The sequence below is a fragment of the Furipterus horrens genome, unplaced genomic scaffold (assembly GCF_987537825.1).
Source record: "Furipterus horrens unplaced genomic scaffold, mFurHor1.1.pri manual_scaffold_17, whole genome shotgun sequence".
NCBI lineage: Eukaryota > Metazoa > Chordata > Mammalia > Chiroptera > Furipteridae > Furipterus > Furipterus horrens.
The window spans coordinates 116604887-116743093 of record NW_028327187.1 but is presented as its reverse complement, the minus strand read 5'-3'; the positions used below and the strand labels follow the sequence as shown (position 1 = coordinate 116743093).

Sequence of the window (138207 nt, the reverse complement as noted above, 5' to 3'; positions counted from 1 at the left end):
TTATCTGTCATGTAATTAGTTCACTGGTGCTCAGGTGATCCAAAATACCTTGGGACTCTTGTCTTAGAATATTCTTCAAGAATGAAAACGTATTCCTTTAAATAAGCATTTGAAAACAAATTTTTTTTATTATTGTTCTATTGCAGTTGTCCCATTCTCCCCCATTGCTCTCCCCTGTCCCACCCATCACCCCCACTGTCAGTCCCCACCCCGCTGTTGTTCATGTCCCTGGGTCAGTGATACCAGCTCCTTGACTAGCCCCTTCTCCCCGCCCCCCCCGTTCTTCCCCTCCCCCTCCCCCCTGGTCGCTGTCAGTCTGCTCCTTGTTTCCACGCCTCTCGATCTGTTTTGCTTGTTTGTTTATTTTATTCAATAGGATCCTGTTATAGGTGAGATCATATGGGACCTGTCCTTTACCACGTGGCTTATTTCCCTTGGCGTGGTTCTCTCCAGCTCCGTCCGCGCTGCCACAGAAGGTAGGAGCTCCTCTTCCTCTCCGCTGCGTGGTACTCCACCTGTCAATGCACCGCAGGTTCGGGTCCGCCCTTCCCCTGGTGGGCACGCAGGCTGTTCCCAGCACTTGGCCGCTGTGAACATAGGGGCGCACAGGTTCTTTTGAACTGGGGTTTCAGGGCTCTTCGGGTGGAACCCCTGGGTCGTAAGGCAGTGCCACGTTTAGTTTTCCGTGGCGCCCCCATCCCGGTTCCCACGGCGGCCGCAGGGGCTGCCTCCCCACCGGCAGCGCCCCGGGGGGCCCCCGCCCTCCCCGTCCCCGCCAGCACGTGCGCTTTGCGGGCTCATCGCCGGCGGCTGCAGGGCGGCCTCACTAGGCAGCGGTCAGCTCCCGCGCACGGGGTCCCCCCGCCCCACCGCACCCCCAAAGCGGCGGCAGGTGCGGCCCGGAGTGTGTGCGCGCCCGGGGGTAGCCTCCCAGGATCCTGCGTGTGGGCGTGACCTGCGCCCCGGGGGCCGCCCCCCTTCACCACGGCCCAACCCCCACCTGGGAAAGTCCCCCGGGAGCCAGAAAGGGAAGGGAGAGCTTTGCAGACTCCCAGGTAAGCCTGACGCACGTGCGGGATGCCCTTGGCTCACGTCCCGAGTGTGAGGGGCCGCTCCCACTCCCACGTGAACGTGGTCGCCATGGAAGCTCGGGGTCCGAAGGTCGGGATGCCCGCGAGCGCGTGTCGCCGCCGGCGGGTCCCCGGGCCCCTGTGACACATCCCAGGCCTCCTCGGGGCGCCTGCCAAGGGCCGCGCTCAGAAACGAGCGAGGTCAAGGTCCCTTTCCCAGCAGCAGCGCGCACGTGTTTGCAGTAACAGGACGCAGACGCAGGTGCGCTTATCTTTGCGGCCCATAAATTCCACGGGGAACGGATTCCTTTGTTTGTTTTCCTTCCTCATAAAAGGCTGCCGGGGCTTGTCAAGCATCCAAGACCTTGCTGTTGAGGCCTAAGCTCTGAACCCCGAGAAATCCTCAGCAGGAGCCTACCCCCACCCCCCAGAAAGCAGCGCACCTGCTTAGGCCGTCTGCAGAGCCCGGAGAGCATGCAGGTCCCTCGCACTTTGTCACACGACAGGATCCCCTCGGGGGGCGCTGGGTGCTCGGTCACCGGACCCACGGCCACAGCCGGCTCTTCCCCAGCGAACCACGCCCCTGGCGCCCGCCAGCACCGGCCCCGGGGAGCTCATTCCGGGAGCGAGGGAAGCAGAGCGTCGGGCCCCGGCGTCCCCGGCGGACCCAGCTGCAGATCGCGTCCCCAGCGCTCCGGTGAAAGGGCTGCGCGCCTCCACTTCCACCCGCGGGGGGTCCGTCGGCAGGAGGCCACGCCGGCCGCGTGCCAACTGGGCGCTTGGCGTCAGGATCTGAAAACGACGTGCGCGCCTGCCGCTGAGAACACGAGGACGAGCAGACGCCACGCGTCACTGCCTGGAGGAACAAAGCGACCCGCCTGAGCCCTCCGCCTGCAAACTCAGCACCTAAGCGCTGCGGCGTAGCCACCGGGAGGACGCGGCCCCCGCCCCTGCGGGTGTGGGGTGAGTTTATGGGGTTACCTCGATTGCGAAGGAGAGAGGGAGGCCTTTCCTAACGTCCTGAGGCTTGGGCAGACCCTTCCTCTTGTTTTCCTGTGCTGACATCAGCCACTCATCTCTCCTTGCCCTTCCGTGTGTTTCTGCTTGAAGCAGTGGGTTCTGGATGGTCCCATCTAAGAGTGCTTTTCACATGTTTAAAAACGCACACACACAAAAGAAAACAAGACAGGAGCACAGGAAGAAAAATAGAGGGGGGGAATGAATAAAAACAAAAAAGCCTATGCAACAGACTTCATGCGGCCCTCGAAAGCTGAACCAAACGAAGCAGTCTGGCTCTGGCTGGTGTGGCTCTGTGGATGGAGCGCCGGCCTGCGTACCGAGGGGTTGCCTGTTCGATTCCCACTCAGGGCACAGGCCTGGGTTGCAGGTCAGGTCCCCAGCTGGGGGTGTGAGAAGCAGCCAGTCGGTTTCTCTCCCTCTCTTTTTCCCTCCCCTTCCCTATCACTAAAAATAAATCAATAAAATCTTAAAAAAAAAAAAAAAAAAGCGGTCTGTGCTTCCTGCTTTTCAGTCCACACCAAACACAAACTGGCTGGCTCGGTCATCGACTTGTGCTGCCTGTGTGACTCAGCCATGGACTTACTGTTCCTGACTCAATCATCAGCTTATTTCCCTGACCGGAGTCGGTCTTCAGTTTCTCTCAGAACTGACTCGCTGATGATTTCAGTCTCGTTCATGATTTCAGTCATGTCTATCAACAACTACTTCCCCTGTCTAGGTTACAGACTCAGTGTGTCTTCCGACCTCCACCATTGACTTGTCATGCTCTCTTGCTCGGTCATCAACTAATGCTGCCTGGGTCGCTCGGTCATTGTCTAGTCATGCCTGGACAAATCGGCGATCTACTTATCTTGCCTGCCTTGCTGGGTCATTGGCTTGTTATGCCCGCCTGACCCGGCCGCTGCCATCTTCTTTGTGGCTCAGTCATCGGGTTATCCCCACTGGCCTCGCTTGGCCTGCAGTTCTTCCCCGGACGGACTCAGTCAGTATTTTCTTGGACTCGTGGGGCCATCCACTCTTTTCCCCAAGTTCGGGGTGCCCTTGTCCGCCTGCCGTCACGTGATGAAGGCGTCTCTTCGAGCCATGTCATACATAGCCTATTTTCACTCACCTGACATTTCACTCATCTAGATCAGAGCCTCAACTCTCTCTGTGGACCAAAGTGGTCATCGGCGGTTCCCCCCGAGCTACCTCGGTCGTCAGCACCTTTCCCCGGATGAGCCCTTCATCCCTACGTGCCCTGGGGCTGAGCCCGCCATCAGCTCTTCTCCCTTGATTTCCTTAGCCACACTTTCCTTGGAGTCACTGCGCCGTGGGGCTGTTTTCCAGGTGCAGGAGCTCACTCACACGGTGACATCTCATTACTAACTTTTTCGTGCAGTGATTTGCTCACAGGAGTAGCTCCATCATAGACTTGTTTCGTGGGTCTGATTCAGTCATCATTCTATACTGCCTGGATCGGTCATCTACTTGTTTTGCCTGTGATTCGGTCATCAACTAATGCTGCCTGGCTTGCTCGGCCATCGACTTATGCTGCCTGGATCGCTCGGCCATCGACTTATGCTGCCTGGCTTGCTCGGCCATCGACTTATGCTGCCTGGATCGCTCGGCCATCGACTCATGCTGCCTGGATCGCTCGGTCATTGTCTAGTCATGCCTGGACAAATCGGCGATCTACTTATCTTGCCTGCCTTGCTGGGTCATTGGCTTGTTATGCCTGCCTGACCCGGCTGCCGCCTTCCTCTTTGTGGCTCAGTCATCAGGTTATCCCCACTGGCCTCTCTTGGCCTGCAGTTCTTCCCCGGACGGACTCAGTCAGTATTTTCTTGGACTCGTGGGGCCATCCACTCTTTTCCCCAAGTTCGGGGTGCCGTTGTCCGCCTGCCGTCACGTGATGAAGGCGTCTCTTCGAGCCATGTCATAGCCTATTTTCACTCACCTGACATTTCACTCATCTAGATCAGAGCCTCAACTCTCTCTGTGGACCAAAGTGGTCATCGGCGGTTCCCCCCGAGCTACCTCGGTCGTCAGCACCTTTCCCCGGATGAGCCCTTCATCCCTACGTGCCCTGGGGCTGAGCCCGCCATCAGCTCTTCTCCCTTAATTTCCTTAGCCACACTTTCCTTAGAGACACTGCGCCGTGGGGCTGTTTTCCAGGTGCAGGAGCTCACTCACACGGTGACATCTCATTACTAACTTTTTCGTGCGGTGATTTGCTCACAGGAGTAGCTCCACTGTACAATTGTTTTGTGTGTCTGATTCGGTCATCATTCTCTACTGCCTGGATCGGTCATCTACTTGTTTTGCGTGTGTGACTCAGCCATGGACTTACTGTTCCTGACTCAATCATCAGCTTATTTCCCTGACCGGAGTCGGTCTTCAGTTTCTCTGAGAACTGACTCGCTGATGATTTCGGTCTCGTTCATGATTTCAGTCATGTCTATCAACAACTACTTCCCCTGTCTAGGTTACAGACTCAGTGTGTCTTCCGACCTCCACCATTGACTTGTCATGCTCTCTTGCTCGGTCATCAACTAATGCTGCCTGGGTCGCTCGGTCATTGTCTAGTCATGCCTGGACAAATCGGCGATCTACTTATCTTGCCTGCCTTGCTGGGTCATTGGCTTGTTATGCCTGCCTGACGCGGCCGCCGCCTTATTCTTCCTGGCTCAGTCGTCAGGTTATCTCCACTGGCCTCGCTTGGCCTGCAGTTCTTCCCCGGAGGGACTCAGTCAGTATTTTCTTGGACTCGTGGGGCCATCCACTCTTTTCCCCAGGTTCGGGGTGCCGTTGTCCGCCTGCCGTCACGTGATGAAGGCGTCTCTTCGAGCCATGTCATAGCCTATTTTCGCTCACCTGACATTTCACTCATCTAGATCAGAGCCTCAACTCTCTCTGTGGACCAAAGTGGTCATCGGCGGTTCCCCCCGAGCTACCTCGGTCGTCAGCACCTTTCCCCGGATGAGCCCTTCATCCCTACGTGCCCTGGGGCTGAGCCCGCCATCAGCTCTTCTCCCTTAATTTCCTTAGCCACACTTTCCTTAGAGTCACTGCGCCGTGGGGCTGTTTTCCAGGTGCAGGAGCTCACTCACACGGTGACATCTCATTACTAACTTTATCGTGCAGGGATTTGCTCACAAGACTAGCTCCACTATACAATTGTTTTGTGTGTCTGATTCAGTCATCATTCTATACTGCCTGGATCGGTCATCTACTTGTTTTGCCTGTGATTCGGTCATCCACTAATGCTGCCTGGCTTGCTCGGCCATCGACTTATGCTGCCTGGATCGCTCGGCCATCGACTCATGCTGCCTGGATCGCTCGGCCATCGACTCATGCTGCCTGAGTCTGTCATCGACTTATGCTGCCTGGATCACTCGGCCATCGACTCATGCTGCCTGGATCGCTCGGTCATTGTCTAGTCATGCCTGGACAAATCGGCGATCTACTTATCTTGCCTGCCTTGCTGGGTCATTGGCTTGTTATGCCTGCCTGACCCGGCCGCCGCCTTCCTCTTTGTGGCTCAGTCATCAGGTTATCCCCACTGGCCTCTCTTGGCCTGCAGTTCTTCCCCGGACGGACTCAGTCAGTATTTTCTTGGACTCGTGGGGCCATCCACTCTTTTCCCCAAGTTCGGGGTGCCGTTGTCCGCCTGCCGTCACGTGATGAAGGCGTCTCTTCGAGCCATGTCATAGCCTATTTTCACTCACCTGACATTTCACTCATCTAGATCAGAGCCTCAACTCTCTCTGTGGACCAAAGTGGTCATCGGCGGTTCCCCCCGAGCTACCTCGGTCGTCAGCACCTTTCCCCGGATGAGCCCTTCATCCCTACGTGCCCTGGGGCTGAGCCCGCCATCAGCTCTTCTCCCTTAATTTCCTTAGCCACACTTTCCTTAGAGACACTGCGCCGTGGGGCTGTTTTCCAGGTGCAGGAGCTCACTCACACGGTGACATCTCATTACTAACTTTTTCGTGCGGTGATTTGCTCACAGGAGTAGCTCCACTGTACAATTGTTTTGTGTGTCTGATTCGGTCATCATTCTCTACTGCCTGGATCGGTCATCTACTTGTTTTGCGTGTGTGACTCAGCCATGGACTTACTGTTCCTGACTCAATCATCAGCTTATTTCCCTGACCGGAGTCGGTCTTCAGTTTCTCTGAGAACTGACTCGCTGATGATTTCGGTCTCGTTCATGATTTCAGTCATGTCTATCAACAACTACTTCCCCTGTCTAGGTTACAGACTCAGTGTGTCTTCCGACCTCCACCATTGACTTGTCATGCTCTCTTGCTCGGTCATCAACTAATGCTGCCTGGGTCGCTCGGTCATTGTCTAGTCATGCCTGGACAAATCGGCGATCTACTTATCTTGCCTGCCTTGCTGGGTCATTGGCTTGTTATGCCTGCCTGACGCGGCCGCCGCCTTATTCTTCCTGGCTCAGTCGTCAGGTTATCTCCACTGGCCTCGCTTGGCCTGCAGTTCTTCCCCGGAGGGACTCAGTCAGTATTTTCTTGGACTCGTGGGGCCATCCACTCTTTTCCCCAGGTTCGGGGTGCCGTTGTCCGCCTGCCGTCACGTGATGAAGGCGTCTCTTCGAGCCATGTCATAGCCTATTTTCGCTCACCTGACATTTCACTCATCTAGATCAGAGCCTCAACTCTCTCTGTGGACCAAAGTGGTCATCGGCGGTTCCCCCCGAGCTACCTCGGTCGTCAGCACCTTTCCCCGGATGAGCCCTTCATCCCTACGTGCCCTGGGGCTGAGCCCGCCATCAGCTCTTCTCCCTTAATTTCCTTAGCCACACTTTCCTTAGAGTCACTGCGCCGTGGGGCTGTTTTCCAGGTGCAGGAGCTCACTCACACGGTGACATCTCATTACTAACTTTATCGTGCAGGGATTTGCTCACAAGACTAGCTCCACTATACAATTGTTTTGTGTGTCTGATTCAGTCATCATTCTATACTGCCTGGATCGGTCATCTACTTGTTTTGCCTGTGATTCGGTCATCCACTAATGCTGCCTGGCTTGCTCGGCCATCGACTTATGCTGCCTGGATCGCTCGGCCATCGACTCATGCTGCCTGGATCGCTCGGCCATCGACTCATGCTGCCTGAGTCTGTTATCGACTTATGCTGCCTGGATCACTCGGCCATCGACTCATGCTGCCTGGATCGCTCGGTCATTGTCTAGTCATGCCTGGACAAATCGGCGATCTACTTATCTTGCCTGCCTTGCTGGGTCATTGGCTTGTTATGCCTGCCTGACGCGGCCGCCGCCTTATTCTTCCTGGCTCAGTCGTCAGGTTATCCCCACTGGCCTCTCTTGGCCTGCAGTTCTTCCCCGGACGGACTCAGTCAGTATTTTCTTGGACTCGTGGGGCCATCCACTCTTTTCCCCAAGTTCGGGGTGCCGTTGTCCGCCTGCCGTCACGTGATGAAGGCGTCTCTTCGAGCCATGTCATAGCCTATTTTCACTCACCTGACATTTCACTCATCTAGATCAGAGCCTCAACTCTCTCTGTGGACCAAAGTGGTCATCGGCGGTTCCCCCCGAGCTACCTCGGTCGTCAGCACCTTTCCCCGGATGAGCCCTTCATCCCTACGTGCCCTGGGGCTGAGCCCGCCATCAGCTCTTCTCCCTTAATTTCCTTAGCCACACTTTCCTTAGAGTCACTGCGCCGTGGGGCTGTTTTCCAGGTGCAGGAGCTCACTCACACGGTGACATCTCATTACTAACATTTTCGTGCAGTGATTTGCTCACAGGAGTAGCTCCACTGTACAATTGTTTTGTGTGTCTGATTCGGTCATCATTCTCTACTGCCTGGATCGGTCATCTACTTGTTTTGCGTGTGTGACTCAGCCATGGACTTACTGTTCCTGGCTCAATCATCAGCTTATTTCCCTGACCGGAGTCGGTCTTCAGTTTCTCTGAGAACTGACTCGCTGATGATTTCAGTCTCGTTCGTGATTTCAGTCATGTCTATCAACAACTACTTCCCCTGTCTAGGTTACAGACTCAGTGTGTCTTCCGACCTCCACCATTGACTTGTCATGCTCTCTTGCTCGGTCATCAACTAATGCTGCCTGGGTCGCTCGGTCATTGTCTAGTCATGCCTGGACAAATCGGCGATCTACTTATCTTGCCTGCCTTGCTGGGTCATTGGCTTGTTATGCCTGCCTGACGCGGCCGCCGCCTTATTCTTCCTGGCTCAGTCGTCAGGTTATCTCCACTGGCCTCGCTTGGCCTGCAGTTCTTCCCCGGAGGGACTCAGTCAGTATTTTCTTGGACTCGTGGGGCCATCCACTCTTTTCCCCAGGTTCGGGGTGCCGTTGTCCGCCTGCCGTCACGTGATGAAGGCGTCTCTTCGAGCCATGTCATAGCCTATTTTCGCTCACCTGACATTTCACTCATCTAGATCAGAGCCTCAACTCTCTCTGTGGACCAAAGTGGTCATCGGCGGTTCCCCCCGAGCTACCTCGGTCGTCAGCACCTTTCCCCGGATGAGCCCTTCATCCCTACGTGCCCTGGGGCTGAGCCCGCCATCAGCTCTTCTCCCTTAATTTCCTTAGCCACACTTTCCTTAGAGTCACTGCGCCGTGGGGCTGTTTTCCAGGTGCAGGAGCTCACTCACACGGTGACATCTCATTACTAACTTTATCGTGCAGGGATTTGCTCACAAGACTAGCTCCACTATACAATTGTTTTGTGTGTCTGATTCAGTCATCATTCTATACTGCCTGGATCGGTCATCTACTTGTTTTGCCTGTGATTCGGTCATCAACTAATGCTGCCTGGCTTGCTCGGCCATCGACTTATGCTGCCTGGATCGCTCGGCCATCGACTCATGCTGCCTGGATCGCTCGGCCATCGACTCATGCTGCCTGAGTCGGTCATCGACTTATGCTGCCTGGATCACTCGGCCATCGACTCATGCTGCCTGGATCGCTCGGTCATTGTCTAGTCATGCCTGGACAAATCGGCGATCTACTTATCTTGCCTGCCTTGCTGGGTCATTGGCTTGTTATGCCTGCCTGACGCGGCCGCCGCCATCCTCTTTGTGGCTCAGTCATCAGGTTATCCCCACTGGCCTCTCTTGGCCTGCAGTTCTTCCCCGGAGGGACTCAGTCAGTATTTTCTTGGACTCGTGGGGCCATCCACTCTTTTCCCCAAGTTCGGGGTGCCGTTGTCCGCCTGCCGTCACGTGATGAAGGCGTCTCTTCGAGCCATGTCATAGCCTATTTTCACTCACCTGACATTTCACTCATCTAGATCAGAGCCTCAACTCTCTCTGTGGACCAAAGTGGTCATCGGCGGTTCCCCGCGAGCTACCTCGGTCGTCAGCACCTTTCCCCGGATGAGCCCTTCATCCCTACGTGCCCTGGGGCTGAGCCTGCCATCAGCTCTTCTCCTTTAATTTCCTTAGCCACACTTTCCTTAGAGTCACTGCGCCGTGGGGCTGTTTTCCAGGTGCAGGAGCTCACTCACACGGTGACATCTCATTACTAACTTTTTCGTGCAGTGATTGGCTCACAGGACTAGCTCCACCATACAATTGTTTTGTGTGTCTGATTCAGTCATCATTCTATACTGCCTGGATCGGTCATCTACTTGTTTTGGGTGTGTGACTCAGCCATGGACTTACTGTTCCTGGCTCAGTCATCAGCTTATTTCCCTGACCGGAGTTGGTCGTTTCTCCCTGAAATGACTCGGTCATTGTTTTCTTTTTGGGTGACTGGGTCACCACCTGTTTCCACATATTCCGGTTGTCACCTACTGTGCACCTGCCAGGTCCCAAGACATTCGTATCTGCTGCGCACCTGCCAGGTCACAGGACCTTTGTATCTACGGCGCACCCACGAGATTACGAGACACGTTGCATCCGTGGGCAGACACACACTCACAGAAGCGACAAGCGTGCGTCTTTGTCTGGCAGTCACGGGTGCCGGCCCGTCACAGCGAGCCACGCCCCTTCTGCACCGTCCCCTGCGCCCTCCGCATGGGGAGACAGTGACCCCAGTTTGCCCCGGCATGCGTCCTCACATTTTTCCGAAGGGGGGAAATAGATAAATCGAGTTTTTAAAAATTAATAAATGGCCCTGGCTGGGTGGCCCAGTCGGTTGGAGCCTTGCCCCGTGTGCCAAGAGGCTGCGGGTTCGATCCCCAGGTGGGACACGCACAAGAGGCAACCGATCCCTGTTTCTCCCTCACATTGGGGTTCCTCTCTCTCTCTCAAATTTATAAAAACATATCCTGGGATGAGGGTTTTGAAACATTAATAATTGGTTTTCGTTTTGCTTTTTACTGGATTTCACTTTCCTTACCTCCCTTTGTGTATGGGTTTTACACTCTGTTCGTGCACAAAACCTAAATTATGCTCCCTCTCGCTTTATAACTTGGAGCACTCTGTGATACCACAGTTTCACGTCTACACTTGTAATTAACGAATGCACGTTAATTAACGACAACGCACGTGCACCCAATCAACGTACACATGATTACAAAACAGCCACCCAGACCATGTGCATGTGATCACGGGACAGCACGTTTATTTATTAATTGGCCGTGCGTATTCTTTCCGTGTTGCTGTGCCTCTTTCTCTTTTTAAATCAGCTTCCGAGGGTAAAGGCAGCGGCCCTGGGACCAGGCGGTGCCTGTGTGTTGCGTGGTCCACGGTGCACTGGGGCGTGGTTGTCGCAGGCGGAGACCCGCACTGGGCTCTGCACTCAGTAAGTTCACATCGATTTCTCCAGCACACAGGGCCTGCCTCATGCTTTCCTTCTAAAAAATAAAGATGGCAGCTCTGGTTTATTTATGGACCAGCTCGGCCTCCGCTGCTTCCCCCAGACCCGGCACACTCGCGGCGTTGAGATTTCTCAATAGTGTTGCAGACGTGACCATTTCCTCTATTAAACTCAAGTGTCATTCTCTTAAGACTTGCAGGTTGGAGCCTTGGGCTGGGTAGTTCAGTTTCGTTTAGTTTCGTTCCCTTACGCTAAGGTTGTGGGTTCGATCCCCGGTCAGGGCACATACAAGAATCAACCAAATCATGTACAAATCAATGGAACAACAAATCAGTTTTTCTCTTTCTGTCTTTCTCTCTCTCTCTTGCCCTTTCACTGAAACCAATAAACATTTTTTAAAAAAGACTCGTAGGTTGGTGTGTTTGCACACAACCATTAATGCTTAATCTGGAAATTTTAGTGTGTTCTAATGGATGAGAAAATAGTCTTTTAAACAGAGAACAATAAGGCATGTTGTTCATCATGGTTCAAAAGACAATTTAAATGGAAATGCTTTGTAAACCAACGGACACGTGCAACTGTGTGTGATTAGAATTGAGCGATGAGAAGGGAATATTGAAGACTCGGGCCTTGCTGTTTGCGAGGGTGTATCCTGAGGTCTTTGCAATTAAACGAACGAGCACCCCAGAATCCGTACTGCAGCCCGTAAAGAAGGGGAGGGTCCTGCCGGCGTCGTTTGTCAGAATCTGCATCGTCAGGTAGAGGGAATTGGGGGTGCCCCCGACAGCGAGGGGTAGAGAACCAAAGGCAACAAACGCACAGACAGACAAAGCCACAGCGCACGGAGCACGGAGGCCCGCGCCTGGGCCGGCAGCGCGGAGGCTCCGCGTCACGTTCGCGCAGAACTGAACCGATGCGTCAGCGAGATGCACAGTCGGGGCTGCTGGTGGGGTTTGCGGGTCTCCCGGGAACGGCGCCCCTGAGCTCGGGTGTGGTCTGCGTCCGGTTCTGAGGAGCCCACGGCACGTGCTAAGCAGTGTCCCTGGTGCCCAGAGGCGGCGTAAGCAGCTCAGCAGGGCCGGTTGGCCGGGGACGGGGCGGCACCGGGGGGCCGTTTCTCTCGCCCTTGACCTCGGTCTGCAAATCCCCCGACAGCAGGACCCTCGCGGAGGGGCATTTGCCGCTGGATGCAGACACCCCAGGGAAAGGGACTCAACGCCCCAGCGGCTGGGCTTGACAGAGAGGCAGAGGGTAAAGGCGGCATCCCGACGCGTTTTAGAGCTGTCGCGCTTCGCAGCCAGGATGACCAGGGCGACGACACGGGTCACGCCCTGTGGGTGCGCCTGAGCCCCAGGGAAAGGCGCGCGCAGTCCCTGGGGCTCCCCGGGAGGAGGGCGTGTCTCGGGGGCGCAGAAATAAGATGCACAGCAGGAGCGCGAGGGAGCGCCTCGTGGGCAGGGAGCTGGGTCCCCGGCTTCTGTCCCCCTTGGTGCTGCCCTGGTGCGACGGACGGGACGCTGTGGGGACGCGGCGTACGGGCAGCAGCTGGGCAGAGCGGAGACAAGAGCTTTGCAGACGCAGCACCGAGGACAGGCAGAGGCAGGCCCCGGAGAGACACAGGCTGCAGCACCGGCTTTACCGCACGCCAGCTTTGTCAAGTAAGGGAGTGAACATCGGTGCCTTCACACTCCTCTTCTGTTCGAAACACAAAGCGCTGAGGACGCCGGGTTCCTACCCCTGAGGACGTCCATACAGCCATGCGTGCGTGTTGTTCATGGCACGGCTGGCACACGGGAGCCCTGGAGACGTGTCTGTGTCCCGTCCGAGGACCCCCCAGTGCAGCTGGCACCGCGGCCTCCCTGCCTCGCCTGCGGTAGGAGCTGTAACGCGCGTGACAGCGCCCCGAGGCCGCGGCTGCACAGTTCCGGGGTGCCCAGAAGTCTGCGCCGGGGGAGTTCAACGGGGGGAAGGCAGAGCCTGGCTCCTTCCTTTTCCTGGGGTCTGCAGCACAGACGCGTGGGCCAGCGGGCCCCGGGAGCCATGTGGGTGGGCGGCGGGCACGGTGGGGCCCCCACGCAGCGCCAGGGCCCCGGCGCAGGAAGCCATTTGGGGGCCCGGGCAGCCCCAGCCCCACGCGCAGACTCCAGGGAGCCTAGCGCTGCAGAACGGTCCACCGAGCAGCCTCACGCTCCAAAGGGCAGATAAGGATGGAGCAGGCTTTCTGGGCATGGTTTTGGGTTTCTGTCTCTTTGCAAATGGATTCTTTTTCCTGTGTGTTATGCAAGAGATGGGCCCCGCGTTGGGAAGTCCCCTGTTCCCCCGAATTGTGCAATATTTTTCTGAAGACCTCTTCTCTTCCCTACCGACTTTTCTCTCTGCAATATGCCTGCATTCATTAGGTGGCAGGCAGCCAGACCCCACTTTTGTTCCATAATACTAATATGCCAAGCTTTCGATTTAGATTTTATCACATCGTGAGCTTAGAACATTCATAATTAACTAGAAGGTCAAGGCTTCTGTTCCTCCGTTACATGGTTTTGGAATCATGGCTTATTGCACAGAAGGAAGGCACCCCCTACCCACACTCAGCAGGAGGGCACTTCACCAGCATGAAAGTCAAGAGGCGGGATCTCGCAGCCGGGGTCCCATCAGAAGGCCGCCCACAGCACTGAGCAAAAAAGCGAGGGTGTGAACATCCTGTCTCAGACGGGACGCTTGCAATTCACAGGGTGTGAAGAGTTCAGCAAATCTGTTCAGAGATTATAATTCAGCGGACACCCAAACTGTCATCATTAAAAGTCGTTTTCAGACCCGGCTGCTGTGGCTCAGTGAATTGAGCGTCTGCCTGCAAACCAAGTGTCGCCGCTTCGATTCCCGGTCAGGGCACATGCCTGAGTTGCAGGCCAGGTCCCCAATTAGGGGTGCATGGGAGACAACCACACAGGGATGTTTCTCTCCCTCTCTTTCTCCTTTCCCCTCTCTCTAGAAACAAATAAATAAAATAAAATAATAAAAATATATATTTTTAAAAGTTGTTTTCTAAGTAGAATCATGTCAATACCTTTAAAAAATGTGCAAGTATTACCTTTTCCAGGTCATTTTCTTTATTTAGAAATATACTATAAATGCCCACCCACACCCACACACAAAAACACACACAGTGCCTCCTCAGAGTCCTGGGCATTATGAAAATTAAGTAAACAACGACTGTTTTATTTTCTGTCACTATTGAGATGTCAAAAGTGTAGAAGAGCTAACATTACGTCCTGATCTCCAATCCGAAAACTTTAAATAAATGTGTGGGGGGAAGTGCATGTGTGCAGAGAACAGAATATTTAAAAATGATCTGCCTAGTTTTATTTTTTAACTCCATTACACAATCCAAACCTTATCTTCAATGCTCAGAAGGCACTTGTCATGACTAGAAAGTTTTAAAATATGTTCCCCTGAGGACTAAGCGCAGCGTGGAAACCACCCACTAATGAGGACAGAATTGAGGCTGAGAGCGTCTGTGCCCGAATATTCTGCTGTGAGCCCCGTTACAAAGACAGTACTTCTGAACGAGAGCATTACTTTTCTATACATTATTAAATTTCATTTTAAGTGGCAAATGTTAATATTTTAACTCGATCGTTTAAATGCTATTAATACTAGTGTTGTGTTTCTGCTCTCTAAAGGGAAAGTTTTTCAAGTTCAACTTGAACTTGAACTTTTATTTCTGCACTGTTTGGAAAGTCTGCTGTAGTGGCACGGACTATTCTAAAGGTGAGGTAATGAAAAGCGAGCTTATGTCTAACGTGACTGTGTTTGGGGATTTGTCCGACTCTGCATTGCTAATATGGAAGGAATTTGTGGCAATTCAGACCCAAAGTAAGCGGGTTTTTTCAGCTTTCTGGTCTACCCGCTCCACAAAGCTCTTCCTCCATCTCTTTTCTTTGCGGGGGCTTTCTCAGCCGTGACCCAGAGATGCGGGTCTATCACAGGAGGACTGCTTGGGGCCCCTTCTGTGCATGTCACCCCTTTGGAGGCCCACTCTAAGAAAGCCGGTGTAAGTGCCCTCAGAGGATAAATAAGTAAACGTGGGTACTCTTTTCTTTTTTGCAACACAGGAAGACAAGCTGCCAACCAGTTACTTAAACTTGTGAGTTTCAAGCAGCCGTTAACCCCACGTCCACAGATGATCTGTGCGCATTTCACGCCGGTGTGCCTGAACCTGATGGGCAGCTGCCCTTGCAGCTCTGTGTAGCATCCACGCCGATGCACACGGCCAGGGCTTCCCGGGCAGGAACCCTTCCTGAGGCTCCTCAGCAGGGCTCTGGGGCCGTCCTGTGACAGCCAGGGGCAGCCCGACAGGACGGCACCTCATCCCTTGCTCGCCCTGCCCCCATCTGCTCCCAAGCATCCAGGCCTAGAACGCGGGCCATGTCCCTGAGGTTCAGCGCTCAGCATGCGAGGGCATATGAACTGAAATGCAGTCTGAAGTCTTTAAAAAATACCTCATTTCATCACTTTTACATGGACTTTAAAACTGTGTTGGGCCTTGAGCCTGTCATTTTATTTAATGTGATAGTTTCTGTTTATAGGCCTTCTTTTAAAAATATGTCTTATGTTCCCGTTTTGTTTTGGGATTTTCCTTCTGATCTAATAAATTCTATTCAGTGCACAACAGTCCTGTTATTTCAACAACAGGAAGACGTACAGCACTGGTCGTCTGTCCTGGGGTTTAACACTAACAGAAACTTCCCAGGAGAGCCGGAGATGGCCGCTGGGTCATTCATGGGAGGGAGCCGCTCAGGGCGTGACTATCAAATGTGACTCGGTACCTGAGAAATGCCCCCTTTGCAAAGCTGATCAACCCGACTTTTAGTACCTGGCCTCTCTCTAACTGGGTCCTGTCATGAGCCCCTTCTGTGGATTATCACGAAAAGCCCCCCATTGATGAAAGCCTGAAAAGAAACTTCCTCCCTTCACGAGGACTGTGATTTACTATATTTTACATTAGCCTCGTGATCTTTCTGGGTATTAATAACAACATGTCCCAGAAGCACTATTGTAAAAACCTTGTATGTCAACCGGTTAAAGCTTTCTTTTCCATAATAATTTTAAGATTAAAATGCAAGATCTATGCTCTGCATATGATCATGCTATCTGTTCTGTACGTTTCATAGGGATAAGTATTTTATAGAAACAGTACTTGGCAGAGACTGTCCTTCGATTCGCTGTGGCTCTGTGTTGCCGTCTAGCATAGAAACCATTCACACCTGCTCTTACCGGCTACGGAGGCTTGGTTGGTACCAGCCCGTCTCAGTGAATTACAGAGCCTAGACCCACCTCAGCCTGAGCTTGTGTGCGTTGAGGTTTTATGTTCTAAATATGAAAAAAAAAAAAAAAAGGTCTATGTGCAGACAGAGCAGACCTGGAAGAGAAGCCTGCCCCCGTGAGAATCTGAAAGACCGTCAACAAAGATACCCCACTTGGCCAGCAGACCCGTTTGACCTCAGACCAGCTCTGTCTCATTTCCTTGCTGGATCGGTGACACATGCCTCTTAACCAAGGATTTCGAGCCAACACAAAGTTCACTAAAGTCATCGGAATATCTAGATATCCTGGCCTTCCGTACAGCCGCTGGACGGGGTCAGCAAGACCAGCTGGCCTGAGAAGGACGCCTTAAAATAGAAGCAGTAAAACACGCAGAACTGCGTCCAGGGCAGAGCTTCAGGCCGTCTCGGATGACGGCGGCCCGGGCACGTCTCCTGGCCAGCCGGGGGCTGACTGCTCGTCGCTGCCATCCCTGCCACCCCTGTCCCCGACCCGCACAGCTCTGGACGCAGTCCTGTGCCCTGACTGCGGCCATCATGCTGTGGTGAGAAACCCAACCCCGTTTTGCAGCAGAAAAGACCCCACACTTAGCATCGTCCTTTCATGCCATCTAGTGAGGAGGGTTTTTTTTTTTTTTTTAAACACTATTCATTCACTTGGCACATGATTCCAAGCTTTGTGTGGTCTGGGGTGACCGCTGTCTCTACCGTTGCTTCAAACATAAAACGAATCTATTGAAACAATGGAGCCCATGGAGGCGAGAACTAACTAGCATTTCTTTCTACTTAGAGAAACGCATTGGCCATGAACAGCCATGTCCAGAGAAGCTGGAAAGCTGTGCTTGGCTTTGCAGTGGTGAGCGCAGAAGGTTGAGCGCCTCCCTCGAGCAGCAAAGCAAGGTGGTTTATCGCTCTTGTCTTTGACGTGAAACAGGGGATGCAAAGCACGTGCAAGAACCCCAGGTAACGCTTGAGCAGACACCCCACTTCCGCAGGCACCCATGCTTCCCCCCGCTCCGGTCTCATGTCATGTTCAGCAAGACGATCGTCTGCCCAGGGTGGTTTTTGCAAGACGACGTGTTTAGTGAGCAGTGGAGGGTAGCAGGTGGGCATCCCCCCTCGCCCTTCCAATCGCGCCTCCGTCGCGCTCCCCGCCGCTCCGTGGGCTGCCCTCGGAAACGCCCGGCGGCGCCCGGCTTTCCGCTGCCGCGGAGTCCGCTCTCCATCCGCCCCTCTGGCTCCCCTGAGCCGCGGTGACAGGTCCCCGCAACCGCGGGTTCAGACGCGCGGCCTCAGCGCCACCCGGGTGAGACCGCGGGGCACCGGAAGGAGGCGGCCGCCGGCGCCCTCATCTTTAGTCCTTGATCGGGTCCCTGAATCGCCAGGGGCACGTGGGTTCCGGAGTGCCAGACAGACGTTTAAACAAGGGGAAGAAGAGGATGACGCAGGAGCCAGAGCTTTCTGAGCACGAGCGTGCCTTCCGCGGCTACACGGCGTCCGAACGGCCGACGGAGGAGACCCCTACGCGCCCCCACGCCCCGTGCCTCACCCCCATTCCGTTCGCTGGGGCAGAGCTGGCCGCCGCCTGGCACGTCGGATGACATCAGAATTTAAGCCAAACGTCCTGTACCCCCTCGCCGGGGGTGGATTCGTTCGCACCACTTCTCCAGCGCCGGTGGTTCCGTGGGAAGGTGGGCAGGGGACAGCGTCACCGGAGCGCGGGCCACTCTACAAAGCGCGCGCCTTCATGCGCCCCGGGCAGTGTCGTCCGTGCGCATGCAAACGCCTCTAAGGAACATCTGCTTTCCTGCCGCCCCTTCCACGCAGGGGCCCCACTGCTCCCGCAAGGGACCCACAAGGTGCCACAGGAGTTCTAAATTCCCTCCGGGAGGCACCGGCACACGCGTCTCGTCCCGCTGTGCTCCAGAGGGCTGTAATGGGCAGCGGAGGACCCACCCATCTGGATGCAGGACGGAAGTCCCAGAACCTTCACTTATATTGGTTTCTGCCTAAATAATTATATTAACTAAGATGCGAAAAGTCATGGCAGGCGCCCTGACGTGAACGCTGGGCTGGCAGATGGGGAGGAGACGCGTCCTTCAAAGCTGCCGCATCCTCAGGGACCCCGGAGCCCGGCGCAGACCCTTCCCTTAAGCCCCAATGTCCTTCTCAATCATGGGAGACATGTACCGCTATCGGATCTAAGCTTAACTAATCTAGGCCCTGTTAAACGGACATGTAGCCTGAAATTTTCCAGTAAAAGAACTCTGGGTGAAAAATATTTCTCCACACACGTCCAAGACAGCAGGATCAGAGCAAAGCTGAGACGCGTCCCAGTTTAATCCCAGACGACATCCTTTCCATCGCGTGGGCACGGCCGCCCTCCACGAGGCCAGACATGCCCTCGCTGACCAGGTCTGACGGTATCGGGAGCATCGCTTGAAATGCGAATTTACGTACGTGCTCGTCAGCCGTGAACCTTCCTGGAGTATCTATTCTGCCTTGAGGACCCCCCCCCAATAGCATTAGGAAGCCCCCGTTATTAGCGACGCAGCTCAGCACCAGCCATCCTGAACGTGACGAAAGCTCATCTGGATTCTGACAAGAATAAGAGTGAGTGTGTACCATGTATACGTAAAAAGACATGGAGAAACGTTTTTACAGTCTCCCGTTAACCCCATCTGTCCTCTGCTTCAGAACCCCCATTTTTAGCGCGATAATAGGGAGCCCACACATGTTTCCAATGGAATGGCTGTGCAGACAGCAGTGGGGTACATGGACTCTGGCGTTCTCCAGACAAGTGTCGCTGGCAGCAGAGTAATGGGGTGCACCCCAAACTCCAGTTTCAGATGTACCCCAGTGGCCCCGAGGGCAGGTCTGCTAGGTCACTTGTACGGGGCATTGCTGCACTCCCAAGTGCGCGGGCCAGCGTGGGGTGGGGGGATTACTGTGTCTCTGTCACCAGATAATCCGCTCCCACTTTCCTCTACAACTGATGGCTGCACCCCAAGCACGTGGTCTCCTGTACAGGCGTCCCAGGGGACCCAGAGCCTGGGGAGCAGATCACCTCTCTGTAGCCACACTGCGAACACCCTGCGACGGAACGCCGGCGCAGCAACACATGCGGGCAAAGCTCACCTCGGAAACACGTCGCACACACCTCCCAGGGCTCAGCCCCGGTCCCCCGGAAACACACGATGCGGGTTCTCCGTGTGCCGTCTGGCGTTTGGTTCCACCTGTCGGAGCCTCTGCGGGTCCTGGGAGGGATGACGACCCTCTGCCTTGGCTCCCTGCAACCAAACTCTGATGTTTGGGGGAAGGGCGGGTCGTTAGTGAAATTGAGAAGGAAGACAGCACATGCCCTGCATCATTGGTTACGGGAATACTGGGGCATCTTCCATCACCCGCGCCCTCTTGCACGACCACCTTCTGGAACCGGCGACCAGAAACGACTTCATAAGGAACTGTGTACCTTTGCAATTGATTAGGAACAAAACGGGAATGGGATTAGCCTCATATGGGCAAATGATCACATGGAGTCTTTAAACGACTGACCGGTTAATAACCTTTTTTAAGTTAAGAAAAATAATTACTTAATAATACGTTTAACATTTGATCCAGCTCATTCCATAATCCTTCATCTCTACATAAATGTAGTGAAAATAAATTGGAAAAGTCCTGCCTGTGTAAAATGCCCACAAAGGGAAAGCGCGTCTTCAGTTTAGTGTCATCTGGGTTTGCAGGTGTTGCCTGCTCAAAAACACGGGCTGGGGTCACACACGTGGCTCTCGTCGCGTGCATTATTTTCCAAACCAAAACACTCCGTCATATCAAACCTGAAAAAGGGGGATTGTTTTCAATTCCCGTCTTAAAGCTGCCAGCTGAGCCGTCCAATCTGATGGCCTGTGAGACAGGAAGGCGCAATGCAAGTATTTGCCAACCCCAGGGCGGTCAGCCATTGCCAACAGAACGGGCGCCGGTCTCACTAGAGAACTTCCCTTCAAGTCCTTGCCTGAGTTCTTAGAAGTGTGTCCCCTGAAGTTTCCCAGATTCCGTCGGAAACTGAAAAGTAGGTGTCATTGTCTGTGTAACACAATAAAACAAGTCTGATTTCTCCCCTGCTGTCTGGATCAAGGAAGAAAGGGAGCAAAAAGGAAAAGATTTTGGAAAAGAATGTAAAGGTCCCCCGCAGGCGGGAGTACACCTGCTCCCAGCCACATCCAAGCCACCTGGGGAGAACGGTCACGGGTGAGTTGCCAGAGGCTTCGATTCTGCAGCTGAGAGAGGAAAGCGCCGGAAGGCAGGGCACTGGGAAGCTGCGCCTAAGAGTCAACCCAGAAGCTATAACAAAGTCCGCCTCCCAGATTCTGATGCCGTAGGGCAGGTAGAACGCAAAACAAACAAACAAACAAAACCATGATAAACATAGAAAAACACCCGTCCTGCAGAGCAAGTCACATTGATGTTTAACTTGCTATGTGGACATCGATAAATATGCTCAGCATCATATATGTTTAGTATCACACACATAGCGTTTTGCACACATAGACTCAGTATCGTACACAAAGTATGTTGTACGCTACGTACTCAGTATCATATACGTTTAGTGTCATAGACACAGTATTTGGTACATAGACGTCGTATCTCATACACATTTGAAAGCTCTTGCTGGCTCACAGGCCACCCGCCACCTCTTGTACCCTGAGCTTGGAAGGACAGGCAGGCAAGGAGGGGTCATGGCTAACCGGCTGCAAGGATGCCCGGCCGATACCATTTCCAGGCTCTGGCACTCACCAGCTCCTGGGTCTCACAGTTTCTGCCTCCCCACCCCCAGTCCCCAGCGGGAGGCTGGCAGCGGGCCCTCAAGGTGCTGGCAGACATGAATAGGCCTAATGTAAATAACAGCCTCAGCCAAATGCTTTACAACGCGCTGGCCCTCAGGAAATGTTACCTGTGAAGGTCCATCCCGATGGCGGTGTCTCCAGTGAAACACAAAGGGGTCTTGTGATCGACCCGGGGCAGTAGCAAGCGGTCTCCTCACCCGAGGCATGAGGGATGGTCCCCATTATCCCTAATGACCCTGATTGCCCTTGACGGCTGTGGATGCAGAGGAGGGAGATGCCTGGGATGAGCGGCCGGGCAGGATTGGCATCGGGTTGCGTAGAACCGACGCTGCAGGTCCTCTGACTGATGGATGCTCACTGGTTGGCTTTGATGACATTTAAATCCCAGCAGCTGCCTGCCTCCCACAGCTATTGCCCAAGGCCGGGAAAAGGATGTCGTTTCTTCTAACAACAAACTGGGGTATCTAAAACGGCTTCGGCTAGCCCTGCGTTGTGTCAACATTCGCCCCCCCCAAAGGTGTACATATTTGTGCACACACTCACACCCACACCTGTGTCTGCATATGTAACTGAGTCAAGCACCTGGCGGGGGAAGAGCCGCAGTTCCCTGCGCGGCAATTAAGCTGGGCAGCTTCTGCAGGGCTTTCTCCTCCTTCCCGTCTGCCCGCAGGAATGCACATCACGTCTTACATGCCGTGTCCCCTCTCGGTCTGCGGCACTGGTGCGCCACACCGGGCACATGTTCGGGTCACCTGGGGACCCTTTCCAACAGCCCTGATGTCCGCACTCCACTCCAGATCTGAAGGAGCCTGAGGTCACTGCTCTTCCTAAAAGCTCCCCCGGGCCCAGAGAGGTTTTGAGAGCGTCTGACCCGGGGTCAGGCCAATAATCAGAGGTGATGGATCACGAGTCAGCCTTCCAGTGCCACATGCATCGGGGCCGCCACGTCACTTCCCTCCTTCGGGCCGTGTTTGACTGTCTGAGCAGGAGCGAACCTCGCTTGCTTCCTCGAATCCACTTCAAGACCACAAATGTGCACTGGAATCTCTCAGTGCGGGAAGTGACTTTCTAGTCTACAGATTTTACTTAACACACACGTTCTGTTTCATTGGCCAGGACAGATTTGTTTCTAGGCGGACTCGTGAGGCACGCAGGGGCAAGTATCGACCGCCTATTAAGCTGATCCTTTCCATAACATTAAAGTTAAAATTAGCATAAAACGAACGCATTCAGCTATAGGAAATAGGCAGAGATACGCACCACTTCCTTAAAACGCATTTAAGTAATTGTGTGTGTTTTCAATGTTCTGCTTAAAGCACAGTGGCATGCAGACATGCCAAGTGTATACATGCAAACCCAGGGACATCTGAATGAGCCCCAGGGAGGTCCTGAGGTTGATGTCCTGCTCCTTTCGGATGTTGGAGACTGAAGCCCTCGACTGAGTGTGGAGTCTTTGAGAAACACAGAGACACAGGTAATGCTTGTTGGCACGACTAAGATGTAGCATTTTACGGATACATCTGGTGGGGGGAGCAATGGAAAGTTCTAGACTATTGATACAAAAAAATGCCACTAAACCATCAGCGCTAATGGCTCTAGACATGGTTAAAGCAATTTGAAGTCTGGATCATTAAACTCCAAAATACTTTCAGTCGGGGTGAGGTGCTGTCTGTCTTGTTACATTTACCAGACCTTGAATTCCATTCTCCCTGACACAGAAACATAAGCTTTTGGACTCTCCCTGGCAGCCCAGGAAACTGTTCATTTTTCTTCTTAAATGAAAAATGTTTGGTTGTTTCTTTTCTTTTTCATTTTTTTTTAAAGCAATCCATGAGTGCAGTCCACTGGGCAGGTTTAAGGATACTTTATTACTGAATCAGTATGTACAAACTCTAACATGAAAATAATGAGTCACAGAATCTCAAGACTATATACAATATGTTTTTGTTTTTTACAAATTTTTTTTACAAGATGACGCCTCTAAATAATAGGTCAGACACACACACAAATCCAAATGTTTATTACATACATAAATAAATATTGACTTGAAATGGCCCCTAGAATGGACGTGATTTCTACAGACCACATGGAGGAGCAGGTAGCTGTCAGTTATCTGCACTCTAGCATATAATTAAGTGAAGAAAAATAATAACCTTACATGTAGACCTCTGTCAATCACTTCTATAACCTACCCAGGTCTTCAGTAGAGGCGACACACTGAGTCTGCCATGAGACACCACAGATAAGACAAACCATCTGTACTCTCTGTGTCCCAAATTTTAAAGCACCTGCAACAGATCCTTAGGGTTTGCACCCCGATCACAACGCGAACGTCTGCGAGAAGATGGGCAGACACCTGCCGTCGTAGGAGGAAGGCTGTGCACATGGGTCAGAAAGGGCAGGAACCAGCAAGTCGCTCTCAGATGACCAGGACAGGTACGTAGGATAGTCACATTTGCACTTGCGTGGTGCATGCATAAGTTAAGAATTCAACCTATTAGACAGGGTTTTCAGTGGACAGAAAAGATGCGGTTTAGAGCTTTGAAGTCACATGTAATATGCTCCTGGCTGTTCCGCAGCCCCCCATCCCCCAACCTGGGGCTCCTCCCACACGGCAAATTCTGATGGCGTCAGCCACGGTCACGGTAGGATGCTGTGGTTCCAAAATGTGGGTGACCTTCTCCCCCGGGGGAGGTGGCAATGTCTGGAGAATTTCTGGTTGTCACACCTGCTTCCTGCGTCTGGTGGGTGGAGACCAGAGAAGGTGCTCAATGCCTTACAATGCACAGGACTGTCCGTTCGATGACCAGAACCAGCCCTACAGCTCCTAGGACAGTCCCTACAATGCCCAGGACCATCCCCACAGTGCACAGCCATCAGCCCCCAAGGTCAGCACTGCATGGTGAGACCCCTCGTCTGTAGACTTGGTGACGGATTCCTGTCGGCTTCTGGGGAGGTCATGAACCAGTGAGCACCATTGGTGAAAAGAATGGCTGGGGCTGCCCCGTGGATCCGGTGAGCCCCCAGTATTTGACGCGGCCGTATTTTGATGAGCTCATTTCTTTTTTAAAGAGTAAATGGTATCACAGCAAACACAGGGGGGCAAAAGTAGGCTTACAGTTGTGAGTGCACAAAACGACGTTTATTCTTGTACTGTTTTCCATACGGACCACAGTGAACCTATTTTTGCCCCGCCCTGTATTTTTTCATGAGAAATGCATCTAATTTCAATAAAATGTATCAGAGATTTAGCCACTAAAACTATGTTTTTCATAAAAATGTAGATTTTGATTGCTTTGTGAGGACACCCAAATGTTTATAATTAAAACAACTGTCATTATATTTTTTCTCATCTGAATACCATTGGTGATTGATGAAATTCATAAAAGAAGCTTATGTTTCTTTTATTGCCGAACCAATAGCATTTTCTTCTACTAACAGTGATGAAATTTCAGTTATTGACTGTTACAGCAAAATTAGATGCTGATAAGAGCTGCTTGAGATTTCTTCAGGAAAAGTCTCAAACCTTCATTAGAATTAAACATATATTTGCTCCATGTGTATTACTGAGACCAAAGAAACATAATTAAATTTTATAATAATTAAGCTTATAAATAATATTTTGCATCTATGTATATACGCCTGCATTTTAAACTATACAACTATACAAAAATGTGCTGGCCCAAACTCTGGGGTTGGTTCCTGACAGATGACGGGCAAAGATGACCTTGTAGCTGATGATCAGAAGTCTTAATGGCAGAAGTTTTAGGAATCTGAAATTCGGATGGTGTTACTGACACCAGAACCACACATTATAGTTTTTAGAGAGGTGCTCTGTGGGGTGTGCTCCAGATGGGGGCGAGGGGGCGGGTGTTTTTAGGAAGCCGTCTCCTGTTCTGTCCATTGGGAACGTATCATTCTCAGAACTAGGTGATGTTCTGTCCACTGGGAATGCATCATTCCTGGAAGCGGGTGATTTTCTCTCCACTGAGAACGTATCATTCTCGGAAGCGGGAAATCTCGCACCAATGGCAATAGCGCACCCCAGACCACACTGCATTCAGAACCAACACGATCGCCCTGAGGGGTCCCAGGCACGTCGCTTGTGCAAAGGGGCGCAGTGGCACCACACGCTGCGCGCCCTGGGCGGATTCCAATATGCAGGTGAGCGGGCTTCTAGGCTGTTCCCCAAAGACAAGCCAGGACAGAACCTGTTTCGTGTCTCACCTGCTCAGAGACGCGGAGCGCAAGAGCTCTGAGCCAGGTTCGCAGGAGGGGCCGCGCCCCCATGCCCCCCGCACCCCTCCACGCACCCGCGCATCCCCATGCGTCCAGGGGCACTGCCAACGGCCCGGACCAATCCTACCGCTGAACCTAACAAGAACGTTCCCGAAAGTAAATGAATGGCCTCCCTTCTCAAGGGCAGATCAGGACACGAGGAAGTCCTGCCTTCAAAACGTGTCATTTGGATAAACTGCTCTCTTCCCATGGAACTGACATTGATGGGGAAAATATATGACCTCTTGGACCTGTACAGCTGTGTCTTCCTGCACCGCTGGGGACCTATGGGAAGTTTCCTCGGCGGTGCTTCCTCGGGATGCACGTGCTGTATCTATACATGTGCGTGTGTCTCCACAGACACAGACACATGCACACGCCTGTACCTATACACACATGCGCATATGCGAAACCACATGTGTGGGCGTCGCCTTAACAAAGGACTTTGACCTTTACATGTTTAAGGCTGCCCCGGGGACGCAGCCTCACTAGACATTGGTCACGCGTTTCGACGTGAGTTCATGCGATAACACGGTAGTTCAAGGCCCGGGAAATGTCCACACAGGAACATATAACAGATTTGGAAAAGTAAGGGTTGCTTAAAGGGAAGTAAGTGGCCTCTGTCACTGAAAGCCCCGTCCCCTTTTTATAGTACTGAGAGCACGGTAGGACAGACAGCTCCCTTTGATGAACCAAACGCAGATCTCAGTCAAGACTAGGAAACAGGCAATCGTGTGGGAGGCTTTGATTTTCAACAAGAGGTTTAGCAAATTTTTAGACCCATTAAGTGGTGAAAAAAGCATAGCAGAAGCTGTTTTCCTGAAGGAAACAGGGAAATATAAATAAAAGCATATCTGGAAAATCTATCAGGTTATAGAAGGAAATGTTAAAAAGCAGCCCAGAAAAGAATTTTAATTTCTGCAAGGTGAAATCTGGAGAGCGGCTTCATTCACTGCCTCGTGCCTGCTCTGGGTGTGCCTCGGAAATTGGAAGTGAAGGACTGAACTCTCGTTGGTCTGTGACGGAAAGAAAGCGTACGGGACTTAAAGTGGGGGCATTTTTACATGTAGGTGAGCTTGGTCTCTTTCAGGTTAGCATATTCAGTTAAAAAAATCAGAGGCAATAAACATCATCTTACGCAACATGTGAATAAATAGGGCCTGAAAACTGTAGATCATCTTATTGGCTTTGCAAATCAAATCAATAATTTAATAAAAAGGTTTCATTGATTCACGTCATGCTCAGTTGGTGTGTGAAGTGTCATTGGTTACATGGAATCGTTTTGAGAAGTCGCTGCTCTGGATTCCGGGCCACGTCAGTCCTGTGTTCATTCCGCAGAGATGAGCCAAAGCACGCGGGGAAGCAGAATCTGCAGACGGGCGGGCCTCGTGTTCCAGCCCTCACACGCCCACGGCGCATCGGGAGGCCTTGGGGACGCAGAGGGGTGACCCGGGAGAGAGCAGTCCTGTGCGAATACCTGTGCCAACCGGCTGACTGGCGTCCCGTGCTCAGAGTCCTCTCTGACCGGTCAGTATCTTTCCGGGGGGGGCCTGTAATGGTGTGCGTGGCGATGCCTCAGGTGGGGCCCTGAGAACAGACAGGAGACACTGGTCGGTCACTGCACCTTAAGCGACCTGTCCTGGACCTGAAAGGACACCCACGTCCGGTCGGCTCCCCTCCTCCCTCCCGTTGGGTAAAGCCATAAACCCCAAGGGGGTGGGGTGGGGGCAGGAGACAGCGCCTTCCCTTAAGCTCACAGTTTATATGAGCAACCCAACATTCCCTTACTGTCCTCGGAAAAGTTAAAAAATTAATGACCACTTTCATTAAACAATTCCGATGGAGGACATCGGGAAAGACGACCCCCCGCCCCCATACACTCAACACCCAAACCTTTAGACATGGTTTTTTACAATCCATCTACCCTCACCCAAGGACTTGCCTAGAGAGGAGAAGAGCGAGGGAGGGAAAGGGAGAAGGAGAGTAACGTTGATCGGCTGCCTCTCGCACGCACCCAACTGGGGATCGAACCCGCAACGTAGGCTCACGCCCTGACCGGGAACCGAACCCATGACCTTTCGGCATACTGCATGACACTTCAACCCACGGAGCCACAGCTCCCAGGGCCACACACGTGGCTTTTTAAATTTAAGCTGCGTTAAAACCAAAATACATATCTAAAAACCAGCAAGGCGCTCATTGTTTTTGAACAGCAGTTACCATATTTTTAAAGGAAATTTTACTTGAGTTAGCCAGATTGATTGGGTCATATTTTGAAGAGAACTCCTGTCATATATGACAGTATAATGTAATTATTAAGAAAATAAGTTCCGTGGGAAACTATGATGTCCTACAGCGTCATATTTGAACATCTTAATTTGGAAAACCTTTCTCATATGACAGATTTTTTTCCACATGTATTTATGGTTTGAAAGACAGAGAAAAGGCGTGCATTATGTAGAAAATAAACGGAAGGAACACAAAAAGAAAGAAAGGAAGAGAAGGAGAGAGGGAGGGAGGGAGGGAGGGAGGAGCACTTAGACTTCAACCACACGACTTCTGCTAAAATAAAGTCCCGCACGGAGACAGAGGCAAACGAGGAGGAAGACTTCCCGGGTGAAGAGAACAGCCCTGGGCCCTGGGAGTCTGCGACGGACTATTTCCCTTTCTCCCCGCGATGTGGCGCGCCCTTACTGTGTGCTGGCGGCGGGAGCTCAGGTGTCCGGAAGCTCCTGATGGTGGCGGGCCCCTCCCCGCCCGTGGTCAGCACCTGCACCTCCAGCCGGTACAGGGTGGACGGCCTGAGGTTGGGCACCGTGAGCACGTCGTGGTCCTGAGGCGGGACACAACACGAGAGGCTCGTCACACCCTTGGACAAGCAGCCCACGCGTGTTGGGGGGCCAGCCCTCCCCGGTGTCACCCGTCCGGCGGTGTCTGCCACCGCAGGGTCGAGGGGACGCGGTGGCCCCTGGCCCCTCGACATGGCCACTGCACGGTCTCTCGGCTGCCAGCACGCTCCCCGGCGGCCTGAGACCCTTGGCGCAGAAACATGGGAGGCGCCAGTTCTCGGGGTTCATTGCAGCGATTTTGTCCTGAGCATGAGGCTTTCCCACGGCCGCCCTCTCCGTCGGCACACTCCGTGATGCGAATCCCTGATGACCCCAGCTGCCGTGAACGAGCCCACTGTCTGCGTAGCATGTGCACTATCTGCCAGGGCCCATGGCTGGACATGCTTCTTTTTAGGCCAACACGTTCTCCAAGCTCAATAAAACCGAATACGTTTAGAAAATTACTACTTTCTAATTCCATGGACTCTTTCCTTCTGGGATTTAAGGTGGTTGTGTTTTTGTGCCTGTTTTTTTTTTTTTTTTTCCTTTTGAAGCAAGGCCTGGATACTGTCAGGACCTTTCTAAAGAGGGTAGAAGCCCCCCCACGGGGTGCCTTTATTTCTGAGCCAAGGAAGGATGCGGCCTGGAAGACAGGCCAAAATTCAGTGCAGCCAATGAAGGGAACAACAAGCTCCTTTTAGCTGTTTTCTCCCCGATTACCACCCCTCACTGGGCATGTTCGCGGGGGCTAGAGGGACATGGGGCTGAGAGAGACAGAAGGAAATGGGGGGTGGCTTGTACCCGGCAGAGACCGGGTAAGGCCTCTGCTCCCTAGAGGACAGTTTCTTCTGAGACTGATGATGTCTGTTTACTCGCAAAATAAACCATTCCCAAGGAGACCACGTGGCACTAAGGCTCCATAGCGCAGCGCACGGCGACAGAAACACCCGCCCCTGCCCGTCCTCAGCCAGGAGCGGGGCCTGCCGCAGATGGCACCTACCGCGGGCAGGATCTGGGACTGGGAGATGATGCTGTCGGGCAAGCTGTTCTCTCTGCTCTCCGTCGTCACCTCCGCCCACGTCACCTGGAAGCCTGTCATGGGCTGATAGAGGTTGGCCTTGGCCATCTTCCAAGAAAAGTGGCCCGTGACGTTCACGTCGTGGATGGCAAAGGAAGCGGAAAGGTTCTCCGGCTTGGCCAGCACTTTGGGAAGAGCGTGACCTGGAGCAACGCAAGGGGGGAAAGCAGGGTCAGGTTCCTGGGGACGGAGCGGAAGGGTACCTGCCTGACCGCAGGCGGCCGGTCTGCAGGGGAGGTAGACGCCACGTGACCTCAGGGGGGTCCCAGAGCGGTTTTGGGCGACTGGCTCTGCTGTGCGCGCAGAGTGTGTGGGCAGGAACCCCCCGCCCTGCGGATGGGGGACGCAGGCCGCAGTTTGAAATCGGGTGAGACCTGGCCATTGCAGAGGGAACGGAAGTGGCCGCAGGCACACGGGGATACCGCAGTTAGGACGAGTTCCCGGGGAGCCTGGGTTGGCTGTGTGGCTGCGCACAAGGGCTTTGGCAGGACAAGGCACAGAAGGGGGCGGCGTGGGGTGTGGAAAACGTGGAACGAGAAACCACACAGCAAAGGGTGGGGCGGCAAAAACGGAATCAGTCACCTAAAACATTTGCCTTCCCATCTACAGAGACAACGTTGCCAGCAAAGGGCATCTTTGCAACGTTGTAACAACTATGAAATAATACGTAACGCGGATACATGTATAAAACCTCAGAGCTGGGCTGTCACATTGCTGCCTTCTGTTTCGGGGGTGCTCACATTGCCGCTCAGAGAGCGGGGGGCTACTTTCTGTTTCGGGGGTGCTCGGAAAGCAGTCTGGATGTTTGCGGAGCGGCCCACACCGCGGCCGAGCGCCGGGAAGCGCGGGCCCGACGCACCTGCTTGCCCGGGGCAGCCGGCGTGCACGTGGCTTTTCCCTTTCGGTGCAGGGCAGGGCGGCGTCCTGAAAAAGACGGTCTCCGCCTGCCGGTGCCCCTTCGGCCCTGCAGGCTGCACGGTCACCTTATATTTGCAGGAAAATGACAGATCTTGCAGGATTATGTAATTTTCCTAGAGCAAGAGAGAGGAATAGGTTGGTAATAAGTCTCATTACGGATTTAAAAAACAATAAAATGAAACCTTGGCAAGAGAAGAGCTTGTGTTCCAACAAGGACGTTTTCCTACCGACGGAGTGGCTGCAATGTGGATTCTATAGCAAGCGCGAGGGAGACTGTGTCCCCGCTTTCATGAGCTACCACTGGGAAACCCTCCCTGGCCGGGACACATCATGCAGAAATAAACAGAATCAGAGGAAGCGGCATCAAAGCAGCCCCGCGGACCCTCCCCGCCAGCGTGGGCGGAGGGGAAAGCCGTCCAAACCACTGCCATCGTTTCCAATAGAAAAAAGCCCGCTCAGGCTGCTCTGAGGCACAGGCTCCATTTCTCTGCAGGGTTTTCTTTTAGAGAAATGAAGACAGTCTGACCTGGGCACCGCCTCAGACCCGGCTGCCCCCTGAGATGTGGGTGCCCCTTCAGACCTGGGTCTCCCACGTCTGTGCGCAGGCCCTGCTGCGTGCTGACGTGGAATCAGCTGTCCATTACCGTGGTGAAGAGCCAAAAGGAAGGCTGAGCAGGGGATGTAATGTTTCCGGTCTCCTCCAGCCGCTGCTGGGTTAACAGCGAGTCTCTGTGAATGATGCCTCCTTGGGACGGACACTTGGCACACATCTCTCGGTCCAGTTTTACACACAGACCACAGGAGCCCAGGGACCGCCAGAGCCGGGCAGCCTGACCCCTGACTCACCTGGGTCGTGCCTGATGAGGCCTCTGGCCCGGCGGTGTCATTGTGGGCACAGACTTCGGGGACCCACTGCACGTGGTAACGACTCACGCTGGGATCTGCAGGGTCAGAACGCACCACAGACACAGCCATCAGAAGTCCCGTTCCACACGGTCCCACGGTTTTAAGACGGGACAGAATAAATAGGAAGGAGGAAATGAAGTTCTGCAGGTGACCCCAAAGTGCACATATGGACCAAGGAGGCACGTGGGAATCCCCAAACCCTGACTCCTGTTTTGTGATGAAGGCTAAAGCCAGCAAAAAAATGTCACACATTGCGCCCCAAGAAATCTTTTCAAATATGAGAAGTAGGTAGAAGAAATGATTACTAAAGTCTCAGCAAAATGACTCCGATGATTTTTTTTTTTTCCACTCTCACCTGAGGACTTGCTTTTCAATTTGAGACAGAGAGAGAGAGAAACATGCACTGGTTGCCTCCTATATGAGCCCTGACCGGGAATCAAACCTGCAACCCTTTGCTGTGCAGATCACACTGCAAGCACCGGAGCCGCCTGGCCAGGGCAGAACAGCGAGGCACGGAGCAGGAGGCAGTGCGTTCTGCAGCCGCTGTCCGCCTTCCTGTCACCGCCACGGCGCGACATGCGTCTGCCCCAAGGGGTTTCTCAGCGCTGCGCGATTCAAGGCAATCGCGGGCAGGCAGAGGCCCGGGCGTACCTTCGCTCTTCTTCCAGTAGACCTTGGCTTGCAGCCGGCTGTCCTGATAGAAGGGCGCACCGATCTCCAGCAGGCGAGAGGGGCGTCGTCTTTGAAGGGGATCCTGCATGCGAATCACGCCTTTTCGGCTTCTCCCGGGTTGTTCTTCTGCAAGGAAGCACAGCACTCTGATGTGCTCACAAAAAAGAACCCGGAACCCTGATGGGAACCCCAGGGCACTGAACGTCACGGTTACGCCTTCCTGTTCAGTGACTCTGTTAAACTAAAACAGGGCACAACGGCAGATTCTTCCCTGCTCCAGGTGTAACACCCTGCCTGCAAAATACATTGCAAGACCTAAAATTATATTAGATGCAACCCCCGGAGCTTCCGTGGGTCATCAACGTATTCCCTGGGCTTACAAGAGCCTCTCGGTGAAACGAGAGGTAGTATTTCTCAGTGTACCTTTTTTGTAGGCGTGAAGGAAGTCAACAAAATGATGTTAAATGCCATTTCATTAACACAATATAGAGAGCTTTTCACAGAAGTACCATCGCACCCATAAATACCAGTATATGACACTGGATGGATTTATGGTTCAACTTTGGGACATTAGCAGTAAAGAGCAGAAGTGCCACCACCCACGCGGTGTGCAGAGCAACCCCAGGAGTCAGCAGCCGGTCCGTGTACTGTTCAAAGAGCGACAGACGCCCAAACTTGGACCGATATTAACATGAAATACTAAGACATAGGAAAGGATGCTCCACATCACTAGCCATCAGAGAGATGCAAATTAAAGCCACTGTGAGATACCACCTCACCCCAGTCAGAATGGCCATCATCAACAAACCAACAAACAACAAGTGCTGGCGAGGATGCGGAGAAACGGGAACCCTACTGCACTGTTGGTGGGAACGCAGACTGGGGCGGCCACTATGGAAAACAGTGTGGAATTTTCTTAAAAAATTAAACATGGAGCTGCCTTTTGACCCAGCGATTCCACTGCTGGGAATATATCTGAAGTGACTCCACACACTAATTCTAAAGAACAGAGGCAGCCCTACGTGCATTGCAGCGTTATTCACCATCGCCAAGACGCGGAAGCCGCGCAGGGCCCACAGCAGACGCGTGGATCCCAGATTCAGCGAATGGAATGAGAGGCCACGGCAACGCGACATCAGATGCAGGAATGGGTTCCGGGTTCATTCACCCGTGCGTCCCTCCAGTGGCTATTTAGCAAGCGTGTCCTAGGTGCCAGGTGCGCAGCTGGGGCCAGTGACATTGAGCTTTTGGGCCGAGGGATCCTGAGGCAGTGAGGAGGTGTGCACAGGTAAGTGCCCGCCGGCAAGGACAGCGCCGCCCTGCGGGGACCGTGCAGGCTGGGGGCGGGGGGGGGGGGCTTCAATGGGGGGCAGGACCTGCACGTGTCCCAGGGGCCATGGTGACCTGTCCTTAAGAAACGAGTTGCAAGAACACACCACAGGGCTGTTTCAACACGAGGCGCGATGCGTTAGGAAAGACGGGAACAGGCGGGCGTGGTGACTGTTTAATGTAGGTGTTTTCCTTTTTACTAATATTTCCCGTTGGTGGCGCGCTTCGTTGCTAAGGTCCTTGGCTCTGGGGTGACCCCGTTTCTGACTCCGTTAGCTCAGAAAGCTCAGCACTGCTTCCTAGGGTGCGACCTGCACACGCCCACCCTCTCCGTCCTGCACGACTTCTACGAGCTGCTCTTGCAGACAACACAGTGTCACGGGAGACAACACCGTCTCCAGCACTCGGATATTTTCTCCAGGTTTAAATGACTTTTCCCCCCTTTCATCTCTCCTTCCAGCTCCTAGCGGAAGAGTCCATTTTCATCTCCCCGGGATTCCCACTGCCGTGCTCAGGGACACCCACGTAGCCGTCGCCCAGCGCGCATGTTCAGATGACACAAAGGAAGACACCCATGAACTGATGCATCTACAGCTGGGACCAAATATTTGTCTGGGCTGCTACGCTGTTTGCACAGCAGACCGCTGCGTCGGGCGGGAGCACGTTTGTCTAGGGCGCCTCCTCCTCGGTCGCGGGCCTTGGATGGGCACCCTGGGCTCTGGCCCCGCCGCACGCAAACTCACGCCGGCCTCCTGCGGCGCAGGACGGGGCTCAGCGACTTCTCCGCAGAGGCTGAGAGCAAGCCTCGTGGGCTCCGTGGCTCACACAGCCTCTGCCAACACCTCAGCTGTCACCGCAGCCCCAAAGCCGCCGTGCGCCACGGAACCTTTATTTATAAAAGCAGACGGGGGGCTGCATGCGGCCGGGAGGCCGCGGTGGGCAGACGCCCGAGAGAGAGGAATGAGCATGCACATGTTCGAGACCCCAGAATCTGAAGCCTCAGGTCCAGTGTCACCCGACTGAAGCAGTAAGAAGGGGGACGTCCTCCCAGGGCCGGCTCCTGTCACCTGCACATCCCCTCTCAGCCTGCCCCAGTTCCCTGCGGAGAGCCAGACGGCCGTGTATACGGGTTCACGACAGGGACGGCAGCAGCTGGCCTGGCCTCAGGCCTCACCCACCCCCGCTGCCCGGTGTTACATTGCCCGGTTGGGAAGTCTGCCCTCCGGCGCGAGACTTCCGTGCTTCCTGAGCCCCAGGAGGCCCTTTGAGAGCAGGTTAGCTGTGCTGATGGCACACAGATCGGACGCGAGGAATGGAGCCTCTGCGGACGGAGCTGAGAGGGTCGCCTTCTCGGGGGGCTGGGGGGCAGAGGGCCCGGTGAGGATGGGCAGGGGGCCCGGAGCGCCCCAAGGGAGAGCCGCCTGGGGTGTCTGCCTGCCTGGCACTCCCTTCCACACCCCTCCGGGGAGACCTCACTCAAAGCAAATGGACGCCTGCCCTCCTCAGATTCATATTTAGAATACTTTAGGTTACAGAGTTCGAATAAATGTTTGCACAACTGAGAAACATTTCTCAGGGTTAAGGGCTCTTCACCCAGAGGCAACGTGCGCTCCTCCAGTTCTCCCCACCGCCCCCCCGATTCTGCCGCACTAGCGGCCGGCCGGCAACTCCCCTCGCTTGGGCCACACCCGCCTGCAGGGAGCAGGTGTCTCCCAGCGGGGGCTGTGTCCCCAGCTCCGCACACATGTCAGACAGCCACTCCAAGTCCAGGGGACACTAGGACTGCAGCAGATGAGCCACAGAGATCAGAGGTCCACTCGGGGTGGGGCCGCCCAGGCCCGTCCTTGCTGCCTCCAAAGGCCTCACCATTCCCACCGCCAAAGGCACCTTCCTCCCTCGGCACCCTTAGGGACGTCCAAGAGTTTTCACAGCTTGTGGCCGGGAACCACAGCACAGGCCAAAGACATGTTTCTTATTCTGAGTCACAGTACCCCTCCGGAGAGGCAGGGAGTCCCACCTGCGAGGAGTCGGGGGGGGGGGGACACAGCCCGGGGGTGGGGGGAAGGGGGGCCACAGCCCAGCCAGAGCAGGAGGCTGGACGGGTCTCAGCAAACCCGGAGCTCCGGGCAGACGCAGCAGCCCTGTCCGGACACCACCGTGGGGCTACGAGCGCTCCTGGCTATGGCCAGAGTACCGTTTACAGCAACTCATCGGGGATTTCGGATTCTCACGAGTCCGCTGCCGTGTCTAGTTCCGTCACTAATCTGTGGCGTGGAGGGTTCACCAGCGGATAACAAAGATAGAAGGTTAGATGCTCCCTTGCTCTCCCCTGGAGGTTGTCTTCCCTCCTTACCTGGCCTACACCAGCTTCCATTTCACACTAGACATGTAAGAACATAGCTTTACACATCCCAAGACTAAACCAGGTTTGCTCTCTGAAAACGAAAATGCACGCACGTTGTGTTCCGCAGCAAACAGAAGTGAAATAAAGTCCTTTCTACCACACTCTGCAAAGGCGGGAGGTTTCCTTTACACTCTTTTATTGCCCTAACAGTTCACAGAATTGGGCTACTTTGCTAGTTTCCCAGATGTCAAAATGTTGATGACGGTTACAGATCTAGAGAGGCACAGTATTTTCTCTGCAGCCCATTCTGACTTTGCAGAGATAGAAGAACATTCCATTCACGTGGGGCCACTATAACACGCTTGGAATCCATCAACCCTGGAAACACCCCTCTCAGCTCCCCAAAAGCAACGTCCATTCCCATAAAGACAGCATCACGTCTTTCTTCCTTTAAGGAACCATTTCATAAAAGTGCCTGAACGCTCCGCCTTTGCCACACAGGAATATTTACTATTAAAACACCTAAGGAGCCTGCACACCTGGAAAGACGTAATTCAACAAGTCATTTATAGGCTGGCTTTCACGACTCTGCCTCCTATAAAAGGAGATTTCCCTCGCTTATACCATAAAGTTGTAATTATTCCTCATTTCCAGTTGGTTCGTGATGAAATACAGAGTGTTGTAGTAAAAGTCGTATACTTGCGGTTATGAGACTGTAGATCACCGCTGGGCTGTAAAACCCTGGCAGGTGTTCGGCTGTGTCCTGTGCACCCCTCTGTAAAGCTGCTGTCGGCCCCCCGAGGTCTGAGGAGTGTGTGTTCCAACAGGTCCTGGGGACCGTGACTTCTAACTTCACTTTCCCTTTATTGCTTTCCCGAATCTGGGTGAGAGGCCTCGGTTGATCTTTAGAACAGAACGGCCTTGGATAGGTTACGATGATTAGAAGCTGACGTTAAGTCTCTGCAGGAGCCCGTCGAATGCAGAGGAGTTGGCTGAGACCAGTGGTAGGACAGGGAATGAGTCGGCTCAGGCTGCCGGTGATGGGGAGCTATTCGCCTGAGGCTGCAGGTGACGGGGGAAGAGTGACTAGCTTGGTTTCACAGGTGTCTACGCAGCAATCCTACGGACGACGCATAGGCTCGTACTCCATAGAGCAATGGCCTAGGGCGGCCGCTTCGGGCACACAGACGGTCGTGTTCTCTGAGCTGCGTGCGATCCTGGTCCTGTGGATGGAGTGTTCCGAGCTGGAAGGAGATGGATCCACACCCCACAGCTGGAGCCCACCGCGTGGACAACGAAGGACCTTGCCCCTCAGATTGCAGAGGACAGAGTGGGGAGAGATGGGGGTGGCTGAGAGGGACGAATTCACACTGTCCTGCCCATGTCACCATTAAGCTGAGAGAGAAAGGGCCCCAGTCACAGTGGAGATGCCGTGAGAGGCTGGGAGAAGAGGGCCTCAGTGAGCTCACGGGGCTGCGGGCAGAAAGGGGGCTGGGCCGGGCAGGCCCGCCTTTCCATCCAAGTCTCATCCAGGGGCCAGCCCGTGACGAGGCAGAACCCCAACAACAGTACGCGGGGGATGCATCCTTGTCTCCTTGTTCCTGGCTGTGGGAAGAAACACATTCAAGGACGGGAGTTTGCAGTCCCGTTCATTTCTCCCCGGGAAAGAATGCCGCTTCTTGGAAAAACCAGGAGACGAGAAGGAAACCTATTTTACGCAAGAGATGACGTCCCTGCCACCAGGAGAAAGCCAAGAAAGGCCTCGGGGACAGCAGAAGCTTCAAGGACGTGGGCCGGAGAAGGAAAGTGGGAGGAAGGAGCAGGGCAGCAGTGAGGGGAGACGTCTGCAGACGAGCGGGGACAGGTGTGGGTGGGGGTGCGGGGAGCGCAACGCAGAAGAGACTTCTATTACGTAACTAACGTTTCCCAGCGGCCGTCTGCCCGCCGTGCACAAATGAATATCCGAGAAAGAGCGGACACAGAACTCCTCGTTCAGAGATCATTTTACTTTTATAAAAAAGAGGTGACACGGAAAGAAGAGGACGGCTCCCACAGAGAATTTGAAATGAGGGACCAAGGAGTTTCAGAAGAGCTGGATTTCGGAGAGCGAGGACGGCGGAGGAGGAAGAACAAGCCTTCCATGGTGGCTGGGGCACAGGGCCAGTGGTGGGGCCGTGGGAGGTGGGGCCACCTGCGGCAGGAACAGGGGTACAGGGAAGCGAAGAGTGGGGGCTTTGTGGCTAGAAGCTCCCACCAGCCACCCGAGCGGGGCCGCTGGGCAGGCCGCTTGGACTCTGGAGCCCCCGGAGGGGTCAGGCTGGGGGACGCGGGGTGTCGTCAGCGCGCAGATGGTGCCTGAATCCTCGGGCTCACTGGGCCGTCCCGGGACCGGCCTGGCCCTCTGCCCACCCCCACGCCGAGGTCTCTGCACACACGGAGCCCCTTCCAGCTGTGTGCGGGCGAGGCCCCGCCTGGTGCGCGCACACGCGGCCCTCCTTCTCGGGCTCCGCACGGAACGGTGCCGGCTCGCTCCCCGGCGGCACGCGGCTTTCTTCCGCGCGCACGCTTCCCTGCGGCTCTGGGCGCAACAGCAGCCTGGCGTCTGCGGAATCGCGTTTCCACGTCCACCTCCCACGTTCAACGTCAGGGGCAATGAGTCTAGTGCCGGCATGATGGAGCGTGCGTGTGCGTGCGTATGTGTGCGTGTGTGTGTGTGCATGTGCGCACGCACATGCATGTGTCTGTGTATAAGGCACACGCATGTGCGCATAAACAGCATATGTGTGTAACTACATGATGCATACACAGTCTGCATAGTCACATATTATGTAGTTACATACGTTCATAGTGTAACATTGTAAGTATCCCATCATTAGACACAGCAATGTCCTAACTCGAAGGCACACGTTTGATGACTGAATGGGTGGCTGGATTTTTTAAAAAATCAATGACGTGAATAACACATAGACACATTCCCATAAGTACTTTTAGGGAGGGGTTGTCAGGCACCCAGACAAAGCAGAGCATACACAGTATAACATCATAGAGCACAAATGCTACGTATATGGAACAGCTGCCTTCGCAAACCCCCAGCGTCCCGGAAAGGGCTGCTTCTCCGATCGGTAGGAAGCCCTGCTTCCAGAACTTGTCGGAAAGCATCGTTCTGATCCATCTTCTCCCGGGTCGCAGAGATTGTTACGAACGGTCACTTGTGGCCCCCGTGTCAAACCAGTAAAACTGGGTGTGTCGTAACTTCAGGAGGGAAGCTACGCGCGCTCCCCTTCGCTGCACGCTGCCTATTTAGAAGCGGCGCATCTGTGTGCGAGGACCCACCTCGGGCTCCGCCCAAACGCTTGTGCAAGTCAGACAGGAACGGCGTTCTGGTTAGGCGTCGGGGATGACACCGAACGACTGCCCGTGACGTAGGCGAGCGTGATGGGGAAAACTCAGAGGTGAGCCCGCCTTACACATCGCCGCTCCGAGGGGCCAGGTGCGCGCTCGCGGGGGTGAGGACCGGCCGTGGGGAGACTCCCCGTCCAACGCCCCCTCTCCCTGCATCGCTAGCGGGCTACACAGCTCGCGAGGTGGGAACCGCGGACACCACCGAAGACACTTACCGCGGCTGGTGGCGGCAGGGCTGGGGGTGAAGCGCAGGGCGACCTTGGCGCTCTTGAGGCGCGTCTGGCCCCAGTAGGCGACGGCCTGCAGCTCGGCCCGGTGCTCACAGTCCGGCTGCAGTCTGTCCAGCTGCACTGAGTTCTGAGACTGCAAACGGAAGAACCGACACCCGCCCGTCACCAGTCACCTCCGGGCACACCGGCTCCTTCTTCTGCCGGCTTCTCATCCTCGAAGCTCACACCCATCTTCCCCTCTAAGATCTGAAAGCCCTGCTGAGCTGCGGCCCAGAATCAGTTTCATGGAAGGGCCAAAGGCTGCTTGTATGAAACTGTGTTCCCAGCCCTCTTGAGTAGCGTGGACATGAATAATCTGCCCTCGTCCCTTTCCAAACTCCACCTCGCAGAGAACACAGAGCCCTTGGAATAAACTAACCGAGCTCATGTTGGCTCCCAGCTGGGAAAGTTATAAATGGGATGCACTGTTATGGCTTTGCTATTTACTTCCAGTCTTCTGCGAGTAAATTTCCACCCAGTGTTGAAGGGGGAAAAAAAAAATCAACCTGACGGAATGCTGTCATGTTTTCCAGCCATTGTGTCTGTTAATATCAAGCATTCACCCCATTTCCTTTGTCTCTGAACCTACGGGACTCCCCCGCACAGGGCCAAGCCCCATTTATTTCAGGTGACATTTCTGGTTGGGTTGCATATTACTCTCCCTAAACGGTGACCCTCCAACAAGTAAAACAAAGCCCGCTTTTGAAAGAGCATTTCCCTGAAAATCTCTCCTCATAGTTACGAAGACCATCAGGACAGAATCTTGGGAAAGGAGAAGGCACTGACCCCCAAGAAGAAAATTCCACCATTTGTCAAATCCTTTGGCATTTCCCCCGTGTCTAGCCGTAATTCTCAGTTAGCGATGTGTTCATGTTGAGAACCTCAGGGATTCCCACGGCCTGTAGCCTGCCTCGGATGAACCCCCAAATATGGCGTGCATGAGACAGCGACCTGTGGCTTATGCTCCTCTGGGCCCATTACCAATTAAAGCTAAATTTGCTGTTCCCGTCTTATCTAGTTGGCGTATCACAGGAATAAATTGCAAGCTTCGCTGCTAATTTCTTGGTGTTGCTTGGTTGTTAATGCATGTGGCGTCTGGCAGTATTTCATCACGTCACATCCTGCTTTAAATTCCTTGGACTGGGGCCCTGGACAGGCAGCTCAGTGGATTAGAACATCGTCCCAATGCACCAAGGTTGTGGGTTCGATCCCCGGTCAGCAGGGCACATACAAGAATCAACCAATGAGGCACGAGTAAGTGGAACAACAAATCAATGTGCCCCCCCCCCTCACTCAAATCAATCAATCAGTAGATTCCTGTGACTGCAGGAACCTCTTTCTATGAGATGGGCGGGCATTACCAATTATCACGTGTGGCCGAGTCCATAAAAAATGCAACTTAAAAATAAAACTTAAACGGTATCCCAGTTCAATATCAGGGACAACTTTTGGAGACATATTTTATGATTCTAAATGGCACAACTAATGGAATCTTCAGTTCCAAAAAAAAGAAAAATGTTTTTGCAGTCCTTTCGGAAACACTTTCAAACATTTGTTTACTTATGAAAGGGCACCTTATAAAGATGATAAAGGGACGTGCACCGAGAGGAAAGCAAAGCAGTCATCCTCACGCCCCGCGCATTTCATACGACACCGAGCGTCCGCTACCCGGACACCTCGCGGCAGGAAGCGGTGCCGTGCCTGTTATATTTCTCGGCACCCGGAGAAGAAAGCCTTCCAAGTTCTGTTCATCAGTGGGAAAAACATGCTGTCACACGTGCATTTTCTATGCTCTTCCCTGTCCCTCTGATTAGATTACGGATGGGAAAAGATCCTGCAACAGAAACAGCAGGAGCGTCTGCTCGTCCGCGTAAAGGGCTCTCCCACCAACCAGGCAAACTGGCGTGCAGGTAAAGGGCAGTTTGGACTGGAGCCTTTACTAGGACTAGATGCATGCGATGAAGGTAAGATGTGTGCCTTTTATTTCTGGAGTCATGACGGCCTCTTGGGTGTGAGTAGGTCCATGGACCAAAGTCGATGGTTTTCCTCGACCACGTCCAAGGCCCAACAAACAGCTGGCATGGGGCTGCATTCTTGGGCCCTCCAGCCACGCCCCGTCTTAGCTCAGCAGAGGCCCCTGCTCAGGCCCTCTGCCTGCAGGTCGCCTGCCCCCCTGAATCCCCAATGGCAAGAAGACACCACATTCACTCTGGCCTTCACTTACCCCATCTGTAGTCTTCCTCCGCTTCTTTTTTGTTGGGACGAGCGACCTGCTGCTGACTGTCCAGCTCCAGAACACTTTGTAGTGATGCACCGGGATGTCTGGCTCCTCAGGGAGGTCCCACACCAGGGTCACGGTCACGCTCCCGTCGCTGTGGGTGGTGGAGTTGGCGAGCCGTAGGTTGGCTGGAGCTGGAGGGGCGGACGGATCTGAAATCCCGGGAGAAGGACGACACATGTGAGTGGCAAGGACAACCCAAAACACATGTATCAGTGCGCGTGCTGACCACGGAGTCCACGTGTGGAACGCTGCCCGTCCCGGGTTCAACAGCTGCAGACAAGCAGTGAGTAAGATCCCCCTTATAAGCCCACGGTGAATATACGGAAGAACGCTCGTGGGCATTTCCACGCCACTACAACCAGCCAAATGCGCCTCCTACTGAAACAGGCACTTTTCTACAAAACACAGGAAAATCCAACTTAAGTTGGTTGGTGTTCGACGGGTGAGCAGCGTAAAACTGCCTTTGAAAATACTGAAAAGGAAAAGAAAACCAGGTTCTGTAAGGAACTGGTTTATCTCAGTGACCCTGGGGCTTTGGAACCCGTATCAGATAAGAGCAGCAGAGATCAGCAAAAGCGAGATCAGCAAAAGCAAGGACAAGCCATGTTTCATCCGTGTTACAAGTTGGGTGGCACACGGCTGACATTCATTTTTGTCATGTCTGGTTGGCTGTATAAACAAAAGCCTTCTCAGCCGTCAAGAGAGAGATTAGGTTCTGGAATTATTGCGCTACAGATCTCCTCTTAAAAGATGACTAAATACGTCTAAAGCTGGAGGGTCTGTGCTTCATTTTCAGCCGCAGATGGAGCAGGTGTAGGTGCTGCTCACAGCACGTGGTTTGCAGATGGGCGCGTGGCCCCAGGAAAACGCCGTCACTGGTTCTAACGGTGACGCCACCTGGTTGCAACCAAGCCGCAGCCACCTTGACGTAAGTGAAAGAGACTGAAGGAAAAACGGCCACGTTTTTACTCTCAGGATTGCTTGTGTTTTTGGAATGATGGAAACATGAATTCTACTCAGAAATCTCTTACTTTTCTCTAAGATACGAGGTCTGTCCAGAAAAAGTCCAGCCATTGTTAATATAACGAGAACGGTTTGTGCGACATCGATGTGACCTGGCAGCCACGGAAGGGGGACTAGAATGCATGTGTGTGAACAATGACAACTTCGCTGTACTAGTCTGTGGGGGGCGGAGGCGCTGTTGAGTGAGCATGTGTACTGTGTGGTTGTCGCATTCAAAATGACTGAGTGAGTAGAGCAACAAATCTGCATGTAAGTGACTGTAGAAATCATTCCAAACTCCAGCCTTTGCACTGCCAGCAAAAATGACTGACTTTCCCCATTCTACAATCATGCTTTTTTTCCCCCCTAGGAGCGGTAAGGGTTAGCAATAGAAAGTATCCAAAAATGGTACACATCTTAAAAATAAAAAGCATGAAACTGAGTTACCAATCTATGAACAACTCACAAGTTTCTATAAAAATAACTATTCCAAGGAGTTAGGATTAAGTTTTGAAAAAATAAATGCGTTAAAAGGCAATTAACTTCCTGAGTAGCCGATCTGCTCTGGCAAACCACAGACTAATTTTGCATTTAAACATCACCCTAAAGGAGAAACTTACAAGAATTTTAGTTTTTCCATGAAAATCAAGATTACAGCCCATGAAGACCAGGCAGCGGGCCTAAAGTTAATGAAACCCATTTCATCCGGTGCTGTTTCTTTTTCTACTTCTTTTTATGCTTATTTTCAGAGGTGTGCACGGTTGGTGGAAAAGCTCCCTTCCCCTTTTTTGACTCGGTCTTTGATGCTCAGGCTGGTCCTCTACTGAACTCAGATACACAGATGATTGCTGGCCCTTTGGGCACAGTCTGATTCTGGAAGCAGCCACTCTTTCTTAAAGCAATTTTCAACCCCGGAAAGACAATGGCTACGGTTTCACTTCTGGGCACAGCAGGAATAAATGGGCTTTTATTAGATAAAAGTGCACCATTTTTGGAAACATGACTGTTACCACTGAAAGATCAGGGAATGGTGAGTCTATTTCCCATATTCACAGATACACCCAGAATCCATCACGCCAACCCTCTCTCTCTGAGCAGCGTCCCCGACTTTCATGCTGGCCCTTGTGCCGACCAAAGCCTCTGCCCAGAACCAACGGGAGATTCTGCTCCATGTACAGTGAAGAGGCATCACAGAAAATGGGACAGTGACAGATCCGATAAACACTTCCTCCAGGCACGTCTAAAGGATACACAACCGTTCACAAGACGGTCCCCATTCTGATCAGGCTGAAGTGCAAAGGTATAAGTGGTAAGAGGAGGCGCTGAAGACACACAAAACCAACTTTGTTTCTACCTTGGCGCTGTCCAGTCAGGGAGGAAGCATCTTACTGGGGACAGGCTCAACCTCAAGCTGATGGCAGGGACGGGCACACGGCTCGGTGAATATAAAAATCACTGCGCTGTACCCTTCAGACCAGTGAATCCCATGGTACGTAAATGATGATTTACGTGATGATTTACCAGTGAATCCCATGGTACATAAACAAGATTGTTTAGCTTTTCCCAGACGTGAGTACCATTAGGAAAAATGGGATACTTCCCACCTTATCAATGGCTAAATATCTTTTAGACATGTCCTGTGAGGCATCTTCACTGAAATCAGAGTAGAATCGACTATGAATTCTGGACAGACATTTTTTTTAAATGTTTTATTTATTGATTTTAGAGAGAGGGGAAGAGAGGGCAAGAGAGGGAGAGAGACAGAGAGAGAAATATTGATTTGTTTTTCTACTTATTGATGCATTCATTGCTTGGTTCTTGTATGTGCCCTGACTGGGGATTGAACCCACAACCTTGGTGCATCAGCACAATGCTCTAACCGACTGAGCTACTGGATCAGGGCTGGGCAGACTTTGCTGGTTGACAAGAAGTGCAAGAATGAAAGTCTGGGATGTGCTCAATGTCGGACAGCTTTATAAAAGTAGAAAACAGAACATTTTAACGGCGTCCGCGATGCTTCAGAAGATGCTGCGTTTTCATTCGCGACCACATTCCTGTGTCTCTGAGACACGGTCTTCCCAGTTAGCTGAGCACACGTGCAGTTCCCCCAGAGAGTCACGGTTCCCTCCCACGGGTGCAGAAGGAAACCTGGAGGTGTGGTTAATGCCATGCCCAGCATGTCCCACGATCACAGGCTCGCGGAATGGCTATTTATCCGATTCCACAGAGGTTTTAAAATAGCAGTGGAGTCGGAACGGAACCAAACGAGAGCCATGTTCCCGGGACTCCGGAGGGGTTTCAGCTCTGGGTGTAATGAGACAGAAGAGATTAATTCACACTCAAGGTAACAAAATCGTTTCAAGAAAGGCTGCAATCATCTCCCGTGGCCCAAACTAAGCCTTTCTCTCCAAAAACGAATGGAACGGTGCTTGATGGACAAGGTCTTAAGGCAAAGGGTCAGAGATGCTGGGAGTGGAACACGGCCGCGCCGACGCTGAGAAAACCCCGTTGTGCCATCATCCGCAGCGTCCTTGAGGATGCCTGCATGTGGTACCTTCAGACATGCCCGGTCCCTTTTGCTAGGGACCGCAAAGCCACCTGCTGGCCAGCCCTAACCATGGACATGGGGGCGTGACGAATGTATTCCACATGTGCCTGGGAGGGAAGGGAGGTGCAGGCGGGAACAGCACTGACCTTTGGAGGAGCGGAAGTGTTTGCTGGGTGCCGTGAAGCCCCGGGTCCCGTGCACGTTAACCGCTGCCACTCGGAACTGGTACCACCTGCTGGGTCGGATGTCAGGCAGCTGCACCCGCTCATCCGTGGTCTGCGGGAAAGGGCACAAAGCACAGAGAGCCCTTTCATTCTGACATGTCAGTGGGGTCTGTTTAAAAAACACACCAACCCATCGGCCAATGCGACTCAGCCTTGGCCTCCCCTGCCCCTCTGGAGGAGGGGTCCCACGCTCAGTTTTGAGGAGAGCCATCGGCGATCAAAGAACGTCACTGGGAAGTTGCAATCATCCCATTCTGGGGAGATCTGAACACGCTGCCCGCGAACCCCAAGAATAAATGCCTCATCTATGCCTCGTGCCGAACTCCATGGGGGCCCAATGGATGAAAACAGGGAAGGAGAACTGAATTAAACCCTCCCTCAGTGTGTGGTAACTTACTGAAAAGGACTGTCACGTTTGCTCTCATATCTAAATGAAGCTGAACATGTCTCAGACCAAAGAACGAGTAGGAAGCCTGAAACGTGGCTTTCTGCTTCATTCCGCAGGATTTAAGGCAACACTTGCACTGACTTCATCATTGAGAGTTTTAGCCTTGAATGTCAAAACTAAAGTCAGCGTGACAGTCACAGCATTTAGCAGACAAAGAAAGCAAGTATTGCAGGTGGTAACTATCCTATCCCAAAATGGAAATAATATCTTTTTCTCTCTCTAAAAAAAGGGTGATGTCACCAGTTACATTCATAAGTCCTAAAATAATTTAGAAATGTACAAACGATATTTTACCGCTGCTCAAAGGAGTATACCATGTAAGTGAAATACGACTTTCAGCTGAATTCTGAGCCTCTCTGTGTTTCATTATAGCAATTTTATTCTTTTACAAAATAGATATAGAACTATTAAATTTATTTGACCAGGGTTTTTTTCCCCTAGCTTAATATGTTCCTTTAACATCCAAGTTCTCATTTATTTGGGGGTTCTTTAAATTATTTTAGTATTTATCCTTTTGAGGGGATACTGCTCTTCACAAAAGAACCCAGTTTTCTCCCAAATACCTGCATGCTAAAACTCATTTTATATTTCCTGAAAAGCAAGCAGAGGAATGTTATCCTTGGAGGAAAAGGATGTGAGAATTTTTCCCGGTACAGGTCCATGTGGGGAAAGCATTGGTGGTGTTGAAAAGCCTCAGGCAGCTTCACACGGAGAATGGCTTCTTTTTCTATCTCCTGTACTTCCCCTGCAGCTGGTAGTCCATTTAACAGCTCTTAAAAAGAAAGAAAATATTTTGCTTCTCTCCCCACAAGACGGAGAGGAAGCGCGGGGCGCGGCCCTAGTGGCGGCCAGGCTGCCCGCGGGGCGCGGGGCGCAGGGGAGAGAAAGCACTTAGCGGAGGTGCGTGAGCGGCTGGCGCTCTCCCGCAACTGCGCCTGGGACACACCTCCGACGCGCGCCCCGCGGGCCCCTTGGCGGGGCAAAGGCTGAGTGTCGGAGAGAGAGCAGTCCTCGCCGTGACCCAACAGCACATTAACTAGTCCTCGCTGGGTTGCCCTTCCTTCTCTCAAGCTCACGGACGCCATGGATGGGATGCTCAGACGGGAACATTCTCTCCTTCCGAGCGACACAAGCCAAGAAGGCGAGTATCTGCACGTGTTGGGTTCCGCCTACGAGGCCACGCGGCTCGCGCGGCCACCCAGGACACGGCCACGCGGGCGTTGTCATCTCGGGCCATTGTGACCGCAGCCTGCCTCGTCAGTCTGGGGTCTGGAGCTGCGTCACAGCCCCGGTCGCCAGGACCCGCGGCTCCCCCGCACTCACCTGCGCCACCGTCTGCCAGCGCGTCGCGCCGTCCTCGCTGGGGTGGATCCCGTGGTTCCACCTCCTCTGCACGACGTAGATCACGGGCTCGATGGAAATGTTGAACTTCGAGGACCACTTAATCTCCAGCTGTCCCGTCTGCAGTTCTGTGAACCGCAGCTCCTTCCTGGGCTTCAGCGGCGCGCCTGCAAAAGGACCGCGTGCATGAGCGCGCCGCGTGGGACGCACGCGGAGGCGCGCGCGCGGGGGAGGAAGGACTGGACAGGTCGTGCCCATGACCAGGGCGCCCGGCTGGCTTTCCTAGCGGTGGCTGCCCCGTTTCAAGGTTTCCCGTTTGAAATCTTCCGACACTGAGGTCAGACCATCGCATTTCAACAGGGTCTCGGCCCGCCCCATTTCTGGCCGGGTATCCCCGTTGGCTACAGCGTCAGCCAGAACGGCAAGATTGCAGGTTCGATCCCCAGTCAGGGCACATGCAAGAAGCAACCAATGAATGTATAAGTAAGTAGAACAACAGATCGATGTTGCTCCCTCTGAAAATCAATACATTAACAAAAAAATTAAACCGATTCCTGATTCAGGCCCTGGCCGGGTGCCAGGTATCTCAGTTGGTCACAATGGCATCCCCATACACCAAGGTTGTGGGTTCGATCCCCTGGCACGGCACGTGCAAGCAACCAATGACTGTATAAGTAATTACAACAAATGGACGTTTCTTTCTCTGAAAATCAATCAATAAAAATGTAACTGGATTCCTGATTCTGATCAAGTTTCCCCCAACTAGTAATCTCAAAGGTAATTTTTTTATGTGTGTTCAAGTGACCAGGCTGCATCCCTTGAGGTTAACATGCAAGTCACACAAGGCGACGCTCCTAAAGCATTTAAAGTCTTTTTTCCTGTTTAGCACACTCTGTTTTTGTGAGCTGTTCTGGGGTCATTATAACATGGGTTCCCAGGCTGCCCTACTTTTATTTCTCTGGGAGTTTTCCTTTTAAGGGAAACATGCTAACGCTCAATCCTCTGCTGTGGGCACATCCTACCAGAGTGCTTTTCAAAGTGCTTTTCAATCGTGGACTCCCCAAAAGATGGTCTCTCCTGCAGATTTAGGGTTTCAAACTGGAACACGATGAATGTGTGATGTCTGCATTTGGCGCAGGTGAGTGTGTCCCTCCAAAGCCCCTTGTCTGATGGTAAAGCAGTTGGTCATTCTGTGTGCACGTTGCCCGCTGAGCAAACGATTTAAGAATGGCCGTCGAGAACAGCAGCCATCCAGGGGACGGGGCTGAACACAAGTCTACGCACTCACGGGACACCTGAAACCAGCTGAATCGCGTGCGGTCTATACCATGGCATCCGAGCGAGAACACAGTTGCCTTTCCCATCATTTTCGGTGGCGAAGGAGCTCTAGCCGGAAGCCTGACCACTCATTTGAAAAGGCAGTCCAGAACGCTCTCTCTCTCCTACATTGCAACAGAGAGAAGACCGCGGAAACGCGCAGATACGAACCAGAAATAAGCTGTGATGCACGTTGGTGCCACGGCCGAGTGTCTGCTCCCTGCCTTTGGATCTGAATGCAGGCCCAGTCTTGCATTGAGAACTTGGAACGTCCTGCGCATTTCCACAGGTGGGAGCCGGGTCATTTGAAATGGCATCTTTATAACGGCGGGAAAGGTCACTGAGGTTGAGAAACAATTTCCTAGCGCGCACGTCCACTATCTCCGCATCGTCCCCCAGGATGTGCAGGCGGGAGATACCCATATAGCGCCCTGATGTTGGCATGGGCATGTCTCGCCTGATTCCTACTGTGGCCACAGTCTGAAATTGGGGTGTTGAGTCCAAGGAAGAGGAGGTGAGGTGCCTGGGGCCATGCGCTGATGCTGGGTTTCTCTGTAAGTTCTCTGCTCCGTTCCACATTTTGAATTAGGAACGGCCACCTGGCACGGGAGAGAAAACAGGGGGTTTCTCTTGGACTTTTGGGCCCCGTCATCCTTGCTGCTCCTGGCCGGCAGGGTGGGATGCCTCTCCGCCCATCTTGGCTCCAGTTCCGCGCTACATAAAACTCCTTCAAGTCTGTGTCGTAAATTTGTCTTCTCCGCGGCTGGGCTTACAGGAGGGAGTCCGCTGACGTTCACATCTGTGACTGGAGTGTCTCTGCTGAGCCATGACTCACGGATCTGCCCTCCACCCGCCCACCTGCACGGTGGGTCCCTCCTCTGTGACATTTATCTCCGTGACAACTCTACGCGTTTGGACATCTAAGGGGTCTTGGAACGTTTGTGACTCGCCCTTGGACCTACATACATCTTGTGTACTTACTGCAGAATATGGTTGCAGGAATCCCCAAATCCTTCTGTCCCCATGGTGGCCTCCCTCCCCTGCCTGGACCTTCACAACGGCCTTCCGCCCCATCTCCCTGCACGTCAGTCTGTTTTTTCTAATTCCCTCTTGGCAGGACTTTTGCGGTTCTTTTCCTAAAGCGGGGAGAGTCTCCTTCACCCTCCCAAGCTCTGTAATCGCACCCCATCTCCTGTGGCGTGAAGAGACACTTCTCTGCCTATCAGTGAAGACGTCCCCCTCTGTGACGCACGGCCTGCGGGCTCCCCGTGTCCTCTCCTCACCTCGCCCGCCTCAAAGCCCAGCTTTCCCGCAGATACGCTGCCTCGTAGCGCCACGGCCTCCTTGCAGTATTTTCCCCTGAAATGTCTTTCCTTGTATATTCTGGCGACAGACCCATCGGTGCTTCCAGGCTCAGTCCACACGCACCCCACCCCCGAGCCGCGCCCTGACACCTCCCAGTTGGAAGCTATGGCTCCACTCTTCCACCCGGTCTGCAGCGTATGGCCTGGACCGGTCAAGACGTGCAGGGAACGGCCTCTCACCACCGCTGGCCATGGAGGGATGCTGTCTTCCACCGGGGCCCTAGGTGTCCCTCCTTCCTGTGTCCCCCTGGGTCCCAGGAGCAGTATTCCGCAGCAGCAGAGGCTGAGTGAACACTAGCGGCAGGGACAGGCTGAAGCCACTCGCTCCCTGTCCCCTCAAGGGAACACCTGGGCGCGAAGCAGATATCGGGGCCCTTGTGCAAATCACGGCAGCCATGGCAAACCCCACGCTGCTCGGGAGCCCCGTGGGGCAAGGCGGAGAACTACCGCAGGCAGCTCGGCCGTGTGCGCAAGTGTCCCTTCTCCCAGGGGACCCGCAGCCCTCTCTGTGCCGCGCCTCAAACGCTCATTCACTCTTGCTCCTCGGAGAGCTCCATGCGACATGCGAGATGCGTGAGGATGCCCAAGTCCCTAAGACAGAAGAGTGTTACTACCCACAGGAGAACTTCCCCCGCTGAAAGAAATAATGATTTGTGAGAATTCCTGATATGACGACAATCCCACAGTTAGTGGATGATTGGTCCTAATCCAGAAGTAGCTCCGTGTTCTCCTTAGGTGACCAACCCACCACAAAGAACACATTTGTTCAGAGTGATGAAAGACCAGTGTTGACGAAATGACTGTCCTGTGTCATTCTTGCGTTCTAGGGGGCACCAGACCAACAGCTGTATGAAGCAAGTGTGCAAATCTGGGAGGCGGGGGTCACCTGTGGCAAGCTCCAGGTCCACTCCGTTCTCTCACCGCACCCAGCACAGCCCTGAGACATCCACGTCCATCTTTCTCCTTGGCTGCCCCGTGAATAACCCTCCAGCGGAAACTCAAGGCCAGTACACCCCCCAGCTGCCGGGAGGGCCCAGACTGAGCAGAAGCAAACCAACACGTCTGAACCCCCCTTGCTCCGGGGCTTTCATCTTGAGGCTCCTTCCACCTCCGAGAGCCTTCATCGACTGGAACAAGCATCAGGGCGACGTCAGTTTGAATTTCTTCCTTTAAACATCTCCTTAATGATGATGTACAACAATCTTGCGATGCGCATGTTGAGAAAGGGTCCATCTGCTTTGCGTTAGGGGCGGCTGGCTCCCTCGGTTGGAAGTAACCGTAGCACTTGGCTGGAGTCACGTGCAGCTGGGGACCCCCACCCCAGGCCTCCGGGCCCCGCGGTCGGCCCCCCATGGGCCCTGCAGGTTCCACCAGCGTCCGGATTACATAACCAGATGTGCGGGGGGGGAGGGGGGGAGCTCATGTCAGCTGCTTGCTATTATGTAAATGAGCCAGGCTGTTCTTTATTACTTTTGAACAAATTAGTCATCCGAAATCTAAACTCTTCTGTTAAAAATCTCAAAAGTCCTATTGTATAACATCCCACAGTGTGTGGTAACACACATGCATGTTTTCCCAGGAGCGCGTCACATGCTTCGTGCTGAAATCAAGGGAAGAGTTTTCCTTTAAAAAAAAAAAAAAAGGTTGCTTTAAAAATGTAGAAAATACACCGACAGAAAAGTCGAGATACAGACAACCAGCAGTTGCCCATTACCATGAGACTTGATTGTTTGTATAAAAATGTCTCTCTGATGACTCTACATGTTATGAAAATGTAGCAAGATAGTGTCCCAATGGCTCGCCCATGAACGACGACCTCATATTTCTCGTAAACTCACCCAGGACTCCAGGAATCGGGGTTTGCACCACCCGAAGGCATGCTGTGTGATTGTAATTTTAAAAGTTAAACATTCATTTGTGAAATGTGGTATGAGTCCATCTCCAAAGGCCCGAAGTTTAAATATTTCAAATACTAAGATATCATGGGAACATTACATCAACTCCACCGTCACATCTTTTTGAAGAGAAACACATTATCCCGTAATTCATCGCTGGCGTGTGCACTGCAAAGCGAAAATGGCGATGGCAGGAAGCCACAGGTCCCTGGGAACCTTTACGTTTGGGAAATCATTTAAACTTTTGTCCTTCCCCTCCTCAAACCCAGCGCCTCGGCTCGGCCATGGGAGAGGCTGCAGGTTGGGCAATCAAATCCTAAAAACAAGTCATTTTCTGGAGGCAGGAGAGTCTAAGGTATAAATCGGAACTAAAATAGGGAAGGACAGAATCAAAGGGAAAATGAGGCACACAGTGTGATTCCTTCTGCTTGGCCTGCGGAAGATCGGCTAACCCCTGTGCCGCGACCCTACGTTCGCATGTACCCTGCTAACACGGTCACGCCTTCCAAGACGCTGCTATTTACTTTCTGTCTTCGGAGCATCAAGAAAAAGCTCTCGGTGGATTTCTCGTGCTTCAAACGGAAACACTGGCCTATAAAGTTACCTTATCGAACGGCATCAGCTAAAGATCCCTGTTATGGCACCAACCAAATTAAATGCTCCGATATAATGGAGCATTTGGTTAATCGTCTTTTCAAAACGTGCCTGGCTTTTCAAAAGTCCAGTTTCCAGCAGAGAAAGCTTCTGAGGTTATCACGTCTGTGTGCCCCTTTCTTCCCCAGCGCAAGAGCCCAGACGGAAAGCTTCTGGGTGTTTCTATGTGGTGTTATTTTACTTCACACAATGGGCAGTAAGAGAAGAAGGAGCACAGGAGTTGGTGCGTGCCAACAGGTGGCACAAGGTAAGAAAATATCCATCTACTTGAGGAGTGTTGACGGCATGACCCCCTTGATGAGGACCTAGTGCACTGGATGAGGAGTGAGGTCCCATGGACTCTGCACCCCAACTTATGCATCGAAAACCAGCCCTAAATGAGTGATTTTAGTAGATTCAAGTCCATGGTATTGACCTATACGATATTAATCCAGTGACACCCAAGACAGCTGGAAAATTTATGGTCCCACTGCGGTAGCAGGATGGACACAAGGTAAAGAGGACAGCTGAGCTGCCTCAGGGGGGACCCGGGGTTAGATGTGTTTCTGCCTCCAAGTCCCCAGTCCCCTTTGACAGAGCGTGCCGCCTCAGCTCCACACTGGCGCGCCAAGGGCAGGACCCCGGCACGGGACCCACGGGCAAGCTCCCCTGCTAAGGAAGGGCACCACGCAGACCTGGCGCGGCCACCGAGGAGGGCACACAGGTCGCTTTGCAGCCCTGGAAGGTGGCCGGGACGGGGTGGCTAGAGCAGGATACGCACGTGGTTCTGTGGCAAAGCTGAGCGCTGGGTCAGAAAGGACCCTTTCCCAGAGGGCCAGAGCCCGCTCTTTGCAGAATAAGCGAGCGTTGCGGCTCCGGGGTAGCCGGTGATCGGGGCCTGCGAGCAGCTCAGCAGCTGAGACCGACGGGGAAGGGCTCCGGCGGCCTCCGTCCACGCAGCTTCTGGGTCACACACGCTCACTGACTCCCGCGGAGACATGAGACCTGCCTGCCTGTGCCGGCCCCCATCCGGTCCGAGGCGCTGAGCACAGCAAGGCGCGAATATCTACGCACACACATAATATCTACACACACGCAATATCTACACACACACACATACATATGTGTATTCAAACGAACAGCCTATCATCTACGCACACACATATCTACACACACGCAATATCTACACACACACACATACATATGTGTATTCAAACGAACAGCCTATCATCTATGCACACACATAATATCTACACACACGCAATATCTACACACACATACATATGTGTATTCAAACTAACAGCCTGTCATCTACGCACACACATAATATCCACACACACACAATATCTACACACACACACATACACATACATGTGTATTCAAACTAACAGCCTATCATCTATGCACACACATAATATCTACACACACGCAATATCTACACACACATACATATGTGTATTCAAACTAACAGCCTATCATCTATGCACACACATAATATCTACACACACATAATATCTACACACAAACACATACACATACATACGTATGTGTATCAAACTAACAGCCTATTATCCTTCTGCTCATTCCGCAGAAGGCTGCTCAGGTCCACAGACTCGGTGTCTTCTCTCTGCAGCTGCCTCTCCGTGAACTGCCCGTCTCTGCAAAAACCCAAGCTTAGACCCAGTCTGATGTCAGCACCTCTGAAAACACTCATCGCATCTGGTGACGTGGCTGCTGCAGACGGCAAGTACCCTTCCACGACGGGCCGTTGGCGCTGACCCGCCGGCCCTTTCTACGGGGGCCCCCTGAGGCGCAGCGGACCTGGCACGTCTCCAATGCGCACTCGGAGCCTTCCCGGGTTTTATAGGAAAAGCCTGTTGTAATTTACCGTCCCCTCTCAGAAGGCCCTACTTTTAAAACACAGAAGCTTTCCCAAATGCAGTTCCAACACGCCTCCTAAAGCCATTCAGCGTTTATGGGACACACTAATGCTTCAGCAGCAAACGGTCTGCAACAGCGGAAAGGGCTTCACGGTAACAGGCTTAAAGGTTCAATGGTGTCAGATTTTGCACTAGCGATTTTATGCAGTTTCTTACGAGCGGGAGGAAAACAGTAAAACTCAATACCCACGGAAGGAATATCACAAGGGAAGGGGAAGAAAGCAAAGCTCTTGAATGGGATACACAGCATTTAGGCCCAGTTTCCAAGGAGAACTTCAGGGCTTCCCTACATTGCAGGTGAGAGCGTCTGCCAGTCAGAATGAGGGGGAAATGGGGAGGGTCCCTGACTTCTGGGGCTGGGCGTGGGGGGTGAAGGCTTATGCTGGACCATGCTCTTCTTTTTAAAAGCTTCCCTAGATTTGGAAATCACATATATCGGGGGGTGTGCATGAAGGCGAAAGAGAGAGGAACAGAGACACAGACATTACTTTCTACTTGTCGTGAATAAATAAATAGTTACTGCTTGAGTGTCTCTAGTTCACGCTGCAAACGAGACCCCAACAAGGAGCAAAGCGGGACGCCACACAGACAGCCATCCAGCGGCACAGGCTCCGCCGGCAGCACTTGGGCATAAAGGACGCAGCCCCTTTCCGGAAGGAAGCGCGTCCTGCTCAGCACAGAGGAGTGAAGAGGGGAAGGGACTGCCTGCGCGCGTGAGCGATCCCATCGGCTCCGCGGCCCCATACATGCACCCCGTCTCCGGGAAGAAGGCAAGTCCCGCGCCCAGGGGCTCACGATTCTAATCAAAATATTTCAAGGCCACACAATGACATCTGTGTTCTTGGACTATGCTAACGGAAAAAGCACCGGTTTGGGGCCCTTTATGAGGCCTTATTCGAATGTGCCGCAGCCCAGCCTATCTTCCAAGGATTATGATGCGTGTATTCCCAGGTACCGGTGGAACCTGAGCGATGCATTCTTGCCAGGGAAAAACATGGCAAAAAGTGCCTGACTCAAGGGTGTGCGCTGCCCCAATATGGGTTCACTGCTCCATATGATTTCTGTGGCCTGTTAATATTTTTTGGAGAGATATTAATTTATTTTTAAAGAGAGGGGAAGGAAGGGAGAAAGAGCGGGAGAGAAGTTTCGGTGTGAGAGAGAAGCGTTGATTGGTTGCCTCTCGCACGTGCCCCAACTGGGGATCAAACCTGCAGCCCAGGCTTGTGCCATGACTGGGAATCGAACCGGCGACCTGTCACTTTGCGGGATGATGCCCAGCCCACGGAGCCACGCCGGCCGGGGCTGGTCTGTTGGTATTTTGAGATGTCTGTGCATGGGACCTTTTCTGGTGTGGACCCCCTTCCGCAGCACAGAGAGACCCCGGGAAGCACCAGGGTGCCCCCACCCTCGGCCACCTCTCACCTTTGTACAGCGTCTTGGGCACCTGGCAGGTGTGCCCACACCCGTTGGAACAACACTTCTTCAGCCCGGAGCACTCGTGGTCCGTGTCACAGCTCTCCACGCAGGCGGCCGCGAAGCCGCTGGCCCGCTCGGGCGCCGGGCAGTCCCCCTGCTTCACGGCCAGCACGTACTTGAGGAACTCGCAGCTCGTGACGCACTCGTGGTTCTTGGGGAGCAGAGGCTGGGAGCGACAGACACGGTTCTGAGAAAGATGGGGGCAAGGGACCCAACCCCGTGTTCCGCCCAAGCGTCCCTTCCATGGCTCCCAGGAGACACGTCTGTGCTTGCTTTCCAGCATGACAGTGTGTGCTCTTTTCCGGAAGGGTTACGCCCCACGAGCAACAGATACACGCCCCTTGCACGCAGGTGCATACGCACGTTATTACATTCTACCTGAGTTCACGGCATAGTCAAATAACAGATGTGAAACAGCCATAAACACGTCAGGTGCCATTGGGCGGCCCCTATACGTCCATTCTCTGAGTATTTTTCTTTTTTTAAAAAAATTATTTCTTTGTTTATTTATTTACTTGTAGAGAGAGGGGAAAGGAGGAAGAGAGGGAGAGAAACGTCACTGTGTGGTTGCCTCTCACGCGCGCCCCCAACTGGGGGCCTGACGTGCAACCTAGTCATGTGCCCTGACCGGGAATCGAACCGGCGACACTTGGCTCGCAGGCCTACGCTCAGTCCACTGAGCCGCAGCAGCCAGGGTGAGTTATTTTCTTCCACGGGCCACCAACACTAGTGTTAGCTTAACCTGATAGAACCTGGCCGCTCTCACAGCGACGTGCATGCATGTGCACACGTATGTTATCACAGAGCGGTGTCAGCCTCAGTAAACCGAACACGTCTGAGGAACAGCCAGCTTTGGCACGTGCTGTGCGCACGGGACCTCTTACCGACGCAGAACCGCCGAGGCGCTGTGCCGCGAAGGCACGGGAACGTCTCTGGAAGTCCAGGGCACGCGTCAGCCGTGACACAGCGGGGTTCGGAAGAGCGGTTGGCTGATGCCACTTTGGTGGGGCCACAGACCCGTTAAGCCCTACTGGGTGCGGGTCCTGCGTGACTCCCAAGAGGAGCGCTGCATTGGACAAGCCTGGCCAAGGGGTGGAATCTCTTCCCAAAGGCAGGAGCATCTGGTCATCGCCAGGCACCCTGGCAGGAGACAGGCTCAGGGAACGCCTAGGACCATTCACCAGAGAGCGGCTCACAGAACGGTCATTTTAAAAAGGAACGTGACAACCTCACCGTTAGCAAAGTCCCTGCTTTGGGAGGCAGGGAGGGGACAAGATAAGACATGTCTCTACCTCTTTTCCGAAACGAGGGTTAATGACAGCTCATTATTCCCCATGGTGATGGCGGCTGGAAAAGCCACAGAAAACTCAGGCCGTGAAGGCATCAGTGAGCACACACCCCAGCAGCCCGCAGATAACCCCAATACCAGCACAGATTGTCCTCCCAGGCGCCTTCCGGTTCTTTTCCCCAAACAGCGCGCTAAATGTTACGTGGCGTGCATTTTACCACAAATTTTTAAAAACCTATGCAAACACTAGAAATGTCTGTATTCCGCGAGGATGTGTTCAGCACCGAACAGTGTCCTCTTGTAGCCACAACAGTCCTTCTGATATTGTAAATTTAATGTATCTCGTGACTGCGATACTCGATGACAATAATTAACACAAGGAGAAAAACTAGAACTAGAAAAGCTACCTAGAAAAACTATAATCCCAAGGTTTGAATGAGAGTTGTGGACGTCAAATAAAACTGGCTGTTGAGAATCATATATAAAATCTGAAAATAACATCAACCGACTGCATTACAACAGTGTTGCAATTTAAGAACTTTCCAGGTAGGGTATAGAAAGAAGGCTGTTGTTTCTGTATTGAATTACCACAAATTTGCAGCTAGCTAATTAAAAAAAAAAAAAAAAAGCCTTTATAAACTTCAAAAGCATCGTCCATCCTAATTTCACAGTTCATTTTTCTGTTAGCCTGGCAAGTTCTAAATCCAGGTCGAAAGCTAAGTTAGCAATCAGAGAGGTATGCAGAGGGATCTGTAACAAAGTGCTGGCCAGCTTTCCTCTTCCAGCAAAATGTATACACTGTGGGTATTGAAAAAAAAATACTTCGTTACAGAAATCATTGGCCCCTGACCCTCGGCTGAGATTTCCAAGTACGGTATTTTATTAAAGCTGGCACGTGTTTACTGCTTGCTAAGTTTGGAATCATGGTGACTTAGTTTGCTCGTGGTATAATCACAGCAGTTCAGTCCAAAACTTCTTCACGGAAAACAGGGGGCGACTCAAGGCTCAGCCAGCAGCGTGGGCTCTCTGCTCACGTTATTCTAACGACATGTGAGTGTGTCCACCACCGCAGCCTGCGACAGAGGGACAGGAAAGCAGGAAAGGTATCTCCTCACCTAAATAAGCTAGTCCACTGAATGGGGCCAAATTAAAACCGAACAAAGCAGCAGAAACTGGCTCAGGCAGATCTGCAACATGTGTTCCCAGAGAGCGCAAAAGAACGAGGATAATTAGCACCATAATATCCATCCTCTGGTTGATCTAACGGTTTGTTGGGTGTGTTTATTCAATAGTTTCCTTTTCGGCATGGACTCAAAAATGTGATAGCTTGGTCATGATCTTGAGGACCATGAAAACAAAAATGTTCTCACTTGCACTGGAGCTCTCTGGAATGATACATGAGCTCGAAATCATACAAAAAAAACCCCTCATTATCAATATTAGATGAGGTCACGCCTACAAAGAACTATGCGCTGCTGTGTAACTTGGCCAACAATACCTACTCATCAGAGTGGACTAAGTGGTCTCTTTTTCCCCCACTGCTACAAGTTTACTGTTGAACATTTCTAAATTCTTCTGTGATTCTGACAAAACGCGCTAGATCCAGACAAAGTTGGCTCTGCTCCGTCTATGCTGCGACCCTCCACGAGTTTCCAACGTGCTGCAATCAACACTAAGATCCGCACAGAGGGAAGCGTACCCCGGGGGAACTGATAAGGATAAAAATCGTCTCCGCTTTTTAACTTAGTATAATACTTTCACAGAGGCATTCTACTGAACTGAACGATTGCTTATATCTGCAGAAGGCACATTTTGATGCTTCCTACAATAACCTTCGGTAATTATCTTGAGTTAGGTAGAAGAAATGGGGATCGTCTGGATATAATTGGAAAACGTATCTGTACACAGGTCTCTTACTATGCTTTTAATCAAAGCTTAAGGAGCGTTTTCTAATTGAATGAAATGAGGACAAAATTGCATCCAGATCAGAGAAAATGAGGGAATAGTAAGAGTTTGGGCATAAAGAAAATATGGAAAGTGGTGCCTTAATAGCTAGTTGGAAATTCTGTGAACAAAAGGTCATTTGGGTACCAGAAAAAAATTCTGACCATTCCGGATGTACTATTTCTTGTGATATTATAAGACAATTACTCACAGACTTGTCAAGATGGATACGAAGGTTTTGGAAAAGGTACAAGTTGCTGAAATCATTGAGTATAATGCCCATCAATGTCATGGTAAATAAAAACATGCATGGCACCACAGACGTATGTGTAAAATATTAAGTTTCTTATTTATATAATTATATCCAGTCTGTTGAGGCAAATTATGAATTGCAAAGTTAATGTAACTACAATTCCTTTATGAAACTATTCATATGAATAATTCCACAAATCACATAGATGGCAACTTTTGCCAGATCATTGGCTCCAATTTAAAATTTGGAAAAATGATGGCTACTATGCTCATTAATTTTTGTTCGGTGTTTGCTTTTTCTGCCCTTACTGTACGTGACACTCAGAACGGAAGAGACTTCAAAGATCATGTATTTTTCTAGAGCAGTTAGTAGCTAATGGGTGTTATTATGCACCTAGAGAAGCGGATTTAAAAAGCGGTGAAATAAAATACCCTTGGGTGCATTACATTAAGTAAAAATCCTTCATGCTCTAATTAACATTATATTTAATATTGGTGAATGCTTATAAATCCTTCCTACATCTCATCTCTTAGGTAAAAAAATAAAATGTTCTTTTAGTGACTTGCCTGATCAATATGCTAAGCTCAGCAGACCTGTGGCAGGTGATAAAAATAAAATAAAATACTAACAATAGTAGGTAACAGTTTTGGGGTGCTTTGAAAAAAGATACACCTGTCTTCATTTGGATTGGTGTAAATGTGTGGTATGGTGACATAAGAAAATGTTTGCAGAACATCATCACCACCACCATCATCATCATCATCATTATCACCATCACCATCATCATCATCACCATCATCACCACCATCATCATCACCATCATCATCACCATCATCATCATCACCATCATCACCATCACCACCATCACCATCATCACCATTATCATTATCACCATCACCATTATCACCATCACCATCATCATCACCATCATCATCATCACCATCATCACCATCACCATCATCATCACCATCATCATCATCACCACCATCATCATCACCATCATCATCACCACCATCATCATCATCACCATCATCACCATCACCATCATCATCACCACCATCATCATCACCATCACCACCATCACCATCATCACCATCACCATTATCATTATCACCATCACCATCATTACCATCACCATCATCATCATCATTACCATGATAACCATTAACATCATCATCATCATCAGTCGCCACCACCACCATCACCACCACAGGCTCACAGTGGCAGTTAATCGCGAATAGGTGCTGAAGGTCCACCATCCCTCATCCTCTACCAGGTGCTTTACCCGCCCAGCTCACCTATTCTTCCCCAGTTCCCACAACCGCTACTATCTGCACTTTCCAAATGAGGAAACGGAAGCCCGGGGGTATTATAATGTACCCCAAATCACAAACAAGTAAGACTGTGGGCCGCCATTGTAGCCAATGCTTTTCCTAGGGGCACCCATATATCAGCGGAAAATAAGAAGACCGCTAAGACACTGGCTCTGAACTTCCCTCTTAGGGTCCCCTGGGAGATTCTATGTTCCTAATATATCAAGGTCAGAGCAGAGGAAAACACTACATATACTGTACAGGTATATCTGTGTGTGTGTGTGTGTATGAATATACATACACTTATATACAAGTATATATGCAAATGATGCATATGTACATCAAAAGGGCATGTATATTCTGGGAATCCTGATAAAAATAAGAAACACTAAAATATAGCTTGTGCTATAGAATTTCAAGGATATAAATATAATTTTTCAGGCATCCATGTAGAAAAGGCAAGTTGATAATGACTGAGAATATATATGGTTTCCCTCCACTTAATTTCTCTCTACAAAATTTAATGTGTAAAGCCAATAGAGCAATGGCTATACAATAAGAAAAATGAAGTACATATATAAATATATAAAATCAGCTAAGCTGTACTTCAAAAACATGTGACAGAAATAATCCCAAAGACATAGATTCAGAGAAAATACAGAGTATATAAATATAATATATAGTAACATATATACAGTAAATATATGTAAAAATGAGAGAAGTATTCTCAAACACATAAAGACTCCGAGAATAAAAGCACGCATGAGCCCTTTTTGCACAGCCAGGCAAGGGCAAAACTCGGGCATTCTACAGATAAACAGGAAACAAGAGGACATGGGCTGATACAATATTAAGTATCCAATGAAAATAAAGCATGTACTTATGCGAGAAAAAATGTTCTGCTCCATTCAACTTGGACTTTGGGTATAACAGCCGACAGTCTGTCATGAACAATTTCAAAGAAAATGATCTTTCTGGACTCCTTTTCAAAAACAAAGACATGATCAAATTGAAAAAGCCAAGTGCAAAGAAACTGGCATGAATTATTCATCACTTTATCATTCACATAAATAAAAACCTAACATTGAATAAAGAAGGAATTACGGTTAAGAGAATTTGATATCATAAAACTAACCATTAAAAAATAATTTTAGAAAAATCAGAAGCCAGGAGTGGCAGAAGAGACCTCTTAGACTGACCAACTTTGCACTTAATTTTAGGACATTACTAAATAATAAAACAAATGTGAAATTTTAAAAATAATTACTTCGACCTCATAATATTTTTCATATTATTTTTCCTCTAAAACTTGGAGGTTTCTTTTTCTTCTGTTACATTGAAATAATGTTAAACTTCAAGCATGATTAAACCCAGCTTGCACAGAGAGGTTTGCCGAATGGTAATGCACCGGGGTCCCCAAGAACTTCCCCCAGTTCAGTAATTGGCCAGCAGGACTCCCAGCACCGAATACATAGTTGTGCTCACGGGTGTGATTTCCTGCAGCAAAAGGGTGCAAAGAAAACTCAGGAGGGGAAAGGTGCGTGGGGAGATGTTCAGGGCAAGCCCCGGACTTCACAGAAGGAGTAGCCCACTGATAGGGAGTGGCTGATGGGGAGCCACAGTCCAAACGGAGACACCACAGACTGCTACGGTCAAGGGCAGGCATTGGCCCAGGAGCATCCCTGTTGGAGATGCAGACGTGGACCACCCCGACTGAATCTGAAGCTGCATTTCCGCCAGATCCCAGCTCCTCTGTGCACACAGCAAGCCCGAATGGGGCTGATTGGGGTCACCTGGAAGCCGGCGGTGGCCTCTGCAGAGGCAGGAGTCTCCCCACCTGTGCACAGAAATGGATTCCTCCCTAGAAATCCGGGCTTTCTACCCAATGCAGCTCCAACCTCACGCTGCTGAGGAGACCCACCGCGCTGGTGGCATGCAGATGTGTTCAAGTCTTCCCGGGGAAAGGCACGCAACGACCGCATCGTCACCATGAAAGGCCCTGCCCGCAGCTCTTCTCTGGCTTCCTCTCCACGTAGGTAAGCGTACAGAAGGGACTCAAACTTCCAGAAAGAGCTGTGTGTATTCCCCACTTATATTTCACATACGGGGTCCAACGGGTCCACAGAGAGCACCTGACGCAGGCTGCTAGTCACCTCCTGACTACGAAATTCCCTGGGTCCCTCTGAGTTCATGTCCTATTGACCTATGACAAATTGCAGTAAGGCGGCCATGATAAAAACAGCCAACAGTTCCCTAATGTGTGTGGCGACTGACGGGCCTCTTTGTCACTCAAAGGGGATAATACGGCGATTTCCATGATATTCCCCAGACTCCTTTCAGACAAGATAGGTCTTTAATCCTTCAGTTTCAGCATCTTATAAATTTTCAAAACTCATCAATTGTTCTCCAGTTGAGTCTCCTGTAATACTATACTCCCCAGTGTCATATAAAAATTCAGTGAAAATCGAGGCTCGCCATTAAAAAAAGAAGAAAAAAAGCATGCGTTCCATCAAGAACATGTCCTACCTAGTCAATAAATTACCGAACAACCTTAAAAAGTCATTTCATACTCTTGATATATTCAGGAACTATTCTCTCCAAAACTTTAAAATTTGACATAGTGATATAAAGCTTGCTATAATGAGGGTCATTTCCTCTATAAGATGATCAGTGAAGGAAATCTCCTAACAACCATAAAAAGTCATAAGCATTCCGGGACGCGTTTCAATTCCATTATCGCAAGAGACCCTGAGCTGCAAAGGAAACTCGGACAAAACGTGCGCTCTCCACCCCCGCCAAGGACCACTGTGACGCAGGGCAAGCTTAGCTTCGCGGCCACATACAGCTTGTATGCATCCTGAACACATACAGTGATAACCAGCCATATTAGGTCTGTCTCAGCGAAAGACCAGCCCGAAAAATGCTCAAACAGGGATCAGATTTTTCAGGATTCAGTTGATCTCAACATGGTAGTTAGACATGTGCCTCAAAACAAAACAGAAATAAACCAACAAACAGCGCACGGAGATGTGAGAACAATCAGGAACTAAACTGAACACCGAGACCTGAGTTCTTCGAGCATTGAGTTGGTGGCGTCTCCTCCCGAAGTTCCTCACAGGAACTGGGCTATTTTCTCTGCGCTTCAAGTTCTCATTCGCCTTTCTCGCCTGAGCAGATCAGTCTATACACTAGTTGCATTTTAATAAACCGGATTGGGTTCCGACAGCTCCCCGGTGATTTCAGAGACAACGGCCATCTCATTTGGAATTTCCAGGGAGAAAGGCTTCAAATGGCCTTAAGCGATACCTTCCTTTGCGGGGATCGGACGTAGCAGTACCAACACACAGTCACTGATATTAAGTCATAATAATGAGACTCGGTCTCAGCCTCCCGGGGGCCAGAGCGCTCCTGCCGGCCTGGACCAGGTGCGTCGCCACCCCGAGAGCAGCCTGTGACAGGGGCGCATGGCCCGGGCCTGCAGGTGACTTCTAGGGACAGACAGTAGGCTCCAGGGAGCCAGCAAGCAAACAGGCCCTCAGCCCTACAGCCCGAGGCAGTGATGCTGCCATCAGCTGGAACGGGCTCCCACGCAGGTCCTCCTGCCCTCCCAGCCCAGTGGAGAGCGCAGCGCCACCGTGCCAGGGTGACAGCGCTGAGCCGCCCCGCCGCACAGAGCAGGCCCACGGAGGCGGTGGCACGGGCCACGTGGGCTCTGTGAAGCCCCTGCGTGTGGGGGCCGTTTGTTACACAGCCACACAGGAAACCAGGGGTTTAATGCCAGCTAAGCACGTGCAGCTCAGCCTGCCTGCGGCACCGCGGGTGGTTTCAGACAGCACTGCGGGGCAGAGACGGCCCTGCCTTACCTGACGGCCAGCACCCGGAAGCAAGATGTCCCCTGCCCCACGGAGCGCAGTGCGCAAGCCCTCTCTCTGCCCAGGGCCTGGGGAGCCGACGGCACGCACACGGCTAAGAAACCCTGCCGTGAACCAAGTGGGGGGCTTCTCCCAAATGGCCTGAAATGTCCCTATGGTGCAAAGGACCACCCACAAAACAGCCAGAAGGCGGGGGGCCGGGGGGCAGCAGCTGGCACCATTTGAAATCTTCTAGGCTTCCAACAGTCACGGAAGCCGTGGCTGGCTAGATGTTAAGAAGGTCCAAGTACTCCTTTCCTTCGCATGTGCATTCACACATATGCACGTGGGCACACATGCACGCATGCACACACATACACGCATGCACACAGTAACCTGAACCGCGCAGCTGCAGAACAGCCCCAGCCCCAGATCGCAGGGTCCCGCCGCGTCCTGCTCAGCTGCAGGGACGCCGGCGGCCCAGCGCTGCTTACCTCGCAGAAGCTCTGGCACGGCTCCTTCCGCAGGTCCCAGGACTCCTTGCAGGGCTCCAGGCACTGCGGAGGGACAGCAAAGGTGAGTCAACCCACAGGCACGAGACGCAGCGGAGACGTAAGGGTGGCCTGGGCCCGGATTCGGCCATGTCTCCTGCTCCCGGGCAGGCATCGCGGTGCGTTTCACCCGTGCACGGCCGGACTCCGGGAAGTAGCATCGCGGCGGGCACCAAAATGCTCGCCTCCACACGGCGGCAGACGACAGCTTCCCAGTGTGGAGGGGACACCTCGGGCCAGGGCTGGCCGCCGCTCTCGGGCACAGCAGTGTGGTTAAGAAATACTTTTTAACGTGGTCGTTACAGAAGGCTGGGGTTTTCTTTTCTTTTTCTTTCTGATAAACAAATACTAACTTGCTTTTCTTTTGGAAACATAGAGTTATTTTCTCTGTGCTGGCCTGTAAGTAACTGAGTAAAGATGCATTATATATATATTCAGTATGTACACACTCATATTGTTGTTACTTATGTCTTTAGCTCAGCGAATAAAACAGCATTAATAGTCATCCAGTGTCATGGCTCTATTAAAGTATATTGAATAAACCCGACACGACTCTCAGAATAAAGTGTGAATACATATGCATTGCTGTGGATACATGCAGTTTAATAAATCAAAGGTAATGCCTAAGACCCCCTGTTCAATAACAATTATAATAATAAATAACATTGTTGAAAAAACAAAGCAGATATAAGTACATCTGTAATACAGAGCTCATTCCTATATACAGTACTATGTATAACAGTATATAAGTAGAACTGCATGAAAATATAGAGTAATAAATAGGAGATAGCATCTAGGCCTCACAGTTGGAATGAAGAGGTTGAATTCACATGAATGGACATCTGATTTTCAAAATTATATTTTAATGCAAGTTTTAGTTGGTAAAATTAATAGCCACCTCTAGTGCCTGCCAGCCATGTAAATATTGGTACAGCCCTGGCACCCATTAGCTCATGACTGTCGAGTCTACATGCCTTTTATTTCACTATCGACACATTTCTCCATTAGGACCAATTACTCATTAAAATTTCAGACACGTATAATGTGGAAGTCGGGATATATATGGCCCTGACCTTTTCAGTCTACTTTCTAATCACCTCCCTGTCTTAAAATAAAGATGTAGTTACACAATACACTGGAAAAATGTATGATAAAACTGAATTGCAAATGTCCATTTCTAATTAAAAGCAAACCGGAGCAGGTGCACCCGCGTCCCGCGCACTGTCGCAAAGCTGCCCCCGGGAGGGACGGCCAGGCAGAGGGGCAGCCCTCGGAGCTGGTGAGAAACGCCGGGGTGTGGCCCGCTTCCGGCCACGCGGAGTCACCGTCCCCGGGACAGACGCCCGGGAACCTTTCAGCGAGTTCTCCTGGACGTTCTGACGATTCATGAACTTTCAAAGGAGCCACCTTACGGCGGTACGTATCTTACAACACGTGTGTGTATAGAATCACCACATTTTGCACCTTAAACATACGCAACGTTCTGTATCAACAATAGCCCAGTCAACCTGGGAAAAAAACAGGGAGAATTCAGGGAAAACAGAATCTGGAGCACCTCTTCTTTGTTCCATATAACTTTCATCAAGAAACAACCTAGTTCCTCTGAGAATATTTAAGATGCTATATTCTTTAACACGGCCTAGGAACAGTGCCTTTTTAGTTTTTTTGAAATTTTTAAAAACTTGAGCTCATCGCCGGTACTTTTCCAAGACCTATCTGAGCTTATGGCACATTTATCGATGTTCTCTTCCATAAGCACGTTCCCAAAAAAATGCACAATTTTTCACCGGAAGAACAATTCTAACAGACTCCCATTTTTCTAAAAGCAATGAAAGCTTTTAAACATGTATCTACCCGACCTATTTTATGAGTTCCCTTTTTAATTGTTTTGTAAAAACTATGTCAAGGCCTTATCCTCACGGCTCTCCCGAAGACGTGAAGACGTCGGCTCCTGACCACCAAAGTGTAGCGCCGGCTGTATAATAAGCGTGCCTGACCCCATTCATCCTTGAGATCATTGGAACAGAACAAAGGGCACGTTGTAAAACACCCTGAGGCTGGGTTCTGCTGGAGAAGTGACGCTGGGTTCCGCTGGAGAAGTGACCGCATCCGGACCCCTCCGCCAGGGCTGGGGCGATGGGTGGACGCGGGCCCAGCTCCGTGCAAGGGAAGTCTGTCGCGTCTCCGGGAACCTCGAGCGCGCCTTCAGTCCTTACCAAAACTGCTCAGTGCGGTGCAGCTGGTGGTGTGCCAGAGGCCTTGGGTCACTCCTGTCTTCTGTCCTCGTTAAAGGTGTGAATGAAGAAAACACGCAGCTACACGTGGGCAGGGCTGCCTCGTCATACCCGCAGACACCGGTGCACGCACGGGAAAGGCGAACCACTGAGTTCTCCGCACGTGCAGATGGCCACCTGTGCTCCCGACGGCGTGAGAACAGCCCAACGCCCTATCCAGAACAAGGATCCCTCACGAAACCAAAGGTATTTCTGAAGCGCTAACGGACGCAACACACGGCACACCTGTCTGGCTAATCCCGGAGCTCCGTCTGCCAAGGGCGGCGTTGGGAGGTGCGAGTCATTGGAAGCCCTGTCTGAACTGCCTGCTGCCTCGTTTCCAGCAACTACGCGTCGGCGAGGTCTACGCTACATCTCAAAATGTTATTAATGCCAGCGTGACATTTTCCTCCCGTAAGCCACTGTGCAAACCGCCCGGCAAGGACAGCCGCACGGAGGCAGCAGAGTAAGTTGTGTGGGATAAACCCGCCGACGCTCCAGTGCTTTCCAGGGCTCTGGGCTCAGGAAATGGTTTCAACAGAAGCCAAAGCGCGGAAAAAAATCACGACAGCCATTTCTCTCTCACACCAGAGAAGAAGAAAACACTTCTTGTTTCTCCAAGTCACAGTAATGATTTATTTTTAAGTTTTGCCAAAAGAGAGAGCTGAGATCTCTCTCCCATAAGAGAAGGTAATAAGAAATAATGCTACAAGAGATAATTGCGTTGCAATTTGTTTTGGATCGTGACTGTACATGTCTTGATCATAAACTGCCTCAAACTACAAAAAAATGCAGTAACAAAATTAATACTAGAAAGTGTTTTCTTTTATTTTTTTAATCCTCAGCAAAGGATATGTGTACTGATTTTAGAGAGAGGAATGGGGAGAGAGAGAGAGAAACATCAATTTGAGAGAGAATCATTGATCAGTTGCTTCCCACACACGCCTGGACTGGGGATAGAACCCACAACCTAGGTATATGCACTGACCGGGGATCGAACTCACAACCTTTTGGTGTACACGGGACAATGCTCCAACCAACTGAGCCACCCAGGCAGGGCAATACCAGCAAGCGTTTTAGGCTTTTGGGTCATAGAATGATCAACTGTTTCATATCGTTTCCTCCTAGGCTATGCTTCAAACCGAATAAAGAAAAACTTCAAAGTTCAGAGAAATTTTTAAAAAGAAAAAAAAAAAAAAGGCTGAGAGCACTAATCACATAAATGATCATCTAGAAAACAGAAGCTAATTATTTACTTCATCTAGGAGAAAATTTGCAGTATCGCTTGCTTAGATGATAGCTTTATATTAAGCATACGTTTTAAAACGCAGTGAAATAAAAGCCGTTCATACAATATTCCGCTAGACTGTAAGACAGGAGCACGGGGACTTTGTGATATTTATTGCCCTACTGGTAGCATACAGTAGCAATACATTAAGTATGTGTGGAATACATTTCGAGATAAATTGGAATTGCTTTGCAACAAGAACGAACCTAGGGTTGGCACACTCAGATCCTTCCAGGGACCAGGCAAATACAAATAGACGTGACGTGTCAGGCTGTATTAAGAGCAACCATGAGAAATAGGAAGACCAGGAAACTGGGGCTCTCCTGACGTCCAGGAAACTCTGCCTGTGGTTGGCCTCTGGAAGGGCCTGGCACCCCAAACCTCACACAGCAACCAGTGGCGTGGATTTTACATGAACCTTTCCAACTTTTAGTATGACACGCAACGCTGCGCATGCGGCTCTCCGTCTGCTGTAGCGGATGGGCAGCGTGGGACATGAGACAAATTACTGGAATTGCCTGATGGTTCTGCGTGGACGGATGCACTCATTGGATCTCGGGCAAGGTCTATGGACGCTTTATCTTGTTACGACACAGGACAGAGGCACTAGCTTCGCAGAGGTAGGGGTCAGGGGCGCTGCTTCAACGTCCTGCCATGCCCCGGACAGCTGCCTCTGCCAATAACAAATGCCCTGGAGGCACGTGTTCCTAGTGCTGAGGCGGCGAATTTTTGGATAAACTGCAAGAGAGATGCAGTACCTTAGTCGTAATAACAGAGCTGGTCTTCAGAAACGATGTCCTCAAGGTAGACCAGGAAAGGCTACTCAAACTGTGGCCTCTAGTTATGGGACGGTTCTATATTTTGGGGTGGCACGCACCCTTCAGAGTCATGGTTTCCGGTCATGTGAGTTCCCTGGAGACGATAGCCAATAATTAGCATGTCAAGCCCAAAGTAGAGGGGTGCGCATGGAAAACAGCGGGTCCACGAGCCAGTCCTGTCTAAGCAACTTCTTCAGCCCCCATGAATGGCCTCCCTGAAGCTGTGTCGTTTCTGTCCCCTCAAGGCCACATCGCTCCGACTCGTGTCCTGCCACCATGTCTGTTCCTTCCAGGGACCTGTTCTCTTCCTCCACCCACACCAGCAGGTGCTCACAGCCGGTCTGTTCTGGCCGCTGCTGCCCACACATCACACATGGCTTTGTCCTCGCGCCACCGTGGAGCATTTACAGTGTCCTCCAAGAGCTCTTACGCGTTATTGGTGACCGATCTGGGGAGTCCCTGAGTGGCATGAAGTCTCACCGTCCCCAGCTGGCTGTGAAGGCCTCTGTGGGAGGGAACATGGCGGCTCACCGTCCCCTAAGCCTTCACCAGGCGTACAGGGTCGAGCGTGTGGAGGGGCGAGCCGACCCTTGGAACGCACCCTGGGTGGCGTGGCGGTGTGCCGGCACAGAGCAGGAACGCAGAGCCTTGACTTCGGGCGCCGACCGCCACGTGTGTAAGCTACACTTGGGAAAGTCGCAGACACGATTTGGCCCCTTAGCTAACTCAAACAGGAGGGGACCGCTGTTTATGACAGCTTGTTAAAGGTCACTGAACAGCAGCGGAAGAGAGCTAGACGCTGTGCGGGCTGGCAGAGCATTTTCAGAATGACGTGGGCGGGGATCCTCCGAGCCAGTCCATGGGGGTACATCCCGTTGGCACATTTACTCTTCCTTTTTGGGGAGAGGAGGTGGCCATGGAGGGAGGCTGAGGACACAGGGCAGGCGGCTGCGGTGAGCCTGCAGGATTTGGGCTTGTGCTCCGCATGGGCAAAGGGATCATCTGCATGACAAAGCCCTGCGCGATTTGTGCCTGGTGCCTGCAAGGGCTCAGCGTGGTGGGGGATGGGAAAGGGATTTGGAAACCAAAAAGGGCTGTGCAAACCTACGAGGTGACTCAGTGATGATGACCCCAGGCAGGACCCGGTCCCAGAACGCCCAGGAGCTGCAGATTCCAGGTATCCGTGCAGTTGCGGCCCATGAAACTGATATTCCTCCTCTCAGACAAAGGCGTGCAGTTCATGCGGCAAAGCGCTAACGCGGAGGGAGCCCATGGCTATTGCTCAGCTGAATTGCCATCTGGACAAAATGCCACACTTTCATAAAAGAACAACACAAGAATTACTTTACCTTCATAGCAACCAGAATACATTCTGAGGCCGAAAAGCTTCCTTCAGAATTCAAATTTTTACACAAATGTCCAGGATTTGAGGAACTGGAACCAAAATGACATTTTGTTAAGAGAATAGAAACCATGCTAAAGCGAAGCAACAGGCATTCCATATACTCCAACCTGTTGAGTTACCACCTGCTAAATCAACAAACAGGAATGAGTATTTCTGGCATGCAAAGTACTGAGTCACCAAGGTCGGGGAAGGGATGCGTTCTGCGCCGGGGTGGTATCTGATCTCCACGGGAGAAAAGCATGTCAACGAATACATCTGCAGCAGTGACACCTAACATTAAGTGGCAGAAGAAAATGTCCCATGAGAAACAAAGATGTGATATGTATTTCCATACGGGGTCATTGGGGAGAATGTCACAGAACCAAGGATTCAGGAATGTGCTTAGAAGGCCGAGCAGACCTTGGACAAGAGTTGTAGTGAGCTCTGGAGCCTGGACAATACGGGGGGCGGGGGGGGGCAGGGCAGCACGGGGTGAAGATAAGGGGAGGGGAGGAGACAGTAAAATCCCAGGCGAGGACACGGCCCTGGGGACGCAACGAGGAGCCAGTGACAATCTGAGAGCCAGAGCTGCTCACCCCCGACTCTGTTTAAGATGACGCGAGCGTTAGACTAGGCGATGGCTGAAGGGACGTGAGCTCCTGCGGCAAAGGAAACCAGAGCTGAAGTTTTTATAATCTCTTCCAGATCTTCTCTCTGCCACCGTGCCGCTGTGGTGTTTGGATGGCGGAGCCGCGGGAGAGACAGGAACCAGGTGTGTGACCCCCTGAAAGCCCATAGGGGCGTGCAAGCTCAGGAACATGGTTCCCAGTTTGCTTTGAACGGTGGGCATGTGGGGGAAAGGAGAAGGGGAACCCAGTACCATTTCTGGCCCAGATCTGCCAGGGCTTGACGGTGTCCATAAGATGGCATTGGGGGGGTCAAAGATGGGGAAAGACGTGGAGCTGCATGTGAGCTGCTGACTTTGAGGCGTCTATGGATTCACAGGAAGGAGTGCCCAACACGCTGCTGAAATCGTGGATGTGAAGCTGTAGAGAAAGGTCAATGCTAATGGTGAGTGTTTCCAAGATTCTCTTTTCCTTCTCTCCACATCGTTCACGCGTTGGTTCACTCATTCATTCTTTCTACAAAAATCTGCTGAATTCTATGACCACGCAGGCATCCCGAGGGACGCGTTCCCCTCATTTATGAGCGACACACAAGAAAAGCCTGCCCTCAAGTTCTTCACAGTCCACAAAGGTCAAAAAGGGGTGAGCACAAGAACATATATGCCCAACTCCTAGGTACGGACAACGGCGTGGTGATGGCCAGAGGGAAGAGGGACAGGGGCCGGGTGGAGGCGGGCAAAGGGACAAAAGGAAATGGGGACATCGCAATAGCATCAACAATAAAAACAAAGAAAAAAGGTCCAGAATACGTGTCCAAAAGGAAGCCCGGAAAACGCAAAGATTGACGTGTCAAGAATCTGGGCAGCTGGGACCCACAAGACACAGATGAACAAGACGGAAGGGACCTCAGTGTTCAGCAAAACGACTTTTCCTCTGTTTCGTTCCTCCTTTCTGCGTTCGCCGATGAGAACACAAGAACGCAAGGAGACACGGGAATGGCAGGGCTGGAAGGGCAGGGCGGAAAGACGGGCCGCAACATGCAAACACAGGATCTTCAGACACGGGAGGCATCCCTGACGGCAGCTCCCCCGGCCTACACCTTCACGGTGGGCGAACTCAAGCGCCTGCCGAGAAGCCAAGGCTGGGCAGCCGGCCTCAGGGCGCTGGACTCTGGCCGCTCGCCTCCGCGGTTTGGCTCGGAAGGTGTGGGAATGTGGACGCAGGACACGTGACATCCCTCACCTGCCACTTTCTAGGTATTCTGTCACTGTGGACGCTTTAAGTTGACCACGCTGAACCACAGGCTTCTGATACATAGAAGGTGCGGGAGTATTTGCCCACGAGGACTCTTGGGCAATAAAAATTGTAATGAGAACATTTAAAAATGCCTCCACGTAATAGGTGAGCAATGAATTGGGTACCCTTTTTCTATATTTATTTTTTTACTTATTTCATACTTCCCTGGTATCTACCCTTTTTGTTTTCATTGACGAGGAAAATAAAAGTTTCCCCAAGCATGTCCCAATAATTGTCTGCAAAGTGCGGAACTTTCTGACACCATTCCAACGCTATGGCTGGGGGGGTGGGCGGCATGATTCTCGTGGGCGTGACCGGAACGCGGCATCACGTGGAAGACTCCCAGGCTGTGCCTTTTGTAGGACACACAGTAAACTTGTACGGAACTCCTGGCCGCTGAATAACAGAGATCAAACAATGGCTTCTGTTTAAATTTTGTCTGGGTCGCTGCCTAGATATAACAAGAAGCTTTGGTTTTCACAAAACAATCCATCTATGTATATATATATTCACAGCACATAACAATGCTATCGATTTCTAAATTAATGGCAGCAAGCGTCTCTGGGAAACTGTAGATCTCATTTTCTTTTTTAAGATGGAAGTGTTTTGTTTCTTTTTTTTTTTTACTTGAATATATTTTCTAAAATATGTACACCCTACTGCCCTTAGAAACGGTCATGGACCCGCTCCAGCTCTCAATGGGTATAGACATCGTCACAATCCTGTGTGTCGGAAAAGGGCCTGCGCGTTGCCAAAATCGTGAACTGTGTTGGCAGACAGCCCGCCCCGCAGCCGTGCCGCCGACCAGAGCCTGAACCGGAGGCGACCCGGCGCGACATTTCAGACCACCGACCGGCTTCCTCTGAAGCGTCCAGCGGAGAACTGCGCTCCACCCCGGCGCCCCTCGTGGGAGGCACGGGCAGACCCGGAATCAAGCCCCCTGTAATGGCTATGATAGGTATGTTGTTATTATATTACTGTTTTATATCACCCCAGTGAAGACAGAAGGCATCCCGGAAGTCCTCAGTGCTCCTCTCCGAACTTTTTGAAGTGTTTTAAACCAAGTTAAAAAATAAATATACATAACGTAGTCTGAACGTCCCTGCCGATCGCAGAGTTTCGCCAGCAGGCAGCAGTACAGATCGACGGCGGCGCACGCCTACAGAGGGTGGAAAGACGGGAGAGCGGCTCTCGGTGGGCCACTAAGACGACATGCAGATTCAGAGGCACGCACTTGGCACGGGAAACCGTGTCCTGAGCGGACGGCGTGCCGTCCCACAGAACAGTTTCACGAGACCCTCGCAGGCTCCGTAAAGCTGCACCTCGTAGGTTCTACGAGCAGGTGGTTCGGGCCCCACTCGGGAGCCCCACGGTTCGGGGCCAGTGCCATGCCCGCCGGCCTGCAGGTCCCAGGTGAACCCCTGGGGCTGTGTAGCCCGCGCAGCCACCCCGACTCCCTGTCCTGTCCTGGCCACTCACCGTCAAATCAGGGGCTGCCTTCCCCCAGCCCTGAGGTCCCATTTGCCCCGAACACGTCCCGCCCTCCTTTCCACCAAGCAAACCCTTTGGGTGACATCAAAGCCACACACGATGAAACTAGGAAATGAGTCTCACCTACGGATGCTGCAGTAGAAGCCCCTCAGTACCGGGTCCCAAATAATGACTCGCCCCCACCCCACTGGAACCAGACACACATGCTCAAACCGGCAGACCCGTCGCTGTGTTACAGGTGCAGTGACGGGGAACGGAGGGCACTGCCCACTCGGTTAATCATCTTTTGCCCGTAAACACGCGTTCACAATTGTGTTGCAAGGACGCCTTTCCTCACATGAAGAAGCTTCTAAGCTAACAAGAGCACTTAAGAACCGAGGGCAAGACCACCCTTCCTCTGGGAAAATAAAAAATGTGTGTGTCATCGGACTGCTCCAAATAATCAAGCCTCGCTGGAAAATTGTTATCTCTTTGTGTTGTTTGAAACCCAGAAAGTGTAACACACACACACACACGCACACACACACACACACATCTTTTTTAGTATAGTTTGGTTACAGGCGTGTGTCCTTTGGCAGAGTATCCAATCAACCCCTCAGGGACCCCCAGGTAATCAAAATAACTCCAGGAAGCCGCCATAGGCCTGAGTCGGGTGTCAGCAGGAAACCATCGTGCGGACCCAGAAGACGGCACTTCCCTGGATGGGATTCTGCATCACTCAGCAGGAGCCGCCGGTCCCAGCGCCCAGCAGGCTTCCACAGCCGGGCCCCGTCCCCAGCGAGAGCCGGCATTTCACGGGCACAGCATGCTTCCGGGGTCAAGGACACCTTGACACGTTACAGGCTGCATGAAGATGACGACCTCCCTTGCTTCATGCTCCGCTGAAAAATTTATGCACGTCTCGCGCGGATCCTTGTTCGCGAATGTATTTTTTTTCTACACCTTTTCTTAGCGGCACACACTTCCTGAGAGATCATGTCACGGGAGGAGGTGGGGACCGTGATAATCATATGGGCAAGCTGGGTGGCCTGCTGTTCTTTTCCCTGCCACCGAATGTGGCACACGTCCCCGGAGGCCTTGGGTGTTGCGCTCTGTCCGTATCCGAAAGCCCACAGAGCTCCCTCGGAGCCTGTCTCTTTTCTAGGAAGACGGTTTACGTCTGCAGTTGATCAGAGCGGCACAGGTAGACAGGCCCTGCTTGCTTACTGTTCCCAGAAATTAGATGCGTCTGTCTGGTGGCAGTGTGAGAAACGCTCACAATAAAAACTGGGACACAGGACTTGAGCAGTAAAGCGAGGCATGGCAGAGGCTTCCTCAGGAAGATGCTCAGCCTGGGGACCGTTGTGCCAACAAGAGGGGCAGCTCCGACTGTACCGCAGTCACTGCTGCAGGCTGAGATGGGCCCATCCCTTCAACCCTTCCAGTGTTTTCCGACGCCCCCAAGCCCTGGTATGAAATTCCTGGCCGTGATGCACCTGGCGACAGAGAGAACAGCTGTGCGCTCAGGTGCAACCCTGCTCCGTCGGACATGCAAACAAGGTCCACGCCGCTTCCCCAGTGGTCTATGGTGCCCCCGACGTCCACTGTAGCCCTTCCATCCACTTGCTTCGGAGTAAACAACAGAAGTAAACAAAGCATCCCTCTCTCTGCACTCCGTTCCCTCCCTTCCTGCCTCCCTTGCCCGCAGATGGATTTCCTGAGCCGCAGCTCTGTGCCCAGCAGCCTGAGGGACAGTGGGAGCACCTGGACCCCTGGACCGGCCTGCCCGCTTTGCTCTGACGTGTCGTGAAGGACAAAGTCCATCGAGCCCTTCCAACAAGGGGGTGACGCTGCAGAAGAAGAGGACAGGGGGACCCGGACAGGGACACGCTAACCTGGCGTGGGCCCAGGGAGAGCGTTCTGGGTGAAAAGATACCCGGGCAGAAAACGAGTCACGAGGAGACAAAGGACGCATACCGACTGGGCTGGAGGGAGACCGTGTTCGCCGAGATCGGGTCTGCCACAGCACGAAACAAGGCCGTGCATTTCCGCCACGCGGACCCCCCCCGGGGGCACTGCTGTGCTCTGACATGGGAGACACAATGCGTATGTCCCACGCAGGCTACCCAGAGTGCACCTCGGCTTCTGGGCAAACAGAAGCTGGGGCTGTTCCGTCCGCAGAGGAACTGCGGTGTGTGTTTCCCGACGCACAGCGGGTGTGAAGTCCAAGTGCAGGACAGCGGGGAGGGAATGGCTTTGCTGTGGAGGACACGTATGTTCCCTCCGTCAGAGATGAACGCCCTAGCTTCTGTGTCTCCAAACACCCAGCGCTGCTCTGGAACCCATCCTTCAATGACCGTGCCAAGAAGCACAGCAAGGCCAGCTGTTGGCCACGGTGCAACTCCCTCAGTGAGATTCCTGGCAGCTGGACACGCACACGCGAGGACACCCCACGTTCCGAGACCTGTGTGGTATCTGCGTGTTTCATGACCAGGTTCTTCCATTCGGAGGGAGCTTGAAAAGGCTCATGCACACGAGACATCAATTTGGAAGTTTTAGAAAGGGGTTCTTACCCTCCCCCCTCAGTAGAGCGCTTACTGTAACGTAGGATGGTGACATCGGCCAGCATCCCCAGCCACGGACACACAGAACGAAAAGTAAAAGGTATTTACTTTACACGTTTCGTTATTTTCTTCCCAATTCACTCAGCTTGTCGTCCACGGGTCAACCCATGACAGCGAATTACAACCCCTTCAATCCGCCGAATAACATAGCGGTGACATGCCACCCAGACCATGGGGACGGGGGCCATGTGGCCACATCTCAGAGCCAACATTGCTGGCGCCGGATCCTCTGAGGAATGCGTTTCTGCTGTTTCTCCAACGTGCTAGAAACGTCCCTAGGTGTTTGCACAGCACATTAGAAACGGTACCCACTTCACTCACTTCCAACAGGAAAGTGTGGCTCCCCCTACAAAGACTTGATTGCAAACAGAAGGCACCAAATGACACATCGGACTGGCTGCTTCTGTCTGAAAGCGTCTACGACATATTTTAAGATTCCAGACGATGAGCTTCTGTCTCTTACATTTTGTAGAAATCGGTGGCCGCCGCTGCTGGTGAAGGAGCAGAGGCGGTGAGCTTTCTGGGCACAGAGGTCTGCCCCACGCCCCTCTCCAGCGCCCCCCGCAGAAGACAGGGGGGCCGTGATGGCAAAATGCTCTCGTGCCCCTGGGTCGAGGACTCTGGGGAGTTTTATAGACCACCTAACAATCAGAGCAGGGGAAAAGGGCGCCTTTGTGCCTGCGGCTACTTTGTCTCTGCCGGGGCTGGGGGTGGGGGCACTTCCCTCCCCGCGGGCCATCACCGCCCGCATGGCTAAGCAGCTGGAGGCCGGCCCTTTCACTGCGAATTTCACGGGCTGATAAAATGCAGCGGCTGTTTCCCTGGGGACCTCAAAGCCCTCCTTTGTCAGCCCGTGGAGGGTCAGGTTGAGGCCTGCATTTGGGCAGCGGCATCTGTGTGTCTTCACGCCACCCGAGGTCTGGGCATGGCGGGGGGCCGAGGAAGGGGACCCCGAAAGGAGGCAGTTTCAGCAAAGTTCTCTTCGCGGGGCCGATTCCCTCCTGCCACTGTGTGACCCCTGGAAACAGGCTGCCCAGTGCCCGGTCGCCCTGCCAAATCCACCCCACGAAGCCCCAGAGACCCAGTCTCCCTCCCCTTTCTGCAGGCTGGGGTCTCCCTTGTTGTTCTAATGGGAAAAAACAAAAAGAAAAAGAAAAACAAAAAACAAAAAGCATAAGCTTTTAATCAGGAAAAAAAAAGGGAAGAAAAATATTTTAAAACACCATGCAAAGAAATCGCATTGGAAATACGGAGGATATATTTTTGAGGGCGTTATTTTTCTTTTTAGTTTCTGGTTAGAAATAAAAACCTAGAGCTCAGAAATTAACCCTCGCCGTGTGGGTAACGCGCGGCGTGTTTAGAAGACATTTGCCATTGGAGAGCAATAAAGAGCTCATTCCATCTCACACAGCCTCTCTGAAGAAAAGCTTTGCGGGACAAGATGAGTATCGATTATTCTTGTAAGTACAGCTAGTTTCTACTCCGGAGAGAAAGCAACGGGGACCGATGGGCCCTCAACACTGAAGTCACGGACCAGGACGCCAATCCGTCCTTCGACCGCAGCGGTTTTTCCAGAGGAATCCGAGGCGACACGGCAGGGCCTTTTCATCATCCTGGGTGACACCTCTTTCTCTGACACTCTGCTCTGAGAGGAGGGGTTTTCTGCAGCCCCTCAGCCTGGAGGTCGAAGAGGAAGCCTCCTAGAAATGTGTAGGGACTCAGGGGAGGCCCACAGACTCAGGGCTTCTGCAAGACAGGCAGCGACCGAAAAGAAACTGCTTTACGGAGCTGAAGAGTCCTTGGAAACAGAACGGAGTCGCACGGCCCTATGCACGGCCCGTCCACGCGTTCACAGGCTGCCCGGGAAGGCTGCACACTGAAAGCCACACGTGCTTAGAGCCTGCGGCCGTGCAACCTGATGCAATCCGGCTGTTCAGCAGATTGACCCATCAGCTCAAAACCCTGGGGCTGGAATTGTGCCTGGCAGTCCTGAACGGGGCCCCTGGTTGCCTTCCATGGGTGTCCTGTCCTGGTTAAGATTTAGCTTGCAGAGCACAGAGCTGGGAAGAGGAGGGGGTGAGAGTCAGCGGGAACTCAGTCCAGGTGAGACGAGGGCTGCTGGAATCCCAGGTGTCCTCTTCCAGGGCCCAGTCCCCTTGAGCTCCAGGGAAGGAGCAGCAGACAGAAAGGCACCAGGGACACATGGGGAGGAACCAGACAGAAGGGCACCAGGGACACACGAGGAGGAGCCAAACTGTCTGGCCTCAGGGCAAGAGCTGGGGAGGACTTTCTCCCAGACAGAGGTGTGGACAGAGACCATTGTTCCTCTGCTGAGCACTCCCCCTACACACACCGTAGACAGACACCGAGTCTCAGTCTCCATGGAGCTGGCTCACAGTGTTCACCCCACCCTGGGGGTTCCCTGAGGCCGCGCCCCACTCAGCTTTTGCATGGGCCTGAACCTCTCTCAGCGCTGATCCTCACAAGCTGCCGGCCTCGGCCCGCACTGCGCACATCCCTTAAATGTCTGCAAGGTCCCCAAACCCCACACAAGCAGCGGCTGGCCTCAATGTGCCCTGTACACTTTACTAAGCAGCCCCGGCCCTCATCGCAGGCAGCCTCAGTTTGGAGCATCGCCTCTCCGGGGTGCCTGCAAGCCCCGCCCAGGCAGCCAGCAGCTGCAGATGGCTTTGCAGATCCCAGCAGGTGGCCCCGAGCCGGGCACAGGCAGCGGCTGACATGCGTCTGCACCAGAAGCAACAGAACTGATGGCTGCCTTCCATGCACAACAACAGCGCACAACCAGCCACCTGCATAAGGGACACAGCCGAAGTGTGGACTTGGCAGGCAGCTGCACCGGCCACACTGAATCCTGCTCTGGGGGACAGCCCCCCACCCCCCAGCACCAGAGTCCCGGCCAGTCCTCGCAGCCAGTCCGCCTGAAGGTCAGCCCCACCCCCTGGCATGGCAACAGCAACCAGGCTCAACTACAAGAGGAGGGCACACCCACCCACAGCAGGGACAGCCCTGCGTCACCTGGCTCAGGTGACTAGCACAGCTGGGCCACTGGGCCCCACGGGACACCTGCTACATGACGCCACCCTACGGAGCCCGGGACATGTGGCACCTCTACAAATACACAGAAGCCAACACAGGGAGGCTGCCAAAATGAGGCAACAGAGAAGCATGTCCCAAATAAAAAATAAAAAATTTAAAAAAACCAAAACAGAATAAAACTCCATAAAAAGAGCTGAAGGGAATGGAGGCAGGACATCTAGCAGAGAACGGCCGCCTCTGCATCCCTCCCTGCCCCTCACTGCACTGGCCCCGACACACAGTGGGAAGCTTGCGCTCCTGAGGACGGGACTCCCGCCTCGGTTCACAGAGACATCCCCCAGGACACGCTGAGCAAGGAGGGGTGCCTGGTGGAAGCACACGCCTACCATCACGGCAACGCAAGGCCGTCAGCCTGCACTCGGGTGAGTCCTGCAGGTTCAAGCCCCCGGCAGCAGGAAAGAGCGCCTGCCGACTCACGTGGTGTTGTAGCGGCCCCCAGCCACTGGTGGGGCACAGGGGCGACGGACCACGGCCCAGGGAACATGTGAGCAACATTCAGGGATCCTCACTCTCTAGGAGCCCCTCTGAGGCCCGGGAAGGGGGCCCTGCAGTGCGCTCACAGGCAAAAGGTGCAAAATGAACCATTTTCACGTATATTCCTGAAGCCCGTCGGCTTCTGTCCCACACCCCTCCGCCGCGTGATGGGGAAAGCCTCTATTTCTTTCGGCAAAGCGCAGGCCAGTGTGCGTTTATCTGCTGCCCGTGACAGCTGCGTGGGGACCCGCTCAGCTCCAGAGGGCCCAGCCCCCTTGCGAGACTCGCCACCTCCCTCCAGAGGCTCCAGGGCTGTGGGTGTGTGCTGGTGTCTCCGGGCGGGGCCATCACGGCAGCGCTCCTGACCCTGGCGGCTGACGCACGGCCCACCCTGGTGCTCTGCGGCGATCACAGCCCCAATGGCTTCCCGGAGCTGCAGGAGGAGGGCAGCCACCATCAGGGGGGCCAGCGCTATTCTCATCTCCAGGAGAGGACAGCGTGGTGAGACTTGACTAAGTCGTCCCCTGAAGATGTGGTGTTTGATCATTTTAGAGACAGAGGAAGAGAGAGAGGGAGCAGCATTGATCGGTTGCCTCCTGTACATGCCCCACCCTCCCAGGGATCGAACTCCTCATCTAGGTATGTGCCGTGACTGGGGATCGAACCCACAACCTTTTGGTGCCTGGGCGGCCCTGCAACGCAGGGAGCCCCTGCCAGGGAGCGATGTGAGAACTTGCCGAGGTCTGAGAGGGGGAAAACCTAAACTATTTCCCTCAGCCCAAACTAAGTATAATGGGCAAAAGGGTTTTGGACAGGTGAGATGTGCCTAACACACCTTCTTACAAAGAAGCCCTTTTTTTTTTTTTTCCTAATATGGAACATTGAAAAATTAATCCATGCCTTTTGTCATCTAGTAGTTATGGATTGAATGATGTCTTTTAACCCTTTTCGCCAAATCTGTTGCCCCCAGAACACAACAAGGACACCAGCCTGTTAAACCAAGCACGCCGTTGACCGGAGGCAGCCAACTGACCTGGAGTCTGCACGATCCTTCCCATGTGGGAAGGCCACCCTCCCCTCCACACCCCCACTCTTATTAGAGTCTTCTGGACCCAAGGGTAGGTAGGACGACGACCATGTCCAGCTTGAAGCAGCTAGAGGAGCGTGAGACCTTCGCCCATTGTCCTTTACAAGATTACAAAGGGTCCTAATATTTGAGAGGGGGGGGATAGTTAATTTTTACGAACCAGGGGTATGGACTTGGGGGGGATTGCTGGGGGAGGGGGGTGCTGGGTGGAGGGGAACAGGGGGGAGAAAACTGGAACTGTTGTAACAATATAATCAATAAAAAACATTTAAAAAAAAAAAAAAGAACTTGCGGGGAGCTACAGGCTGAGGCCAACACACCCCAGTTGCACTAGAAACAGACACAGCAGGGAACCGAAGACGGAAGCGGTGCTGCTACAAACAGAGGCTGGAACTGGTTCGGGCTGCAGAGCAGGGGCAGGGGGACCACGGTCACCCCGAGGAGGCTGTCCTCTAGCCACCCGGCCCCCATCCAAGGGACCGGAGAGGTGTGGGGGTGGGGGCCCGAGGTGTCCTCTCAGGGGGAGCCCTGGGAGAACACCATGAGAAAGGGAGCCCCCCTGCTGAACAGAACTAGCTGATCCATGAAAGACTTCTCAAAGCCTCAGGGAGACGTTGCCGGGGGCCATTGCTAATTAATCGTTCTGCGGATTCTCATGCAAATGCACCCTGGGGGCTTTGATGGCCCTGACACCTGAAAGAAAGCCCCCAGTGTCTGCAGAGGGAGCGAGGAAGGAAGGCAGGGCCGGCAGGGACACAGAGGCTGGGCCTAGTGCCTGGGAACTGCGGAGCCGGGCGGCCCAGTGGCGGGCAGCGGGGCTTGCTCCAGCCCACCCCAGAGACCACTGCTGGCCCTGTCTCGGGTGACATTCCCCCAGGGGACACGCAGGCCAGACGGCAGCCACAGAAAACGGGGTGTCCTTACCACGGCCGGTGGGTGTCCTTACGCCCGATTTCAAATGACACACACACTCATGACAGAAAAATGACCTAAATTGGACATTAATGGAAAGAAACAGGAGGGAGGACATGAAATGGCACCAAGAAAGGGGGTGCCAGGAACATACGCCCCCCAGCGGCCTCCACAGGCCTCGAACACCGGCTGCAGCCACTGCCCGCGGCGCCCACTCGCCGCCAGGAAAAGGGGACCCTGATCAGCCCGCACGATTCACGTGTGCGTTCCTGCAAAGCAAGCAGGGGGGCAGGGAATTTCCTCCTGAAGTTCAGAAATACCATGTCCTACCCAAAGAGCAGACTCATGAGCCGGTCATAGAAGCGACGCGGGGGGGCGCCCAGAGAGGTCCCCGCCACACACTAGCCGCACCCGTAACCCTAGCCCGACCGCGTCCCTGCGGGGCGACACCCGCTGATACCCGCGGCTCTGTAGGGTCTGACACGCGCGCTCACAGCCGGGCCTCAGGGCCACCGGATCGAGCCCGCCTTCCTCCCGTCCAGAATCCTGGCAGCCCTCACAGCAAACGCACGAGGCTGTACCTGTCCCTTCCTTTCTCGCTTCCCCATGCGCGCCGCTCTTCCTTGCAGCTGTTCCCCAGTTTGCTGATTTCGAGGGGCCAGGTAGGAGGAGCAGGCACCGCTGGCAGGCAGCACGGGCAGGGCACGCCACCCTCGTCGGTCTGGGGGTGCTGGCGTGGACTGGCGTGACACCCCAAGAAGAGCAGCGGCCCCTGCGTCCTTGGGGCCACCCTGTCCACCTCGTTTCCTCTCACCTCCAGCTCACCCCGGGGGTCCTGTCAGCTCCCACTGAAACACTCCCAGACTCCCCTCCGTCCCCTCCCTCGCTTCCTTCAGGCACCTGCTCACACGTGCAACTGTGCAACCAACCAGGGTCCCCCCCTTTCGCAGAACAAACCCCCGCCCCATGAATTCCACCTCCCCTGGACGCGGTGTGATTTTTCTGCCTTGTGCTCCTCACCCACGACCACGTTTAAACTCGTTCATTTAAACGCATCTCCGGTGCCTTGCCCGCCGGCACGGAAGGGAGCTCCGGGGGGCGCGCGCTGTGTCTACGTTACCAAAATCCATCACCATGTTGGGCACGCAGTAGGCGTTCAATCAACATTCAGAGTGTGAGGGAAGAATGAGCCGCCATAACAAGAGCATGCGGGCACAGATGTGCCGCTGCCATTTCTGGAGTCCAGTTAACGTGGGTGGAGCACCAAGCACAGTGCCAGGGTGAAGATTCAGTGTCGACCGAAATAGACATGGCTGTCGCCCTGAGGGGATCAGCCACCTATATCCCCCGGCCTTGGCCATGAAAGGAACGAAACCCGAGCTTCACCGGCGGCCTCGGCCCCCTGGCTGCCTGACCTCCAAGGCCAAGGCTCCCGGCCCAGGGCCACGCTGGCACGGCTGCGCCCAGCCCACGCCCCCAGTCCTCCAAGCTGACCCGGTGCCTTGTCTCCTGCTGGCCGGCAGCAGGTCAAATCTACTGGCAGAGGATTAGCAAACCCTATTTATATCCAAACAGCCTCCAGTAATGTTAGATACCCGCCCCCGCCCCCGAGCAGATAAATCTGTGCTCTGCTCCTGGGGAACATGACACCGGAAGACAGAAAAGCCACCGTGGTCTCCCTGAAGACCCAGCCCTATGCCATCGCACAAAGAGATACTTATCTCAGCACCAAGACGTAGATCTGATCTTTGGTTAAAAAGTCACCGTGATGGGGACGAAAGAAAGTCGCCTGTCCAGAAAGCAAAGGATTTGACATTCCTTCACGCTGGGTTTGATCTCCACTTAATCCATGGAGTGTAGGAAGAGTGCCAGTTTGTTAAGAATTAGGCGTAGAAAGCCTTCAGCCTGCATCCAGTAGCAGAGTGATCGTGGGGCCCGCTCTGTGACAGCTGGCCCTTGGTGGCTGCTCTCACAACACAGGTGGGGATGTGACGGACTCATCTGTTTATGCCTCTAGAACACCCTGGGCGCCCCTTAGAGGCAGGGGCTGTCTGTGTTACTTGGGGTTCCACAAGGCCCGGCCGCCGGGGCCCAAACCAGCCTGACACGTCTTCTTGTGCGGCCATCACCTCACCACCATTTCTAAATGTTCAAACGGCTGATAAAATCTACAACAAAAAATAACATCGTCAGAGCACGTGACGACCGTATGAAAATCCAATGTTGATGTCCAAAAACAAGGTTTGGTTGGCCCCCGTAGCCACGCATTTAAATGGCTGGATGCACGCTAAGGGCAGAGTTGAATTAAAATAGGGGCAGGATGGTCCTGGCTGGTGTGGCTCTGGATTCAGCGCCAGCCTGCAAACTGAAAGGTCGCTGGTTCGATTCCCACTCAGGGCACAGGCCTGGGTTGCAGGCCAGGTCCCCAGTTTGGGGGCGCGTGAGAGGCAACCAAACATGGGTGTTTCTCTCCCTCTCTTCCTCCCTCCCTCCCCCTGTCTATAAAAATAAATAAATAAAATCTTTAAAAATATACCGGGACAGGATGTCCCCCAAAGCTGCAAGTCCTTGTTATCTGGCCCTTCGGAGAAAATAACTGGCCCTGCCCCCGTGGTCTCCGTCACCAACTCCTCCCCCAAATCCAGCAGGAACCTGGGCCCGAGTGGGCGCTCCCCCAATGTCCACGAACAGGAACTGAAACGGTCCGCTGAATGCAGACCTCTGCAAAGAGTCTGAGACCTCAGCCTTGTCTGCTTTGATCTCATGAGGCACTTTGAATACCATCTGCAGGAAGGACAGAGCTCCGGCGGGGAGAGAGCAACTTTATCTCGGTAAGAAGGTCGCCTCTGGGACAGGGCAGAGAGGGGGCGTTATCAGACGGGGTGCCTTCCGTCCGATCCACCCAGGAGTAAGCGGAGCCGTGAAAGAGGCCCTTTGAGGCCCAGAATCTGGGCATCGGTGGCAGCGCTTTATCATGGACACGGGCACGGGCCCCAGGTGAGCGCACGCAGGCAGAAGTCAGGAGTCGGGGGCTGGCTTGGGCGCTTTTGCTGCTTTCATGGCTGCCAGAGTCTGGTCTCCTGTCCCCAGGCAGGGAACGCCAACATCACCACGGAACAGAGTGCTTCCCGAGGAAAATTGCGAACACACAGAGGTGCGGGAAGGAGGCGCCGGGGCCCCGCAGAGCGGACCCGGCGGGCGCGGAGCTGCGTTTGCGAGTGAGCTCCTCGCAGCAGCTCAGGACCTCGGCCCCCGGGGTGCAGGGCTGGCACCCAGGAGGCTCCTCGTCCTGGAAAAATACGGGAACAAAATGCACCAGAGGAGAATGTCCCAACGTACAGCGGAAGTGCGGGGCGCCATTTCCCTCCCGTGCGTATTTGGGAACGGGCGTGTATGGCCTTTACCCGAAGCAGGACGTTTTATGCGCTGCTGTCGTGAAGACACCTGCTGAGGTCCAGAAGGGCGCCTCCCGTGCTCCCGGGGACCACTCAACAGGGGTGTGTGCGTGTGTTTCAGGGGCGCAAACGCTGGGGCCCCGATTCCTGGCAACATTGAAAAACAATTCTCCTCCCATATGAATAAATGACTAGTATTGGAAAATGAAGTGGTCAGCTCTTTTGCCTGCAAAATAGTAAGGCCAGGAATTTCGGAAACATGGACGGTGCTCCTTCTGCCGAAGCGAACACCTCTGCGTAACGATCTTTAAAGCTGTAATCACTCCCATTGCTTCAGTCCACAAAAAAAAAAAAAAAAAAAAAAACAGCAAAGAAAAAAATCCCAAACTTTAAGCTTGGTGTGTAATATCACATATCTTTACAACTATAAAGAATCTTTTTCATATTTAAAAAAAAGTTTTTCATGAAAATGTGGGTATGGAGAAGCAAAGGAAACTGGAAAAGGTTGAAAATGTTAATTTTTTCGGGAGTGAGGGGAGGGATTACCAAACCAATATTATAGGTAATATTCCCTGTATCATCACTGGTACAGCAAACAATTAAGTAAGGCTGCAACTGTGAAAAGCAGGAATCGTCACGCACAGACATGCAGACAGGTGCACATATATACACATGCACGCACATGCACACACATACATGCACACATGCAAAATATTCACTGTGCTCATTGTGGCAAAGTGAACAACGTTTGATGACATTCTTTAAAGCTGACATTTGCAAAAGCGTGATTCTTCTCAGTTTCTTCACGTGTGGAAGTCACGGCGCCCGGTTGCAGTGGCCTTTGGGAACCGAGGAGCATAGGCAATGCTGTCAGGAATCGCTGTCTGTGGCTGAGACCCTGAGGAAGGCAGGCTCCACATTCTCCCCCACTCAAGGAGCCGAGGGGACAAACAGGTTTTGTGCTGGGTGAAGCTGTGGCGTCTGTCCAGAACGCAGACACGTATACCTGCTGTGATAAGCGACCTGCGAGTCTGTATTTCCTGTCTGTCTCCAGACGTCTTGATAACTGGAAACTCCAATTCTCCCCCAGCCCGGTTCACCCGAAGTGGCCTGGGAAGCGGCCCAGGGATGCCCGAGAGCTGGCCCCCACCCAGGACGGCAGTCCGCCCTCTCGACTGCCACAGCAAACGACCACACAAGTACCAACAGCAGAACTGCCCGAGAGAAGGCATAATCGCCTCTAGGCCAGTGGGGTCCTGAAAAGAGGAGAAATCCAGCCCTGGCCGTGGCCTTGGGATGCACAGCATGAAACCCTGCACTTTAGAAATGACAAACTTGCCCATGTTGTCTCACCCAGCCATACCCCGCTGGGTGCTCAGAGTTGTCGAGATTTTCCCTTAAAATTCTAGCCCATACCCGAGGTTCTGGTCGAGATGCGGGAAGAAGTACATGCATGCTGTGCCCACCTCCTCCCGGAACCGCGTCAAGGCCACAAGTACGTCATAGAATCCCCACCCTTGGCAACCACCTGCAGACTAGCTGGACGTGGCTCCTCTCGCTAAGGCTGCGAAGAAGCTGCCGCCACAGGGAGGCTGGCCGCAGGGGACGGATCCGGACAGCTGTCTGCGCGGCAGAGGTCCCCCTGTGGAGGGAGGGGTCCCGCCCCACACCGGGCCCCCCAGCCTGGAGCACCTGAGCCAGGAAGAGGAGCCCCCCCCACACGCAGACACCGTGCCTGCGTCTCTACTCCACCAACTCCCCGGGAAGGCAGTGTCTCTGCTTACGTGCTCCTGCATGGGGAGAGCCTGGCATATAACAGGTGGAAAATGAGTACTTTTAAATAAACCCGTGCATGAATGATTTCAAAGAAAACATGAACAAATGTTAGAAGAGCTATCAGAATCCATTCATTCCCTAAATATTTGCCACCTCTCTTTTATTTTGTTACAAGAAGGGAAACGGTCCTTCTCGTAATATTTCATACTTCTCATTCATCACGTGATATCGAGGCCCCTGTTATGTATCAGAGAACCTCGCCTCCAGAAGAGACGGTTTAAATATCGGGGTCTCACGAATACATGCAGTTTTCACGTGATGAGGTATGTACAACAGGTCACACAAGTTACTTTAAGGAAAGACGTTGTCACGTCCACGAAGGCAAACTGCTTTATTTCAATATGTTAACACTGGATTCTGTTTTTCCAGAAAGGTGGGTCGAGCTGTGTAGAAATCAGTCATGCAGAGGTGAAGACGACATTTCCTCTAGGGCTGACACAGTGGATATACTCATCTTGTGGATACTCATTTGAAGCTGGTTCCCAAAAGGAAAGAAAGGAGCATCATTCCGAAGCCTTGGTGCTGAGCGGGGATGGAGTGGAGCGAAGGCCCAGAGCTGCCGGGAGGCACCTGCCTTTACGTGTCAGGCCACACCTCTGCACGCTTATAAAAACCAAGCTTTCGGCAAATCAAGCCACATGTGTATGTATTTCACATCACGGTGCCACAGAGGCTGTGTGGTTGGAAGAGCATTCACGGAAAAATCCAATGACAGAAATCTCCTTAAATTGCTACAAAAAAATCACTTCCGCAAACAAATCTCAGACATAGACTGCTTCTCTCTCTCTCTCTCTCTCACACACACACACACTCATACACACACACACACACTCACCAGCGCTGTTTACTCCCCTGATGTGAGAGAGAATTCAAACGTGAACCCACCCCGTCATGCCCATGAGTTTACAAACTTCCTTTTGTCCAGGAAAATGTCGGTTTTCAGGCTCACCCCATGGAAGCTGTCTGAACGGCTCTATGGGGGAGACAGACGCCCCACTGCTCACGCCGTATCTGGGCATAGAAATCCCTCCTCCGCCCGCCCCGTCCCGGGAACGGGCTGCGGAGGCTTAGCCTGGAGCGGTGGGAAGCCACCCCACAGCAGCGGGGTCCCTTGTGAAGTGCCCGCAGGCCGCTGTTGCAGCCCCTGTCGGGAGCAGGGGTGCCTCTGCCCCCAGCACGTGGGAGTCCTTCATTGCTGGCCGGCCCCAGCGTGCCCACCCGGGGGCATCTCCTGCGCCCTGGATGGGGAACTGAAAAGACATGCCCTGCCCCTCCCCAGCCAGCCCATGAAGGGACCGACCACTCCGTGTATTCATCACCTGGGGGCCCACCCACCACACCAGTGACATCCTGATTGTATGAAGAACGCCAGTCAGTGATGGGGCGGGGCGGGGTGGGGGGTCTCCCAGGGCCGAGCTCCGAGCTAAGAGGCTTATTCTTTCGGGAAACAGAAAGCGGAGAATTTCCTTCACTGCTCTAGGGAAAAGAGGAGCTGATGAAGGCAGGGAAGGAATTAAAACTCGATGCAGGTGGCAGATAATGCAATCCAGGCCGCTCCCGATGGGCTGTTGAACTTCACACACACATGTGAGGGCGTAAAACAGAACCTGCAGCGAAAGACAGCTGGTATTGACATTGGAATCCCTTGTTCTTCTCCGTGACTTTTACCAGGAAGATAGGAAGGGGATGTTACTCCTTCGGAAGATGAAACCCACATTGAAGACAGTTACTGGGCCACCTTTCAGCGTTCACGACCCTGATGGACTTTTTAAATGGGTGTGGGATGCCCTGGCTCGGTGGTTCAATGGGTTGAAGTGTCACCCCTTAAACCAAAGAGTTGCAGGTTCGATCCCCAGTCAGGGCACATGCTGACTGAGCTCGTGGGTTCTATCCCCGGTCGAGGCACGTGCGGGAGGCAGCCGATCCATGTTTCTCTCTCACATCGACGTTTTTCTCTCTCTCCCGTCCTCTCGCTAAAAGCAATAAAAAAATGTCCTTGGGGGATAATAAAAAAAATTAACTTGGTGTGAGACACCGCATGTGGCTCTGTCCCTGCCTGCTGATGCCGTGAGGAACGCCGTTCCTGTGGTTCTTCACAGGCCGGCCAGAGGTCTCACAGGACACAGCGGAGCTTTAAAACTACTCAGGACAACGGGCCCCGGCAGCTTGGCCCATCTCTGTTCCCCGTGAGCAGGACCCGGGCGGAGAAGGAACATCTCTGGCGGGCAGAGCTGGGTCAGAGTAGGGGCCCAGGGCAGCCCAGATAGATTCTCGCAGGCAAACGGTAATATTTGTTCGTGTTACCTCCGTCCTCGGCCATCTCAGATCCATGTAATATAATACCGGGTCCTCCCCGACGCAGCCCCTTCTCATTGCAATGTCTTTCTTCCACACCAAAAGGACCCCAAACGCCCGTGTGGACCGTGGAAGGGGCCCAGAAATGCAGCCCCGCGGGCTTGGAATGCTGGCTGCCTTTACAAGAAAGGAGGCTTCCTCCGTCCATAAGCTACACATTTGCCCCGATGTCCTTTCTGGTGTGAGGTACTGTAACATCGTGCCTCCCGTGTTCCCAAAGGGATGCTCCCGGATCCCGAGCACGTGGGTAAGACACAAATGCATGCCCACACCGATCCTCAGCTGCCTGCCGCTCTTCGGACAGAGGCACAGCACCCCGAAGCCCCTCCTTGAGGGTGCCGGCCGGAGACAGTCCTCCCGAGGTCTAATGACATCTCAGGAAACGCATGACGGCAGCCGTCTGCCCCTGAAAGCGGACCTGCAGGTACGCACGGGCCTCCCCTTCGGCACGGCGCCACCATTGAAACAGAAGCAGCCCGTTCCCTCGCTTTTCCTCAATGACACCGTCCTTCCAGCTCCACAACGCTGTTCAGAAACAGTTAGGACGGGTGTCTCCTCGGGTGTCCTCATGTCCATTCCTTGTCCTTGGCACTGAATGCTGGTTGCATGGATTTATTCTTTACTGAAGTGAATGGCAAAGCCGAGCGCTGACGTCCACGCGTCTGGTTGAATGTTAGAGACTTCGACTTCCTCTCCAAAACAGCTCATGGCGTTGAGATAGCATAACTATAACTGTTTAAAGACAGCCACGAGTTTTCTTTCGAAAGCACAAGCTGAAGAAAATTAAGGCACATGCCTTCTGTTACCTGTATTTGCATCGACTGATCTGGGCAGAGGGGCCTTCCCACATAAGAGAAGGAAAATGAGTTGATAGTTTTGGTAAAATGTTGCAGCGTTTGTCCACAAATTCTGAAGGGGGGGAGGGGAGGCAGAAGTCTTGTTTTCTTTTGTTTTAATCCTCACTGAGGATATGTTTATTGACTTTAGAAAGAGGAAGGGAAGACAGAGAGACAGAGAGACAGAGACAGACAGACAGAGAGCAAGAGCAAGAAAGAGAGAGAGAGAAAGAAAAACACTGGCCAGCTGCCTCCCATTCACAGCCCAGCTGGGGATGGAACCTGCAGCCTAGGTATGTGTCCTGACCGGGAGTCAAACCCGCGACCCTCTGGTGTATGGGGCGACGCCCCCACCCACTGAGCTGCCCGGCCAGGCCAGGTCTTCGTTTTTTAATGAGATGTTCAAGGAAGCACATACTTATGAAAACACGATCTGTAACTCAGGCTGACCAGTAATTGCCCCACATTTATCCAATGAGGGACAAAGAATCCCATGTTTCTATCTTTCTTTCCTTTCCAAGAGTGGCGGTAGAAAACTGGGACGGAGAAGCAGCTCTGGGTTTCGGGAGTTGGCCCAGGTCGAACGTACATGGATTGACTTACTCCTCCTCCTGGTCACGTGGGAAGGGCACTGGCCCGCAACCCAGACCTGAGCCCCACTGACCAGGGCCAAACCAGCTTTAGTTTTTAAATCCATCAGTTCTTGCTCATATTAAGACAGACAACGGGATCCCTTCCACTCTGCTTTACATCATCTGTCTGTAACATGGAGAGCTTATCTCTTTACAGTCCTGGTAAGATGAGACCAGACAATTGAGGCTGATGTATTTGTCTGTCACGAGGTCTATGCCACACGCACCGGTACTCGCGTTACTCACAGTATGATGTCATGAGAACCAGAACACTCAAAACTAAAGGCAAAGACTGTCTGTGGGAAAGGAATCTAGCATTTCTTTCCAAGAAATCTATTCTGTAAGAGTTTGCCTCCCATGTGGCGCATGCACGTGAATACAACGGGACACGAGTCGGCCATAAAAAAGAAGTGCTGCCGTGCGTGACAGCTGGATGGGGCGTGAGAGTATCGCGCTGAGGGAAACGAGTCACACAGGCAGGAGGGCAAGAGCCATATGAGTTGGCCCATATGTGGGATAGAAACAAAAACCAACAAACGAACGAACAAGATGAACGAACAGACGCAGCAGCATGGTGGCTCCCCAAGGGAAGGGGGCCATGGGAGGCAGCAGGGGGTGTCTGTCAAATACAGGGTGACGGCAGACGAGCCGGCTTTGGGTGGCAGGCACGCCATGAAAGAAACAGAGGACGCAGCATAGGAACGGATGCTTGACATGGATAGAATGTGTCTGACGTCAGCCCAATCCGTTTATTTTTAAAAAGAGTGTCCGTTCCTGCTCTCACTCTTCCTGGCATCAGGCCGAGTGCGTCTTCCCGCTCCCGGCAGACGGCGCCGTGCAACGGAACGCTGCGCCACGCAGGACGGGACTGCTCCGTGGGTGCCGCCTGCTGCCACAGCCCCCAGATCTGCACGCCTGCCGAGCCCTGGCGTGCAGCCGGCGCCGTTCCTCCACGTCAGCACGACACGCGGTCTGTCCAGTCCTTCCTGCGGGGGCCCCTCTGTGCGCCGTAGGGTACTTACCAACACCCCTGCGCTCTACCAACTACACACCAACAGCATCGTCTCCTCCTACGGTGACAACCAACACGTCCCCAGGCATTGTCCAATGTCCCCTGGGTGTGGCAACCTGACCGCTGTGTGAGTGAGGAAGGGGATGAAGGTTTAATTATGTTCGATGCAGGCAAGAGGCCACCCTATTGCACGGTGTTGCCTTAACAGTGCTGAGACTGTCATATAAAAGCTCCGCCGACAGCCAAGAAGCCTGTCGGGAGGCGCAGGCTTTATTCGGAGGGCTAACTCAGGACCGCTGCACAATGGACACCCGCACTTGGGCCACATGCAGTCATTTATTTGTGGTCTTTCACTCCAAGCGGGGAGACGGACCCTCACGGAGCAACGCGTCTGAAGGTATGGAATTAAGGACAAAGGACACCAGCCACCTACCACGGCAGGGCTTTCCTCGGCGGACCTGCCACCCAGGGAGGGGACACGGAGGCACACAGACGTCTCTGAGTGGCCAAGCCCGCAGCCAGAGGACAGTTAACAGCCAGAAGCAGCCGCCTCGCCCCACTGAACCTGTGCCCGGGGAAGAGCAGGTCCGGGCTGGCCTCAGACGGCAGGGGTGGCTTGACCCCGCGCGCTCTCTACGTACCCGCTGCGGGCACCTCGCGTTTCCCTCGCTGGACTCGGAGCCGACGCCGGCCCATCGAAGCGAGCCACACGGCCTCACCTGAGACAAGGAAAAGCTTAGGAACCCTCCCTTGCATATGAGGAGTGAAAACATTTCCTCTCAGGACGTGGTAACTGCCTGAGGCCGGAGGAGCCTGTACATGACGGAGAGTCCCCCCAAATGAGTCCAACCTCAGAGTGAACACTGCATTTAAAATGGTCTTTCTGGAACCTGAAAGGCAAGTGAACCCCATGTGTCTAGGGACTGAGCTGTCGGAGCTCCCAGTTCCCATGGCAAGAGGTGTCTGCATAGGACCGGAGCGAAGCTACGTGCGGTCGGGTCAAACGCATTAAAGTTTTATATTTCCTCCCAATATTTGCAGGATGAACCTCCTAAAAGATTCTGATGCCAGGAGCACTCACTGAAATTTCCATGAGGAGGAGAAAAAGGTTATGCAGTGTGAAATGGGAAGTTCACCCAACCCCAGGATAGACTGCGTTCTGGGCCACAAAATACATCTTCACAAATTTACAAAATTAGTATCCTAAGTGTCCACTCGCACATCACAACAGAATTAAAACTAAAAGTTAATAACAGCGAGATGACCAGAGAGCTGCTAAATACACAGAGATTAAATCACACACTTCAAAATGATACGGGGGTCAAAGAAGAAACCTCAAAATAAACTTAAAAGTATTTTGAATTAAAATAAAAACCCAACTTTTCAAAATCTGTGGCACATGGTCAAAACAGAGCTTACAGGACACGGCATAGCTCAGGTAATGAGAAAATAAGAGTAGAAATCAATCATCTCAGTTTCTGCCATAGAAAACTAGAAGAGAGGATGAATTAAATCCCAAATAAGCAGAACCAAACAAATACTAAGAATCAGAGCCTAAGAAATACTAAGAATCAGAGCAGAAATCAGGAACAGTGGAAACAAAATCAATAAAGAAAATCAGCAAAACCAAAAGCTGGTTCTTTGAAAACATCAATAAAATCATTCAACCTGTAGCCAGCCAGCAGAGATAAAAAAGAGAGACAAATAATTCCTATCAGAAATGAAAAAGGGGCCGTCGCTACAGAGCCCGTGGGAATTTAAAGGATAATAAAAGAATGCTATGAGCAATTCTCTGCCCACAAATCTGATAATCTAGATGAAATGAATTAATTCATGAAAAGACACAATCCACCAAAATTCACACAAGAAGAGCTGATCTGAATAGGTCTATCTCTCTTAAAGAAATGGAATCAGGAATTAATAGCCTGCCAAAATAGGAAGCAACGTTCCCAGATGGGTTCCCTGGTGAAACTACCCAACATTTAAGAAAGGAAGTAGACCAATTCTCTACAATCTTTTTTAGAAGACAGACATCGAGGGGATATTTTCTCACTCATTCTATGTGGCCAGCATCACCCTCATACCAAACCAGACAATGGTATTACAAGAAAACTAGACAGAAATATCTCTCATGAACATAGACACAAAAAAATCTTCCAGAAGATATTTTCAGCTAGCATCCAAAAACATAGAAGCAGAATTAATTACACACCATGATCAGATGGGATGTATCCCAGCCATGCAAGGCTAGTCTGATATTCGAAAAGCAATTAATGTAGCCCATCGATCGTATCAGGAGGCCGAGAAAGGAAAATCACGTGGTCCTTCCACAGATGCTGAAAAAGCCCTTAACAAAACCCAACCCTAGTTCCTGGGGAAAAAAACTCTCAGTAAACTAGGAGAGGGGAACGTTCCCGACTTGATGGAGACCATCTACAAAAAGAAAAAAAAAATCCTCCAGCTATCGTCAGACTTAATGATGAGAAACTCCAAGTCCTGCGGGAGCAGCAGCCGCAGAACCCCCTGGAAAGCTCTCAGAAACGCAGAGTCTCAGGCGCAGCCCCGCCCTGCTGAACCGCAGGGTCTAGAGGTGACGCCCCAGAACTGTACCTGAGCGCGCTCACGGCGGCCCTAGAGCAGGCTAGTGCTGAGAAGTATCCCTCTAAGGAAGTGGGAGGCAAAGAAGACTCAAAACAGGCAGAAAGAGCGTGGGGTGGGAGCCCACGCTTGAGTGACCGCGGGCAGGGTGCCCAAACTGTCTGAGACATGACTCTGAACTTTGCAGAAGGAGGGGCTCAGAGGTTAAGGGGACCATGCCAAGAGTAGGATGTCGAGGTTTTTAGCGGGGGGGACGGAGTGAGTAGCCATGTTTTTAATTCATATAGAGACTCAGGAATGGGGGGGCAGTATGGGGAGGGCAGAGGAGCAGCCGGGTCCAGGGCATGGGGCTCGGAGGTCCCCGCCTCAGCTCTGCAGCCAAAGAGCAGATTCTCGGGCTTCACTGCCTCTCACGGCAACAGCGGAGGAAATGCATTTACATTAGGACCCCCTAATGAAGGGTTTTCACGGGGCGCACCTCGGAAATCACCGGCGGGGGGCTGATTCGGAACTCAGGTGCGCCTGGTCTGGACCTGCACAGATGGAGGCGTGTCGGCAAGACACGCGTGGGGTGGGGAGCAGACACCTTCCAAAAGCGGAGCTCTCCTCCACCTGCCTGCCCAGCCCCAGAGGGCCAGCGCCAGAGCCTCGGTTCCGTCACACTGCCGTGGTTGGAACAGGGGCTGCGAGGGTGCGCTTTAAGTGTGTTCGGGCGCGGTGGGGGTTGCTGTCGGGGCGTGACTGACACGCGCTCCCACATCCAAGGAGCACGCGGGCCCTTGGGACCTCGGCCCCGATGGAGATGCAGCTCCGTGACAGCCAGCGTGCCCCCATCAGGGTTTCAGAACAGCGTCGTGGCCCACGGGCCCGGGCGTGGGACTGCCAGGCTCGGTCTTTATTCCTGCCAATGGCGTACCAGGACCGAGCAGAAAACAGCTTAGAACCGAGAGAAGGCTCGCCGTCTCTGTCAAGGGCATTTCCATTGCTGCTCGCGCACCCTTATAATATCCCCACGGCCAGCGGCAAAACAAAAGTCCTAAGGCGTCACTGTGTCTCTGTCTCGGTACGGGATGCACACACATAGACCAAACGAAGGCGGGACACAGACAGTCTGCGTAGGACCACCGTCGCAGTGGGGAGGCCAAGCCAGCAGCACCCCCAAGCCCCAAAACACAGCCAAGAAGTGCCTGTGCTGCGAATTTGCCCTGAGTCTTCAAACCGCCGTCCGTGTGGAAAAAGACGGAGCCACGGGCTTCCCGGGCATCGGAACACTTCCCGGCGCGGCTTCACGCCCCACTTTCGAGACGGCCAAGATTTACAGCCGATTATAGGCCACAGAGTTCAGTCGCTTTGTCTGAGGTTCTCGGAAGGGATTATTTCTGCGCCCAGAGAGCCCCGAAGAATAGGCAGGGCTGCCCGGGCGTCGTGTGAATTCCCGGACTCAGCACACTGTGCTCATTGAGGCAGATAAAGCCAAGTTAAAGACGCATTTAGTGCTTCAGAATGCAGCCTCCGTCAGTATCTTTCTGGGGCAGGATTTAGCGGGAGGGGAGGGTTATCCTCAGTGCAGGCATTCTTTGCTCGTACAAAAAGGACAAGAACGGGCATCCAGAGGGATGTCAAAGCCGACGCTCGCCTGCCCTGCGCCGCCCCCTGCCCCCCCAAGTAGCCGTGGCTGAACACACCCTCCCCGACGCCCAAGCGGGACTGTTCACCGCGCCCTCGCCTCCAAGCCTTTGTGCACTTTCTCTTGGGAAACACGCCTTCGGCAGCAGCCACCCAGGTTCAACCTTTCAGCTGTGAGAACTGGGGGGCCCGCAGGCCGCCCGGAGCCCCGCCCTCATCAGCAAGCCTAAGGAGACCCGCGACACACGCGGAGCGGGAGCTGGGCAGCACCCCCGTTTCCCATCCACGGTGCCCCCACCCAGGCCCGGGGTGGGGGGGAAGTCTGCAGAGGCAGAAGCAGCCTGTGTGCAGGCAGCCGAGCTCCTGAAACGGTCCTCGCAGGCCGGGCCGAGGCTGGTGCTGCCCCACGGCGCCCACGGTTCTGCTGAACAGGGTTCCCCCGGTGAAGTCCCACCCAGAACCGGTCCCTTGGGATCCCTGAAAATGCACAGTGTTTGCTACGGCAGCGCCACGGGATGCTACTTTTCCAACCAGCAGCAAACTTCTCCCACTCCGGTCAGCCTTGTTTGCAAGCCGTCTGCCAACGGAAAGACACATATCCACGTGGACTGAGCTCTGGGTCTAATGACAGGCAGGCTGTCTGTCACTCCCTGTCTGTCGCTTGAGTGGCGTGAAAGAAAGTGCAGTCCCAGCTCGCACACGCCCCTTTCTCTAGGCTTGAATTTTCAGTACAGACTCCTGTAACCTAAGGCACATGGAGAAGGCCCTTCAGAGAAATCAGCATAAGCATTCCTGGCCAATAATAATGATAATAAGTGAGAGAAAGAAAGAGAGAGAGAGAGAGAGGGAGAGGGGGGGGGGGGAGAAAGAGAGAGAGTCTTTCCAAGTGCTCCCTTTAAGTCATTCCTTCCCCGTCACGCACGGAAAATGAACTCACCCACACTGGCAGCCACGCTCTGAAAAGCCCCAGATGAGAGAACTCCTTTCTTCATTGTCTACTTTTAAAGACTACTCTCTGACCCCTGCTATTTATGACTTGAGGCCTGTGAAGACGAGGCCAAACCCCTTTGGCTGCAAATGGTGAACACGAACAAAAGCTATTCACCTTTGTTCCACTTACCTCATTTCCCGGCCGGACAAGTGTGTGCCCCTCTCCCTGGTTCCACCATGGGAAATGCCAGTCTCGTGGCCGGCCCCTCGCTGCCATCCCGCTGCTCCTGTGCAGCATGGGACGGTGCCACACCCCCACTGCACAGCTGGGGCACAGCTGGTGTGAATGCAGATGTCCCGCCCCTGCATCTGGGCTCACCATGAAATCGCACATAAAAGGGTGCAGGAAGCTACCCAGCTCGCTGGGATGGACGCACGGCCTGTCTCCCTCTTAAAAGGGAGTCAAGACAATTTACAAAGATTCATATGATGCCGCCGAAAAGCAAATCTGAAGTGGGCGAGAGAAATGACATCAAGGGCCATCAAAATAAAAAACTAGGACCATCCATCACTGCATGGAGTCAGGGATAAAGCGAGTTTCCCTTGTTGAAAATACGTTGTTTCAGCTTTTAGCTTTTTAACAGCCTATTCCAAGAGGGGAAACACTATTGATAATGTAATTCACACGCTCCCGAGACTAAAACTGTGACAAATGGGAGCAGTTGCTAGGGGATCACAGTGCCAGCACTGCGCCCAGGATGGATGCCTTCCCGTGTTTCCTCATAGACACGGCATGGTGTGACGGAGCGCTGTCCCGGCCCGTTCCTCGGAGCCTGGGTTTGTGCGGACCTTTCTGAGGACACTGCTCACACTGCAGCAGCACGTGATTCAATAGAAGTCCCTCGTGGGGCGGTTTTCACCTGGTAACCGTGCGTAGTTGAGTCTTGTCATCAAGGCGCAGATTTGAGAGCATCTGGAAACTATAGATCCATCAGGCAGGGATCAATATTGTTCCCCCCTGCTGCCTGTTGGTGCCACAGAGAAACAAGCTTGATATTCAAGTCCAAGGCAAGTGTCCGCAGCGCTGCGGCTTTGTGGACACGTCTTGTCATTTCACAGCTAACGAGGACTTCTGTCTGAAGGCGGGGTCATGGGACCTCTGCCCAGACACGCACCAAAGGTGAAGGCAGTACTTGACAAAGAAAGTCCTCCTTAGAAAAAGTTATTTTCTCTTCCAGCACAGAAGAAAACGGACGATACAACCTCAGAAGCATAACCCATCAACCCAGGCGCAATAGCTTTAGAGTGAAAAAGACCACTTTCACCCAATGCTCAGCTTAGCCATCACACACGCGCGCGCGCACACACACACACACACACAAGCACGCACACACTTCAAACTGCCCTAAAGGTATCATACTCTGAGCAACAGGTCTCCCAAGCTGGCTCTCTGGCCCAGAATAATAGCAAAAATACCAGGGTACTTGAATGGAACAATTAAGTGGTGAGAGAGATTCTCCCGAATAAAATGGGTACCAGGAAAGCATCCTGAGAGAGGAAAACTATTGGAGTTCACAATAATTACCTATATTCCTTTGATCAGGAAAAGTTCCACAGCAAGGGTGTACCTTGTTCACCCAGGGAAAGTAGCATTGAAATTAAGACCCAGGTTTATTGTTCCTGGAGAGATTGCTCTCTTCAAAACAGAGACAGGATGTTTCCAAGGTGCTCTCTTTAAAACATAAAGAAACAATGTTTCCAAGGCTGATTTTGCGCCGACAGGAGGAGGCGCCTCAAAGGAATTCCTGTGTAGGATTACAATGAGGCTTGACCGTCCGGGACTGCCTACAGGATGGCGTCGGAATGATGAACGCGGAAAAGCGAATGGCGAACCCTTAAGATCCGGGGAGCGTTTTCACCCAAGCGCAGAATATTTTGACAGGGTAAGGTCGGGCAACACAGTACAACCTCATGCTCAATGCCCCCCAATCCTGCCCCGCCAGCTGTTGACACCCCAGTCTGTCTCGTCCTTCAGGGGCCTTGGTGCCCGTGTCAGCTGCCACTTCAAACCCAGCGTGCGCCCGCACGCCACACCTGCGCGTGCCCCGCGCCCTCCGATGAAGACATGGCAGCTTCGAAACATCTGGCAGACCATAATCGGCATGCAGTGCACCCCGAAGGAGATGATTTTCACATGTGCAGCCCGGGTCCTGTGGCTCAAGCTGAACTTCAGGAGCCCTTCTTTGATGGTGACCTTGAGAAGCGTCTTCCTTTGCCTGTCTGTCCTTTCCTCCAACGCAAAGATACGTCAGTAGTGAGGGATCAGGGAGGCAGGTGCTTTGTCCTTCCACAAGCCTGCGCTTTGGTGCTCACCGCAGGTGGAGTCCTTCACACCCCAAAAGGTGAATGCGCGAAATTAGAAACACATTGGGGTTTTGACACGTTACATGTAAACGTAAGTATGAATCTGTTCTTTTCCTGAAATGCTGATTGTGCGGCAAAGCTGGCTCTTCGCCCAGCAGCTAGGCTCGTTTCTGGGCTAAAACGCCTGGCATGTGCCAGCTACCACAGGCTAAAGGGCGCCCCAAAGCACAGGGATCTGTTTGAGAAAAGTTCCCAGCGAGCGGGCAGAGGACGGTGCTGTGAGAACGACGGCGCGCGTAAAGGCAGGTTGATCGGGACGGGAGCGGGGCAGCGAACCCCTAAGTGTTCAAATCATTCACTCGTCCGCCCCCTGCTACGGCGCCAGGAGGGGCCCCGCTGGCACTCAGGCACGCCTTCCTTCCTTCCCGCTCAGCGTAGGGGTTTTGGCTCTCTCCCTCCCATTTCTTACAGAACAGAGGTGACACCTCTTGAACATCCCATACAGTGACACGGGGCAGAGTACTTGACAAGGGTGTTGCACACCTAAGTCCTCACTCACGCTTGCTGGTCATCTGATTTTCAACCGCATATAGACTCGTCAAGTTCTAGAGCTCGCGTCCCTTAAGAGAGGCTTCATCTCTTGGCAAGCACAAAGGACCCAGGCCAACATAGAGGTCATCCGGTCACTTAGACACGATGTTATAGGATCACCGGGCCAATCTGCATTTTATTAAGCATGCTGATATGATTTTGTACGTACAAATGACTTTTTCAAGAGAACCCTGGCCAACGCTCCACACCCCTAACGATTTCTTTTCATATGCATTGCGGACAGGTTTTCATCCTGACACGGGTTTAAGACAATAGTACAATATTTCTCTCTTCTCTTCCCACATCGTCACAACCTGTTGACTCCTGCCTGAGAAGAAAGGTTATGATCTTTACTTATGGAAATAACAGCATTGTACCCAAAATAAAGGGACTTCATTATTCCACTTGAGAACGTTCCTACGAGAGCTTCTCTCTTCCAGTGGCACAAGCCGACACGTCTCTGGACAATCATCGTCAACGGTGGTCCTGCCTAGGACATCATTGGTAATTTCCCAAACATATCTGTATGGTGGAAAAGGCATCCTCAGTAAACATCAGCTTTGTCCTTGAAGTGAATTATGGAAAGTCAGGGAAACTCGTATGAGTATCGGTAGGTTTTACAAAAAGATTTCAATGTCTTAACATATGTAAAACATCTGTAATTTCTACCTGTTGTTTCTTAGAGTTAAAAAGAAATAAAGGATGTCCAGCAGAGTACATTGCCATGAGTCTTCATTTTCCCTCCTTCAGACAGGTTTTCTTTGGGCTGTATCTATGGATTTGCAGTTGTTACCACATCAATCAGAAAGCATTTAACACGAAACAAAAGCCTTAATTACCAGTCACACTTGATTGTGTTTCACAGTTATGACCCTGATCCAATAAATCTCACAGATGTCCAATGAAGCCGTCCAGATGTTCATACAAGCAACCCTAATCCTCCTCGCCTCTAAATCTGGCTCCAGAGAAACCTGGGGAATGACTAGGAATTCGGAGCTATGGCCCTCATAGGAACCAAACCCGCTGAGATCAAAGCCTCATGCCACGGCACCCAGACCAAATGACTGCTTTACGACACCCATGTATCCTCCAAACCAAATGGCGAACGAGGCAAGTGAGAGTTACACCCCCCCCCAAAAAGGAGAAGGCGGGCAAGCGTGTCCCCCAGGGACACCAGGGAGCCACAATGAGGGGTGAGGCTGAGAGGTCACGGAGCATGGGAAAGGATGAAGCTTTTATAAAGTAAACGCACGACATGCCTGCAAAACTAGGGGGCGTGGGTCAAAGATCTGATGTAACTCATGAAACACTGCAAGAACCAGCCACATGTTCCACTTGGGTCCAAGAAGAGTCGGGAAGTATAAATATAGGCGCACATACATGCTGGAGTGGATGGACAAACAGCCGGGGAAGGGTCTCTCCATGGGGCAAGCACCTAGGCTCCGGACACAGTCCGTCTGCATTTCCATGGAGAACAGCGACCCACACTACCCTCGGCTTTGCGCCGTTTACAGAGCAGGGAAATAGCCCCAAGCCCGCAAACAACACACACTACCCAGCAGAAGGGGCGTGGTTGAGAGGACACCCAGGCGCCTTCCTATTTTGCCCATTGGCAAGTCTTCCACAGTTTTCACTGGCTCTAATCATGACATGTTCACATTAGATGTTCAGAACTTGTAATTTCGTTGACATGGTCTTCCTATTGCTTAACATTCATTCATTCATTCAACACATCTTCACAGGATGACCAAAAAATGTTGCAACAATGAAGTCAGATGCTGTCCTTTTTTTTTTTTTTTCAGTTTGAGCGCATCCAAATACGCGTGTGTCATGACAGAAGAATGCAGTCCCGTTGTTGAGTGTGGTTTTGCAAAGGTGAAGGTGAGGGCATCAGAGACACAGATGAACCCCAGCAGAGGCCACGTCTGGCCCGGTGCCCAGCTTTGTACAGCCGGTGAGCTCAAATTGTCTTTACGTTGTTAACCGGCTGGGGAAATAATCCAATTCCATGACAGGCGAGAACTGTCTGAAATTCACAGATAAAGTTTTATTGGAACATGGCCACAGTCCTTCATCCACAGATGCCAGTCGCTTCCCACCACCAGTGGTGACACCTAAAAATGCCTCCTGCCACACACAGATGGCCCCCTGGGAGCGAAATCGCCCTGCTTACAAACGCCAGCCTAAGTCTTGGCCGGACAAGCCACCACTCTGGGCCCTGGGAGATGAAGGGTCCCAAAGGCTCCTGAGCTCACAGTGCTCGTTTCTTTACGCAGGAATCGGCCCCTGGGCAAAAGCAGAGCTTCCCAGGTACGTGGGCAGGCAGGCACCTGGGAAGGCCAGACGGGGCAATGCTTTCATGTGAGCCTACGGGACGCAGCACGGTGTCCGGCGCCCTGTGGCACAGCTCAGCCCGGGGGACTGCGGGGTCTTCCCAGTGGCCGTGAGGGCGGTAGCAGGAGCTGGCAGATGCAGAAGCAGACTCACGGACCGGGCCAGGTGAGAGACGATGGCAGAGAGGATAAGGGGCACGGGGGCAGGGAAGTGGGAAAATGGGATCCGATTCTGGAGGGGCCAGGTTCCCAGGAAGCAGCCAGACATGACCTGCAAGTGCGTGGTTTGTGTAAAATACTACATAAACCTTATCTTCGCGCATGTACTCAGGAAGTTCTATCAGCAACATTGCTTCCGGGTGTTTCTGTTTGGTTTTGTTCTTACCCTTTTCTTTTCTTTTTTAAAAAATTATTTTACTCTTCTGCCCCAATATTTGTTCCAAAGAGTTTTCCAAGTTGTTGATTTCTGCACAGCACAATGTAGGGAACGCCGTTCCAAACATGAAGGTGCTTCCACCGATTTCCCGGGTGACCCCGGGACCCCTGTCGATGATGTGCTGGTAGGCACCCACCTGGGAAATGAACTCACCATCACTCGGTGTTCAGCCCCTTATCCTCACGACTCAGCGGAAAAGGCCCCACGTGGGTCGTGGATCTCAAAAGAAATACACATGGTCTTTCTGCACAAGGCTACGCAGGGATGATAACACGCAAAGGGGCCGCAGGGCAATTCACACGGACGCGTCCTTCCCAAGGATTCAGACTAAAAACAACCCCTTGTAACCTATTCCGAAGTGCCTGTTGGACTCAGCCGTGGCTCGTGGGTCCACTCTTGCTTTCAGGCCAGAGGCACTGATTTCTTTCCCGTAAAACTCAGTCCCGAGCGTGCGCCTTGATCGTTCGATTCCAGCGATGGTTTCACCACCTGCAGCCCCGAGCGCTGCCATATTTTTCAATGAGGATGTTTTCAAAGCAGTTCGTGCAGGAGCGAAAGGCCTCATGGGAGAGAGGCAGGGACCCGGGCAGGTAATAAAAATAAACAAATAAAAGGAAATGAGTTCAAGTGGGCCTCTTTCATTAAAATTCCAAGCGTATAAAACGGAATCAGTGAGTTTCTGGATGGCAGAGGTGAATGGGGCCGCCTGAATGAGAAATGGTACCGCTGCAACCCATCACTGTCTACATAATATCCGGGTGAGACAAAACGGAACAAAAACGCTGCTCATGAAAGGTGGCCAGCCTTGCGGTTACATAGATACGTCTATCCCTCCCTGCAACAATGACCTAAACAAATTACCCAAAACTGCAGTTGAAAGACGATTCCCATCGTCCCCCTTCATCCACGGGAGACTCCCTCCGAGACCCCCAGGGAATGCCTGAATCCACAGAGAATACCAGACCCTCTACATGCTGTGTTTTTTCCTGCACATACACACTTAGGGTGAAGTTTCATTCATAAATTCAGCACAGCGAGAGATTAATGGCAATGACAGTAACCCAATGGAACAGCTGTAACAAGAGACTGTAGTAGTCATGTGAATTCACTCTCTCTCTGACCACCATGAGCGGCGAACGGGCGGGGAACGCTGGGCCAGGGACGATTCGTGTCCTGGCCGGAGGCAGTGGGACAGCTGGAGATGGCATCAGAACGGCATGAAATTTACAACGCATACATTGTTTACTTCTGGAACGTTCTATTTAAGATTTTCAAACCAAGGTGTACCGGCGGAAACTGAGAGGACGGATACCAGAGGGGCTACTGTAATACGTGTATAATGGTTACCAGAAATTGTCTTTTCAGAGCAAACGCTTAGGATGTTCTAAAAAGAGTCAAAGGGTCGTAAACCAGACACTTCACTTCTGTCCAGGACTGAGGGAGTCGGAGCTAAGCAAAGCTAATTTTCACCAACCTATTTCATATTCGCCTAATCACTCTGTTGCATTTTAATAACACATGTGTACATTAAATGACTCGGTGCATGCATGTGGGAATGTATTATTATAATAAAGTGTTAAGTTTAGGAATATTATTCTATGATCATTTACTTAGAAATAATGTATTTGAAAGACCTTTTATACTAATCATGTTCTTCATAATGATGCTCTTTTAGAATTATGTATTGCTGAGATAAAATCTGGACTATGAAATAAAGAAATGCTTCAATTTCAGGCCTAAAAGTCATGTCCACAAATAAATCCCATCAAACACTATTTGTGGTCCCAAAATCACTCCTCTATTTCCAGCACGTTTAAACTTCATTCGTTTGTATAACTGAATGTAAAATCCACTTCTTGAGTGGAGCCAAAGGGCCTTCGTTGTGTGAGGCTTGGGGACTGAAGTACAAAGGTTATGCTGTGAAAAGTAAAAATGAGTGTAACGACAACTTCAGAGAGTATGTGTGCAACATGAAATACTCCAAAATGGAAAAGAGACTGTTCACGTAAAGAATCACATGACTTCACCAGCAATTCTTACACACAAACTATATACAAAATAGCTTAGGTGTAAGTAAACTATATTAAGTCTTCTGGTCTACCCAGAAGGTGCTTTCTCCTTAAATGTTTTCATTAAAATATCACAGGAGAAAGAAAGAAGTGATGTGGGAGAGGCGCGTCACGACACATGTATGTGGACGGCAGTGGTGGGCGCACTAACAGAAACGGCACATGGGATACAACCCCACGGAAGTAGACATACATTGTGCCCATGGAAACGGCCCGCCTCTGACTCTGTCCTATAAAGGCATAAAGGGTAGCCATTGCAGGGGCCTGGCTGAAGGGCGCATGCGACTTCTCGGTACTTAACCTTTGCAATACCCAGTGACTGTATAATTATTCCAAAATTAAAGTTTTTTTTAATATTGACCCAGTGAGAGAGAACGTACCTTAGAACATTGCTTGTGGTTCTCGCACCAAACCAGGGAACCATTGTTCTGCAAAAAGAAAAAAAAATATTGGCACGTCAAATCATTTTCTAATGGAAAACGACAGACATTTACGTGTGTGAATAGACTTCTTAAATATCTGCATTAACCAGAGACCAGTGTGGCTGTCCTGATAGGTTTTTTTCCCCTAAAATGGAAAATGTGTTTCTAATATAAATCCTGTTCTACCCTTGACTTCATGATATAAACAAAAACGTATAAAATAGTAAAGATTCCAAGCTGTGCAAAAGGAACCATGAGCCACCCCTCATGGTGTGCTGAGCAAGGACAGGAAAATGCACACTCAGACCTTTCTGTCAGAGGAAGCAGTTTTGGTCAATTCACAAGTCGGCCACCCTGCAGGCTCGGATCTTCCCAAGTTCATGGCACTAAGAGTCTGAGCCTGGGAGTGAGTCAGCACTTCCGCGAAAAGCCTTCTCTCCCCCTTTTACCAGGTAAGTGACCTGAAAAGGGGCTAACTAGCCCCGTGCCTCAGTTTACCCACCTGTAAAGCAAAGGGACACCAGCTCATGGGAGGTCGCTGGAGTGCGCGAATGAAGTAACGCCCGTGGCCTGACATTCACTCATTAGGGAACAAATATTAGGACAATGATGTTCTTATCCCCAACACGCAAATGTCTGCCTAGAGGCTCCTCGTTCCACAGGATTAAGATTTTGGTCCCAGTTTTCCCTTTGGTTGTGACAGTTCCCATCTGATCATGCTAGCCTGGGGGACTTGGGACAGACGGAAGAAACCATCACCCAATAATTAAGAGGTCATGTTGTGACCTTCGGGTCTTTGAAGTTCAAGGTTGGGTATGAGCTGAACTAGCCTGTTTCCCGGTTGAACCGCTAAACTTTGCATCTTCAAAAACACCCGAATGGCTTTTGTTTGCAGTTTTAAAAAAATGGAAACAATGACATTTAAAAAATATTTATAGTAACTTTATTGAGATAAAAATTCACATACATAAAAATCGCTTACTTAAAGCGTACAGTTCCGTGGCTTTGGGTATATTCACAGGACCGTGCGACGCAGCACGCGCCAGGGTGCGGTCCGGCCCCGGGCTCTCTGCTCCCACAGCGTCTGGCAGCCACAAGCCCACTTTCCGTCCCTGCGGACGCCCCTGCTCCGCACATTTCCCACCGACGCCGGCACACAGTACGTGGCCTTCGGCGTCTGGCTTCTCTCGGCTCCGAATGTTTCACATCGCGCCGAGGGCCGGGGCCCTTTTTGCTTCATCTGTCGGCACAGATATCAGCACCTCGTTCCATGTTCTCGTCTGGGTCCACCGCACGGCTACGCCACGTGGTGCTCTTCCCCTTCCAATAACACATCTTAATGAACCCCACTCCCGGTAATATCTCTGAATCACATGGGGTTCCCCCAACCAGTGCAGAGAGCTCAGCCGCCCATGGTTAGAGATTCTCTTCTTCCACGCGAAGAGCATGAAGCTGAAAGACGTCTGTCCCGCAGGAAAGCTTGGGCTGTTAAATCTCCCCAGCACCTGCCCTAACGCGCCCCTGCAGCCCGACCGTCCCCAAACGGCGACGTGGGCCCGTGGGGTCATACCCACCTACGCGTTCAGCTGACCTGGTGCCAAGCTCCTCATCCCTGCCAGCCTCCCACGTGCCCAGCGGGCCCTCACCTGTCCTGGCAACCAATGTCCTTCCGGCCGACAAGGGAGGCCAGAACGTGGGGAAGAACACGACGAGCCTCAGATGAGCGTTAAGTACGGTTTCTGGCAGGTTGGCCTCCGAGAAGTCGCTTGACTGGGTGTGGGCCACCGCCGGACAGAGAGTGGACGTGGTTCAGTCACTGGACGTGAAGTGTCTGCAGGACGGCGGTATTACATGCAGGTGGACAGTTCATAAAAGGACCCCTTGGCTTGGAGCAAAGTCAAGGTTCACGGGGGGCTTAAGCAGGTGGAAGCCTGATCCTAAAGAGAGGGAGCGCTGCACAAAGCAGGGGCCTGACATCAGGAAGCTGCAGGTGGCCCGGGCAGCTCTGCAGAGCTTGCTAGTGACAGCCCCCTGCTCTCCCGGCAGGGTCTTTGCTGACCGCCCTGCATAAGACTGGCTTCTGCTGGGGCACCCCCGCACCGCGTCCCTCCATCAGGGCACCTCCTATCCCACGGGCACGGTCTGTGCTCCTCACGGGCCACGGGAAGCAGGGGGAACCCTTGTAAAGAGACCGAATCCATTCCTGGAAACCGCGTGCAGGCTGCTTCCCGAAGGCGCTTTTACCAGGGCCACGCCTGAGGGTCTTCAACCTCTTGGAGTCAGATCGGAGGGTCCTGCTGCTCACTCAGGGAGCCTTGACATGGGATCTGCTCCCACGCTCTTCCCTTCCAGGCCTTTCTTGCCATGGACAGATGAAGGGAGCCCGTGGAGGGGCCCGGGGGCCCGTCACTGTCCGCACGTTAGCAGCATTGCTGTGGAGGACGTACGGCACCTCTTCCCACACCTCTTCCCGCCCTGGGCTGCGTTTTCTGTGACCTGAGTCTGAGCTGCCCCCCTGCCGTGTGGCCCAGGGGGAGGACTTCCTGAGCCCGTCTGTGAACGTCGCACCCTGGCCACGAGACGGGCTGCTGCATCTGCCCGAGAGGCGTCTGTCTGTCAAAGCCCGCGCAGCTGCGACAGTAGGCGCGGCGATTGCTGCGGGCCCCAAGGGCGTGCTGGCAGAAATAGGACCGTGCGGTCGCACGCCTGCGACACGCTTATCATCAGTAAATGTTATCGCACCGCTGGCCGCCTCCGTCCAGCGGACCCCGGCGCTGGTGTTCGCCGTGCGTACCCCCATCATCATCTCATCACGACACAGCGCGCAGGTACCTGTTCTACAGGTAAGAGAGTGGGAGTCAACACAGCCCACGGAAACATGCACCGTCCCAAAGCCAGCGGCCACGGACCGCGGCAGCGGAACACGGTGCGTCTCCCGGGGGCCGGGGCCACCCCCACGCTGTAACCTAGCAGGGCCTGGTGACTGCTGGCCCCGGAGCCCCACAGACGGGCCGTTCAGGAAGCAGGGAACACCCAGGCGGGCCCGGGCACAGAACAAGATGGGAGATTGGGCGCACAGGCCGGAGGCAGACGGCAGTGGATATTGACTTATCAGTGCAAATCACGCTTTTAGTTCATGACAGAGGGTTAAAAAATAATAATAACAGAGAGGATGAGAGCTGTTGGGAGTTCTGTGCAGGGCTCACCCGCATTAATTCCCTTCTGCTCCCTCTGACTGGGAGTGAACAGGCCGAAGCCCAACATCAGAAAACGCAGACCCTGCTGCCGGCCCCATGGGAAAGCAGGGTGCCCTCCCACATGCTCACACACCTACCTAAGTGAGAAGGAAACCGGTACACGGGCCTGTTACAGCTGCTTATATTTGATCAAGAATTAATATCAACACAGTTCCTCAACCAAAGCATTTGCATGTGAAGCAAAATCTTCCTCTAATCGGGAGGCAAAAAGCTCTGTCATTAATTAGACAGAAGTATTTGGGGCAATCACAAGCAATCACAAAGGGTTATGTATTATGATGGTCATGACTTTTATTACTGATGACGGGATGTCAAAGGATGCTTAGGGAGATTAAGGAGATAATCCACGCAAAGCATTCAGCAAAACGCAGAGGGAATGCCGGGGGAGGGGAAGTAGTCCGCTGCCCTTCCCTTGCTGGTTTGCCATGATGATTGCTTTTGGGAGTGGGGACCATTCCTGCATTAAACCCTCCCAGCTCTTCTGTGAAATGCTCATCCACCCGCACTAATCTGACAGTGAGCTCAGAGAGGGGCCCCTGGCGTTTTCTTCCCTGGGGATCAAGTCTCCCCTGCTGGCCCGGGGGAGCCGTCAGCTGGCAGGTCCTTGGATGGGCCACTGTAGTTCCTTTATGGGGAACGGTCTGTCTCAGGTGCTGGAAAAACTTGCCACTGCGTCCTCTTTTGAACGGATGCATGGCGTTTTTCCATGCAGAAATGTTCTACACACACGTATTTTTCCCCAAAAGGTGTCTGTCTCCTCTTTGTTTGAGGTTCCCTGTTTTTCTTAAAACAACCCCCCCCCTTAAGCTTTTGCAGCTATTCATGCGTTTGCCTTCATCAGTCATCGCTCTCCGAGCTCTTTATCTGCAGAGAACTTCTCAGAGGCCTGCCTGATGCCGTCCAGGACGTGGGTAAGCCCCCGCCGCCGTGTCGGGGCCAGGTGCGCGCCCGCCCCCCATGTTACCCACCTGCAATGATGCCCTTTACGCAGGTGAGCAGCGGAAACACACAAGAACCCATCCCATTTCAACATCGCGCCCTGGGGGATGTTCTTGCATTAGCATCGCCTGCACCGGCTAAGCCCCTTGACAACAAAAATCAAATACAGTATTTGCCGTCACGTCCTGTTCTGGCTGAAAGCCCACGAAGTAAAGCGGCCAAGACTCAGTGCTGGAACCTCCAGGAAGGAGCAGACGGCGGGGCCTTTGGTGAGTCCATAAAGACCGCATCCTGTATTTTATTGGTTTTGCCAGATCAAACACGAATGCTCGTCAACTCGCCTTCCAAAGAGTTTTTGCAAGTTCAGTCACCTGCCGCCACACACTGTCTCAATGACACGTTCAATGTCTCTCCATTTCTAGCCTTTTGAGTTTTTTTCTCCCTTAAAGCCAAAATAACTCTTCAAAAGCTTCAAGTAAAGAAAACATGCCATTCACTCAAAGACAACCCACAGGAGAGGGTGAAGGTAGAGAAAAACTAGCTGTCTAGCTACAGCCGTCTGTACAGAAGAGAGGGTGGCAACCCACCCCATGTGTCTTCCCACCCAGTCAGGGGTGGGTGCGAAAAGTCCCAGAGACTCACCACTGGGCAGTTTCAGAGAAACCCCCAACTGCTGCCCAACTCAGGACAGACGGCTGGACCCCGAAACCATCCCAGAAAACCCACAACAGACCGGACCTTTGCCAGGCAACCCTGTCAAACTACAAATAACGAGCGATCACTCGTGACTCATCATTTTGTTTTCACATTAAATGTAAGTTGAAAAAAATAAAATAGAAGCAGGGATTACAATTTCAATTAATTCACTTTAATCCAGAATGTTTTCCTATCATCTTGGAACCGTGGAATAATACATCTGACTTCATTTTCTATGACAAGGATGTTCTTTTCTATTGACAATACACTCAGAAGTTTCTCATTTCTTCAACAGCCAGAGGAAGTCACGAGACTCAAACTGAGACTAGGCCTTTCCATGGTTCAAAAGATCTTTTTAAAAAAAAAATTTGCTAGTAAACATCTCAACTGTAGACGTTATTCAAAATATTTCTAAGGGAGCTTAAATGCATGTGACTAAGTGAGGGAAGGGAGGCTGGAAAGGTTCCAACGCTGTATGATTCCAACCCTGTGACATTCCAGAAAAGGCAAAAAGCTATGGAAACCAAAAAGTCAGCAGTCGCCAGGGTCTGAGGAAGGAGGGACGAGGCGGGGGAGCACAGAGAATGTGTCGCGCAGGGAGACTACTCTGTGTCATACTATAATGGTGGACACACGCCATCACACGTGTGTCCAGAGCCACAGAACAGACAACGGCAAGATGAACCCGAATGTGAACGGTAGACTTTGGGTGATAAGATGTGGCAGTGTGGGCCCGTCATTGTAACAAATATCCCATTGTGGGAAGGGGTGGTGTTGACAGGATGTTGGGGGGGGCAGGGGGGGACTCTTTGTATTTCTGTTCCATTTTTCTGTAAACCTAAAACTGCTCTGAAACAAAGTCTCCCTAAAAAGGAAAAAAGTAGTGTGTGTATATTTTTGGTTCCTGAGTAAGATTTCTTTCAAAGACTATGAATCATTCTCAGTAAAAATGCCTGGCCTTTTCATCTCCCTCCTAAAAAGAAAATTCCCTCTGGATCCTACAAATATGTCACACTGGCCGCTCTAGGAACACCGTTTTGACCACACAGATATACCTCTCCCCCCAGTGCCCACACTGGAATGCAGGCCCTGGACACACTTGGCGGCTTCACGTCACACCCGGCCACTTGTGTGGGAATGAGAACTTGGCTGGTGCGGTCCCTGCCCCTGGCACTTGTGCCTCTAAGAGCTCAACTTTCATGCATTGCAAATGCCCCTTCCTCCAGGAAGCCTTCCCTGACTTCCACACCCTATGACAGGTCCCCTTCTTGCACACACTATGGTAGCTCCCTGCACTTCTCTTCCAAAGCATTCTAGCACAGATGATGAGAAATAATGTCTTTGTGTTGTTTTTACTTAGTGCTCATCTGTCTCCCAAGCCGGTGACCACCTTTGAATACAGTCTGCTTGTATCCCTCTTGCTCACCACTGGCTCCCCCTTGAACTTCACACATACTGTTGACTTAAAAAATAAACAAATGGAATAGGGAGCCGCACAAAGGAATTTAAACTTCACGCACTAGATCACGAGGAGCTGAAAGGAAGGAAATAAATAGATGGAGCTGACCAAATGTATCGTGTCTCCGTGGAGGCGCTTAGGTTCATTATTTTGTATCCCATGGAGGAAATGTCCAAGAGACGTGGCCTGACAATACTGAAACCGAACAAAAACCTGCATTCAGAATTGAATCCAAAGTATTTAAGAAACAATCCTGCTGATTCGGTTTTATAGATGCAGATAATTGAAGTCATCTATTGAAAAGTGCCAAGTGGGAAAACATTACGTTTGGCTGTGAGTTTTGACAAGCAGCGTGCTAGTGCCTTCTGTTTGTGGGAAAGCATTTGGTAAGGACAGGATTTTTCCCACTTACTGTCCCTTTTAGAAGCACCCCCTCCCCAAGAATTAAAAGCCCTGGCTTCTCTTAGGACACCCTACACAGCAGCCTTCCAACTCCCACCGCCTCCAACAGAATCTGCCAGGCCCTCACTCATTCTTGCCGCAGCTATGAGTTCAGAGCGTTTCTCTAAGCCACGTTCCGTTTTAAAGTTTATAATACCAGGAGAAAGTTCTAGCAGATCACGCCCTCTCCCTCAAATCGCAGAAAACCCTGCACTTCAAGACACAACAAACGAGCTGTTCTGGGAAACAAAAAATCCCACCTTAAGTGGGTGCAGAGCAGTCAATGCAGTAAGCCACGTTCCCGGAGCGACTCGCGTCACCGAGTGCAGGCGGCAGGAGCCGCGGGACGCCTACTCTAAATTGCTCGGCTGTAGCCTTGCTCCCGGGGAACTGAAGACCCGAGGCGATGCCTCGCAGACAGAGCGCATGGAGGTGGCCTTGAAGAGCAGTCACACTCGGACCAGACATCACCCTGACGTTGTCTCCGTCACTCGCGAGTTGCGCGTGGGTTCCCACAGTTCCGGGCGCCTCTCCCCGGGTGCCGCGTCTACTTGTCTATAAAGTGAAGCGACGTAGATGCTGATGAAGACAGGTGAGGGGTCTGGCAGAGCACAGGGATTGTAGCCAAGGCCATGTGCGACCCAGGCGGTGTCCCAGGTGGGTCCCACTTCCATTTCCATCCCTTCCTGTGGAGCTTTCTTGCCTTTCCCGCAAACCTGTGACATGCAAGTGAAGGGAGACGGGAGCGCCAACCCTCGTGGGGCCACGTGAAAGGTATCACGCAAACCAACACAATATGGCGGTGGCCAAGTGAATGATGGCCAATGTGGCTCGTCACAGGGTGCGCAGGGTAAGCAGCGGGCCAAGCTGGTCTGCACGTCGGGGCTCACAGGGTGAGGGCCGGGTGTGAAAGGGACCAAGAAGGTGTCGCAAGTGACTCAGCGCTCAGACGGGGGCTGCTTGTTCCTGAGTGGACAGCGGCGTTCTAAAACGGCAAGGCGAGTTCTGGTGGATGATCTGTCCCAAGTGTGCCCAGGAGTGGGAATGGGAATGTGCCAACCCCCAAAGAAGACGGTTGTTCCACAAAATAAGAGAGGAGCCCTGACTGAAATGCGTACTCCTATTAAGCATGTTGACAATGCACAGTTCACAGTGGCAGCTTCCTTTCTGCGCCAGGGACTGTCCTTGGTGGACCAGAGGGTCCCTCCCAAGGCCACACTCCTTTAGAAAGAAGCCCATCATCTCCAGTGACCAAGGACTCGCCTTCTTGTCCCGTTCTGGGAAACTGTCAAGGGGTCCCAGCTCCACAGTGCACCGCGGGACCCACCAAGGCTGCGGGTACAAGGCATGGCAGCCCAGGTCCTGTATCCCTCGCTGCTTCCCCAATAACCACTTGGGGGTTCAGGCCACTACCCAGTGACGGAGCTGAGAGCTCAAAGCCCTCCTTCCAGCAGGAAGGAGTAAGTCCTCCCCAGGTGAAAGGCTTCTGGGAGAAGCCAAGTTTCAATCAGGGCAAGTCAATATGAGGCATATTTCTTGAAAAGGGTAAGCAGGGTGAAGGAATGAACCGCGTGGTGGCAGCGTGGGACAGCTGTGTGAAGTGTCACCTTGGCAACGGAGAAGATGAAGGTGGAATCTCACAACGCACCTGGGGAGCGGGCGCGCATTTCAGCCCAAGGACACAGCTCCTCATTCCCAGTCCCTACAAGCTCTTTCTCCACCAACCAAAGTGCGTAGTTAGGTCTCCGTGTGGGACAACCTCGCTTCAACGCACCACCTTGCCCCTACGAGTAAGAACTGATTCTCTTGAGGACACCCACTGAAGAACCAATTGTTGTTTCAATATGTTTTGACAGGCACCTGTGCTACTTTTTCCATCTGTGCTTTTAAAAGCAACTTGAGTGTGAGCCTACATCCCAAACAATTGAAATCGTTTCTTTTTAAAAAAAGAAAAAAGAAAACATGTCGGGCCATTCCAAAGTTTCCATAGAGAATTAAAACCATTATCAAAGCAGGGGGAAACGCAAGAACAACGCAGAAAAACAACTCAAACACAAGCCTCACGGACACCCTGCCCTGCAGTTCTGTGGGAAGGCTACAAAGTGCCGCCAACTTACAAGTCCTTACAATCTCGTTCGGGTAACGGTTAACACGTTCCGGAGTCTCCTTAGGTCTTTCCTTGGCTTAATGGTGACTGTTGCCATGTTGTCTTCCTTGTGGGGTGTTTTGTGCACAAACGAAATAGAAAAGTAGGAGAAATTTTTAGCAAAAACTAAAGGTAGATGGTCAGCCACTAAAATGACGACTTCTTAAGACCTCTTAGCTAAGTCGGGGCTCAGCCTGCCCTACCTGGGAACAGTCATGGACGACAGATGTTCTCAGGCATGAGCAATTAAAAACGTTTTATTTTTTATCATATCAAAACTGATGGGGGGGGCTCTTAGAATTCTAGCTTCTCCACAGTGAATCACGGGAGCCACACAGACCCCCAAATCCCTCTGTGACCTTCTTCTGAATCACCTTCTGTGCAAACTGCATCAGAGGTTCCCCCGTTACCCCCTCTCTGCAAAAGGATGAGATCTATTCACATCAGGCCGGGCCTGCTCCCCACGACGGGAACATGAGCCGGGAAGCAGAATGGGACGCCACACACCCACGCAGCGTGTTTGTAAACTGTCTCACTGATACCATATCATTACCAATCAGAACGACCCTGAAGGGCTGTTTAATCCGTCTTCTTGCTGAAAACAAGGCACATGTGACTCGTTAATGACATGGCATTGTCTTATGATACAAGGAACTTTCCAAGGGAAAGAGGTTACGCCGTCCTTGCCCTGTGTTATCCCGTTTCGTCGGGTTTTCCTTCCCTGGATCCCTGCCCAAACCTCTCAAATCAAGTCAAGAGCAAGGCGGGCAGGAGTTATTTCCTTTATGCTCTTATTAACGAATCCTCTAAGAGCTCTCTGCAAAATATGTGCAGTGCGGAAGAAACAGGTCAGCACCCAATGCGAAACACAGTAGACACATGGATGGTGCATCCTGTATGACTATGGGGAAGGAAGAGCATATGTTATTGGTTCCACAATACGCCACGGTGGGACTAATATAATGACGGTAACAACCCAGACCTTGCACTTGACCTTGAAGTGGGGGACTTGTTGAAAAATGCTGCCCCGTGTTTGAGGAGCAAGGGAAAGGGAAGACCAGATGGGAGGGAGGATCTAAGAACCCAGGGACGATAGCAGAAAACCTCAGAACCCCCCGCCCGGGGTGGGTGGCCACACTGGGTCACTCCGAGTCATGGATCTGAATAACGCGTGAAAGCCACAGGCAATACTGGCATCACGAGGTCCTGAGGAAAATTCCAGATCACTAGAGTTGTGAGAGTTCACCGCGATTCAAAGGCCACGTTCCCCCCTTGCAGACGAAGACCCCAGAGGGCCGGGCAGCCTGAAACCGGCAGCACATTGCCCATCCCAACAAAAAGGACATTGTGACAGAAAGCACGCTCAGCTGGGAGCCGAAAGGCCCTTCTTCCCATTCCCGGTGACTTCTCCACCATGACTTGTGAGCTCTGGGAAGATTAATACCTTCCTTTCTGACATGAGAAGAAGGCAGTTTTCGTAAGCCGTCCCGGACACGTTCCTGAGGACCACAGGACCCCCCTGCTGCCGAGGCCGGTCAGCTGCAGGGGCTCTCGTCCCTCCGCGTGATGCTGGGCACGAAGGCGTGACCGTGGGTAATAATTCAGGAGAAGGTAATAATTCCCAGAGATCAGCACGGCTGTGCGGCTCCTCTGATGAGCCGTGGAGGCAATTCTAAGGGCCCTCCGTAAGTTCTGACATCATAATAAAGAAAATGTTCTCAGTGGCTTGTGAATACGACCGCTCTCAGGAATTCCTATGTTGTTCGGTTGGTCAAAGTCTTTCGAATGGCACGGTCCCCATGAAAGTGTAAAACCAACACGGTCCCTTATGCTGTAGTGGCTTCAGCGCGTGATCCATAACCCCCTGGTGGAGAACGTGAAAACCCAGCACCGTCCTGGACGGAACCCCCACGTGGGGGCAGCAGGAGCTTCTGCACGTACCAGCGGCAGGGAGTCTGGGAACTCACGTCACCTCGGCGCCGGGAGGAAGCCCCAGACGCCGCCGCCGGTGAGGGGCTCCGTCCAGCAAGGCTGCCCAGCCCAGCCGTGTACCCAGGCTGTGACCTGTGCTTCCCACCGGCAGACCATAGACGGGCAGCCTCGAGGGCCCCTCCTGGGACCCCAGAGGCCACGTGCGAGTCTGCGTTGTCGCCTGCACTTCGGGCCGGCGGGCTCTAGCTCGGATCTGCATAGGACTGAGGACGCAGGGAGAAAGCCGGGTGAAAACTGGACTTTCCTGACCAGATGCCAGTTTCCGATGAAAGCAGGCAGCGGCCCGGTGGAAGCGAGGAGAAGGCCTGGTGCGGGAGGGGGCGCAGAGCATGCCACTCGCCGCCCCTGCGCCGTGCACCGACCCAGGACCTCCCTGACCCCCTTCCGCTGGGTTTTTGTAGAGGCCTCGTGACATCGGCACGCTGATTGCGTCATCAGCCGCCCCCCTCCACCTGCACCCCCTCCCTCCCCTCCGCAGAGTGGGCAGCTGGGGGCAGAGGGGGCTGAGAGGTCCCACCCTCTAAGCACAGCTCCGTTTTCCTAGCCACCAGCCCCCTGCTTAGGTCACCCAGAGGTTTCCCCAAAGCCACCTCATGAACATGACAAAGGGTACCTTGATCAGTCCTCTCAGAGAAAACTGCAAGGGTTACGAGCCCTGGGCCCCTGAGTCCAGAGCTGGGACGCAGAGGAGGGAGCCCCAGTATTTACGCGGATGCCTGCCGGCTACATGGAAGTCCCCTGAAGGAGCTCCGAGTCACAGTGTTGCACTCTCCTTACAAGTATCCCAGGGCTGCTGTCACCAGGCTGCTGTCACCGAGCGCCCACACACGGGGTACGCGACAGCAACGCGCTGTCTGGGCCCCGGAGGCTGCGGTCTGAGGACGGCCACACTCTCTCTGCAGGCGCCAGGGGAGGAGCAGTCCCCGTGGTTTTCCAGTGCCCACATGGCTTTGTAGCGGGGTCCTCCCGCCTGGGCCTGTGTGTGTCCCCTTTTGCAGGGCTCCTGTCACACTGCATCAGGTAGGGCTCTGGAGACAGCGCACAGACCAACGACGCTGACCGCCGAAGCACGGGAAATCCTCGAGTGACTTTACAGAGAGGGCAGCGCACACGTGCCACCCACGGCCTCCAGCCGGACCCGGAGCCAAAGCCTTGACCTCGCAGACGGGGAGAGTCCGCTGTCCAGGAAGACACGGCACTGAAGCCCCGTCACCGAAGCCCCATCACCATATGTGGCCAAGTTCCAAAACCCTCCCATCCAGCGGGCTCTGCCAGCCCTTCTGCGACCTGCTCCCTAACCCGTTCCAACCCTCCTGGTACGAACGCCGCCGGGCCTGCCAGCTCTCCGTTCTCCTTACTTAGGGCTCTGCCAGTCAAGGGGACCCCATTCTGCACGGCCACCGTCCCCGGACAGTGGACAGTGATCGGCTCGGCTGTGCGCTGGGCAGATGGCCACTTCCCGTGGGGTCATGCTCCCAGGTCGCTCCCGGCGTGAAACCACCTCATCAGAACTCACTGCGTCTCTGACAAGGCTGCTTCCATGCAGGGGCACTTTCTGAGACGTTGCCTACGAAGGCTGAGGACGCAGTTAAAGAGAAAAGCCCAGGCCCCCGAGCGGCCCCCCGTCATGCTAACGCCGGGACACCGAAGCTGGATGGAATGCCTGACGTAACTGCTGTTTCCGCCTCGCCCAGAAACACAATCTTAATCAAGCGTTCTGGAATTTTCTGGCCAACACCCGTGAGATCGTATGTCCGATGGGCCCTCTCCGTCCCCCATAGAGGGAACCCACATGCTAAAAACTGTTCCCATTTTCTCCCCTACAAAAGGTGTCCTCGTCTAAAACGAATCCTCTGTTTTCCTCCGTGAGCGGCCCCCTCACCCCACCTTCCCCCTATAAAACCTTGTGTTTTGCACAACGCCGGGCCTAGCAGGGCTCTTCTAGTTGCCGGATGGCACGCCGACTGGCTCACGAATCACTTAGCAAAGCCCATTAGACCTTCGGATGCACTCCGTGGAATTTTGTTCTTTAATACCCTCAGCATGTGTATTTGGAGAGCCCAGGACGTCATTCCAGTTAATCATAATGGTGACTAACATAAACCAAAGCCACGGGGTGCACGCACTGCTATTCCACCCAGGCACCAACCTGCACCCCAGTGGATGACTTCTGCCTTCATATTTTTTATATATTTTCCCACTTGCTTCAAAAGTACTCTTATTTATGCCCCAACATCGGGCTTTTTGCCACTCCCAGCGTAGGTTGGAGCGCAGTGTTGTCTTGACAACGCATCATTTTCTCCATCTTCCTGCCAATGACTTGTCCCTTGTCTGTGTTTACACAGAGGACTTAAACCCTAAAGCATATGCTTGCATCTTTGGGAGAGAGCTGTGAAACATCATACAGACTCGTTAGGATTGACGAGTCCAAAATAACCCCCTAAAATACGCATGGAAGAGGCAAACGGTGAGGAGAAGATGGTCTGGCCAAGCACAGTGCCCCCGCCCCCATCCCCCTGGGCAACCAATCCCATCTCACACTGTTCTTTTTCCACTCTGTGGCCACACCCCCACCTTCACGTCCTCGAACTTCATTTCATAGCTGACCTTGAGCACTCATGACCTTGCCCCCACACAGACTCTGTCAACGATGCTTCATTGCGAGCCTAGATGCCCCGCGCTCCGGGATCACAGGACGCAGCGATGCACTGGCTCCTTCCCCGGATCCATCAGCCGCGCAGCCATCACTCATGTTTCCAAAGACGTGGAGGCCAGGAGCGATGCGGACCCTCTCCCTGGACACACGGGGGTCCGGACACTGCTGCCATGTGCTCAGTGGCGCTGCTGCCCGGCAGCCACCGTGTCCCCGCTGCCCAGGCAGCCACCATGTCCCCTGCGCAAGGGGCTAAGCCTGAACAATTCTGCACGAGCCTGAGTGACGGCAGGCCGGTCAGACAGCAATGCTGGCACTGGGACGCGGCGCGCGGGAAGGTCCACTGCCGCAGGGGACGGCACCCGAGACAGAGCCCGAGGCGCCCGTGACCGTCCGGCAGCAGCTCTCCGTCAAAGCGGCCCGCGGAGCCACTGTCTCCTCAAGGCTCGTGCGTGAGTCAGGCGAAGGCTTGGGTGTTGCCCAGAACCCTGAGAAGAGTCTGCCGGTGCCTGGCATCCTCGTTACAGCCTCAGAGGCCCTCGGGGAAGGGAGGAGATGATGCGTCTTGCCTACGCATGACCAGGAACGACGTGGCAATGTCTCCCTCCTGTCTGTGTCCACGTGACCCAAGCATGCTTCTGGGTCCCTCTGCAGCTTTCCAGGTATCTCACAGAACCCCAGCTACGGGAAAAGATGGTTCTCTTTGTCAAGTCATAAAAGCACCTGTGGAAGGGTGTGTGTGCATACTTTCCAACCACGTCAAGTCCACGTTTGCTTCGGAACCTGCAAAGTCCGCACTCAGGGGCACACAGAGTTCAAGGTAACAACGTCCGGCCCGGCCAGGCCCATCGGCTCCCCCTGCAGCCTTGGCCGCACCCCATTCTCCACGCATCTTCATAAAAAGCAAGTCAAGGAAGATGTTATTTATTGTTCTGGTGACCGCGAGGGAAAAAAGCAGAGTGCGCTTTTAACAGCACTCCCAGATCCCCCCGAGAGTTGTCAGAACAGATTCCGGACAGCTGCAGACCTTGACAGGTGGGATCTATTATTCGTGATAAGCTGTTCCCACAAGACACGTTTGCGGCCTGGATCCTGGCACGCTGACCAGCAGAGGTCAGAGATTAATTTCAAATTACGAAGCTAATTACTCACAAGCGTGAACAGTAGCTGGAAAGGAGTCCAGAGAACAGGAACTGAACTCTATAGCATTATGACGAGCAACCATTTTTAAATGTTTCTACTTGAAAAACAGACAATGCCCCATCAGTGAACTCTTATTTTTAACTGCACTTCTACAGGATATTGCAGCAATGTGTTTTGGAATGCACTCAGTAAGTCCTATGTTTACGTTAGGGCAAAATCCACCACCTGCTTAGACCCAGACGGCTGGGAGAGTCACGATTTAGTTGGATTTCATTGGTGTTGAGGGGAAATCTAAGTACGTAAAAGAATTACTAGAAATACATGGTTTTGGGGTTTTTCTTTTTGTTTTTCATTTTAATCGACCTTACAAAGTGCCAGATTTTTGTCAGATTGTTTTCATGTGACACATGCTTTCTCATTGCGCTGATTTATGCGTTCTTCATTAGGGAGTGCAGAATAATTAATCACACTAAAATAGAGCACCTCAGAGTCTATTAAGTCCCGGCTTATACGGTATTCTAGCTCATTCGGTATTCTAGCTCATTCATCATGATTCCGAGTGATTTTAATATGAACTTCAAAAGGGAGCCTGTTTTAATGAGAGATTGCCGGAGAAAACATGATGAATTAAAGGGGTTACCAGAGAAAGAGCAATGACCCCGGGAAAGAAAAAAGTGCTCTGCAAAAAAAAAAAAACAATTAATTCCAAGAAAAAATGTGTTACCTGCAGAATTATAAGTACCCAGCACCCAGGAAGTCAGGAGCACTTCCAGAACAGAGCAGATGAGCAAGAATTGGACGGTCTTTCCTCCTCACTCAGTATCTATCCAGAATTTCACATTTCCATCAAAAATTCTATTTCATCTCTTCATGAGCATCAGATGGGAGTAGACATCTCTGAGTGGAAAAAGCATGTGCGAGATGTGAATTTAGTTCTCCATCTATACAACTGTGTCTTAAGAACCTCCAAAGGGTTGGTTTCTTAAATTGAAAAATTAACTTTTTAAAAAAATCACCTGTTTTATCAAAAAAAAAAAAAAAGTAGAGCAGTTTTAGCAAAGTTGAGAGGAAGGTATGGAGAGCCCCCATACAGCCCCCACCCTGACATGCACGGCCAGCCCCAGTGCCAACATCCCCCCGAGGTGATGCACTGGGTACCGACCGTGATGACCCTGCAGGACACATCGCTATCACCCAGAGGCCAGAGCTGGTGTCAGGGGTCAGTCTCGCTGTTGGAGACGCTACAGCTTGGAGGAGGTGTATGATGACCTGTATCTGTCATTACAGGATCATACAAAGTGGTTCCCCTGCCCTGAATAGCCTCTCTATTCTCGCTCTCCATCCCTCCCCACTCCACCGCCCGGACTGTTGATATGTCTGCTGTCTCCTTCATTTCACATTTTGCGGAAGGTCAGAGAGCTGGACCCACACAGTGGGGGGCCTTTTTAGAGCAGCTTCTTTCCCTTCGTAATAGCACGCCTCTGAGGTTCCTCCACGTCCTTCCGTGGCTTGCTGGCTCGTTCTCGTTTGTGCCAAATCCTGTTCCATTGTCTAGATGCACGCAGTCGTTTTTGGTTTATGCCGTCCACCCCCTGAAGGGATCCTCCCGATTTCGGCAATGATGAACAAAGCTGCAGCAGCACGCGCGGGCACCTTTCTGGGGGACATGAGTCTTCACCGCATGTGGACGGACACCCAAGATCACAACTGCCGCACTGTGTGGCATGAGCGTGCGCACGTTGCTAACACACGGCCTACTGTCCCCCCAAGGGGCTGCTCCACCTGCACCCCCAGCAGCAGGAGCGAGCGTCTGCCCCAGCGTCTGCCCCAGCGTCTGCTCCCCGTCCCCGCTGGCGTTCGGAGTGGCCCGCATGCTGGAGCCAGGCCGTGCCAACAGGTGCGCAGCAGGCGCTCCTTGCGGGCGTACCTGGCATTCACTCCCCCGATGACACAGGACGCAGAGCACACCTGTCCGCTCACTTGTCATCTGTGGACATGCTGGGGGAGGAGTCTGTGGAGGTCTTTGGCCCACTGGTAAACCGGCTGGCTTAAATGGCCTTTTCTGGGCTCCCAGACCGGGCTGTGGAGCACTGAGGATCCAGGGGAGCACCCTATTCATTTCTGCACCCCGCAGTCTTAGCAGCGGGCGCTCACCCTTTGCCAAACTCAGGTGAATAACAACAGCTTCACAGCAACCGCGAGGGAGGCTCTGCCCCAGGCCAAGGGCATGGTGTCACAGCGCACCAGATGGCGCAGGGTCCCCACCATCCCCACGTCACAGGCAAGCAAACCGAGACAGGGAACCTCAGCAGTCCGGAAGGAAGCTCTGAGGCAAAGTGTTTCAAAAGGAAAGAACTCCACTTGCAAAGAAGTTCCAAGGGGAGCAGACTTTAGGACTGGCTCACCAAGTAAAAAAAAAGCAAATATTTAAGGAAGAGATGCAACATGACCAATTGCGCATTGATCTGCTCAGGGCTGAAAACCCAATATTCTCCTAAGCTTTTCGCATCCCCACATCCCCTGGCACGTCTTCAGGAGCCGCACTGCTAGGCACAGAGATGCGGGCATCGTCATTCCAAGAGCGTCGGCCGCAGAACACAGCGGAGAACTTTTCCTAATTGCACGTTACAGAAATTCCCACATTCTCAAAGGGACGCACGAATGAACATCCTTCCAGACGCCGCTATTATAAATGAAAGAGGATATTCTCAGTGCAATCAGTCGACTGGCTGGTATACTGGAGTCTATCCTTTCAAAGAGGTTACCTGAATATGTAATAAGACACTTATTTCTATTTATGATGTTTAGATACAGGTGTGCACACCTAAAAATGGACATTGGAGTAGAGACACCTTGATCCAGACAGATGTAAAGCAGAGACAGAACTAGACCCAGTGGTTTCCAACTGGGATGGTTTTGGCCCATAGCACCTATAGCAACGTTTGGAGAAATTTGTTTCTTTTTGTCATTCTGGGGGTGGGAGAGATGCACCTGGCATCTAGGGGGTGGAGACCAGGGATGCCACTCAACACCCTACAAGGCACAGGAGGGACCACAGCAAAGAATCAAGGTGGAGAAACCCCAAACTGACTCATATGGACAATACACATATTGACCTATATATGCAAATTAAATTTTATTGCTTATTTCATATGGTTGTTCAAAAAAGGGGCAATAAATGATACCAAAGTATGTAAATCTTGTCCTACTAAAAATACATTAAATGTATTATACAAGCCCAGGCCTCCTGAATAACAGAAAGATGAAAATTCAAACAGCTGTCTGTTCTAATGTAGCCGCACCCCTAAGTACGTGTTCCCGTTCTGTGGTAAATGTGATACTTGGCCAGTGAATACATTCTGTCCGGATTGCTTTCTCGTTTCTTTGCAGCTGTGAAGACATCATCTCATAATCCCGGATACAAAAATGTGGGAACAACAAAAATGATGTTCCCTAATTTCTGTTAGATTCTGGCCCAGTGGGAAAATAAGCTCCCAGCTGTGGGCCGTTTCTGGAACGATCAGCGAGTGTGTTTGGCTGTGCTGCCGTCACAAGGAGACGGCCAGATGTCCACATGACAAGAGAGGGCGGACGGGGGTGAGGGGAGGGAGAGAGGGAAGAAGAGGAGGTGGGGTGAGGCCACAGGGCAGAATGCTTTCCTCTTCCAGGATAGGTTACGGAGAGCCTCCCAACCTCTGCTCTGGGTCTACTAGGTGTAAAGGAGCAAGAAAGAAACTCTGGGGTCAATGTTTCAGACTTTAAAGGCAACGTTCTCATTGTAAAGGGCTACACTAGCCCAAAACGCAGGAAGAGAAAATGGGGAACAACATGTCCACCTTCAAACAATGATGACTTTCACTGGGGAAAAGTCAGCCTTTCTTGCCACTGAAAAAATTGAAAAGAATCGCAGTTACCAAAGTGTTGTCATGGCAACCAGCCTCCTCCTCTCTTCTCGTCCTTTGTGAAGGTAGCCAGCACCTTCTGCATAAACTTGGCTTTCTCATCCATTCCTTGTCTTTCGATTCTAGAAGGCAAGCCTCAAGTCCATGCTCTGACACAGTCTGAACTTGGCCTCTATTTGAATCATCCACACAGCAGGACTCTCAGGCAGCACTGGGTCGACCAGATGTCCAGACACCACCTGCTGTCCATACAGCTGGGTGGTCTTCTGTTCCTTGTATCACAGCAGGTTCCTCATCTATGGTGCACAAACTCTGGTCATTGGGAGACATGGCCTGGCCCTCCAGTGACAGGGAAGAGATCAGAAACCAGGACAAAGATAAGCAGTTTGCCATGGAGGAAGGCATGGGGATCTGAGGATCCCAACAAAAACTGTCTCCCCACAGATTTCTCAGGAAACATGCTACCTTTCCAAATGTGCAGATGATGATGATGCTGCTGCTGAGGAGGAGGAGGAGGGTGACGATAATTTTATTATTGTTATTCTGCTCATCAGTTGGAAAGCAAGCTGATGGCCCTGAAATGCAAAGCTCCTTTCCATATTGATGATTATAATGGTACCTGGCCATCTGTCTGGGAGGCAGGGGAGCGTGTCAACAGAAGATGTGTGTCCTCTTCAAAATCTCTCTCAGTCTTTTAGGTTTGAAAGTCTTGGTCAATTTTCTCTCCAGGACACAAAATATGACCAGTAATTTAAAAAGAGTGCTATTGCTATTACTATCCATGGAATAGGCATTTAAAGACAGGAGGGAGCTGCCCTGGCTGGGTGGTTCAGTTGGTGGGAGTGTCATCCCATACACCAGAAGGTTGTGGGTTCGATTCCCAGTCAAGGCACATACCTCGGTTATACATAGGGTGTGGCTGCCATCCCCAGTCAGGGCACATGCAGGAGGCAACCAATCTCTCTCTCTCTCTCTCTCTGTCTCTCTCTCTCTCTCTCTTTCCCTAAAATCAATAAACATATCCTCAACTGAGGATTTTTTTTTTTTAAAGTCTGGAGGAAGCAGAAAGATGTACTTAAGTCTAGCAAAGGCTGTCTCTCCCAAGTATGCGTTATTGTTGTATTAAATAAGAATCGATGACCTTACATCAGAAGAACCATCCCTATTACCCAACAGGGATACGTGAAGAGGTGAAAACTCAACTTTAATCTGAAGGCTTTATTTTGGTTTGCATTTAGATTTTCTCGGGCCTTGCAGCCTTTCTTTCAGAGAAGTTGCCAGGGGCCTCCCCACTAAGAACGTGGCCCATCTGGTTTGTCTTTAGGTGGGTGCATCAGAGAGGGAGATACCCAAGAACACAGGGAGGTGTTTCAAACATAAATCCCTCAAGCACTAGAACACCATAGTGGGCTGGGGGGGAGAAGGTGGCAACTGAGAACAAAACACGGAGAAAACATCTCTAAATTGCAGGCGGAAATTAATTCCATCGTTTCTTCTGTCCCAGGCACTGGGGTGATGAACGGCAGCTTCGGAAGGTGATGGATGACGTCGCAGAATTAACATTTCTTGTTTCACTGGGTGCACTCTGTTTCCTGTTTTCATCGCGGGACTTACGAAGCTGTCACGCACTTGGAAATCAGCTGTGGGACGCGAAGGGGCATCAATGATAACTGGGTGCCACAGGAAGGAGAAACTTGCATTAAAGACATTTTTTTCCAAGTACGGTTTACGCTCTTATTCTGCACTAGTTTCAGATGCGCAGCAAAGCAATTAGGCAATTATGTACCTCCCTCCCCACTCCACTCCAGCACCCAGCTGGCCCCCCGCTTTCCTTGAACCTGGGCACACCACTTCAGAAAATGCACTTCCCTAAAGGAATACATTGTATGACTTCAGGGCTGACAAAGAAAAAAGGTGATATGAAAAACAAAGTTATACCTACGCATATGTTTTTTAGGTCACTGTAACAGAATGTGATTTTTCAAGTTGGCAGGATATTAATAACTTGGAGAGCAAAAAGCTTATTAAATGACAAAAGCTACAATGTAAAACAAAAGAATAGAAGTTGAGTCAAGAATTTAAGTTAACCCCTGGCTGCTGTGGCTCAGTGGACTGAGCGTTGGCCTGCGAGCCAAGTGCCGCCGGTTCGATTCCCAGTCAGGGCACATGACTAGGTTGCACGTCAGGTCCCCAGTTGGGGGCGCGTGAGAGGCAACCGTACATGGATGTTTCTCTCCCTCTCTTTCTCCTTTCCCCTCTCTCTAAAAATAAATAAACAAAAAAATAAAAATGAACTTTTTTTAAAAAAAGAATTTAAATTAGAGTCCCCATCCCCCACCCCTTGCTGGGTCCTTGTTTCTCAGATTCCCCTGAGGATAGATTTTAGCACTTTAGGGATTTAAAAACCCCAGTTCGTTCCATATTTTTCTCACGTGCAGCCTTGATAATTTTCTAAATTCTCCTTTCTCAGAATTCCTCACTGCCCAACTTCTACATCCGACAGACGCTGGGAAGAACCATGAAATGTGAACACTCACACACACCTCCAACCCCACACAAAAGGAAAGGGTGCACATCAGGCACCCGGAGCTCTTGGACGTCACTGTCACAGGCACACACTGTACAACGAACAGCAACAGATGCTAAGAACAAAGGTCAAGGTCAAAGGCCTGCCATTTCCACATGACACACTTGTCCTCTGCGACATCCAGGAGGCCAGCTGTTCCTGGGACATTTCTGCCAGGATCCCAATAAAACACCCCGATTTCGTTGGGCAAGTGGAAATTTCGGCTGAGCCAAGCAAAATAAACTTGTCAGAGAAAAAAGTCTTCAGGAAGAACTCAGAGCAACGTATTAACTGATTACGTATGAAGAGTCAAAAGAGGATGCGTGATGAAAATCGTTTCTTTCTTCACTTCCGCAGCGCTTTGCGATTATTTGCTTACATGTCTGCCTCTGTCCAGGAGGAAACACCTCTCGCTTCAGGGCGGGAAGTGCGTCTCACTGTCAGCTGGGTCCCCAGAGCCCAAGGTGCCAGAGAGCGGATTATGCTTGGTGGCTTCTCGGCTGGAAGCGGGATTAGGTGGACGGAGGGACAGGGGGTGGCGCTGACGGACTAACAGTTGGGGGGCCTTTTCCATCACTGCAGCAGCCGCCTGTCCCCCACTGTGCCACTCTCTGAATTAGTGGTGCCCCCAGGGCCAACGGGAGCAGGACAAATGGAGGACTATTCACCCCAACGCCCCCCCCCAAAAAAAAACTGTGATTCTCAATTTTGTTAGGAGTTGACATTTGCCCTCGCTCTCCTCTCAGCGTTAACATGTGAGAAAAAAGCAGTGTCATTTAGCGTAACTATTTGGGAGTATAACAATTAGGGCCTGAGTTTCTTTTTATATTATTTTTTATTGGTTGATTTGAGAGAGAGGAGGAAGGGAGAGAGTGATGGGCGAGACAGGGATGGGACAAAGGGGGAGACAGATGGACAGACATTGATTTGCTGTTCCACTTACGGACGCATCCATCACTGGTTGGTTCTTGCATGTGCCCCGACCAGGGATCAAACCCACAACCGTGGCGCGTGGGGACGACGCTCTGACCAAGTCAGCTGCCCGGCCAGGGCAGGGCTGGACCTCCTGCTATGGAGCGTGGGTCCCCTCCCTTGCAGACCTTCAGCCTTCCTGTCTGCTAAAGGACAATGACACCCCCGACCTCACAGTCACAGTGACTCGGACAGGTCCCTTATGTCAGCACGAAGACATCACAGCACGCAGCGCTGGGGGCCGTGGCTCCGTGCCCATCAGCAGCGAGCCCCGGCTCACGACCCGCCCCGCCTCCCGGCGGAGGACGCAAGGTCTTGCTGGCAAGGGGACGCCGCGGGCCAAGGTTCATCTCTAAGGGGCAGCAGCTGTAAGCTATTAGCAGCTGATCCAGGAGCAGGGCGAGGGAAGGGGGCGAGGGACGGGGGCTGGGGCAGAAGGTCACCAGAGGCATCTACTGAGAAGGAAGCGGTGTCTCGGCCCCACTCTCAATATTTCAGAGGGTCTGAAGGAAGTTGCACTTTTTCCTCCGTGGGGCAAAGACAACTAAAATGTCAAGGACGTTAATGAGTTGGATCAGTCTCTTCTGGTGGCGCAGGGGGACCGTGTGCAGATCTGGGCCTGAATGACTTGAGGGCGTCTCTGAGTGATGGGCAAAGGGAAACTAGGTCGTACTTCACAAGGGCCATATGTGGACAGACAGCACACTTCCAAAGCGCAGGGCTGGGCACCGCGGGCCGGGGGCCGGGGACGGGGTGAGGAGGCTGCCCCGGAATTCTGCAGGTCTGCCCGCTGAGATGGGGCACCTGTGGTAACATCCCGTGCGCAAGGCAGGCCCGTGGGGCAATGCCACTTCCCTGGTCCTATGTTCACCGACAAAGTCTTTCGAGAGGAAGGAGATGCCTCACGGATGGTAGCCCCCCACCCCCCGCCAGCCTCCCGCTGTATGAGACTCAGATTTCAGGAAAGCGAGCATCGTGACACATGGTAACATCACTGCTACTGAGTTAGCACCCACGGTGCCCATCTGCATGTTCGTATGTGTCTCTGCCCAGCTCCAAGGGTGAGACTCAGGCTCTGAAATAAATGCACAAGGCGAGGCTATGGTACAAAATCGGGGACTCCACGTGAAAGGGGTGCCCATCACCTCCTCGCGCACGACCACGTGTTCTAACATGTGAGCACCTGCGCCCAGAACTTTTTTAAATTGAGGCCTCCAAACACACACGCGTGCATTAATATATACACATATAAGTACATCTATGAATACCTACAGTACGTTAAAAGCTATAAATATAAATGTATATAAAGTATTTCTCCTCTAACAATATGCTGCAAAAATAAAGACGTAACTCCATGTTTTCTAATGCGTTTTAAAAATCTGCAACAGTCGCAATTAAGAGGGACTTTTAAATCACTTTCAAGAAGAAACACTGTATTAAAAAATATGAAAAGTGGGCCACAAATAGCTTCATGTTTAGTTTGGGTCCAATTCAGAAATTCTTTGAAACACAGCCAGCGGCCCCGTGACCCAGGCCAGGGGATGTGAAGGCCAGACCTGGAGGTGAGGTAGGCTTTCCGCCCGGAACACTCCCAGCTCCTGGCTTTCCCCGCATTTATTTAGCCTGAAACTCACTGCGGGCCAAAGGAGACAGCGGGCGGAGGACGTTCACCGATCCCGCCCTCCTCCAAACACCCCTGAGCCTGGGGCTGGGGTGTGGTTGCTGAGAGCCTTTGATGTCTAATTGTTTGTTTACTTTTTCTTGGAGGAAAGGCTGGTCCTCTAAGGAGAGGCAGCTAATCACCAGCTTAGGTCTCCCTTTTGCCAAAGCAAACAGCTGGCAGTTACTGCTAAGGAAAAGCGTCTGATGTCTAACCAGCTACCTAAGCGAGCCTCTGAGCGGTTCCCTTACAGGGTGAGTCACGTCCATTAAGCAAGATCGCTGAACACTAAAACGTTCTGGAACCCTAGGGCCAAGCGAGGCTGCCAGCAACCTGCTACTTAGCTTGCGACAAGATCCACCCTCTCCTGCCGCAGTCCCAGCTCCGGTAGAGCACCTGACACCCTGTCCTTCCTGTCCCTGCTTCCCTCCCGCCCCGCTGTTGGGCCTCCTTTGCGAAAACACAGGCAGGAGCTCCAGGGGAGCTCATTCTCCGCTCAGCGACCTTAGCTTTCGGCTCCAGGATTCAGCTCAGTGTTGCTGCCGTCCATGGTCTCCCACGTGAACGTCCCAACGAGCAGGAGAGGACGTGGCTCTCAAGTGAAAGGAGAGTCACCGTAAAAGAGACAGGGCTGCCTCTTCTCTGATCTTGTAGCGAGTTCACACAGAAAGCGTGGAGGAGGGGCTCCCGCGTGAGCCAAGGTCAGCATTGCGCACGGGAAGCGCACGGGAAGCCACAGGACAGCAGCGTTGTGTGGGTGGAACCCTCCGTGGGACCCTCCCAACAGCTCTGCGCCCTCGAGGCCCGCGACATCCCTGCAGGGCACTTCGTGCACCTGGGACCTGTGCACGCAGCCTGTGCGCCCCAGAAGACCTGCCCCTGCGGGTGAACGCTCCGCGACCCAAGGTCCACACTGAAATTCTTAGTGTTTAGAACTCTGAGTTTTTATTTTGTACGTGAAGTCTGGTGGAATGCTGGAGCCTGGGTAGAAGTTTGGAGCCTCGGGTCACACATGATGCTGCCTCCCTTCCCAGGAAATGTTCTTGGCTCCCCACTCCCTGGTACCCCAGTCCTCACCCACCCCTCTCCCTGCTCACGCCTTGTCCCTAATCCCTGTCACATTCTGCCCCCCGCAGGGACCTGGAGAATGCGTGCCCTGAATGTCCCAGAATTGAGTGGGGGTGTCCTCATCCCATGCTGCGGGGTGGCCAGCAGCGTCCAGAAGCAGGTGAAGCTGCTGCGGGGCACCTGGGGGTTGCCTGTGTGCTATGTGTAGGTTGAGCAGTAGGAATGGCTCCACTTCTTGGGGCTCCTCTAGGACAGAGTGCCATGCATTGGCCCAGCAGCTGGCAGAGCAGGACCCCAGGCCAGAGTCGTGCCGGAGCAAGAACATGGGCACACCAGACCCCAGGCAGCTACGGAGGTCTGCCTCTACGCATCCTGCAAGAGCCCCTTCTCGGGCACCCACTGGACACACCCCACAATGGGCACTTTGGTGGGGGAGGGTCCTCTCTTCCTCCCCCACCCCTGCTGAGTCTGGCTTCTGCTTGTCCTCCCAGCCACGTTAAGGACCCTCCAGGGAAGAGCCAGGAAAGCCGAGCTGTGCAGAGCTGGTGCTGCCGCGGGTAGGTGAGGGGCTTTCATATGTGCGTGGAACGCGGCCCGGGCGCCGAGGAAGAGGAGACGAAGAATCTTACAGACAACTTAATTTTCACTTCTCTTGGCTGGGAGCAGCCCTGAGCAGCAACTGGAAACACCACGAGAAGTCGGGAGAGAAAGGCCGCAGACTATAGGAGGATGGTTCATGTTTTGGTTGCTTTCACCCTTTTTTTCCTTGCTTTTTTGAGGCACGAACCAGACCGTTTCGTTTTGCTCTGGGTCCCAGAAACCAGGTAGTCAGTCCTGCAGTCAATTAACCAAGGAACCAATATAAACCCTAAAAATCAAAACAGACCCCCAGCCGGCAGCTGCCCTGCCTGGGAACCCGGCTGCACTATTGGCTGCGCGCCCCGCCTGTGTTCTGAGCGTCTCCTTTGCTCACCAGCGACAGCAGCACACCAGTGCACCTGCCTCCTACGGTGGGCGGGGAGGGGCGCGGCCTGAGACAGGGCTCGTGACCCCCAGAACAGCGGCTAGTCCCTAGGAACCTTCCAGTATAGGGTCAGCGCCTCTCTTCCCAGAGCTCTCGTATCCTCAACATGTTCACGGTCGCTGGGCAGCTAGCTCCTGGCCTCGCATGGGACCCCGGAGGGGCTGGCGGGTCAGGAAGGGGCAGCACCTGACGCAGAGCACCTGCCTGGGACGCAGCCCCGTCCTGCTGACGCCGGCACGTCCTTCCGCCCCCTCCGCTGGCGGCAGTGGAACCACGTGCGTGCGTAATGTGCGAGAACATGGCAAGGCAGCCCGCCACATGCCCGAGCTCGGCCTCACGGCGCTGGAGGCGGAGAGCCCACGAAGGAGCTCGCGCGTCCTGTTTCTGTCCACGCGTGCGGGGAGCCTGCCACAGCGAGGCGATGCCGCTCAGAAGCCGGCTCCCATTTGGCATGAAATGCTAAGCTCCTCCGGCCCAGGGGCCTGTGCCCAATGATTCAGGGCTCTGCCGTCAGCGATCCCAGCAGCACGCGTTGGTCTGAGTCCCCTGTGCTTTCAGGCACGGCTGACAGCCACCTGGCTGACAGGTGAGGCCAACGCAGCGCTGTAGCCGGGAAGGCACCAGGTGCGCCCCATCTACCTCCAGCAGTCCCGCTGCTGCGAGGCGGACGCGCGGGCCCGGAAACTGCGCGCGTGGGCGGGAGACCAGAGACTGCAGCCCCCCCGGGCGGCCACTGCCTGGCGGCTGGGTCCGTCTGCACGAGGAGGGCACAGCCAGGGTCCTTACTGGCCATGCCTGGCAGCGCGCACACCGGGACCCACACACTCAGCTGGCCTCACGGCTGGAGGCGTCTGCGCCCACCCTTTACAGGACGGCAGAGGGGATGCAAACGGGCAGCGGCTCTAGATACAGCCTCGGCTGGGGCTGCTTTCCACGAGTGGGTAGGGCGGGGTCACCCTGCTAGAGAGGATGTTCCAGAAGTGTCCCCAGCCTACTCGTAAACACCACGGAGACTCCTCCACGTCCTCCCAGTGGTTTAAAAAAGGGGGAAAGGGAAGCTGGATAATGTTTAAGGAGCGCGTGCTGCTGTCCTCTGACATCTCAAGCAGGCCTTCACCGCGGCCATTAGGGCACAGCGCAGAGGCGGCGCAGGTGAGGGCCACCCCCCAGAGCGGCTGGCCAGGGACTGCAGACCCAGCGGTTATTAAGTCCTCGCTGCGTAATTGCCGCTCCCTTCGCCCAGCTAATTAAAATGTAATCAGGATTGTCTGCCATGTGTACTCTGTCAGCGGTTTTTCTTCCGAAGGGGAATCATGCCAGCCGACCACAAGAAGGGCCTTTCACGGGAATTGGCTTCCTTTAAACGGCTTCTTCAGCCGCTGAAACTGTAAAACAAATAAATCACGGCACCTGACAATTCAGTAAAAAGAAATGGAAAGAAAGGAAAAGATACTCTTTCTCCCCCAGGAATGGGCTGTCCCGTTGGTTGTGTTTTCTGTGGTTGAAACAACAGCGGAGCATCTTCTCCGGAGGGGCCCGGTGTGGTGGGCAGGGCAGGCAGGGAGGGAGCCAGGTGGCTGGGCGGGAGCCCCCTCCAGGCTGCCTGTGGAACGTCACCGCGGGAGGGGAGCCCCGGGCTTCCCCTTCGCCAAGCCCCAGGAGGACCGAAGTGCTGCCAAGTTCTCTGAAACCACTAGACAAACAGAACCGCACACCGAGCAAACTTCGCGAGAGGCTCTCATCTTCTAAAACCCCAGGATGAACACCCCCCTCCCCCGGAGATTCATCTCAAACTCCACCGCCACCACAATCGCCTCCTCCCGCAGCTTAATTCCCAGGCCCCTGGGGAGGCTCCCTCTCCCCTGTCCAGTGCATGAAAGGGTAGAGGGCTCCTCTTCGAAACCTCTAAGAGCCCCCCCCCCCGACCCCGTCTTCTTCCGTCCTCCGCAGTGTCCCCGGCAACGGCGAGAAGTTGGGGCCTTACAACAGGTGAGCAGGTGTTGGCGAGGTCAGGGAGAGACGGAAGGCAGAAGAGAGAAATAAGGCGGTGGCGTGGCGAGGATGATTTCCGAGGGCGCGGGCTCGGATGTCCCCAGGAAGGCTCTCCGCGCCGCTACCAAGTCGGGGAGAGGCTCCCGTGCGCCCGCCGCCCACAGAGGCCCTACTGAGGTCCCAGTCACTATGGACCCCCTCCAAGCGCGCTTTCCCCTAACTCACCTACAGACATCCTCGCCATCCACCCCACCCCCACCCTGCGCGCGCGCTCCAGCTATGAGGGGTGGGCTGATACAGACCCCAGGGCTCTTCCCAGAGCATCTAAACACGACCCCTCTGGACCCTTACTGCCTCCATCTCTTCCCTTCCTCTCCACGCAACTCACTGGCCAGACATTGAAGCTATGCGGCTCTGAACTGGGGCACGCACAGCCACCGCCGCGCCCTGCCTGGAACACACGACTTGGCCCCAGTGCCCTGCCTAGGGCTCGGAGGGTGGGCCGGCCTAGCGAGAAAGCTTCGCTCAACAGAGACGAAAGTACCGGCCCGCGGGCACCTGCGGGGCTGGGCACGTCGCTCGGGTCCTCCGGTGCAGCCGGACGCGCCGCCCCACGTTGCTCAATGTGCCTGCGGCGCTTGGGAGTTCCCCGGAGTTCCCGGGACTCGGCACCAGCCCGAAGTCCCGGACGCCGCAGCCCCGGGAAACGAACGACTGCACACACCCACCCCTGGAATCTACAGAACTGCACCCCCTCTCTTAGTTCGCCGCCGAGGAGAAGGGAGTTCGGGAAACAGGCTGTAGCCTTCTATTCTCCTTTCGGGAGCAGGCAGGAGCCTGGAAAGGAGGTTTGGAGCACCCCGATTGTAAAGTCCACGCGCAGGAACAGCGGACCTGCCGCTCGCGCCGGGCCAGAAGTTTGGGCGCCGAGGCTGGAGGCGCGCGCCCCAGTGCGATCCCCGCGCGGCCCGCAGCTCCGGGCGTCCCGGGCACGCAGCGGGTCGCGTACCTGGAAGTGCTGGAAGAAGGCGGAGATGCGCGTGATCTGCAGGCTCAGGCACCTGGAGGCGCAGCGGGCGCGCTGGACGCTCCCGGCCGACAGCGACTCGTCCAGCCGTCGCGCTGCCGCGGCGCTGGGTCCGGCCGCCAGGCAGCCCCCGGCGGCCGCGAGCCACAGGCAGAGGGTCAGGGCCGCGCCGGGTGCCCCTGGCACCATGGTGGCGGGTAGGGGGCGCGGGCACCGGGCGCTGGCCGACGCTCCCAGCTCCGCGCTGGGGCCGCGCTGCCGGGGACCTCGCGGTTGCTGCAACTCCGCTGGAAAGTTCAATCATTCAACTCCAGCCCCCGCGCTCCCTGCGACCTCCCTCCCCGCGCGGCCTCGAGGGGTGGGGTGAGGGTGACAGGCGGCCGCGCCATTGGCTGGAAGGAACGTGAGTGACAGAGGGGCCGGGCCGAGAGCCGTGGGCAGGTCTCAGAGGCTGCGAGCCGGGGCGCTCCGAGGGAGGGCGACAGCGACCGGGTCCCCGCCGCGCCCCTCTCCCGGCGGTCGGTCTCCCACTCAGGCTCCGCCACTGTCTGCGTTCGCTCATTCCTGCCCCGCCACCCAGGTCAACGTCAGGTGGGAGCAAACCCGGGCCTGGGGTGTGAGGTGCTGCTTTCTCGCACCCACAAGGCTGAACAACTTAAGGGCTTTCTTCCCAAATTCTTCCCTGGGCCAAGCTCCGCTCCTACTTGGGCGTATGTGGATTTCTCTTTTCCCAGGGAGTGGGAACTCAGAAGGGACAGGGCGCAGGTGGGGGCATTTGACATGCTCTTCCCATTTCGTCTTCCTTCCCGTCATCCCCCCATTCAGTCCCTCCTCCCTCCTTCCCATCTTAGGGTTACCTGGGAAACGACCCGAGGACAAACCCGCGACCTCTGTGTAATAGCCCCGCAGCCCTGTTTCCCCAGGTGTCTGCTTCTAGCAAGCCCTGCGCTCCCAGTGAGTCACTGCAAACAGACATCTGTCCTCGGCCCCCTCTCTCCCTGCACCTGCCGCAGCTTCTTGGTTCCCCTTCTTGCTGCCCCATTCCCTGTTGTCGCCTTTTCCAAAGCTCGGTCACCGCGGATGTTCTCCCTCCCCAGACAGGGCCACGCCAGGCAAAAGGGCCCGTGGCATCTAGAATGCACCCGCCGTGCCCCAGTTTACCCTGCCCTCGGCAGACAGGAGAACCCAGTAACAGCAGGGATGGGGCCCGGAGAGCCATAAGCGGCTGTTTATACGGCTCCCCTGAGTCCACGAGACGCATGCGCCCCCGTATCCGGACGCACGGCCCCACCTTCTCCTACAGAAGGGCACTTACAGCCCAGACCCCGGGACCCCCTCGCGTGAGCACACGCCCGGGCACCGCCAGGGTGCACCCGCTCTCAGCCTGCTCGGAGATCCACCACACAGCTTCACACTTCCTGGCACTGTCTGCGGCTCTTTTGCAATTTCCAACGCTTTTCCCTATTCTGCGTCCTTACCGCGGGGTGATTTGGAGGCCGCCCTGTTAAATTATAACGGCAACCATCTGCGGAGAGTCTTTTTCAAGTGCATCGCCCTGCGCATACGTCTCCACGCAGCCGAGTCCTCAAGGCCAGTGGAAGTCACTCTTTGGTGTGTTTGCCGCTTTTTAAAAATGAGAGTTTTGTTCACAGAGCGGTGCGTGACCTGAAGCATCGTCCCGAGCCCCGCCTGACAAGGATCCACACCGCTTCAAGGTTCTTCCATCATCATCATGATTTTAATTCTGAAAGAGATTCAAAGGATGGGGCCAACTTCTCGTAGGTTTTAGCCAGACAAGATTCCGCTTGAGCCGGAACCTGAAGAACTGAGGCTCACGTGAGCTCGCCTGAGGTCCACTGTGTGTTTGAAAAGGTGCCCAGCATTGCAAAGGGAAACCTTGGCGCGGCGCATTGAGGATGCTTAATGTTGGCCAAGAGGAAAAGCTGGTTGCGCTGAGCCCAAGCAGGAAGGTGTAGGAAACCACCTGTGAGTGGATTGGAGCCGTGACGCCTGACGGTAGAGAGGGACTTGGTTGTTACCCGTTCCGTTCGGGAGGGAATAAAAAATTCCCCCAAAGCCCCAGCAGATCCTTCCATGGTATCTGCTTGAATTTTCAAGTTCAGCAAATAGCTGCTCCTGGGGAAGGCAAGGGTATTGTCTACATTTTCTTACGGTATCTGTGTGCATGTCATATCATGAAGTGTACATTCTGGAAAGGGAACTCGTTAAGGACAGACATGCTGAGCTTCTAAAAGCAGCTTTTCCACGTTCAAAGGGATCCCTGTATTTTTTTATTTTTAAAGCAATGTGTGTGCTACTTCTGTGGGCTCCGTAGCATATTCATTTCCATGAGTAAATACACTTTGTCATCCACCACACACACAAATCCAGCCGGCTGAACAGAAAGCTTGGGATTAAGCCCACAGGGCCACGTTGTCAGGTGTTAAAACAATACCTGCGTCGTATTGCTTTGTTCTTTTACAATCATCACGGGCGTCCTTTCTGATTACCTGGCCCTTTCCACGTGATTTATTCTCATTGCAGCCAAAATGTCATTTTTTATGCTGTTCAGATATGCTCAGCTTCGGAGGCAGTTGGTCCTGCAGGTCGCCGCACGGACACTGTAACCCTGACGGGCCTGGAAGCCACACCCTGAGCTCACGAAGGCCAGGCGCAGGAGGTGTGTGTTGAAGGATAAGTGCACAGGACTCGTCCAGGGGCGTTAGTAATCAAGAGCTTAGCACGTGGTTCTCCAAAGCCCGCCTGAACCCCATGGTCTGAACTGGTCTGGAGAAGAAATGAACCTGCCGCTGACTTCCGTTTGACGTAGACAAACAGAACGCACATCAGTCGGGCAGGGAGGAAGCTCTTCCTTCTATCTGTGTGATCAAACCCAGACGAAACACATGGGACCTTGTGCTGACCTTACGGAAGACACGCATAAAACCACCCTCTCGTTCCATTTCCTGAAAGTTAACTACGCCCTTCCTCACCCTTCACTTAGGTTAGTAGTTTCTTTTCTTTTCTTTTTTTTTTTTTAAGCAGAGAATAAGAACACCCTGCGAAGTATGCTAAAGGCACACTCTGGACCCCCGCATCCCGAGATCTTGGGTCCGTATGTCAGGGGCAGGCCTGGCTGGCTGGCTCGCTCAGTTGGCTGGACGATTGTCCCTGCACACCAGGGCACACATAATGGAGACAATTGATGGATGTTTCTCTCTCTGTCTCTCTCTCCCTCTCCCTTCCCTCTTCTCTCTCTAAGTTCCATAAAATACCCTTGGGTGAGGGTTTTAAAAACATACATCTGGAGTAGGATGCCGCAATCTCAACTTTTACATGACACCAAGCAAGCGAACCAGGGGCTAGTTTGAGAGATCACTGGTTTAGAAAACACACCCCTCATTGAAAATGGAGCAGAGACTTTGATTTCAACAGCATCCATGACCTCATCTGGGGAAAGTACTTTGTACGTATGTGTGTTGCTGTGGAATGGACATGCTAGTCTATTTCCTAGTGATCACATTGACATCTTGTTTCCAATACACTTGCCTGACACACTCTTGACTCATTTTTTTCAGGCTAGTGGCTTGTGTTTTTAAAGGTTTCCAGCTACACTTGACATGGGTGCACTATGTAGAAAGCATGCATCAGGTTTCTGTGACATCACTCTCCTGTGATGGCATTTAGGACCCTTGAGTGGAATGTGGTCCCAGCTCACTGGTCACAGGCCACAGGGCACAATAAATGAGGGGAGGGGGGTCACGTACAGGTCCAGTT

At 52.8% G+C, this 138207-nt stretch overlaps 1 protein-coding gene across 1 annotated transcript; it reads right to left on the bottom strand.

Moving 5' to 3' along the window:
• Nucleotides 1-26761: 26761 nt before the first annotated feature.
• Nucleotides 26762-116838, bottom strand: ANOS1 (anosmin 1). Its single transcript, XM_090264175.1, has 16 exons — nucleotides 116399-116838; nucleotides 108236-108330; nucleotides 107904-108148; nucleotides 105452-105499; nucleotides 64633-64695; nucleotides 55436-55655; nucleotides 46847-47031; nucleotides 44998-45127; nucleotides 41245-41450; nucleotides 38967-39114; nucleotides 31656-31802; nucleotides 30945-31039; nucleotides 30040-30211; nucleotides 29103-29323; nucleotides 27969-28107; nucleotides 26762-26861 (listed from the first exon to the last, which is right to left on the bottom strand). The coding sequence occupies exons 1-16, from the start codon at nucleotides 116836-116838 to the stop codon at nucleotides 26803-26805; spliced, it is 2613 nt and encodes an 870-aa protein (XP_090120301.1). The 3' UTR covers nucleotides 26762-26802.
• Nucleotides 116839-138207: the final 21369 nt, after the last annotated feature.

What these genes read in the sequence shown, in the direction of transcription:
- ANOS1 (XM_090264175.1), bottom strand. Translation starts at nt 116,838, where the DNA reads ATGTCACGAGGCCTCTACAAAAACCCAGCGGAAGGGGGTCAGGGAGGT. An exon ending in GCCCAAGACGCTGTACAAAG is followed by an intron (nt 47,032 to 55,435) that starts GTGAGAGGTGGC and finishes GTCCTTTTGCAG; the next exon opens with GCGCGCCGCTGAAGCCCAGG. An exon ending in CTACTGGAAGAAGAGCGAAG is followed by an intron (nt 31,040 to 31,655) that starts GTACGCCCGGGC and finishes CTGACCCTGCAG; the next exon opens with ATCCCAGCGTGAGTCGTTAC.